Here is a 135,600-nt window from a genome sequence, read left to right on the forward strand (position 1 = left end):
AGTTAAGTGACCACCTGCACGTAATGCGTTGAGGGCACCCAGCTGCGCGACAGCCACCTGGAAACAAGCCATTAGTGTGTGCCTTTCAGAGGCGCATGTGGAGAAAAAAAGGGGGCCATTATCCTCACTATTGACATTCCTTTGCAGAAAGCATCGCAAATGCGACACGCTCAAACTTGAAAAATATGATTATACTGTGGAGCTCTTCATTTATGATATTTACTAAAATGCCTAATGAACTGATGAGAAACATTTTACATCTATTGTCTTTGCACCTGAGAGATTGCTCATTTTGTTTAATATCTAGTTTCTTGCTGCATTGGTTAAAATAAAATTTAATACATGTACTAATATAACTATTTTCTGTATACAGACCCAGTAAAGAATAATTTTATGATGTACTTTCGTAAAAAAGGAGGAACACAAATAGACATTTCTCCTCACAGGAATTGTATAATTAATTTTTTTAACGACTTGGTAACTTTCTTGCAGAGTAAGTTTTTGTGATGCATCACTCTAGTGTTAAGATGTGATATAGGTATTAAACATGACCATTTTTACTGTAATATTTTTTCTGCTTGAGCTTTGTCATGTTTAGATATAAGTTATTGCATTTGCTGCTGCTTGCTTTGACAATTTCCATTTTTGTCATTGCTGTTTGTGTTAATTGTTTTGTGCTGCTGCATTGCCTCGTCCCTTAGTTTAGTATCTGAGCTCAGTAGATTTAAGTTAGCTTAAGAGGGGGTAGACTATATAAGAGAACGAGTTGTGATGAATTGGCAGAAATGCATTGAGACGTTACACGAAAAATGTAAAGAAAGCAGGTATAGGTAGGATTTTATTGGAAGTAAATGATGAGGTAAGATACTGGAAAATAAATAATGAGATAAGAAGTATGTGAACATATAAATACAGAAATCATGCTTGAATAGGATTTTTTTTTGGTGGAAACCAACGTTGAAATAAAACGAAAGATCTATGGAATGAAGTTTTGGGTTGGACTGCAGTACCAAATGTTACACTGAAAACAAACCCTGCCCTTTCCTCTTGTGTTATCCCACTATGTGTTTGTGTACTCTTGGGTATTTGTGTTCTTCCTGTCTTTATGTGTTTATCTGATGAGAGTTACATTGTAGAATTTTTCTGATAATATGTTATTTACTTTGTAACGATGTTTAGACATTATTTATGCATTCTGTTTCATTTTAATGCTCATGTGTGAAGTTGATGTTTCAAAAGTTATTCTGATCTTTTATGTATGTACTTATGTCATAATTCCTGTATCACTGATGTACATGTTTATTTCTATTCTTTTGTAAAGCCTGTTTTAATACAAATGTTATCTGTATTGTTATGTTCTTTAATGATGTATTTTGTACCTTTGTTATTATATTCTTATGTTATAAAATTGTAATTGACACCAGTTCATCAAATTAAGTAACTTGTAAGTTACATTTCACTGCACACGTTTCTGTTGGTCATAGTATATGGACAATATGTGAGGAGTAGGGACTGATTGTATTTACATGTGTGTTACTAATTCAGCAAGGGACTGGTTAACAGCATTGCTGGTTCTAAGGACAATTAAAAAAAACTTTGTGAGTGCACAAGTGGTGGTTCAAGGACTTGCGATATTGTCTGCAAGACTCTTTGATGGTGATTGTGCACCTGCGCAGTCGCAACGGATGGCTGCTAGCCATCTCTACAAGAACTACAGTGGGTCTGCATTTTTGATGGCCCACCAATACCATTATTTCTACAAGGACTGCACTGGGTCTGAGCTTCTGGTAGCCCACCAATACCATAATCTCTAACAAGACTACAGTGGTCTGCTCTATGATGACCTACCTACCAATATTCTTCAAAACTTCGACTGACTCTGCTGTGGGTTTGCTCTGATGTGCCCTATTATCTGTCAGCATGTCAAGAGTCAGGACTGTCTTTCCGTTGGAAGGACAACACTACTTCTTCAAGACTGCATGGAAATCCACTACTTCTGTGTGCATTTTCTTTTACTGCTCAGACTCTGAGAAAAAAAAACACTGCAATTTTACTGTGATGAATGATCAGGACTGTCTTTATGGACTGTGAGAAAATTTTAGCTTTTGACCAACATAGTATTAAGAAGTGTGTGCATTTGATGTCTTTGTTATTGTAATTATGAAAAATTTGTTCAAATCTTTATTGGCCAGTGCCCAAAACAATTTGTAATTTTTTTTGTGGGGAGCATGGGGGCTATGTAAGTAGGCTGTTTAGGTTTTCTTATTGGTAACGCCACATAGCGCTCTGTATGAAAAATCACTGGTTGTGCTGTGTGCAGTCTGTGGCTAGTTTGCATTGTTGTCTGCCATTGTAGTGTTGGGCAGCTGGATGTTAACAGCGCGTAGTGTTGCGCAGTTGGAGGTGAGCCACCAGCAGTGGTGAAAGTGGGGAGAGAGATGGCGGAGTTTTGAAATTTGTAAGACTGGATGTCATGAACTGCTATATACATTATGACTTTTGAACACTAGTAAGGTAAATACATTGTTTGTTCTCTATCAAAATCTTTCATTTGCTAACTATGCCTATCAGTAATTAGTGCCTTCCGTAGTTTGAACCTTTTATTTAGCTGGCAGTAGTGGCGCTCGCTGTATAGCAGTAGTTCGAGCAACGAAGATTTTTGTGAGGTAAGTGATTTGTGAAACGTATAGGTTAATTTTAGTCAGGGCCATTCTTTTGTAGGGATTTTTGAAAGTCAGATTGCTTTGTGCTAAAAATATTGTGTGTCAGTTTAAGCACAGTTATATATAACTTTTCTAAGGGGACGTTTCAATTTATATTCATTAATGTTCATATCCAGGGAGTTTGGTTGCCAGCAGAATTGTTTGAAATCAGAAGAGTGTTCTTGGAGCCACTCTGTAGCAATTCTGGACGTGTGGGGCTTTGTGTTGCCTTGCTGGAGTTGACCAAGGGCATCAGAATGCACAATGGACATGAATTGATGCAAGTGATCACACAGGATACTTACGTATGTGTCCGCTGTCACAGTCGAATCTAGACATATCGGGGATTCCTTATGAGTCCAACTGCACACGCCCAACACCATTACTGACTTGAACAATGACCTGCTGACATGCAAGGTCCATGGATTTTTGAGGTTGTCTCCAAGCCAATACACATCCCTCCACTCGATACAGTTAGGAACGAGACTCGACCGACAAGGCAATATGTTTCCAGTTATCAACAGTCTCATATCGGTGTTCACAGGCCCAAGCAAGTCATAAGACCTTGTGTTGTGCACTCATCAATGGTGCACCAGTGGGCCTTCAGCTCTGAAAACCCATATCAATGCTATTTCGTTGAATGGTTCAGGCAATGACAGTAGTTGATGGACCAGCACTGAAATCTGCACCAATTTGCGGAAGGGTTGCACTTCTGTCATGCTCCTGTTCTTGCAAGATGATTTACCAGCTCCAGCAATGTCAGAGATTTGATGTTTTACCAGATTCCTGATATTCACAGCACATTTGTGAAATGTTTTTATGGGAAAATCCTCACTTCATGATTGTCTCAGACATGCTGTGTCCCATCACTCATGCGCCGACTGTAGCAACACATTAAAACTCACATAAATCTTGATAGCTTTCCAGAGTGAATGTGGGTAGTGTGTATGTCTGAGATCTCCTCTCAACCCCGTAGATCGATTTCATCCATATTTCACATAAAAAAGGAGGCCTCGTGAGTATCAGCACTGTGGGGTTAATAGTATCCTGTCTCAATAGGTGCTGAGATACGATAAAAATATGTTTTCCTATCCCTGGCGTATAGGTTTCCCTGTACGACTGGCATATTGTGTGGAAACAGTATCGGCCTTTGCCAGAATTAGCTGACTAAGAGGCCTTGCATCCTGGACGTTGTAGCTGTGCACCATCTATGATGAAACTTTTCTTCCTGGTTATGGCAGCCATGTGACGTCTATGACGAGATGTTATGGCCTGGTGGTGGCAATCAGAAGCTGTCGGTGGTCTGGGGTGGTAGTCTATACTATATTCCAGCCAGTGGTCAATAATTAGCTTTTCCTAGTAAGATCAATTAGTGCTGACAGCGAAAAGGTGTACTTTGTTACATAAAGTGATTAGCCAAAGTACTGTTTGATTTCTTATAGATTCTACTAATATATACATAGGGCATTGCTCACAGTTAAACTATACTAGTAATCACGTCGAAAGAAAAGTTTGAAAAGGAGGACTCTCCATTGTAGACCAAATTAATAACACAACAGATTATTAGTCTAAAAACTGAAGTTAATCAGAGAGTAGATTATTGCGATATGGAGTTAAGTAGTAAATTTTGATCAACACATGGTAGATACAAAAATCGACTTAACAGCCTAAGTACCCAGTTGATGAAAATGCATTCTTGTTTAGAAGAGCATGTTCATGAAGCTAGGGAAGAAGAAACTCAAATGGAACAAAATATCACAACTTTGAGGGAATAGGTAGTGAACATGCAAATCGTAGTGCTGGAAGAAACTGATAAAAATACTTTCATTATTCGACAAGACATTGTTGATCAAACTTTTCTAGCGCAAAGAAAATGTTCTAATGCATTAAAAAGATATCCGCCGAATGATTAAGGAAGGTAGAACCCAGAACTGGGCATTTGCCGTTATAGCTGGAAGAGGAAAACCGAGAGACCAAAAAAACTGAAATCCCTCTTATATGAGAACTGCAACACGGCTAAGTGTGTTGCACGAGAACAATAATAAAGAGTGGCCATATTATGAGGAAAATCACATGACAGAAAAGCAACATTGTTCGGAGCGCTAGAACGAACAGAGAACCACTTTGCAGGAGGGTCTGCATACGGGTCTCAGAGTTCCCTGTGTCAAAACGTCCGCATTAGATCGAAGTGTCAACAGGGAAAGACGGGGAAAGAAACGGTCTTACATTTTTCAAACGATGCGGTGGAGACACTGTACGCTGGAATAAGCAAATATTCTTCGCAGTGCCACCATCAAATTAATATATATATTTAGTTTAGCTAATGATGGTCAAATGGCTAACCGTTTCCCAGATTTCGTGACCAATAGAGAGATATACTCTACAGTATTTTCGAGAGCATTTGAAGGAGGTCTTCGTTCTATTTTGTGACATTTGAGGAAAGTTCATTTTATGACAAGACATTTGGAGGCTGGAGTGCCAAAATGGGCAGTCCTTCAGAAACAAGAGTTTAAAAATGGTCAGGCTTTTCGTCACTATTTGAAAATAAATACTGTTCAGAAGACGACCAATAGTGGCCTACAACTGAGTTACTCGATCCTGACCCTTATACTAGACGATAGGGATGGCTTAAGAAAAGTAGCATCTAAATAGAAGAAAATTTATGGGTATATCCATTAGTACGAATCAATTAGGATCCTAATTACTGTGTACCTGTTTATCTGAGGGAAAAGATGAATGGGGAAGTGTGGTCAAAGTCAAACGCTACACTAAGCCACCTGGAATAGCAGACAGTTTGATTAAGATCAGGAAAACTGAGAGATTTAGGAATAACAAAGATGACTTAGTAAGGGAATCAGAAAGGAAGTAGCGATAGAAATAGCAGATATTGTCACCTGAAGCACCATAATTTGAAAGTTTCGGCTAAGAAAATTTTTGGTATTGTTCAAAATCACGTAGGAAGCAAGGGAATCACTACATAGAGGAAAATGTACAACATTCTGCGCACGTTTTCATAGATAATTCTTGAAACTGCTGGTGTACCAAGCTGATGGACAACCTCCAGGACAGTCAACCTTGTATCATGATAGGCTTCAAATGGTTAATTTTGTAGGATATGTTGACAACAGGAAGTTGCAGAGAAATTAATGGTTTCAAAATAAAACTAGTTGAATATGCTATAAATAGAAAACGATACTCCACTGAAAACGTCCGGGCTAATAGGCTGAGGGAGACATTTACAAAGGTGAATTGACGAATCATGAACAAGTGTCCCGATGTTGGAGATGAAATATTATGGGAAAGTTACATGCGTCGATCACGGCCAATCGTCCCGAAAATTATATGTCAGTAGTGGCCGTGAAAGCCTATGTTGTATGAGAAAACGGGGAACTAGAGGAAATATTCGTATGACATGGGTGAATATTGTTTTAGATTTTGGAAGCGACTTAATGTCTGGTCATAACATAATGTTCTGGTCATGAATCCAAACACAAATAGTGGGGCTGTCCTAGATACCAGTGACGGGCGTCAAGGTTGGAGCAACAGCTGACCGTAAACGCAAGTGAATCACATGGAATGCGTTTATTATCTCCACTTTAAGCGGAGAGCTATTTACTCTATATTTTATAGTGGTACAAATTTGAATATACCATTATTATTAGAGAATGACTGGTTTACTATGCAGAAAGTTTATTTAAATTTTAATAAACTTTGTGTAAGAATGGGGACAAGGAAGTCATTGTAGAATTTATCGAATCATAAATGGACGAAAAGGTTACATTAAACACACAAGTAAATTTCTACTTCTGTTGAGATTACTGTCGGAACAGTAATCTTGAGGGTATAGTGCTGATGTATGATACTCAGTCAACACTGTTGAAATAGAAAAACGTGCTAAATGTAATGAAATTAGTTCAATAAATACTGTAAAAAGAAGTGAACTGAAGTTATTGCTAATAGAATTTATAGCAGTATTCTCGGATAATTCAAGAGTTATCAGAAAATACAATCGTAGGTTAAAAATTAAGATCATTGAGCCTTTCTTTAAATGTCCATGTGCTACACTCACAATTAAAAAAGCCGCAGTGAGACAAATAGCACAAAATTACTAAAAAAGGGATTACTGAAAGGTTACAGCGCCCGTTCAGTAACCCATTATTAGCTGTAAAGAGACCAAGAGACAGCGAACGTTTGGTTGTGGATGCCAGTGCATTAAATCAAAGTATTTAAATGGAAAGAGACCGACCTGTTTCCATGGAAAAACTTCTGATTAAGCTCTGTGGAGCACAATAAATTAATAACATGGAACTTGTGGCTGGATTCCGTGAGATCCCGCTGCATTCAGATTCCAAAAGGCACACAACTTTCATTTTCAAAGGCATTTCTTACCAGGTCAGGTTGCTGCCTTTTGGATTCAATATTTCACTAGCTGTTTTAGTAAAAGGCATTAAATTTAGCTTTAGCGGGGTAGCTCTCACAGAAATTAATACTTTATATGGATTATGTATAGTTATGAACAGAACATAGGACGAACACATTGCTGTAATGAAGAATTGTTTATGAAACTAAAGGAAAAAGGAATTACATTTAGGCTATGAAAATCATTTCCCAGGGGTGTTATAGGCAGCAGGTATGTTAGCGCAGACCCTTCTCCGGTAGAAGCTATTTCTCTGTGTCATATTGCAAAGAACAGCAAAAAGTTAAACTCCTTTTAGGGACTGTAGGTTTTTCTAGACGGTTTCTACCAGGAACACACTTGTCCAGTCCTAAATAGCTAGGGCTATTTAAATAGAAATCAGTATGACATCCTAATGTGAAACAAGTGTTCAAAATCTCGATAGATGCCCCAGATAACTAACTAACGAAGAAGGATTACACCACCCAGTTGCCTTTGCGAGTTGAGTTTTAAACAAATACGAAATAAATTACTATGCCAAAGAAAAGAAGGCACTTACTGTAGGTTGAGGGTTCAAAAATTCTGTTGTCTGTTTACAGGGAGAAAACTTATACTATACACAAATCATGAAGTAACTTTTCTGATGACCTGTCGCATGTTGCATCATAGACTGAAGCTATGGGTACCTTGTCTGTAGGAATTCGATATACCAATAGGGAGAGCAAGAGATTCAATCTGAGGCCTTGTTTAACTTTCTGAAGGGATGGAGATATTAAAACTATTGAAGGGCTGGAAACCCAATATCGAAACCATTTTTAAGTAATGTAGAGTGTGGTACAAAAGGGGGGCAACTTGTTGAATCAATAAATTCTGAACAGATAGGCGATACACAATAGGAATGAAGAGACACCCATACTGTGACGAAAAAGAAATCATAGGTAAAATATCCCTCAACAGTGGTTAATCTAACGGCAACTTTACTGGAAGGCATCTAATTGGATGAAAGTCCTAGATAATCACATACCCTTGTAACGCTTATATCGATTAGAAGTAGGTTAATATTACGTAACTGTGTATCTGCTACTATGGAGTGTGTCTTCTTTGTTATTTAAAGTCCTTGATTTGTGACAGGAAAATTAGTTTCGAATGTATATATTGAGAGGCACCCAAGTGCGTTGCTCATACTGTCGCATCAAGCAGTCAGCCCTGCAAGATGACTGGTCTGCCAAGCGAGTGGATACATTCTTATTTATCAAGTAAGATGAGCTCTATTACTCACAATTAAGTTACAAATTATTCTCGTGTTTGAATATTACGCAACGGCTACTCACATCTGACTTTTAGTAATTTACACAACTCTAACTATTCACTACGCACTGGCCGTACCACATTTTCTTTCTTATTTAACGGCTTTGATCAACACGTGGCCATCGCACTGAATATGAATGGCACACACATTATAAATTCTGGATATCGTGACAACATACTATTCGAAGGAAAAGGCCTCCAATCTTTTTCTTTTCGCTATCTTATTTATTCCGATAATTCTATAACCTAAACACACAAACTCTATACCCCACAACAATAACACCTGAGAAATTCCGCCCAGTGGGCATAGCTTTACATTCGTGATTCTCTTTCTTATGATCTCGTAATTATTTAACGGTGCAGTGCACTTTCTGGATAGGATGGTGGATTTTTCGCTATATCTCACACTTCGACTCTCACAACCATCATCACGAAACTTCCCTCCAGACCGAGCGGTACAAAAGGAACATGCATAACCCACTACCTCTGAAACTACCTTGCTACTCTCCCATGCAAACCACACATACTTAAATTGTATGACATACACCACACTGCAACATGGAATACAACACAAGGAATAGTCACAACATTATCACTTTCAGCGTTCCCACTTCAATTAGTATTTATCCCAGTTTCACACGACACTGCTCCACTTCGTAATTTTTCTTGCCTACTATAAACTATGGAGGATATATGCACGTCTTCCTGTGCAATGCAAGCCAAGTGGCGTTGCTGGATAGACAGCTGACTCACCTTGCTTCTCTCTCAGAGTATTATAGTTTGAATCAAGCGTCACACGGAAACATAACACACAAAGTAATATTAAGAACATATTCAGCAGACACGCGAGTCCTCAACTGATACAATGGACGAGTACTTCTTTTTATCCTTTGTCTCATACACAGATTGAGACTCACACAGTACTCACCATGTGGAAGTACTCATCTCTAATTTCAAGTCCTGCACACGCCATTTCTTACATATTTCCAACTTATAGTACACACGCTACTAATTCAGCTTAACTTCAGCACTCAGAAGTATTTCAACTTATTGCTACACATGGTTTCACTGTGACCGTTGGTCACTTCTGAAGATTACTACTATCCCCTTAATATTACCTGCCTGACATTTAATTCTCCCCACAAAAGTTCCTGAAATAGAGAAATTGTTATTCTAAACTATTTCACATGAATACCACGTCTACACTCTTTCATCTTAACGGAGCACACCTAAGACAGGTCTTACCAACACTAGATCCAGTGGCCTAGTGCTGAAATATGGTCGTTCTTCAGGTATTCTCGCACCACTGCCGAAATGGGGGAGCACCTTGCTACCGTATTGGTCAGCCACATTTCAGGCGCTCAAAGCTCCGGTAAATTTCATCTCTTTGGTTGTACCAAAGGTGACCAAAGGGTCATCTCAAAGATGATCATATATTCTCATTCACTATCTGCGGTTAGCAGACGACCATACATTCATTCATTTCACAGATCTCACCAAAGTGGATGTAGGGATTTATTTTGTGGGAGTGCACATGTGATCAATTAAATAAATAAATTGTTCTTTCCCACACTGGTATCCGGCTTCGCTGTATTAATTGAAATTGAGTTATTTTTACAAAAAATATATTGTTCTGACAAGAATAATGAAGTATGTTGTACCTATTTTCAATGTCGGGCGGTACTGTACCCTTTCAATATGAATAAAGCAAAATGATTTGTTAAATGATAAATTATTATAATGTGTGTATGTTCATAAGAAGAAAATGTTATTTGAACGATGGTTCACGCTTAGGGCACTTGTATTTGATGTATGGAAGTCGCTCCACAACGGAAGAGGCATGGCGCGATATAAAAGGTAGTTTTGGTGGTCTAACTGGGCGGCTCCTTGGTGTGAACGTTACACAGTATGTGGCTAGCCGTAGAAGGTAAGCTTCGATTGTGCTAAGAGAGGCAATTACAAGCTGCTTTACAATGGATATGCCTCGGATGTGGATCTGGCTATTGTTTGGTATTCTCGGCAAAAATGAATGGCTCTAATATGGTGAAAATCCGACTCCAAGAAGAGATTTTATAGAGCATTCCAACATCAAGAGCTGTGAGTACTGTTAGCCGCCATGTCGCTTGCCACCAGTTTTCACCACTGCTTCACTAACTTCATACATTCAATAACGTGTATGGGCATGGACCAGTAAATTTGTGTGTGGTTTGAATAGTAGTCTCAAAAACAAATTTGTGTCCAGAACAATATTTTATATCCTGATCACGAACCTATGAAGGGTCCTCACCTAAGCCTTACTAAAACCGAGTATCCTGATTTAAATGAACAGTTCTTGCTTTCAAGTATTTAAAGCGATTTTTTGCCTAACGTAAAACGAGTAGTAAAAGTTAAAATTAAAACCACAAGAGCGAAGTTGGGATTTTGCAAAACTATCCTCAGTTTATTACAAAGTACTCGTACTTTGTAGGAATACAGTGCCAGATTGCGTAAACATTATTCTCTAAAATACCTGATTCACAGGTGATAAAACGGCAAATCACTTAATCCCAATTTCAGGATTAGTGTGGGTTTGATTTTTATCATGAATGGTTCCTTTTATGAAGTTAAGTAAGCACCGTGTTCTGCTTTATTATTTTACAAAGTAATTTATGAACTACTCCGAGTGAGGGGAATGATTATCTTTTTGAATGAGTCTCGTTTTTACTATAATAATCAGGGAGAGTTGATTACTATACTAGTTTATTGGTTCCCATCATATTCTGCACTTATTAGGAAAAAATTGAACTGTTACTCAGTTGCTAAGGAAAACTGATCTATGCAGAGGAATTTAAACATAGTATTTATGAGATTATCCATCTTTATTAATTTTTTATGTCAGCTAAGATAAAAGCCCCTCATGCCCACATTTATTTCTGCACTTCATGCAGTAATATTTCAGTATTTGATTAAGTAATGCTCTTGAGTGTAGCTGACATTGGTATGAGCTTGGTGCAAAATTACTTCTAATGTGTGTGTTACTGGTAAATACTGCTACAAACAGTTCAGAGGGCACTGTGTTAGTTTGTATCCTGTTTGCTATTCAAAGGGAAGTCCCAACGAAAGTAACTTCAATAACCAATATTCAATTTTCTGAAACGTATATTTCCATATTAATGTGCCTAATTCGGCTAGCGACAGTTCATTTTTTCTCATTCAGTTATAATTTTATCACTTTCATTAACTCTACTGTTCCTGATCTATATAAATGACCTGGGTGACAATCTGAGCAGTTCTCTTAGGTTGTTCGCAGATGATGCTGTAATTTACCGTCTAGTAAGGTCATCCGAAGACCAGTATCAGTTGCAAAGCGATTTAGAAAAGATTGCTGTAAGGTGTGGCAGGTGGCAGTTGACGCTAAATAACTAAAAGTGTGAGATGATCCACATGAGTTCCAAAAGACATCCGTTGGAATTCGATTACTCGATAAGTAGTACAATTCTCAAGGCTGTCAATTCAACTAAGTACCTGGGTGTTAAAATTACCAACAACTTCAGTTGGAAGGACCACATAGATAATATTGTCGGGAAGACGAGCCAAAGGTTGCGTTTCATTGGCAGGACACTTAGAAGATGCAACAAGTCCACTAAAGAGACAGCTTACACTACACTCGTTCGTCCTCTGTTAGAATATTGCTGTGCGGTGTGGGATCCTTACCAGGTGGGATTGACGGAGGACATCGAAAGGGTGCAAAAAAGGGCAGCTCGTTTTGTATTATCACGTTATAGGGGAGAGAGTGTGGCAGATATGATACACGAGTTGGGATGGAAGTCATTACAGCATAGACGTTTTTCGTCGCGGCGAGACCTTGTTACGAAATCTCAGTCACCAACTTTCTCTTCCGAATGCGAAAATATTTTGTTGAGCCCAACCTACATAGGTAGGAATGATCATCAAAATAAAATAAGAGAAATCAGAGCTCGAACAGAAAGGTTTAGGTGTTCGTTTTTCCCGCTCGCTGTTCGGGAGTGGAATAGTAGAGAGATAGTATGATTGTGGTTCGATGAACCCTCTGCCAAGCACTTAAATGTGAATTGCAGAGTAGTCATGTAGATGTAGATGAACTCCCAAGATTAAAGTCAGTTTGGTTTTTTTCTGTTAATTTCATCAAATTCAAGATTATAGTCCGATACCTTGGTCCATTAGACACAAGTGAAGTCAATCTCACAAATACTCCTAGAAGGTAACATCAGTTTGTTTCACGGCAAGTTAGTGTTATACCCAGATTAGTAACTGAGAAACTATTAACTTATGTACATGATGGATGCAGGTATTATGGAGTGAGGGAATGTGTCAAGAACATTATGGCGTACTACTGTCTTTAGAATAGGCCTGTAAACACGAATAATGAAACCAATACTTAGGATATGTCAAACTTGTCAAAACATGAAAGATAGGAAACTTACTGTTAGATATAAATTGTATCCAATTAGTCCGAAAAGTATATGGGGTATAATTGTCTCGGCCTTTTATTTGTCCCATATCCCTTTGAATAGGTGTAGCCCACGTTTTTATTGCTTTGGCACGTTGGTACAAACATTTGAAACTTTGCACATTAATCGAATAACTACTCAAGATGTAATTCGCTGTCTCACTCACCACTATTGTTTTAACTGGAGATTACCAACGGAACTGCTATCGGATAATGACATCACAGTTCTAAGTAATCAGTATAAGCAGTTGTTACTATAGTATGAGATTAACCGTCCTTTAAGATACAACTATAAATCTCCCCACTCCTCCCCAGGGAAATCGTGCAGGAAGAGTCATGAAAAAATTTGGGCTCTATGTAGAACGAACTGTTCGACTAAGAACTTTTGGTGGGACAGACTAATTCCTGAGTATGAGAAAAAATAAGCTAGAAAGACTAAACTATAGGATTAACCAAAGTCAGCCAAACTGAGCATAACAGTCACACAATATTATCGGTATCCATGGGAGATAAATTTAAGAATAAACATAAATATTAAATGCTACTAAGCAATGGTTTTCATAGAAAGGCAGAAGGCAATGCACGAGGGACAAATGTCTCGTTTAATGGGTTACATGGACCACAATCCCTTCTCACACGGAAGGCCGAGACATTAATGAAAAGTGGCTGAGGGGTTCTAGGCGCTTCAGACTGGACCGTGAGACCTCTACGGTCGCAGGTTCGAATCCTGCCTCGGGCCCTGGATGTGTGTAATGTCCTTAGGTTAGTTAGGGTTAAGTATTTCCAAGTTGTAGGAGACTGATGATCCAAGATGTTAACTCCCATAGTGCTCAGAGCCATCTGAACCATCACTGAAAAATAAATAGATAAACAATAATTTATTGCGTTACAATTCTTTTGAGCACAATGCAGATGTCACGGATATTTTGTAACTGGACTTTTGTACCGTACTGTGAATATCCCAGGGGTGTACTATATGTTGTCACTTGCCATCCTTGTAAGCAGTTGATTACTATTATATGAAGAAAGACTATGCAATGATTTGAATGAATGCGCAGTAGGATGACGTAAAACCTATACGCTGAGATTAGACTTGTAGATCGAATCCCTCTTCAACATTGCACAATTTAATTGATACTGGCGAGTACTGCATATGGCTGCCTTCGTGTATCGATTTATTGATACTATGAAGAACAGTATGAGAAACACTGGTAGTATGAGTTCTCTGGAAGTACAGAACGCTCTACATACCATATCAGAAGAGTTGAAGAGGAGCTCTTCACTGTCAAACTTTCTGCATTGCATAAGGGAAAAATATTACCCAAAGGACCAAAGGTTGCTCGACACAATCCATTCCTTCCTAAAGGTGTGATTCGGGTCAGTAGTTTGTGTACAATGCACTACGTTATCCAACTCGCAGAAGTAGCGAATTATGCTGGACGGACGTCTTCATTTCACGGAGCATTTCATCAAAAACACACATGTAAGACTTCATCATCTTGGTGGACACATTGTGATAGGACAACTGATAGAGGAATTTTGGAATTTGCTCGTACAACAAGCTATTGGAAGACTTCTTCACACTTGTTTGCCATGTAAGGTAATATACAGTAGTCGTTATGAGTAAATGGAGATTCCACTACCATGTTTAAACGACAAGGCCATTCATAGCAACAGGCACTGATTTCACTGGATCACTATATGTTAAAACTGAATACCAAATGAAGAAGTCCTATACGGTCCTATTCATGTTCGCTACAACACGGGTGACATACAGTGAACAGACTGCTGATAGTCATGTAATTATTTGCAAGACATTGAAGCTTACCACTCACACTTGAGTCAGAAAATGCTACAACATTCCATGCAGCCAACACAGAACTGTCTGAGCTTGTTGATCGGAGAGCATGAAAGCCGCATCAAGCGTTGGTTGAAGAAGGTTCTTGGTTGCTCTCAGGTGGATGAAGCAAGTGAAAACAGCATTGATACATCTCACTTTTTACATGGTGGCAAACTGGCTACTATTCCACGGAGGATACTGAGACGTGGTACTTGTGGAAGAGAGCAGTGGTGGATGAGGTGAAGCATGGCAGAGACGACAAAATAAGATCTACCGACCAGTCCATTTCATCATCCCTCTTGAGACAGACCAGGGTAGAGTAGGGAAGATATTGAGAGACTCATGTGCCTTTTAAGTACTGGTAGTAGTAACTCTCTCCCCCCCCCCCCTCTGTCTCTCAGTCTGTCTCTCTCTCTCTCTCTCTCTCTCTCTCTCTCTCTCTCTCTCTCTCTCTCTCTGTCTGTGTGTGTATGTGTGTGTGTGTGTGTAATCAGGTGTAAAAGTATTCACTACAGATTTTGCTAGCCGTCAGTGTAGGACCCGCGAGACTGCATGTGTAGTGCCATCTGCTTCCTGTAACGGCTGACGACGAATGTCAACACGCAGTAACCCAAGTTCCAAACATCGGTACCTGTTTCAAACACGTAGATACGACAAAATCTGTGCCTACGAACTATGATTTGCGGACAGCGTTGGCTTTCTGTTATCATTTGAAGCAAACTGCTGCAGGATCGCATCGAATGCTTGTCGGAGCTTTCGACGAACATGCTCTTGGCAAAAAAAGAAAAAGGAAAAAAGTATTTCGAGTGGTTCAAAACATTCAAAAGTGGTGATTTCGACGTGAGAAACGAGGAGCGTAGGAAACCACCCACAAAGTTCGAAGACAACGAATTGCAGGCCCTATGGGATGAAGATGCTACACACTCAACAGGAGTTCGCGGAACAATTGATTGTGGCGCAGAAAGCCGTTTCTCTTCAGTTGAAAGCTATGGGAAAGCTGCAGCAAGTGGTAAATAGGGATCCGCATGAACTGAATGACAGATAGCAAGCAAATCGAAAGATCGTTTACGAATTGCTGCTCACCAGATACAAAAGAAAACCGTGTCTTGGCTTATTGACGCACCAATACTTGAAGACGGGTGTCACTGGTTTTTTGGTCTGTCAGTTGGGTTGCCTTCCGCTTAAGAGATTATTGGTCAGGCTGCCTATCTCTCCTAAACGGACAACCCTTGAACTTCTGAGCGTTGTTCAGTGTTTGTCACATAGTAACTTCTCTGTTCGAGTTTTAGTTATTTGTTGTTGTCTTGCCCTTAAGGTGATGTTATCGTATGGGGCCCTCAGCCGAATTTGCTTCAATTGTTTTAAGATTAGGCCTTGTGACATTGGATCGAAACACTTCTCATTGATTAATATGCGGCCTCCCGCCGAGTTCCATTAAGATTTTTCTTACGTAGGCCTCGTCTCTTGGATTTTGAGTGTGGCCTTCAGACGACATAAAGTTAATCAAAGGAGATCCATTACAACTTTGAGTGTTTTGCATTCTTGTGTAATATTCTGTGTGGACAAATAAACTTTGTATGTTGAGTGCAAACGGCAACAACCTCATTTTGGCCCCTTCCCACAACCTGACCCGCTCTGGGCTGTTACCCCATGCAGTTCAGTCTGGGAGATCATCGCAGAGCCTTTCCGCCAACAGATGCTGCTGCTTCACAGGGCCACTGTAAGCATGAAGAACTGTGCATAGAGGCTGGACAACGACACAGATAATCACAATCAAAACTTGCTATAAACATCATGTACGTTTCACCTTGATAGACAGTACACAGCTTCTTAACTAATATTTGGGTGAGCTGGAAAGAATGGATGGTCAAAACTCCATAGAACACAAAGTGTTATTGCTGGATTAACGGTGAATAAGATTGTGCATCACATTCCACAGAATTCACAGAAACTATTCTCCGTTTCATGAGCTACCGTGAACAGACTCTTGAAAATAGACAGTACATGAACGTAGAGGTTTTTTATTTATTTGGAACCTATCTGAAAAACCCGAAATTGCACTAGTATTTATGGTGCTAGTTTTCTGTTAGAAAGAAAAACAAAAAATGGTCTGTGTTTGTAGTCTAATAAAGAAAAAATTTCATTCCAAAGTATTCGTGAGAACATCTTTGAATTTTTTCAGTACATCCGGTGTGAGATGATCCCGGACAGTTTCTGTACGCTCGGCGCTGCTGCTACGCGTGTCTCCAAAGAGATTTAGTAAACGTCTCTAAGGCAAAGCCCCTTCGCAGCTCTATGGGCGGCTATGGTTCCCACTACAGCCGTCTGCACGCTGCAGCTCAAAGCTTTCACAAGCGCTGTCCGGTGTCAGGGATTTCCGTAAGCTGACTCGACCGTAGGAGCATGTTCGTAGTAAATAACAAATGTATTAAAACTTCATGGATGAAGCGGCATTTCGTCAGTATTCATAGCGTCATATTGCTCGAACTATGTCTAGTACAACTAAATATTTGCGCAGGTACATTCAGCGGTGTATGTGAATACTGTCTGCGAAATATGTTGCGAAAAGAGTTAGTAGCAAACAAGCTTCAGTTTTTCACGCAGTTCGGTATTTATGACGCCATATATTCTGAACAATGATAGTGGGTCTTACTCCAACGAAGACTGTTGCTTGCCAGTAAAGGATAAGTTTGATGGAAATCGTTCTAGTTGCTTAGGAGGATATGTGGAACATACGCACGGATTTACACACAGACATACTTCCATTTTTATGCATATGGTATCATCTGTATTACCCACAAGCCACATAACATTTTCAAGTAAATGTTAACGACGTCTCCCATTCGTTAACTAGAGAACAGCTTCATATAACAACGAAATGTGCCCTACTGGATGTTCTATAACAAGAGTTCATAGGAGAATGTGATAAGCCGTATGCTGTCGTGTCATTTATTTGCAGAAATTTGCTCTCTGATTATTTCACTGTTACTTTTAACCATCGAGTGCAACAGGTATCCAGACATATGCTCTGTGACTGTTTTACAGCTATATTTTATCACCGAGTGCTATAGGTTTCCGCTTATTTATGGCGACCCTTAACAAACTTATCATTCTCATTTCACTTTCAAATTCCATTGAAATTAATGTTAAAAAATCAATGTGAGCATGAAAAGTTGGACGCCAGCTACGTGTGGAAACACAATCAGTTGAAGCAAACACGTGCTATTACTGCCTTTATCTCATGATCTTAAGCAATGTGAATTCGAGAGATAATGAGCATGTAGGTGCGTCACTTTACAGATCAAAATGTAAAAAAATACAATTTATCAGATTCTACCATCAATAACAGAAACTAACATTCATAACAGTTCTGTAGTATCTAACACAAGACAATCCTGACCTAACTTTCTATCATTCATTCCACCTATGTCCTTATTAACGCGCGCCTGGAGACGATTGCTGCATTTAAGTTTTGTATTTGGGGAGACACTTTCGTAGATTCCTTGGAACCCTGCCTTGCTCCAGTGGCCTATGGTAAAAGCTGCAAGGGAGTGTGACAGTTCTTACACATAATCGTATGGGTGTCCTAACGACAAAAATTTGGGCCTTTTCTGAGGTATTCTCAGGTGCAAGCCAATATCATCATCAAAAAGTAAGCTTTGAGCCGTTCACTGATTTTCCATGAGATAAATAAGTACTACTTATGACCCCCCGTCACATCAGTGGATGTAATTTTACTCCCGAGATGTTTTCCAGTTTTTTCTCCTGAAATCACATTTTGCTTCGTCCCACTTTTCCTTGTAAAATGGGCTTCGGCTTCTTTAAATCTGTGAAGAAGCTCTCCCCGTTTTCATAGGGACGCGGCTGTAGAACCTCACACTGTGCACGGAACTTGCCGTCGCCACCCTAGCAGTCTCTGTTAGCCATAATTTCTTCTTCTTAGAAATTGGTTCAAATGGCTCTAAGCACTACGGGACTTAACATCTGCGGTCATCAGTCGCCTAGACTTAGAACTACTTAAACCTATCTAATCTAAGGTCATCACACACATGCATGCCTGAGGCAGGAATCGGACCTGCGACCGTAGCAGCAGCGCTGTCCCGGACTGAAGCGCCTAGAACCGCACGGTCACAGCGGCCGGCTCTTCTTCTTAGAAGCTCGACTGGAGCTTTCGATAAACGAATATTCTGTCGTACATCAGAAAATAATGCTTCTTCCTACAGGTAATTTAGTTTTGTGACTGCTGAATCTGTGAAGATAACTTTGCTACGTTTAACTGGTGCGTGTGTCATGCCGTCCATTTAGATTGACTGCCATGTGATGTATCTCGACGTTTAACGATATTCATCTAGGATAAAACCTTTCTCAGAACTTCATCTCGCTTTATATCAGCGTGAGATATCTTAACAATAAGCAGTTTGTCGTTAGAATGTCGTTAGATAAGAAATCCGCTGCAGCATGTGGACTCCCGTGTCTATACCAAGTAAAAGCAAAGTTTATTGTTTCTTCATATGCTCATAACATTGAATCATTCTGAAGATAACATGTAAATAACTAGATAGCGAAACAGAGTATTGTAGAAATCACTGAAGAACGCTGCGCTGTAGTTAGTACCCAGAACATTACAGCGTTGCATATACACTCCTGGAAATTGAAATAAGAACACCGTGAATTCATTGTCCCAGGAAGGGGAAACTTTATTGACACATTCCTGGGGTCAGATACATCACATGATCACACTGACAGAACCACAGGCACATAGACATAGGCAACAGAGCATGCACAATGTCGGCACTAGTACAGTGTATATCCACCTTTCGCAGCAATGCAGGCTGCTATTCTCCCATGGAGACGATCGTAGAGATGCTGGATGTAGTCCTGTGGAATGGCTTGCCATGCCATTTCCACCTGGCGCCTCAGTTGGACCAGCGTTCGTGCTGGACGTGCAGACCGCGTGAGACGACGCTTCATCCAGTCCCAAACATGCTCAATGGGGGACAGATCCGGAGATCTTGCTCGCCAGGGTAGTTGACTTACACCTTCTAGAGCACGTTGGGTGGCACGGGATACATGCGGACGTGCATTGTCCTGTTGGAACAGCAAGTTCCCTTGCCGGTCTAGGAATGGTAGAACGATAGGTTCGATGACGGTTTGGATGTACCGTGCACTATTCAGTGTCCCCTCGACGATCACCAGAGGTGTACGGCCAGTGTAGGAGATCGCTCCCCACACCATGATGCCGGGTGTTGGCCCTGTGTGCCTCGGTCGTATGCAGTCCTGGTTGTGGCGCTCACCTGCACGGCGCCAAACACGCATACGACCATCATTGGCACCAAGGCAGAAGCGACTCTCATCGCTGAAGACGACACGTCTCCATTCGTCCCTCCATTCACGCCTGTCGCGACACCACTGGAGGCGGGGTGCACGATGTTGGGGCGTGAGCGGAAGACGGCCTAAAGGTGTGCGGGACCGTAGCCCAACTTCATGGAGACGGTTGCAAATGGTCCTCGCCGATACCCCAGGAGCAACAGTGTCCCTAATTTGCTGGGAAGTGGCGGTGCGATCCCCTACGGCACTGCGTAGGATCCTACGGTCTTGGCGTGCATCCGTGCGTCGCTGCGGTCCGGTCCCAGGTCGACGGGCACGTGCACCTTCCGTCGACCACTGGCGACAACATCGATGTACTGTGGAGACCTCACGCCCCACGTGTTGAGCAATTCGGTGGTACGTCCACCCGGCCTCCCGCATGCCCACTATACGCCCTCGCTCAAAGTCCGTCAACTGCACATACGGTTCACGTCCACGCTGTCGCAGCATGCTACCAGTGTTAAAGACTGCGATGGAGCTCCGTATGCCACGGCAAACTGGGTGACACTGACGGCGGCGGTGCACAAATTCGACGGCCAACACCGCGGTTCCTGGTGTGTCCGCTGTGCCGTGCGTGTGATCATTGCTTGTACAGCCCTCTCGCAGTGTCCGGAGCAAGTATGGTGGGTCTGACACACCGGTGTCAATGTGTTCTTTGTTCCATTTCCAGGAGTGTATTTAGTTTGCATCCAAAATCAGTGACCTTTATAAGATAGAGCTCTAAATATGAAGCGCTTTTACGCTAGTGATACTCCTGGCAATCAAAATGTTCGCCACACGCTGCATCTACTCTGAGGTTACAAAAGTCGTGAGATAGTAATATGTACATAATACACAGAAACGGGTATTACCACGTACACAAGGTGTAAAAAGTACGGTGTTAACAGAGCTGTCATTTGACCCACGTGATTCATGTGAAGATGCTTCCGACGTGATTATGGCCGCACGACGGGAATTAACAGACTTTGAACGCGGAGTCGTGGTTGGAGCTACACACATGGCACATTCCGTATCGAAAATCGTTAAGGAATTCAGTATTCTGAAATGAGCAGCTTCAAAAGCCTGCGGAGAAAAACAGATTTCAGGCATCACCTCTCATGGCGGACAATACAGTGGCCCACGACCTTCACTTTACCACCGAGAGCAGCGGCGCTCGCGTAGCGTTCTCAGTGCTGACAGACAAGCAACACTGCTTGAAGTAACCGCAGAAATCAATGTGCGACGTGCGAAGAACGTATTCCTAAGGACATTGCGGCAAAATGTGGCATTAATGGGCTATGGAAGCAGACGACCGACAGGAGTGCCTCTGCTAACACCACAACATCGCCCGCAGCGTCTCTCCTGGGCTCGTAACCATATTGATTGGATCATAGACGAGTAGAAATACGTGGCCTGGTCGGATGAGTCGGATTTCAGTTGGTAAGAGCTGATGGTAGGACTCCAGTGACACGCAAACCCCACGAAACCACGGACCCAATTTATGAACAAGGCACTGTGCAACCTTATGGTTGATCCATAATGGTGTGGGATGTATTTACATGGCACTGACTGTGTGCTCTGGTGCAGTGGAACCGATCATTGACTGTAAATGGTCACGCTTGGCTACCTGGAGATCATATGCAGCCATTCATGGACTTCATGTTCTCAAACAACGACGGAGTTTTTGTGGATGACAGTATGCCGTGTCACTGGGCCACAATTGTTTGCTATGGTTTGAAGAACATTGTGGATAACTCGAAGGAAGGAATGAAGAAAATTGGATTTAGCGTCGCGAAGACCTCGAGGTCATTAAAGAGGGTGCACGAGTTCGGTGTCAAGGACAGGGAAGGAAATCGACCGTGCCCTTTCAAAGAAACAATCCTGGCATTTGCCTGTAGCAATTTAGGGAAATCACGGAAGACCTAATTGTCGGTGACCGGACGCTGGTTTGAACCGTCGTCCGCCCGAATGCGAGTCCTGTGTGCTAACCACTGCGCCCCCTCGATCGGCGGACAAATTAGAGTGAATGATTCGGACATCCATCGAACATTTGTGGGACATGATGGAGAGGTTAGTTCGTGCATAAAACATAGCGTCAGCATGGCTCAGTATTTCTGCAAGAGGCTTCCAAAGACTTGTTGAGTAACTGCCACGTTGAGTTGCTGGATTACGCCCAGCACGTCCGACACGATATTAGGAAGTATTCCATGACTTGTGTCACCTCAGCGTATGAGACAGGGTTAATAGTTTTTCATTGCAAATTAGTGCCTGACTCATTTTGTGCTATCTCACACAAAAAAAAATAATCGTACAGCCCAGTCCACCACTGACGATCAAGTGAGCCAAACACTGATCCTAGGACAATTTTTATTCACATCAATGAAACCCATCTCATGACTGCGCATACTTACATGTCACACATCACTGCTTGTGATACGTACCTAGTGACCACAAGGGAACGTTCCACCATTTTCCTGTTGTCTTAGGATGGTATATACAATAAGTATGAGGAACCAGACTGTGACAGACGAAAATACATTTCTCGTTTATATGATATTAGTTTATGATGTTAGCGTCATTATCAATAAGCTGTTATTGTTGTTGGGGTCCTCAATACGAAGACTGGTTTTATGACGCTCTCCACGCTGATCTATTCTGTCAAAGACTCTTTATCTTTACTGCAGTATATCGCACCCCAGCAAGAGTAGTGGCACAAGTCAAAAAACGGCAATTTTTAGTTTTTGTTACCGAAAACTACGTGAGAAGTACCCAGCGTGTATATCTGTATCTTTCTATCTGTCCACATCAGGGGAGATGTGCAAACTTTGTTGTAGGCTACAGAGAGAACAGTGCCACTTCAGCGTTGTTACTAGCGGGAGTGCATGGTTCACTTATTCATGAAGAGAGGCAGATTATAAGGTGCGAAAATTTTCATGTATAAGGTAAGTTGAAATTAATTGTTAATATCATCGATTATTACAATGTCAGTGTTTACACAGTGTCTGTATATTACATTGCAATGTCCTTCGCACATCTTGCATGTCTGAAGGAACAGACACGACTGTGATGAATACAGCTCTTGTATATATTATGCAATATCGTGGTTTGCGATGTACAAGGAAAAAATGGACATTTCTGCTATAAAGAGAGATCATAATGGATTCCTTTCCAAGGTAAAAGTATTTCTACAATATATAATCCCACTTATGAGCCTATTTTTCGTAAATTGTGTTCCTCAAATTGCAACTAATGATTTTCTTTATTAAGTTGTGTTCATTTTCATACATTACAGTTTAACATTTTACATTTTCTAATAGAACAATATCAGTGCGGTAAAATACAGACAATGGACCATCTACTCGTGTGCAAAGTGTATGGCTATGGTGGTGAACTCGTGGACATACATATACTCAGTGACTCAGCCATAGAGTGGCTCAAAAACATATCTAATATAGTGTAGAGTTATATTGTTTTCTTTTTTAGTATATAGTGGTAAGAATATTGTAAATTATGTCTCTGTGATGCCGAACGAGTAAGTAAGTAAGCTTATTTTTCATTTTTATTGTAACTTGAATACTAGTCTTGCATGATGCAGGTTCGAATGCCGTGTAATGTTGCACTTAGTACAAAAAAATATTATTTGTGGTGGGAAAGTGGCAAAAGTATTAAATGAAGGGTGAAATCGTATATCTTTTTTACAAAATCAAGAAAAATGAAACAGCTGATAAAACCTCACATACGACGAGAACAGAACTGCATGACCATATTACTGTTGTATGGACTACAATGAAGTTTTCTGGTTAGAATTCTTCAAGTCTGTTTATCTCAAGTACTGTATTTTTGAATAGTGTTCTTGCCGGGGAGCGATAAATTTCTTTCCGGTTGATTGCAGTAATCAAGCCTTGGTCCCACTCACCGAAACCTCTAGATGAACTATGTACATGTCCAACCTGGTGGACTACAGGTGCCGGCCGCGGTGGTCTAGCTGTTCTAGGCGCTCACTCCGGAACCGCGCGACTGCTACGGTCGCAGGTTCGAATCCTGCCTCGGGCATGGATGTGTGTGATGTCCTTAGGTTAGTTAGGTTTAAGTAGTTCTAAGTTCTAGGGGACTGATGACCAAAGATGTTAAGTCCCATAGTGCTCAGAGCCATTTGAACCATTTGGACCACAGGTAAAGCAGCCTGGAAACATAGACGTCGCGGAACGGAATGGAAGGGCGGATACGAATTATTCAGTCTTTGTTTTAATCTACCCTTGGTTCCTCAATGATGTGTGGAGACACCAGAAACAAGTGATTTGAATTCGTCGTTAAAAAGTGGGTCCCCTTTTCCTGTTTGGAATACTGAGGTAGTTTAGGGACACACAAGTCACCGAATATGCGTTTAATAGAAAGCCTTCCTCCGGGCCATGGGGGCCACACGAGATTAATATTATTATCTACACACAAATTTAAGTTTGTACATAATCCTCGGAACACAAGTCCTATTCATACTTTTCCGCTCTTTTTTTTTAACTATCAATGTCTTATTTGATGGTATATTAAAAATTTACGGGACAGGGAACCTGTGTGGCGTTGACTATGATGATCCTGAACTTGTCAGTTCAGTGCTTGATAGTTAAGGGATTATGGTCAATGGAAACAGCAATATCATGTAACTACAAACCGTAGTGTTGTGGGCCGCAGAATTGCTACACTGTGACCGTTCCTCCTCCTTATTGCCGTTTGTCCTTCTTTCTCAAGCGATAGCACTATTTTCTCATAAACAGCCAACATACAAATGTGATTTCTGATTGATTACATGAAAGCATGGTGTCTCTTCTTTCGCACTTGTCCAAAAAGAACAGACGTCACACGGAATCCGCCGCTGTAACATATGTTATGTAAATTGAAGGATGAAGGAGCAGAAAGGAAAGCAACTACTGATGTCAGCTGTATTACGACTTACAGCTGAATCAGCGGCGACGAGTGAAAATGTGTGGAGGGCCGGGAACTCGTGTTTACTAGACAGTTGCGTTACTCACTGCGCCACCCGGAGGCAGTGCTCGTCGTAATTACGTTAACTATCTAGCCACTCCTCTTTTCTTTATTACTGCGATCGGGTTGACTTGGTATCATCATGAAACTACTGTAGACCATAGTAAAATCATCGTGTAGTATTAGCTGCAAATGTGAGAAAAAATTAATTATGATAACAGAATAATAAATAAAAAGAGAAAGGAAGAAAAACGAGAACATACCCGAAAAACCACTACCAAGTTCTCATCCTATGTGCCAACAACTTTTTTATTTAGTCTTTTACATTTTACTAACTACTTAAATTTTTAATTATTTTGCATTTATTCACTTTGTTTTGGTTTTTATACTGAATCTAAAAGCACAAGGACAACGAAATCGGATTACATTCTAAACGGAAAACTAAGGCTTCCCTCTAGAAAAATTTAATTGTAAGGATTATATATTGTCATGTGTGCATATACGATTCATTTATACGCATCATACAATAGAACTGGACGTACTGTGGCAAAACACAAAGCAAAACGAGCAGGGAAACTAGGAGAGAACAAGCCAAAGTAAAACAGTTGGGAACATACATAGCAAAAAAAGCACCCATCATCAGGAAAATGAGATTAACCAGCACCTTACCGACGAAACACAAGAGTACTCTCGATATCGAGTCAGTCGCAAGTGTGTCCAATAATCCGTGATCATGTACTGCCTGAATGGCATGGTGATCTACCCCTCAGCTTCTATGACGTAATGGACGACGTGTTCCAACAACCATATTATGGTATGGGTTTTCCACCGTGGAAATAAGAAAGAAACTGGGCATAATATGATCTCCGCAGTGTATACAGTCTCAGAAGATAGAATAAGGAAGGCCAATTGCACCATAATCCAGGATGAGTTTGCCATGTGACTCGCACAAGTAAAATGATGTATAGTGTCTGTAGAAGTACAACGACAACATAAATCAGAGTCACTAAGTCCTCTATGGAAATGTCGCTCGTTCGTTGGAAACAAGTTATTTACTATCTTATACCACGAGGACCCTATGCGCACCGGCAAAATTAGAAGACTGATAGTGAACCACAATGTCGCCCAGGTTGTTTGCGGAGATTATCTTTCAAGGAGATCCGGACAAGGGACTCCTTCCCAACGAGTCTTTAGGGATTTCATGGTGAGTACGGATCTCCATAAAATTTCAAGCCCTAAATAGCTCACCGCAAGACAGAAGTCACAAATGTGTTATAGTTTATGCTACCAACATCAATAGGGGGTTCAAGTCTAGCAGGACGGAGACACAGAAATAAACGAGACTTGAGTGCATGAGTTTCTTGAGTTATCGTTAAAACACCACGTCGCACGTGCAGCATCTGCGTCTTCCTTGGTATATCAGCCAGTACCAACACCCAAAATAACGAGGCTTCGTCACCACCTCATAACGTAAGTGAAAGATACGTCGTTTCGATAAAAAAATGACCAGACAACAATTCTAATTTTTCGCCATCATCGAGGGAAGCGGATAAACTTGGGCCACGTAATAATCTTTGTATAAGACATATGTAGCCATATCTAGTATTCCTATTTTCTGGAGCAGAGTAAGAGAACGCCTTCCATGTTCTATTATCGCTCCCTGAATTTTGTCCGTAGGAGACTTTCAGTTGAGGGTCGCCATTTTGAGTGGACAACGATAAATGATGATGCCGAGAGAAGTGTGCCGGTTTCCTGTAGTGACCCATGGAACAACCGCATCATCAAAACCTCACAAAGTAAGAAGCCAGTATTTGTCTTCAATAAGTAGTGCACCATAACTCCAACAATAATCATCGTGGATAGTGTCTTGAAAGTAGGATATAGGATGAACATCAACAAGAGCAAAACGAGGGTAATGGAATGTAGTCGAATGAAGTCGGGTGATGCTGAGGGAATTAGATTAGGAAATGAGACACTTAAAGTAGTAAAGGAGTTTTGCTATTTGGGGAGCAAAATAACTGATGATGGTCGAAGTAGAGAGGATATAAAATGTAGACTGGCAATGGCAAGGAAAGCGTTTCTGAAGAAGGGAAATTTGTTAACATCGAGTCTAGATTTATGGGTCAGGAAGTCCTTTCTGAAAGTATTTGTACGGAGTGTAGCCATGTATGGAAGTGAAGAGGGCAGCGTAGAGGGTAAAAATCGCAGAGGGAGACCAAGAGATGACTACACTAAGCAGATTCAGAAGGATGTAGGTTGCAGTGGGTTCTGGGAGATGAAGAAGCTTGCACAGGATAGAGTAGCATGGAGAGCTGCATCAAACCTGTCTCAGGACTGAAGACCACAACAACAACAACAATCTTCAGTCGTGGTATCTGCGCAGAACTGCGGAGCAGAACCAGCACGTCATCCACGTATGCACGAACAGCTATAGCCTCTCCGGAAAAGCGTCAAACCTTTCAGCTCGGATGCCAGCATCCGAGGTAGGGGCTCTAGAGATAACACAAACGAACTCACTGAAAACGGGTTTCCTTGAGGCACTGACCTAGCGATATTTATCGGGCGCGTCAGTTGGCCATTAACTACTACCAACGCTGAAATATCCGTAAACAGATTTCAGAACATTCGCCGTCAGTCAACAGTAAAACCAACAGTCTCCAGAATCCGAAGCAAAATGTCGTGATTAACACACTGAAATGCCTTAGCAAAGTCTAGAAAAGCAAGGGCAGAAGGGATGGACGTTACAGCAGCGACCCAAACCACATCATGGTGGTCGACTATAGGGGTAAGAACTGTACGACCAGGTACGCAGCTTTGATGTTTGGCAACTGTCATCTAAATCAGAGCCGACATCCTACTGTAAACTGCCCTCGTCGTAGTCTTGTAATCAAAGTTTAACAAAGTAAGTGGGCGAAAGGTATCAGGGGCAGCCGATCCAGGGCGTTTCGGCAATAAAACCATTTTTCCCACTTTGAACGAGGTCGGCTCTACCTGTAACACTTCATTCAAAAGGGACGTAAGGGTAGCACCCAACAGCGGCCAAAAGCGCAGCAGCCAAAAGCGCATAAAATTCCTTCGGAATGTAGTTACAACCAGAACACATCTTAGAAGAAAACTACGAAAGAGTGCTCACAACAGTCGACAAATTAAAAATGAACGGGACCGTAAGGCCGTCCTCTAACGATACGTGAAAACACACATGGACGAGGAGCTGGTGACGTTACCGCATGGAATTACACCTTCCATTACGCCGCAGAGCGTGAAGTAAATAATCTGTCATGTTAGATTTTTTCCTTGTGGTGAGGAGCGTGACCAGAGAGATGCGACACTGTTTTAAGTTACTAGCAGAAAACAGGAGTAGCCACATCGCATGGCGTTAAACATTGTGCCTGGTGGGTTTTTTTACTCTCATAGACTACATGGTATGGATATAACCGGTTTCATAGCGTCAGAAAATTGAGGATATCTTGAAAAAGCTTCGGTCTGTCTATGACTTGTTATAATAAAATGACAGGAAACTAAATATCGCTAGGCAACGGCTTCTTGTAGTTGATGTTCCTAGTGTTATTAATTATGTGCTACTAAAGTATATTGTTTCAATGCTACCGCACACGATGAGAACCAAAAGCGCATCTTTTTGGTTTTATTTGCATTTTTAATATCAGATAATGATATGGGTATATACAGCCCTTAAATAGTGAATGTGATACACAGAGTCATGGCAGCAGTTTTTAAACTGTAGTACAGATGAATGCTTAGTGAGCTGTGAATTCTGAAATCGAAGTTAGCACGTTCGCGTCTGCCTACCTCCAGAAAAAAATTTCCATCCTTTATTTCCTAAAAGATTCTGGATCTTCCTTATTCATTCAGTGCAAGTATTATGTCAAAGTCTATGTTATGCAGTGCTTCAATTTTTGTTGCAAACGTCAACGAATGTTTGTGCACTGGCCAGAAAGCTTAACGTGACTGTCAGTCTGTGACAGAAGATAAACACAAGCTACACACTGGAAGTTTTCTGTAAAATACATATACTGAAGATCCAACGAAACTGGTACACCTGTATAATATCGTTTAGGGTCCCCGCGAGCACGCAGAAGTGCCGGAACACAACGTGACATGGATTCGACTAACGTCTGAAGTAGTGCTGGAGGGAAGTGACACCATGAATCCCGCAAGGCTGTCTATAAATCCGTAAGAGTACGAAGGGGTGGAGATCTCTTTTGAACAGCACATTGCAAGGCATCCCAGATATGTTCAATAATGTTCATGCTTGGGGAGTTTGATGACCAGCGCAAGTGTTTAAAATCAGAAAAGTGTACTTGGAGTCACTCTGTAGCTCTGTAGCAAGTCGTGTGAAGTGTCGCAATTTCCTTCTGGTATTGCCCAAGTCCGTCAGATTGCAGAATGGACATGACTGGATGCAGGTGATCAGACAGGATGCTTACATACGTGTGAGCTGTCAGAGTCGTATCTAAACGTATCAGGGATACACATCTCACACCATAATAGGGCCTCCACCAGCTTGAACAGTCCCTCGCTCACATGCAGGGCCCACGGATTCGTGAGTTTGTCCCCGTACCCGTACACGTTCCTCTGCTCGATACTCTTTGAAACGAGACTCGTCCGACAGGCAACATGTTTCCAGTCATCAACAGTCCAATGTCGGTGTTGACGGGCCCAGGCGAGGTGTAAAGCCTTGTGTTGTGCAGTCGTCAAGGATACACGAGTGGACTTTCAGCTCTGAAAGCCCAAATCGATGATGTTTCGTTGAACGCTTCGTACGTTGACACTTATTAACGACCCAGCATTGAAATCTGCCACAATTTGCGGAACCACTGTAACGTTGAACGATTCTCTTCAGTCGTCGTTGGTTCAGTTCTTGCACGATCTTTTTCCTGCCGTAGCGATGTTGGAGGTTTGATGTTTTACCAGATTCCTCATATTCATGGTACACCCGTGAAATGGTCGTACGGGAAAGTCCTCACTTCATCGCTGTCCGGAGATGCTATGTCACGTAGGTCGTGCGCCGACTGTAACTCACTTAAATCTTGATAACCTGTAATCGTAACAGCAAGTACCGATCTAACAACTGCGCCAGACACTTGTTGTCTTACATAGGAGTTGCCGAACGCAGTGCAGTATTCTGCCTGTTCACATTTCCTTCTATTTTAATACGCGTGCCTATACCAGTTCCTTTGGTGCTTAAGCGGATAGATGTCTCTGGCGTTAGGCGTTGGCTCATGTTTGTGTCTTACAGATAAATGGGTTGTTCAATGATGGTGAGAAGCATCGAAAAAATCTCTTCTTGCATTCGAATGAACTTACGAAATTAATCTCGATCTTGGAGTCTGTCTCATGAAGTAGGGTACTTCAGAGTGTTGGTAGTCAATGCAACATCGAGAATACGGATATTATGCCAGCAAAAACTCACATTAGAAACTATTCCTCAACTACATTAACTTTAATACAGAAAATGGGACGAAAATGCAACTGAGTTAATGATTAACTTCTACCATGTATCTCAGATCGTTGTTCAGTATTCCTTTACCAGGAATTCGCTGTTCAAGCCCTCGACGAGTCCAGAAACTTCTTCGCAATTTTCTCCGCTCTCATTGGAAATTCGCTAACAGAGGTAACGCATCTATTGTACACGCGTGCATTTTCGTAAATAAACTATGAGGCTTGCGAGCCAACGAACGCCGACAACGGTACTGGAGAGCACTGAGGCCGCATATCACGTTCAGGAGCTCGTCTCGTGTGCCGAAAGCGCTGATTCTATTGGGGTCAGATATCTCTTCCGCGTTCACGTTAACGTTAGCTGCCACGTCATGTGGAAAGACGGCTTAAGTAGTGAGGAGTAGCAATGTATTAAAACCTTTACCAGAGAGAGAAAAGGGTAAGAATTTGTTGCACAGGAGACAGTGAGAGAGAGAGAGGAGGGAGAGAGAGAGAGAGAGAGAGAGAGAGAGAGAGAGAGAGAGAGAGAGAGAGAGAGAGAAAGAGTGAGTAAGAGGGAGGGAGATAGAGGAGGACGTCAGGGCTCATCACACTTTAGTAATTGTAAATTTCTTATAAGTTTGGGATAAGTGATGGAATGCCAGAATGACGGACCGTGTTCATACGCGCTGCTCAGAGTTAACGCACCGATCAAATATATAGCTGACAGCACAACGCTAATTTTATTTCACGTCCTTCACTGCTGATCATTGAAGTTTGTTCTAATCAACGCTGTGAGTCGCGATAATGGAATTACCGCTAACAGACCGCAAAATTCGTCAGAAGTGAATAGTGCTGCTGCAAAATGTTCACATGTGCATGAAATCTTATGGGACTTAACTGCTAAGGTCACCAGTCCCTAAGCTTACACACTATTTAACCTAAACACACACACCCATGTCCGAGGGAGGACTCGAACCTCCGCCGGGACCAGTGCTGCTGCACGAGACGCATTAATTAATTCACTTGCGACTGCTCCAGAGGGAAATACCTATGCAGCCAGATAAGAATCCGTATAAGCGATGCTGTGCTCACAGAGACGCGCTCCTATCAGCGAAGTTAAATCACGAATCTGCGTCTATCGCCTGCGCATCGCTGCCTTGGGAGGACAGGCGGCGTCAGTAGTCCGTCCAGTTCAGCACGGGCCAGAGAGCCGCCAACACAGTGTGTTTCCACAGCTGCTGGCAGGATGCTGGGAGTGTCGGCGTTGTTGCTGACTACCCTGGTGGTCGCTGTGACGGCCATCTTCATCTCCAGGATGTGGCGCGTCTGGACGGAGATCGGCAAGCTGCCGGGAGAGATGGCCCTCCCGCTCCTCGGCAACACCTACCGGGTCTTCTTCTTGGAGCGCGAAGGTAAGCCGGTCTCGGATGCAGCTCTCACAGAACCTGGACTTAAAGTTTTCAGTCTTTCACCACATCATCCATGTTACCTGCGAGAACTTGGACGGTACTCCTAATCCAGTTACCGAGAAAAAACAAATAACTCATGTAACCACCAGCGGAGAAACGCTCCTATCGGAGTACAAAAATGCAAATACGTTCCTTTTTATTTTCATGCTGAGAGAGATGAAGACAGCTGCAGTGGAAAAGCGACGGAAAAATAACAAATATTGTAAGGTAGTTGACAGTGGTTGTGTAATAGAAAGAGCGAAGGAGAGAATGACAGTGTTAGAGAAAGATGAGTACAGCTGCAGTGGAAAAGCGACGGAAAAATAACAAATATTGTAAGGTAGTTGACAGTGGTTGTGTAATAGAAAGAGCGAAGGAGACAATGACAGTGTTAGAGAAAGAGAGAGACGCAGTGACAGTGGAACATAGTTGGCAGTGACAGAACAGTGCTAGGAAGAGAATGAAGTAGACACTGCCACAGCGTGAGAGGCAAAGAAATAAAGAGAAAGAGGGTGACAGCCAGTGATAATGGGGGAAAGAGTTATGACAATGACAACGAGTAAGATATATATATAGTGTCAGTGAGAAAAGGGAGTAGCAGCAAGAAGGAAGAAATAAGATATTAGCAATAACAGAGAGCAAGAGGGAGACTGTTACACTAAGAAGAGGCTGTAACAGTATGGCTGAACGAAGGGTATTGTCGCTATGATACGGGAGACAATGAGAGAGACACACACAAGAGATAATGGCTGGGAGTTGAGCTTAATGAATGAGCTAGGAACGGCAACAAGCAGTTCAAATGGCTCTGAGCACTATGGGACTAAACATCTGTGGTCATCAGTCCCCTAGAACTTAGAACTACTTAAACCTAACTAACCTAAGGACATCACACACATCCATGCCCGAGGCCGGATTCGAACCTGCGACTGTAGCAGTCGCGCGGTTCCGGACTGCGCGCCTAGAACCGCTAGACCACCGCGGCCGGCAGGCAACAAGCAGTAGATGGGTATGAGCGACTTATAGCGATGAACTAGAGGGTGTGAAGGAGTTACATTTACGGAACTTGTGGATTTGATGATAGCTGCATGTTAAGAAAAGCACGAGCATGTTCAAACGCCAAAATTTTTGGGACCATTTTTAAGGGTGATTCCCGCGCCCGGGTTCCCGGGTTCGATTCCCGGCGGGGTCAGGGATTTTCTCTGCCTCGTGATGGCTGGGTGTTGTGTGTTGTTCTTAGGTTAGTTAGGTTTAAGTAGTTCTAAGTTCTAGGGGACTGATGACCATAGATGTTAAGTCCCATAGTGCTCACAGCCATTTTTTTAACGGTGCTGTGGAAGGAAGAATGAGGCAGCCGCTGTTCCACGTTTCAATCAGAGTCTTTTAAATAAACAAGGACATATTCGCAGATTTTGTGTTCTGATATGAGGATTTTTCCCTTTCCCTGTTGCAGCTAGGCATTTAACTCACATGAAAATAAATGTACTGATCAGTAAAATTTACAGTTAACGTATGAGAAACTGAAGTAACGCAAAACTAATTTTACATTTCAGACTGGATTTTATGTGAACAAAAAATTGCACGTGCTTCAGCAGTAGAACGTGGGATAGCCAGATGATAACAGAGACTCTTTACTGCATATTTCCCCGTGCTACGTCGCTTTATAAACAACATTTTCGCCTCACACCGTATTTTACGTCTGTATTTTACTTTTAAACGTAGGGTAATTTTGAACCCCTGTATCTCGAAAACGGATAAAGATATGAAGGAAATTTTCTAGTTTATTCGAGATTAGGATCATTGGGATATATCGTGAGAATTTCAGTCATTGTCTGTCCATAACCGTCTAGAAATCCACGGCGGGGTTTTCGTCCGTTGGTGACAGCGAAAATGTAGTTAAAAAACGTTTTTTTGCAGTTTTCAGAGGAACAGTCCATGAGCGAATTGTGCCTCCGTAAGTCTCCTCAAGTCCATCGCAGACCACATCTAATGCAAAAAGAACCAATCGATTTGCTCCATTTGCCTAAACAGGGGTAAGTTTGTAAAATTCGTATTTTTGGCCTGTACTGTAGGATAATAACGCTATCCCATCAAATAAATTTCATTCCTTATAGAAGATCTTGGTAGTTGGAGATACTTACAAGTAACTGATTTGGAATTAAATTGTCCCCATCCGTGCTGGTAGTTCGTTGTTTGTGTAATGTGTTATAGCACATATAGATGCTCCGTATAGTAACGCGTCGTAATTCTGAGGACGGCACCCATTTGGGTTTCCGTCAGGCTCATTTTGTTGATACAGGGCAAGCCGCACTCTGCGTCTCGAGTGGAACGCAGAGACCGCGCCATCGGTTGCATCATCGACCTAACGTCGCCGTCTTGTCACCGTTTTAGTATTACAGAACTTCGCGTGCAGCTGCGAGAGATAACTCGCACCGTAACTGTGATTGCGCTTTCCTCATACTTATTGTTACTGTTTGTCAAACAGATAAGCATTTGAAGCTCTTCGTGTTTTAACAGGTTTGCTTCCAACAAAACGGAAGAAAAGAGTGGTCTTTGTCCACATGCCACTGCTTTATGTGGTTTTGTGACAACTGATTACCACAACACCTTTCTCAACATAAGTATTTTCATTGGGTACCGGACGATGGTAAATACTGCAAGTCTCAGCTACCAGAGCTGCCTTTGATGCGTCATTCCCAACCTGTTTCCTCACTACGTTTAATTCTTTCTCGTGATTAAAGTGAGGTTGAACATTCTCTTGCATTTAGGCAAATCTTAGCAAAATTTCCTAGTGTAACAACTAATTAGTCTTTGACCACCTGTACAAAAGTGTTCCGTTCGGAATACCCGTAAGTAATAGTTTTCTGAACTACTTTCTTTAATGCTGTTTCTAGTCTTTCTGTAATCTGATCATCCGTTTCCTTTAAAGAATGATCTGCTCTCTTTTCGTGATAATTGGAGTGATATACTTGGGTTACTACTAGCTGAAGGGTGGACTTGTTTTAGTTCCAAAATACCTCTAATGGTGGTTTTCAAGGGTGAGATCTCGTTGGTTATGATTTCTACATCAGCTCGCAACTCGTTAGTCACGTGACTAGGAACCTCGGTTTTTAAATGCTCAGTCTGGTTTTTGACCTGGTCAGTTCCTTGCGCTACATGATTATCTAAGCTATCTTGCTGTTGTTTCATAGAGGCCATGTCATAATCAATAGTCTCTAGTTTTTGAAAAATTAACATAATACTGTATGTTTTAACGCTAAGAGATTTGCAGATAGTCTAGTCTATGCCCGGTGACGTAATTTCACTCGTCGCAGCGATCATGTTATTCAAATTTATTCACACTCTTCTCCCTGATTACGCTCATTTTCTGAAATGAAGAAGTCGTTATTCTGAACTGCTGTCGAGTTATCACCATACTAACGTACAGTACAGTTTGTCCAATCTATTAGTTATCGTATTGCAATATCTGTGCAGACAGTTCACAGATGCTATTTGCGCACCGCGCATCATCAGAGATAACCCAAATTTCATCATTTTTAAAATAACTGCAGTTCACCACGTCACACTACACGCCCACGGAGTTACACGCCTACGTAGTTGGCAATTCGAAAATTTGTGGAAGTTCCTATGGGACCAAACTGCTAAGGTCATCGATCCCTGGGCTTACACACTACTTAATCTAACTTAAACTAACTTACGCTAAGGACAACGCACACACCCATGTCCGAGCCTACGTAGAACCGGGATCTTGTGGCTCTTTTACAAAAAGTACAATAATAACAAAGTTTTCAAATTACTAAGCCTCATATAAACAAATGTTACTTCTACAGGAAATAGAACGAGGCGAAGTGACTGGTACACTGTGTTACCTTGTAGCCGATACCAATGATGTCTTCACACGAATTTATTAATTGTATTATTTCCTTGTTTTATATTCTTCCTTTAGTTTCTTTGGAAATATCCTACAAATTTCGTTCCCTTTCTATTTTCATGACCTTTTTAGTATTAATACGTATGTCTCGTAGGGTTTCACGAAAAAGAAACAGGAGTTAAATATACATATTTCAAAATGAAATTACGTATGCAGCATATTAATTATCTATTTTTATAGATTCACGAGCGGTCACCATTTCAATTCCACTGGAGGGTTAAACTGACGACGAACTGAAAATCTTTAAATTCGCACGAAATTTTCTATGTTTACGGAACAATTGACTACGTTTTTAATTTATCGCGATCGGCTCAGCTTTGAATACCTCAAGTGCGCCAATATTGTTCGTTCCAGTAAATCGGACTTTTTAAATTAAACAGTATTCAGGTCCGGATTAATTACTATCTCGGTGAGATGGCCGTATTGGAGGCTAAGTAAACTTCAGCCAAACCAGCTATTACCGTTCATGCTGCCAGGTTCGACCGCATATTGTTACAAAACCTGTTAATAACATTTAAAGGGATACATTAGTATAAAAGAACAACCATAACACAATGTTTGAGCAAAAGAATAAGTGGTTATTTTCACTTAAATAAACTAACATTAATATGTACGTCATCACAGTACAAGTCAAGGAGGAGGAAAGCTGAAGAGGTAAGTGACATGTGAAAGATGTCGGACGAAAGATTAATATACGTTTTACAAAGATCGTCCTTCAAATGGCTCTGAGCACTGTGGGACTTAACTTCTCAGGTCATCAGTCCCCTAGAACTTAGAACTACTTAAACCTAACTAACCTAAGGACATCACAAACATCCATGCACGAGGCAGGATTCGAACCTACGACTGTAGCGGTCGCGCGGTTCCAGACTGTAGCGCCTAGAATCGCTCGGCCACCCCCGCCGTCAGATCGTCCTTCACTCACTTTAATCCTCGGAAGATTACCTGACACCGTTTCTACGATTTTACTTTTTAAACCTGCAAGTTCCTTTGTTGTCATAAATAACATATTAGACAGTCCTACTGTTATATCAGCTTAAAAAATAAATTTGAGCTGAACGCGAAAGGAAGGAAACAATACACAGCGACACTGGGGCCAGATGACAACATTCAAATTTGTGACTTGTCACCAAGTCAGTATTGCAGAGCTCCTTAATTATTTATCTTCATTAGCGGACTTCGCAATTATCTCTACAATCCTTAGTCGATACTATCCTCTGCAGACAGTGAAAACCACTCTAAGGATTTACACAGTTCTCATTCCCAGGCAAGTGTTCGTTAGTGAGCCACCACTGCTTCACTAAGTGGTGTGGGTAGTGATGATGCCAGGACGCAGATTGATAGCTTGGTTAATTTAAGAGACAGCGTATGCTTGAGGATGGCGTTCCTAATCCGATACTAGTAGAAAAGAAAAAAATGTAGTAAACAGAACGCATTATTGCTGTGAAAGTGCTTTTCCCGAAAAAGAACCCGTTAAGTTTACATTGTACGCGTCCTCACCTAGTGAAAGCAGACAATGAATGGATAATTACATCTTTTGAATAACTATCGGGGAAGCTACAGGTTGCTTCCCTACTATGACGGCACTTGAATAGTGTGCGATGGTCTTCTAACAGACTTCTGTTGAATTAATCATTATTCACTTTACCTGCATTGGAACAAGTGTTCAGATCAGTCCATCAGGATCTTTACTACACAACGTTTCCAGATCTGGTATGATCATCTTCCGACGATATCGAAACTGTATTCATACAGAGCGAGGAAAGGTAGTCTTCTCCTCCTATGAGTTACTGTGAAGCGTCACATTACAGACGGATATAGGTGCATCAGGCGAGAAACTCTGAGGAAAAATGCTTTGCTAGTATTTCTACACGAACATTAGTCGTTATTTAAGTAGTGGCATTCATTTTGGCCGTTAATCCCCTCGAAGGCATTCAACATCTGTTTATTTAAGAAGCTATCCACAGACTACTATCACAGACCTTAAATCTTCCAGCTGTCTACCAACGACTCCTCTACGGCAACGAACGATTAATAAACAAGCAAACACCGTCTGAATCACAACTTCTTGTTTACTAACAAACGGTTTCAACCTGCGCTGCAGATCATCTTCAGGTGTGGCACCACAAAGGGCAGTTTTTCAACGTTCTGTTAAACTAAAAAACAAGAATGTTATTTTTACACAGCGTTGACAAACTGCACTTTGTGGCTCCAGATCTGAAGGTGAAATGAAGCGCAGATTTAAACCTGTTGTCGGTAAAAGGAAAGTTGTGGTCCAGACAGTGTCTACTTATTTATTATTACAAGACGGTTACCGGTCCTAAGACATGGCGCTAATTGTGAACCAAGGATTACTTAGCAACTTTGTGAAAACTACCTACTTCGATTGTTACCATTCTCAGATCTTCATCCATGACAATCCATTAGTTGATTAAGCCCCGTCTCGCACAGTCATCGAACGCACAACCACAGCTACCTGCTTCTTACTCTAAGCTTTTATCGCTTGCAAATCTTACCCCAAACGGAACGTAATATGACCATAACAGTTCTGGATTTCAAACTTGCGTTAAGCGACTAGATTTTGCCTATCGACATCCTAGAAAATACGCTCACTCCTTATTTGCCGAGATATATGTTCCCACTCCGTGTATTTGACAGCTGGCGTACAGTGTAGTGCGTACTGTTATTTAACTTCTATCTGTATCATTACAAAGATTGTAAAAAAGGTTTACGCAACGCCGTCAAGTAACAATTGCAGTTCACCATTCCAATTTCAAGTTGATAACATAAATATTTATTGAAATACAGAAAATTAATTAAAATTTGGAATTTTCCTAACGGAATGGTATGAGATTTCATACATAACGAAGAATAAATCTTGCTGAACAAGTCCATCATATTATTAAATTAAAGCTTTTCACAACAAATGTGAAATATATGCTATTCCACATATTTCCGGGACCTTTTTTCTATTTCCAATCTTGTTTCATTATTAATACAAAGTTTTAATGGTATCCCAATGTGTGCTGGAGTGAATGAGTCTGCATGAAGATTTAATCTTTGTAGTTTAAATTATTAGGCCCTTATCTAATGTTGTGTAAGTTTGTGTTGGATCTTGTATCTTGTATGAAAATCCTTATGTAAAAAATCGATCGGTATGCATTTCGAGAAACTAATGCCCTTAGATCAGTCTCTCAGATACGTAAAGGTGTTGTTGGCATGTCTGCCATTTTTAGCGAATATATGCAGATTCATTAACGGCTTACTAGTCGTCAAACATGTTAATTATCTAGTTATACGAGAGCAGCTACAACGCTCATTGACCATAGTTGCTCTCACCGAGTCACAGTAGAGCGCGGTCCCGCATTGTGGAACCGTTAGGTGGAGTAAGCAGACTAAATTATCGAGGGGCCAGGATCCACTCCTGACCGAGTAACGATGTATCTCCGATGACTCTGAAAATATTGTGGAACAGTGTTGTACAGGATGGTGTAAATGCAAGTGGGATCCCCAAACCCATACGAAAAACATCGAACGAAGTGGCGCAACGGTAACACGCTGCTGTAGTATGCGGAAAGATGGTGGTACAAACCGTCATCTGACCATCCAGATTTAGATTTATGGTAGTTCCCTCGAACCGCTTGAAGCAAATGGCGGGATGGTTCCACTGGAGGGGTCATGGCGCCTACCTGTCCCTTTAACTTGAATTCTGTCTCTAAGGTCTCGTTGTTGATGGGACGCTAATTCTACTCTTCTGTCGATTCTTCCCAACACAAAATGGTCCACCCAATATGAGTTAACACCCACAGTCAACGAACAGTTTGTATAAGGCACTAATCTCCTTCCTCGAATTCTTAATATCGCTTATACGCGATCTTCGTGCCTCTTTACATGGAGAAATCTTACGATGATGGCATTTTGGCCTCTTGTTCGTCCCAAACACACGCACTTCCAGATGGCCATTATTAACAGCATTGTCAACCTACCATCTACGAAAGTTCCTTATTCATTGTATACATTTCTAAACCACCACGCCTAGACAATATTCCGTATAATCCAGAAACTTTTGCAGTACTACTTCAAACAGTTCAACTCTTGAGCTATTATATCCTCACAAAAATCTAACCAGATCCTAAGCGGTAATTACTAATCGTGCTACACGCCGCTTATGAATCCATGACTTCGATTTTCAGATGTATAACCATCATAGTCTACTCGCTAAAACATTAAAATACTTTTGGCTGTCTCTGCATGCCACTCCAAACTGAACCCACTTCTTTAAAGCATCCAGCACAATAAAATAATAATCAGTCAAATTCAGTATTGCATTCCTACACGATCCACTATGCCTGCCATCAGCAGCCATTCCATCCTTATATTCTGCAACGTGTAATCAATATACTCGTATGCAATCCAAAGACGCTACAAATCCCTCCAAATCTTTGAGCACCTCAGAACATGCCGCTTTATGCAATTCTGTACCTTCCACAACTCCATCGAACGCATTTAAAAGTCCTATGTCTCCCACTAACGCAGTACTGACGAAACCCCTTTCTATCCCCTTCTCGTCCACCTCTGGTATTCTTGCAGCACTAACAACAAACCATATGGCCTTACCAATAATACCTGCAACATCTCTTAACGAAGTATCAGCCAAATCTCAACTCCAAATCACTAAAGAAGTCCAGTTATCCAACAGTTATATTACATGTACCAGAGTCTTCCCCCTTTTAAAGCTCACCGTAATGCATATCATTTCCCCTACTCCAGTAACCATGTCTGACATCGATTCTCAGCTACTCTATCACTATTTTCCAACACTCAAAATCTTCCAAGCATATAACGCCAACACTCTTCAACACGTATCACCAGTCACACCGGTCACTTCTCCGAAATGTCTATCATTACACTAAACGATTCACACAAAATCAATAATATTACCAACTACCATCATGTTTCAATTATTGCCACATATTTAAATATGGTGTCCAGCTTTAAAGTAAAGGCAGGTCTGAGTTCAACAGATTAAGATACAGCCGTAGGTATTAAATAGGTGCATACTTAATGTTCAGCTCCACATACCATGGACCTTTCCATCGGAGGGATGGCTTGCGTGCCTCAGTGATACAGGTAGTAGTAACGTAGGTACAGCCACAACGGAAGGCTATCTGTTGAGAGGCTAGACAAACTTGTGGCCCCTGAAGAGGGACAGCAGCCTTTTCGGTAGTTGCAAGGTCAACATTGTGGATTATTTACTGATTTGGCCTTGCAACATCAACAACATCAACCAAAACGTCCCTGCTATGTGATAGAACTGTGAACGCTTGAAAGAAAAGGGAAACTGCAACCATAATTTTTACTGAGGACATGCAGCTCTACTGTATAGTTAACTGATGATGGCGTCCTCTTGGGTAAAATATAGTGGAGGTAAAATATTCCCCGATTCGGATCTCTGGACGATGACTACTCAAGATGATGTTACCAGTAGAAACAAAATTGGCATTCAATGGATCGGAACGTGGCTTGTTAGATCACTTAATCGGGCAGGTAGGCTTCAGACTTTCAGTTGGGAAATGGATAGATTGAAGCTGGATATAGTGGGAATTTTCAGTTCGATGGTGGGAGAAACGGGATTTCTCGTCAGGTGAATACAGCGTTATAGATAGGAAATCAAATAGGAATAATGAAGAAGTAGGTTTAATAATGAATACGATAATGGGAAAGCGGGTAAGCTACTATGAACAGCTATAGTGAACGCCTTATCTTAACCAAGATACACACGAAGCCCACGCGTGCCACAGCGGCACTAGCATACATGTCAAGTAGCTCCGCAGTTAATGAGTAGACTGAAGGAATGTGTGATGAGATAGAGAAATTATTCGGGTAGTTAAACGAGACGAAAATTTAATCGTGATGGGGGACTGGAATTCGATAGTAGGAAAAGAAAAATAAAGAAAAATAGTAGGTGAATGTGGACTGGAGGAAAGGAAAGAAACATGAAGCTGCCTGATAGAAATTTGCACAGAACATAATTTAATGGTCGCTAACACTTGGTTTAAGAATTATAAAAGAAGGTTGTATACGTGGAAGAGACCTGAAGGTACCGGAAGGTTACAGATAGAGACTTATGAACCTGTTTTTAAATTGTAAGACATTTCCAGGGGCAGATGAGGACTCTGACCACAATGTACTGGTTATGAACTGTAGGTTAAAACTGAAGAAATCGGAAAGAAGTAGGAATTTAAGGAGATGTGACCTGGATAAACTGAGAGAACCAGAGGTCGCAGAGAGCTTCAGAGGGAGCACTATATAACGGTTGACTAGCCCCTGGGAAAGGAACACTGTAGAAGAATAGTGGTTACCATTGAGAGATGAAGTAGTGTAGACACCAGAGGAGCAAACAGGTAAAAAGACAAGGCCTAATAGGAATCCTTGGATAACACAATTGAATTTAACTGTTGAAAGGCGAAAATCTAAAAATGCAACAAATGAAGTACCCGAAAAGGAATACAAACGTTTAAAATGTAAGACTTATAGGAAGAGCAAAATTGCTAAGCTGGAATGGCTAGAGGACAAATGTAAGGATTCAGAAGCATATTTCACTGGGGGAGAGATACCCCCTACAGGAAAATTATTCCTTTGGGGAGTAGGGGAGCAGCTGCAGGAATATCAAGAGCTCATATGGAAAACCAGTCCTAGCCAAAAAAGCGAAAGCTACAAGGTGGAAGGAGTGTATAGAGGATCTACACAAGGGAGATAAACTTGAAAGCAACGTTACAGAAAGGGAAGCGGTCGTAGATAAAGATGATACGGGAGATACGATACTGCGAGAAGAATTTGACAAAGCTCTGAAAATCTTATTCTATACCAGATCCTGGCAGTAGACGATATTCCATCAGAATTACTGACAGTCCAGGGAGAGCCATTCATGATAAAACTCTTCCATCGGGTGCGCATGATGTATAAGACAGGTGGAATACCCTCAGACTTCAAGAATAATGTAGTAATTCCAATTCCAAATAAATGTTGAGTGGAAAACACTCTTGGAAGAAAATCTAATGGTAGCAGGAGTAAAACACAGGGAGCGAAAAGCCATTCACAACTTTTACAGAAACTAGACTGAAGTTGTAAGAGTCGGGGGGGGGGGGGGGGGCATGAAAGGGAAGCAGTGGTTGAGAATGGAGTTGTAGCGTATGCCCGTGTTATTCAATATGTACATTAAACAAGCAGTAACGGAAACCACAGAAAAATTTGAAGTAGAAATTATAGTTCAGCGAGAAAAAAAATATTTGAATTTTGCCGATGACATTGTAGTTCTGTCAGAGACACTAAAGGACTTGGAAGAGCAGCTGAATGAAATGGACACTGTCTTGAAAAGAGGATGTAAGATGATCTTCAACAAAAGGAAAACAAGAATAATGGAATGTAGTCGAATTAAATCATGTGATGTTAAGGGAATTAGAGTAGGAAACGAGACAGTTAAAGTAGCAGATGGGTTTTGCTATTTGGGCAGCAAAATAATTGATGATGGTCGAAGCAGACCGGATATAAAAATGTAGACTACAACGGCAAAAAAAGCATTTCTGAAAAAGAAAAATTTATTGACACTGAATATAGATTTAAGTGTTAGGAATTCTTTTCAGAACGTAATTTCCTGAAGTGTAGTCATGTAAGGAAGTGAAACATGGATGATAAACAGCTTAGATAAAAGAAAAATATGTTTTTGTTCGTTTTGCTACGTGAGAATGCTGAAGATTACATGGGTAGATCACGTAACTAATAAGGAGGTACTGTAAAGAATTGGTGAGAGAAGGAAACTACGGCGACACTTGACCAAAAGCAGCGATCGGTTGATATGACACATTCTGAGACATCAAGTGACACCAATTTGGTGTTGGAGGGAAGTGTAGTTGGTAAAAATCGTAGAGGGAGACCAAAAGATGAATACATTAACCAGACTGAGAGAGACGTAGGTTGCAGTAGTTATTCGGAGATGAAGAGGTTCGCACGAGATAGAGTAGCATGGAGAGTTGCATAAAACCGGTCTTTGGAGCGAAGACCAAAACAACAACTTAATGCTCAGAGATACAGCTTGCGATTAAAACGGTAATTAATACGCTCACGGGTTGGATAGATAAAACCAAGATAAGTGTTGTTGATGAACTCTGCTATTCAAAGATAACAGTGCAGGTAAAACTATCTCATTCTGACACCTAATGGTGTGAAAAAATTATCGTCCTTCTTCTATTTAAGATTAATATCAAGAACCAGTTTCTCAGCACTGTGAACTGTCATCAAATGTTTCCTGTTGCTTGGTAAATTTTTCATAGCACGTCATTGCGTATAATACAGGATTATTTCAATACATTGCCGCAAACGTCGGACAAGACAGATCGCACGTGAAAGATTGTTTTTATTAAGGAAAACATTCTTTTAACCTGTACTTTTGTGTTAGACAAATTGGCCATTGCAAGCGACATAGCGATCACGTAGTATGTTGTTGTCCTCTTCTAAGTTACCGGTGTACATTAGAAGTTACTTACACCTGACTTTAAGCATCTAGCAAGGATTAAGAGCGCTTTCATCTCCCTGATATGTATGTACGAGGGCTATCCGTAAATTAACTTCGATTAGGCTATTAAAAAATAAACAGTCGCTTGTAGCTTTCTGCCGCTTTTGTGTGGTCGGAAAAACGGAATTTTGTGCGCAAGTAATAATCAACTGAACTGCACTGTGTTATTGCGTCTCCTGGCTATTACTTAGTACGTTGAATCGCTCGCTTTTGTCAACGCATTTCATGAGAGTAACGTGAGAAGGTCACATCACAAGTTTATTGTGAGACTCCTGCGATACCACGAAGGTAAACAAAAAACAAACGTTGCATGATGATTGCTGAAGAAATTATTCTCCTTCACGAAATTGGTGACCCGGTATTGTAAATCGAATGAAAGAAAAGAGACTTTGTGCTGGGATACTTTTCATCATTCTCCCTATATCTCCGAATCTGGCTCCAACTGGCTTTCATATCTCGTTCAACATTAAGGTCTGGCTGGCTACTCAGCTTTTGACGAGCAATGATGAGCTCAAGGATCCAGTTAACAACCGCCTGAAGCACCAAGTGCCATACTCTTTGATGAAGGAATAAATAAGCTATTCTCGCGGTGTAACTGTATACGGCCTTACGTAAGTATTCAATTTCGAAATTTGCTATCGTGTAGTAATAGGCGTGGCTCACTCTGTGCCATCTACAACCGCACAACAAATCTTTCATCTAAACTGACGCATTCAAAGATACAATAATTTTAAAATCTCAATATTATTGTGCAGCTGTACGATTTTGTATTACGGCCTGATAATCGAACAACGAAGTAGAAACGAGATTCTTTCATCGTCATGCTCACGATCAGTTCTGTAATCACTAAAATAGCAAAACTGCTGTTAAAATTACAAATCATAAAATTAATTTTCTTATAAACGTTGATTTACGGGTCGACTACAAGATGGATGGCACTGACAGACTTCAATTACATGCGACTTCATTACTTGTAAAGCAACAATCATTCAGTTTCAATACTTCCTACGTCGAGTTACTGCTTCACACATTAATATTTTTATCTACTGAATTAGTAATAACCACAATAATTACACCGATCCTTACGGGGGCAACATTGTTTGCAGAAATTAGTTACAGATTTTGAACGTTTGAACAAGATAAATACACAAGCTCTTTTTGACTGAATTATAACTATCCGATAAAGACAAATAGAAATTAAGAGTGTAGTTATAGCCTTTGCTTCTAATAGGCCATCTGAAAGCAGCTACTACAACAGCAGGTATCACCTGATAACATTCCCGCCGGGCGTAATGCTGTTTTCCTGCGCCACAGATCAATCAGCAACTTTAGTCTTGTCTTCTTACTCTTTCATTGCCATCATACGTAACATCAGCCATTTTCCGATATTGACATGTTAAGGGTATGGGCTTTTTTCAAATCTATGTAATTGTGAAGACTTGCTCACTCCACATTTCTGCCAGACGACTCTTCTTTTGAACATCCAATCAACAAACATGTCAAGAGTTCCTAAATCGGTGTTTGCTTTTCTACAATAACTATAGTTACACACACATCAAAAAAAGTTTTGCATCGTCTCGGTTCCGAGAGTTCCAGAACCTGTACAGATAACTGTAATAGAGATCAACATAAACCTCACTTCCGATCTTTTTATTGCTCATGAATGTGCCCTAGACAACGCCATAAGCAGTTTCTGGCATTGTCATCTGTTTTTGTTGTTGTGGATATGACTTTGTGTTTGTGCATCGTTTGTAAACATTAATAATTTTACACATTTCAGTGCTGTATAACATATCAAAGCTGTCTGGAATATATTAGAAATTGTTCAGTTACATTTTAGCGAGTGGAGTTCTGTACATTTTTTAACCTAGTTACATAACTCGCAGACCGTTATGCTATACTTCGTCAGCCACTGTGCCTTGAAGAGAGAGCGGCCTTATGCTGTGGAACATGGGATCGTTGATAATAAACTGAGTTGCTTTAACGACTTACCAATTTTCCCTGTCTAGAAAATGTAAATATGTGTTACTTATCGATACCTTTTAAAGTGTTTGTACCTTGTAACAGAGTTCTAATAATGCCTCTTCTTCACTGAAAATTTGTTCCTTGATATGTGATCATGCTGGACTTAGGAATAATTTATACACAATTGGAAAAACGTATTATTATAGATTTGTATAATTTCAGGAAAGGTCTGCAACACACAAAGTGAGCGGTATCATTTCAAAATGGAATAACAAAATATATCAGTTTTCTGTTTGAAGATTGTTTCTAACAGTAACTACAACACTCTTATTTACCCCTGCTCACACGTTCGGTGACAAATGATGTTCATACCGTAACACGCTAACAGTAACTGAGTTTACGTATAGTCTGAATCCAATTAGATGGGGACTTAATCGGAAAGTCTGTATTTCTTGCATTTGTTCTAACTACGAGAACATTTGATATTGATGTCAGTGGAAGTCCGTAGCAACACATTCAGAATTACATCACAAACGGCTCTTTTGCGGACCCACGTTCACTACAAAGTTTGTACCCCTAGTATTGTACACTTTCACACGTGCCAGTTCTCAGCATCACACGTCATACGCAGCACTGCTTGCGTTACTGCAGTTCATCTGTCATACATAGTAGCTTCACTAACCTTTTCTTACTGTATGCTTCCGTGTCCACGATCAGGGTCCAACACTCAATATCATTTCTCATTTCCTCTGTCTCCTTTCATTGCTTCAACTAAACGATGACAGCAGTTACCTTTAATGAGAGGTAGATAATTAACTGATATTCCCAAAAATACTGAATGCAGACAATTACATAATAGATTTACTATCCTCAAACTACACCAGCATCTGCCAAATTTCCCCTTATGGCACCTAAACAGGCATCGAGTGCTTACAAATCCCATATAACCAGACAGTGTGACGCCATCCTGAATTGAAACACACCCATCTAAGGGGCTTGACGGAAATGAATCATTTTCTTCTTCACCTCATTACTAACAGTTTTATAGAGCAGTTTGCGTTTAGTATCAACGACGTATCACCTGTATGAAGTGTTAAGGACAAATCTCAACTTTTTGCTCCTTTTGATTGTTCATATTGTGTGATATACGCGCCGTTTTTGCGTTAGTATGTCAGCAGGCTTACTACAGGGACATGATGTCAATGGTTTTAGATGCGCTCAGTGGTGCTAAGCGTGTTGCTAGCTTTCCTTTCTACGGGCAAAGGAATTACTTTCGATGTCGACATTTCATTTAGGTAGTTATTATCGTGCCCATAGTTCTGCAGCCCTGCGTCACTCTAGCTGAAGAGTTAAATTTAGTGCAAATCGCGAGTGGAAACGTTGACAGAAAAACAACAACAAACTTTGAAATCAGACTCACTTATGGTGCAAATTTCAAACACGTACTGATTGATTCTACAAAGAGTATATTAATAGAGAAGTTTTCAAAACATACTGTTAAAGAAGCTATCAACATTTTTTTTTAAATCTCAGACGACGTTGAAAACTTTGGGACCAGTGATGAAATTACTGACAATTATTAAACAAATACTGGTAGAAGAGTTAACAATGATATCAGTAAAGGCCGTAATTAAATAGCTGGTACTTCTGAATAATTTGTCTATGTTACAACATTAATAACGGAATGAGTTGACAGTGGCATCTGTGACGACTTTAATTCGAAAGCTGGTACTTCTGCATAATTTGTCTACGTTACAACATAAATGATGAGATTGACAGAATCCGTATAGTGAACCGGTTCCGCGACATAAACTTTTCTCGACTGATTCTCTCCCATTCCAACTAAGGGTGCTGTTTATACTTAGTTGCGGTCAAAGGCGCTGCACTCAAGGACTGTGCGGCTGGGCCCGGCGGAGGTTCGAGTCTTCCCTCGGGCATGGGTGTGTGTTTGTCCTTAGGATACTTTAGGTTAGGTAGTGTGTAAGATTAGGGACTGATGACTTTAGCTGTTAGGTCCCATAAGATTTCACACAACAACATTTATATTCAGTTACTGCTTTTATTCGGGACATTTCGTTACCTTTTAACCACTTACTACTGTTGAACACGCGATGCAAGAATTTTGAGAAAATGATTCATTTGTTTTGTAACTACTATTTTCTGCTCTTCAATGTGCCATTTTCAGGCTGTTGAAGCTAAAGGGGCTGACATGTTCCCTATACATACCACGTCAGTGGCCAACTTAAATGGTTACTCTATGTGAAAACTTTGGTGTCAGCTACTTGGAGACCATCTGCACCCATACATGGACTTCATATGACAAAAAGAAAGATGGAATTTGTATGGATGGCAATGCGCCACGTGACTGGAATAATTTCGGCACCCGAAGAGCCCAATATGGGACATAATAGAGACGTCAGTTCTAGCAGAAAACCGTGTACTGCCAACACTTTCTCAATTATGGAAGGCTATAGAGGCAGTATGTCTCAATATTTCTGCTGGGGACTTCCAACACCTTGTTCAGTCCATTCCACGACTAGTAAAACGAGGCCCGACGCGATATTGGGAGGTGTCCCACGAGTTTAGTCACCTGAGTGCATGTTCACTGTTAACAAATTTCTGTTTTTCTGATATACTTTACCTGCTTTTGCCCGTCATCAGTTATTATTTGTCGCCCAAATTTCAAAAATCATCCATTACTTTCAGTTTCTTCATTCTTAGTCTAGTTTCCTCAGTATCCCCTGATTTAATTCGATTAAGTTCCATTACTCTTGTTTCTCTTTGTCGATGTACACACTATAACCTCCTTTCACCTCACTATTCATTCCGTTAAACTGCTCATCCAAGTCTTTCACTGTCTCTGACAGAGTTACGTTGTCATCAGCAAACTGCCAAGTTTTTCTCTCTTCTGCCTTAGCTTTAATCCGTTCCGAAATTTTCCCTTTTGTTGCTTCACAACTTATTTGATGTGCATTTCGAGTAACATCAGGGACAGTCTATAACCCTGTCTCACTCCCTTCTGAATCACTTTCTCCCTTCATGGCTTTCGACTAAAGTCTGCCTTCTGTAGAAATTGCAAACAACCATTCGTTTCCAGTATTTTACTCCTGCTACCCACAGCATTTCAAAGACTGAGTTCCAGTCGTAACTGTCAAAAATTTTCTCTTAATTTAAAAATGCCATTCTTCAAAGTATCTACTAAGATAAATCGTATGTTCTTTATTGCCTCTCGTGTTCGTACATTTCCTCAAAACCCAAACAGATCTTCACTGAGGCCGGCTTCTGTAAAAAAAAAAAAAAAAAATTCATTCTAGAATAACCTAGACAATGCCCTTTTGACAAGAACTCGACATACGTTTCTCAAAGCTATTGTAATTACTAGCAAGCTTCTAGATTTGTGTCTGCTCTTCAAGAATGCATCAGGGAGGAGAGGGTCGATTTACACTTTCGTTTATTTTGTTCTGCGCGGGAGACAATTGAAGATGACTCTGGAGGAGAGATATATTTTGCTCAAGTGAGTGCCTAATCGATTGCAAAGGGTACGAAACGAAAATAGAAGTGCATGGTGCTGCTTTAATACATCATACTAAACGCAATGACGTCTGCTCTTCTCGGCGGGTAATTTCGATTTCTTATTCAATGGCTTTAGGATTGCGGTGGTGGGACTGGTACAATCTAGACTTTGGGGCTGTAGCTAAAACTGAAATCTGCGGTAGTTCAACTGAGCTGTGTTTAAAATGTGTGATAGGCAAACCAGTATTTAGATGTGGAATCCATCATCAGTGGCATCTGGTACAGAGAAAAACATAAAAATTTATGGATATCGATATCTACAAGATAATAATTAAATACATACCATCAAAAACACAAGTTTACTTACGTATCATGTATCTCTCTATCAATGACGTGTGTGTTAATTACAAATTCTTTGTTAAGTTTAAATCTATGGTCATCAGATGACATATAAACTAAAACTAAACTCCTCCAGAACAGGCCAAGAAGGCCCAACGGTACCGACCTGCCACGGCGTCATCCTCAGCCCATAGGCGTCACTGGATGAGGATATGGAGGGGCATGTGGTCAGCACACCGTCAGATGGCATATAGGCATGCGAATATTTAAAATGTACCTATAACCATGTCTATGTCAGTATTGTGGGAGATGACATGTGCTCTACCTCACAGTTCAGAGCTTGTCACCTATGTTACTGTTGTCATGCCTTCTTAAACGTTAACATTTCTTGGTCGCATCCGACACAGCTGTCATATAACGTAAACATGGAAGACAGACAGGCCGAAGGGTCCATATTTCATGTCTCTTGCGAGTAACTTATTGCCATAATGCAAAATCTGTGTGTACCACATAAACTGGTTGTCATTTCGGTCTTTGATCCATTGGAGACCTAACGAATCAGTTCAGATTAGGTAATTTAGGAGATGGATGGGTCTCTGAACTGACCACAACGCTGTTAAAATTCCTTACAGGCATTCCCATCTTATTGCGTGACACTGTTTGTTGATTAAGGATGTTATCGATGTGTTTCTTCATATGAATGTACATATCAGTATCATCAAGTCGTTTAATAGTATACCTTTTTTTCTTGCGGAGAAAGGTGACTTTTTTTTAGTGTTGTCTCTATCAGAATACTTGTATTCTCTGAAGTGTGCACTGCGTGCTGAAAGATTGGCTTCACTTACGTTAACATGTTCTCTAAAACTCGTTTTGAAGTGTGCCCAACATAAAATGCTTCACGTACTCACAAATAACTTATAATTAACACAGATATTGATAAAGGGAAGTAAGTAAACTTATGTTTCTACTGTTATGTATATAATTACTGTGTTGCAGATATCGACATGTATGCAATCGTTTGTTGTCATCTGCCTCAAATGCCGCTAAAGGTGTGTTCTATACTCGCATACGGATTTGGCTATAAAACATTTTAAATGTAGCTCAACGTGTTCAAAAGACGTACTTTAACAATTATTTACAAGCTGCGGAACGCCAAGCATACATGATTATTTAATTTGTTGATGTTTAGGTTCTGTACAGGACATATCGAAAAACTTGGCTAAAATTGTTCTGACATTAGAGCATACTAAGTTGATGGAAATATCTTGAGATAAGGAACTAACTGTCGGCAGTGAGTGTTTCAGGATGTGAGACAAATACCTATTTTTTATAGAATTACTTGCTGTAATCTGTTGTGGAACTAACATGTAAGTTACCTCGCTTACAGACTTCCTGGCCTACCTGGATCAGATGACCAAGACGTACTGGCCACTGTATCGAGTTTGGCTTGGTTTTCAACCAGACGTACACGTAGTCAAACCAGAGCACATCGAGGTAAGTTGGAACGGAATCACATATTTCATTATGGTTATTCATTGTATCCTTGACAGTCCATGGGGTTCTATATACGTGAAATACATGCTCCAGCAGAATGCCATTAGTTTTGCAAATGAACGACACCTTCTGCATAATTCAAAATTTGTGTCCTCGTACATGGCTTTCTGATCAGTTGCAATGCAATCTGCGACAACTTCTGCTCTTGCAAAGAACACGTACTCAAGTGCGAAACCCTCAGAGGCAGTCTACAGCGAGAACTGGAGTGATTACGTTTATAGAGGACTAAAATTGGCCCATTGATTTCAGTAAACTAAATAGAGGTTTCAGAACTAAGCTTCCATAGTGCCTGAAAACGACAAGTTAATAATCAATGTTCGCTTTCAGTTCGACTTATGGCAGCGATACATGAAATTTCAGTGCGCAAAATCTGTTTAGAAATGAAGTTGCTTCAGAAAGCAACAGACAGATGCATCTTTGGGAATTACTATAACAGTCGGAGGAAAATATGGATTACTAAGCGCATTTGCTTATGACTGTGATAAGAAATAAAAGGTAGTAGACATGACACGTAGCCTGACGAACTGATAGATGCGTTTTTTGCTAGATTTTGAGACACAGGAAAAGACCGCGGCGAAGACTTAATGGAATGTTTTTGGATGGCTCTAGAGAAGATGTAAGAGCTCTATGGGCGCGAATAAATGAAGAAGTCCAGAGGAGGCTTTTGTGTCCCTCTCGTAAACACCATAGTCGATAGCCCATAAACTTGAGCTTCCCCTAGATATGTAGCTAAGATAGTGCAACGTTTTGTTCATTCACTTACCACGCACATCAGCAGAAACGATGGGAAAAATTCATGATGGCGGATATACAGGATGTATCTAAAAGAATCATATGATTTTAAAAAATCATAACTATTATGTTATTTGAGATATGTGCGTGTCGGAAATAGCAAACTCTGGAGTTTTACGCAATTAACGATAGGTAGCAGCAGTGTGCGCCCACTTCAGTTCTGCTAAAAATGATGTCCGGACCACAGAAAGCGTCTTCTGTTCTACGTTTAGCGCAATGCAGGTCAGTAAAATCTGTTCAACGTGACTTTCTTACTAGGTATGGTGCGCATCCTCGTACGGCACGGAGCGTTAGACGATGCCATGAACAATTCCAAGAAACAGGTTGTTTGTGTAAAAGCAAATCGCCAGGCCGTCCCTGAGTCTCTGACGCATGTCGCACCCGTGCGCAATAGTTTCGCGAGGGGTCCGGAGAAACTCTGTTCGCCATGCAGCTCGATAGCTCAATATGGCCCCTGATGTCCGTCTGGCGTGTGTTGAGGCAACGTTTACACATGAAACCATACAAAATTCAGGTACTGCAAGCTCTTCATGAAGGTGACAAATAACTATGCATGGAGTTCTGTAATTTCGTTCTTGGCAGGATGGAGGATAACAGTTTTCGTCCACGCTCAGTGTTTAGTGACGAGGCAAAATTCCATTTAAATGGACAGGTGAATCGTGATTATGTGAGACTATGGGGTTCGGAAAAACCAAATGAAGTTGTACAACATGAGAGAAATTCTCCAATTTGTTTCGTCAAGCTTCATGGGAAACAGTGTGTGGCCCATTTTTCTTAGCCGAGAACACTGTTACAGGAAGCACAAATCTCGATATGGTTGAGAACTATCTTCTCCAACAGTTGGAGAATGATTCGATAGATTTCACTTACCATCAGGATGGGGCACCGCCACCGTGGCCTATGAAAGTGTGGAAATTTTTAAATCAAAAAATTACTGAATGATGGATCGGTCGCACTGAACCAAATGATTGAGCCTTACGTTACTGGCCTCCAAGATCACCTTACTGTATGTGATTATTTCTTGTGGTGGCTTGTATAAGACTGTTTATGTGTCTGCGCTACCAACAACAATGAATGAACGGAGATATCGCATCATTGAAGCTGTGGAAGCTTTAACTCAGGACATGCTCTCTGCAGCGTGGGCACAGTTTTAACACTGCACTGACATTCGCCGTGCATCTCAAGGGGACATACTGAACAGTTATGAAATGGTATTAGAAGTTTTTTGAGTTCTCAGTTCATCAAAAAATAAAATTCATTGTATATGTTTTACTTTCAGAAGTACAGATGTGCCAAATCGGGTGATGCTTTTTGACACACGCTGTAGTACACTAACGCCATTCGGGCGAAAGATGGCAGTTATCCTGTCTAAAAATGAAAAGAAATAAAAAAATTAAATGCGCCAATTTACAGTAGCGGTGTGTCCTTAGTGGTGTGTCTCAGTGGGTAATGGAGCGACGTCTGGGTTCTTAAAGTGTAGAATGGCCACCAAAACCATATTTTAATTGAACACATATAATTATATACATGGAGAATGAACAAGTAATGTACGGTCTCAGTCTCTAACACTTTTCCGACCCCCCCTCATGTTCTGACATTATATCAGGTCGTCGTGTGAAGATTTCCGCTTAGTACATCAAAGGTTCGATTCCTATTCACATCGGTTCCTCGATTTGTGCTAACATCACGATTTATCTGATTTGTAAGTATTGCATGATTTGCCACGTCGAATTTGCCTATCACATTACTCATACGTCGTGGGTTCGAGCCAGAGAGATTTTTTACCTATCAGTTTTCGCAAAATTATTTCAACTATCATTAGGGAAATGCATAGCGACTAGAGGCTGTGTTATGTTTTACACTACGAAACATTTTGAAATTAAATGATTCTTGTGTTGTGTTGAGCAATAACATTGAAAATTGTGATCAACTGGCAATACGTGTGTATTAGTGCACTGATGAACATCAGTGGGCATTGATTGGTCGACGGTTATCATATACAGTATTCCAGAGTTGTAGGGGCGGGAGTGATTCACTTAAAGGATCTACCACGTTATGGTGAGTGGAATACTGCCTTGGTTTTCAAGGGTCATTCCGAAATTTAGAATATTATTAGCGATGGATAACAAGTGAATATCCTAGTTGAAATGGTTCAAATGGCTCTGAGCACTATGGGACTTAACATCTATGGTCATCAGTCTCCTAGAACTGAGAACTACTTAAACCTAACTAACCTAAGGACAGGACACAACACCCAGCCATCACGAGGCAGAGAAAATCCCTGACCCCGCCGGGAATCGAACCCGGGAACCCGGGCGTGGGAAGCGAGAACGCTACTGCACGACCTATGCTAGTTGACGTCGAACTAATAATGTGTTATGTTTGGTAGATGGTTAGAATGTGCTGGTCAGATATAAAGATCCGTCATTAGGATCGGAAGACCATCACTTACGTGGCCAAGGGGATTAGATGACACAGTAAATCGGGAATTAGGGAAATGTTTTATTTTGGGGACGAGTGAGCTGCGAAATGTGTGTTGGAATCCTTGCTGTTCATGTTGTACTACAATGCCCTTGCAGACACTATTAACAGTAACCTCAATTACCTCAAATGAAGTCTGAGAGAAACTGCATAAATATTCTTCCAGATGTTGATTAGACTTCAAAGTGGTGTCATGATTGGCAACTTGCTTTAAATGTTCAGAAAAGTAAAATTATGCGTTTAACAAAATGGAAAAACGTAGTACCCTATGACTATAATATTAAGCAGCTACAGTTGGAATCTGCAACTCATACAAATACCTAGACGTACTGCTTTGTAGGGATATGAAGTGGAACGATCACAAGCCTCAGTCGTGACTAAAGCAGGCGCCAGACCTCCGTTTATTGGTAGAATACTGGGGAAAGCAAGTAGTCTACAAAGGAGACTGCTTACATATCTTACGACCCATTTCAGAATATTGCTCAGATGTATGGAACCTGTGTTATATCTCGGGTAGTCACAACAATAATCGTAGACTAGGAAGCAAAAGACAGCTCTGGGTACCTGGGCCCACTACAGGATATCAATAGACAGTGATTTAATTGAATAATCAAACACATGTACGTATTGATTGAGAAGTAGTCATGTAGAACATAGCAAGGAGTTTTGTCAACTAAACATTACTCTACCTTTTTAGCTGCCCTGGTTCTCATAGATGTAACTAACTATGACGTCGGCAGTCGCTGTCCCCTGGAAGAGGCCACTGGTGTTGTGTTCTCTTCTTGAAGAGAGGAGGTGTGGCACCTGATTTGTGTTTACTGCCACACTGGCGCCACCCGTGGCGGCCACAGATATTGACTATCGTGCAAGCGTTGTTTGGACAGCAAGCACATGAGTGATGTCGTACGATGACACCACAACCTCTACCAGATATGGTTAACAGGAGATACAGATATCACGAATGGTCACAGGTTTATTCGAGGTACAGGAGAGTGTCACTGAGATACTGAAGAAACTGAACTGGCAGATTCTTGAAGATAGATGTAAACTATCATGAGAAAGCCTAATTTAAAAATTTCAAAAACTGGCTTTAAATGGCACTAGGAACATACTTCAGCGCTTTACTTATTGCTCCCACAGGGATCCCGCGGAGAAGATTACACTGATTACAACACGCACAGAGGCATTTAAACCAACATTCTTCTTGCATACGTGAATGGACCGAGAAGAAACTCTAATAACTGGTACAATGCGACATACACTCCACTCTTCCGCTGATGGCCCAGCACAGAGCCCTCCATTCCCAATTAGCAATCATCGAGTAACATGATAACGTCGTCTTCTAGCGCTCCAGCTATGTGATCAATCAATTGTGCTTAACTCAAAGAGGAAGTTACTGTTAAATATACTCTGATAGAAATACTTCAGTATTTTCTATGTCAAGCTATACATTAATGCTCAGAGACAATAGAATATACTCACAACATTCCTGCACTGTACAAAAAAGAAGTCTTCTTATTTATGTTTTAATACAGTTAACTAATATTTTATATGTTGTAATTTTCACTTGGTCTCTTGCTGGAGCAAGCCAAAGAACCCACAGTTGCACTGGTGAGTGTATTTTAGTCTGGCACAAAAATATATCTTTAGGCTTATGGCAAGATAGTGAATAGTTCCTGCAGTCCAGTGGCGACTGAAACTGACCACTCTTATTGGCCCAGATATAGGCTATACTTACAGCAGGAACACATGAAGGCTTTTTTCTGCCAGTCAAAAAATTTAAGCTCTCTATTCACTCTGGTTGTTATTTAAAGCGTCGGATCCGTAATTAAACAGTCGACAGACCAATATGCCTTTATTTTTTATGAGCATTGTTTTGACTGTCCTTGCATAAAATGTCATTTACTTGCAAATTGGCGCACTAATTACTTATTAAGATTCCCAGTTTAGTTTTTAGACTGGAAGGCTTCACATTGCTTAGTCTGTGCAACGTGAAAAGTTTTTTGCCATACTTTGAGAGTGCGCTATCACAAATATAAAGCAACCTGTATAAATTCAGACTCATGTCAACAGGAACCAAGCAGAGTACACAGATTACATGGGTACACAGAGGATATGGTAGGTTATAGCATAGTTTACACACGAATTCCAGAAATTAACATACTGCTAGGTTTTAGCAGAGAGCTAATTTTAAGAAAAAAAGTATTATTGCTATCATACTGTCTCTCACATTTAGATAACAGGAGGGCTTGTGTATAAGAATGAACTAAGGTGTCTAGTCAGCTGAGATAATGCTATACTATTTATTTACATCTAGCTGAAGAGCAGAGCAGAGAATAGTGATAATGCTTAATGACTTGAGGCACATAAATATTCTTAAAGAAGCCTTTGGTACCTCGGACTATGTATTTAGTGATAGTTGGAGGACAGAGGAAATTGTCTGCATGTCCTTTCTACCTCTGGTTTCAATAGCTTTAGTAGGAAGCTGTGTAACGCTTTTGTATTCCAACGACATTTGGACCAAAATGGCTGTGTGTCCTTTGCTTCTTTAAATTAAAAAAAAAGCTAGACTGAGACTGCAGCTTTACTATTTCCTGGTAACTATAAAATTTAAATCTTCACCCATAGCATTTGCTGCTACCTATCATTAAAGGAACCTATCCTCCAAAGCAGCCCCAACTCAACGCACATGGTCTGTTTAAAGTAAACAGTGTTACCACCAACATCTTTAACTTCCCAAGATAAATTCCTTCTAATTGTGCCCATCTGGATGCAATGCATTCAAAGATTATGTTTAATAGGGTTATTGTCTATTTCGCACGGAGTGGTGTCCTTTTTGAACTAAAGAACTCATGTGTGCACTACTCTCCATTTTTCAGAAAATAATGACGAGCACCGAACTGATAACAAAGTCACATGTCTATCATTTCCTCCAACCGTGGCTGGGGCAAGGACTTCTCACTAGCACAGGTGAGTGCAGGAAGCTTCAGCATACGTTAAGCAGAGGGTGGTCTGTTGAATAGTCCCCAGAACTTAGCTGAAGTTAATGCTGGAATGTCTCTTTTCAATAGACAGCAGAAGTAGTATGTCTAAGAGAGTTCTGATGCAAAGAGCATTTCTGTGTCTAATTTTCAAAATACCGACCAATAATCTAATTTCACAGTTCCCCCAACCAAAAAAGTCTCATTTGCCCATACTGAAATAAATAAAATTCTCATTTTCTTACAAAAAGTATTCAAATGTAACAAATTTTATTCATTATAGATCAGAACCAAACGAAAGAAACTCTCATTTTCAGCTTTACAAATTTTCAAAACTAATTAATTGAAGAACCAAAAAATCAAATTTGCTTACACCAGAAAAATCAGAATCTCATTTTTGCATTTAAAAATTTTCATGCTTAATATATTTCTTTTTTACACATAAGAACAATCAAACCTAAAACCTCTAAAGGGGCACCAAACTGAAAACGTTTAAATAAGAGAAACCATATTTCCTTCTCCATTAATACAATGGAAAAAGATGGTGAAGTAAAGCTGAGCTATATAAGAGCTTATAAAGTTATTAAAAAGGGAAGTATGGATTGAGTTATAATGATTTAAAAAATTACTGTAACGACTTAGGTAACTGAGGAAGATTATTTCAGATTTGATGAATATTTTAACAGGAAGAAAATGAATAAAGACTAACCTTAAAACTTTGAAAGAACTTCAATTACTAATTCAAAAAATTGAAGATTTATTCTAAACTGAGAAAAAGTCAGTTAATTCGTCTTATTGCTGTGCCTGTTGACTATGCTAATAATAATGATAACCGCAATGAATTTAATAAGAGACCAGGAAAGGAACATAATGAAATCTGTAAAACAAAACTATATCAAGAATTCTTCTAAATTAAGAAAGTATCAATTAATCAATTCTATTAAAAAATTTGAAGGTAAAATTAATATTGATAACGGTTTAAAAAAAGTCTGTAAAACAATATCATTAAATCTCTAAAACAAAACAAAAAACAAAGAATTATTCTAATCTTAAGAAGCAAATATTAATCGATGTTATCGATAATTCTAGGAAGAAAACAAAGAATCACAATGCTAGTGACAGTTACATTCAAAAATCTGTAGTAAATTAATACCAGTAAATTAAACATTAAATAATCAGATAAATTTACCAGGTTTCAATTTCCTAGGTGATGAAGATTTCTTAAAATCAGCTACACGAATTTATAGAAAATCTTCTTCTCTTTTCAAGTCTAATAATTTAAGTAATTAATCATATTCATACTATTGTTGAACTATAAGAATTTTTAATCAATTATCACCAAACTAAATAATTATTAATTCAAAGAAGAGCAATTGAAGTTGATATGTAATTTTAACAGGAAGGATGAAATCCAAGAATTTAATTTCAAAAAATCTGCTCTAGTTTTATTAAGAACAACTGATTTACAAGATTATGATCAAAAATAAATGAATAATATATTCAGGAAAGTGTAAGAATGATAAGGAAATAATGTGGTTAGATCTTTATTGTATTAAGGTAGTTTGGACATTAATGTCGATAGACACAAACTACTTTTTCATTCTTCTTATGTCAATTTACCAACAGTAATTAAAGACAAAAATCTGTAGGTACTGTACAATATGTAGATAAAAACGTTTCCTTTATTCAATAAAATCTGCATTATATCTTGTAGAATGTGATGCCAAAAGAGTTGGTAAATATAAAAATTTGGATTAGAATTAGAGGATATTTTTGAAAGAGAAAAAACCACATGAGTTATTTAATTTTTCTGCATATGAAAACAATGAAGATGAAGAAAAAATTAAAGTATATATCTTTAACATACATATAATAAACAGAAAAATAGGTCAATCTTCGTTAAATTGAAAGTGAAATTGATTCACTTGTAAAATAACATTAAACTTGTAATTTATATTTTTAAAAACATACTAATATCCGGGAAATACTTTATCAAAATTTTGTTTTCTTTCCATATTGAAGTAAAAAATATTTTTCCAAATAAGTTACCTAGTTATTTTGGAATAATTTCACCATATAAATCAAAAAATTAGTTTATATATTTATTTTTATAATAACTACTGATTGAGTTTCGTATTGATAAGGAGTCTATAAAGTTAATCTTCCACATGCTAAATTTGTTCCTGCATTAGGTAACTCAACAATAATAAAAATGGCACAAAATTATTAATCTTTAAGCGATTAACAAGTTCTTCTATGTCAGAATTAGATAAACGAATATTTAATTTTCAATTATTTCTTTGAATTTGTTTTCTCTGTTTCCTCTCTTTCCCATTACCAAAATAAGTTTTGTTTGTTCTTCTAATTCTTTATTAAGTTTTTTCTTATTGATAATTGCATTTCCAATTGCTGAAATTACACTGGCAGGTGAAGCAGTGTACAGTAAATAAGGTAATGCAGCTAACAGTAATGGAAGAAATTCATCTTGATGTTTCATTTCCGTTTTGTTTGTTAGATATTTAACAGTCCTTTTCATAACAGGAATAGTTACTGAAGCAAGGAAATTCTGGACAGTTCTTTTCTCTCTGTCACCTTTGACTGTAAAAACGGTTCAATAATGTTCATTTATTCATTATTAAGTGTTAGTTCAATTAATTAGTATTGTCATGTGGTAGCATAGTATAATCAATTGGAAAGTTAGTCATTTACATAGATTAAAAAAGAGAAAAAGAATTTTGTAAACCCCATCCATTTTTATCAACTTCTGAACCTGTTTCTAATTTTCATTTTCTAAAAAATATTCCTCTAATGATAGCTGTAGTTATTCTTTTCTCCTAATGAAGCAACACTTGAATGCATTCTTTCCTTTGCAATTAACTGAAATTTTCTGTCTGTTTCTTGTCTTTTTTGTACTCCTTTTTTATCTTTGTAAGAATTAGAATGTTCCTTACATGCATCATCTAATGGATTAATTCCTTGATCTCTTATAATTAATTTCCCTTCTCATTTGGTTCCCAGACCACAAAATCTATAGTGTTGAAGATGCATTTAAAATGGTAATTTGTTAATTGAAGTATTAACTAAACTCTTTCCCTATTTGCTCTTTTGCTATTATTAACATTAAAATGACTAAATTTGCTTCTTAACATTTCCATTATTCCAACTTCTTCATTATGATAATTTTTATTTCCAAGCTATTTCTTCTCAAAAAATAACTGTTAATCTGTCAATTAAAACTCTATCAGCATTCATCCAAATTCCTTCAATGAGTTTTTCTGAATATTTTTATACTGCAACTTCACCACTTTCTCTGCATCACTAATAATGAGCAATCAAATCTTTGTCTTAATGATGCAAAATCGTTATAAAATTTTGAAAATCCTTACTCATATTTGTTTCGCCTACTGGTTTCTTTTCGTTTAGATTATTATCAGAATATAATGCTCAAATTAGAACAATATAGTTGCATAATGTGTGTAAATGAGAATCTGTAAATAGTGTATTCATGTGTTCCATTGTTATTAGTTTTTTACTGAAGCGATTCATTAATACATCTGTACCTTCATATGTCCTATCGCCAATAGTTAATTTAACTTCATTAAATTTTACTGGTAATTTCCTAACATATTTAAATACACCCACCGGCCTTAATCTAAACACTTTATCTTCACTGCATTACTATATTTGAAAATTCTTTCAATTACTTTTTTAACTTGTTTTTGTACTTTTGGAGTAACTAGTTTTGTATCTTCATATTTCGTTAATGAATCACGTATTTCTGATTCACTTGGTGTATAATCTCTTTTAACATTGTAGTATTGTTTAATCATTATAATATCATTAAAAGTATTCTCAATAATTTCGAGAATAACTTCTCAGTGTATTTCGACTGATTTTAACAGTTTTTCTCCTAATCCTTCAGTTCCATGTTAACTTTTTCAATTATATTGATAACTGGTTGAGTTTGTTTTTTAAATTTTTAAAGTCTTTCATATTTTGTCCTTCATCATTTTTTCCATTCCTGAAATTATTCCTTTAACTCTTATTTGCTTTTTGATTTCATTTGGCTTTTTTTAACATTTTGTCAATCATATTTTGCAACCATTAATTAAGAATAAAAACACGATAATTATTTTTTAAATTTACACTTAACATTAATGTTTAACACTTGAGTTAAATATTTTATGTATCATGTATATCTTGAGCGTTTGTTTTTAACGTTTATGTTCAATATTTCTGTTAATGTTTGTCTTTAGTAATTAAATTATTGTTAATAGTTTCTCTAAATTTTGTTTCAGTAACTTTTTTATTATAACAATTGTTGTAAAACCATGTTTACCTTTAATACAACTTTTACTATATAATTTTTAAAATTTGACAGTGTATTTCTTTATGTTTTTCCATCATAAAGTATCTCTAACTACATCTTGATTTTCAAGAAACAAGTCATCAAAACCTACAACGGTAAGTTTCTCACATTCATCTAATATAATAATTTCATCATTATTTGCAATAAGGCCAGCCAGAGTGGACGCGCAGTTCGAGGCTCTACAGTCTTCAACTGAGTGAATGCTACAGTTGGAGGTTCGAATCCTGCCTCAGGCATGGATGTGTGTGATGTCCTTAGGTTAGTTAGGATTAATTGGTTCTAAGTTCTAGGCGATTGATGACCTCAGAAGTTAAGATGCATACTGCTCAAAGCCATTTTTTCAATAAAACTAACCATATAACAGTAATATTATCTTTTATTTTTTTCACATCTTTTTCTTAATTCTTGATATGTGAACTGATTTAACATTTTCAGTAAATATGCATCTGATTAATTTCTTCCAGTTTAACCACTCTTTTGCTAAAATATAATTATGAATCACTAATGTAGTTTTTCCACTTCAACTTGATCCTACAATTGCACAATGAACTGAGTTTGGTAAAAGCTTACCATGTTAGTTTTTTCATTTCATTTCTGGAATTCTTATTGTTGCTTCCCAGTCTGTCATTTATTTACATAATGTTTACTGATATTAATATGTAAATTATTTCTATTCCATGATACGTCTTCTGCTCTGAAAACAAAGATTAAGTGTCCAAAAAGAGAAACTTATAAATGAGGTTCACCGGTTGGTTTTCATTCAACTTTTTTAACTCCAGGTAATACAGCAAAGAATATTAACCTTTCCTGAAATGGAGATATAATAGAAGTTCCTGTTGGTCACTATAGTTTGAGAAACTTAGAAAAATTTATTCAGTCAAAAAATTCAAATATTCAGTTAAAGCAGATAAAATTATAAATATAATAGTTATTGAAAGTGTATAAAGTTACACATGCGTAGAGAACAAGATAATAGTGCACGTTTTTTAGGATTTAATAATCAAAAAAGTGAACCTAATAAAAATCCTTTCTGAAGATGTTCAATAATTATTCCATTTCAATTAATTAATGTAAATTTTAATTTGGATGAAGGATTGTTACTTAAACATAATGATCATTTGCATCAAGAAACTAATATTATTGCTTTATTTATTCCTAATTCTGAAATATGACACTATAATTTATGAACCAAAGTATCCAGGGACAATTTCAATCTTCAATAATATTCAAAATTTAGAAATACCTTTAACTAATGAAAATAAAATTTAATTGAGCTCAATGGTGCTTGTGGAACACTTATTTTATAAATGAATAAATAAGTATTTCCCTATCAAATCATGATCCAAAATGGACGGTATAAATTTTACTCATTTCCTGCAACTGAGAAATCAAAAATAGTAATCTTCCTATCAAGGGAACAGAAATTAGTAATAATACTGGTGATGTGTGGATTAATCCTGATTTTGCACAACTTTCTATGACTTTTAACATGATTAACCAGATGGAACTGGTGTTGCTACATATGGAGATAATGGAAATATTAAACTAAATAATAATTATGTTTGGAAATTTTATGATCATGTCACAGTTACAAAAGGAAACATTATTTTAATAGTATTCTTTTACAACTCTTATTTGTTTAACTTTTTTCCTGTCAATTGAATGAAATATGGAAGGACAAATTTTGTAACAATGGAAAAATTATACCTAACAAAATGAACTCCTTTATCCATTAGAATTACTTGGTCGATTTCTTGAAGATTGTGAAGTAATTATGTTAAAAGGTCATTTAACTGTCATTTTTACCTGGAGTTTGAGGAAAATCACAACGATTCTCTTCTTTGTTGGACTACTGAAAATGATAATTATACAGTTTCAAAAGGAGGTAATCTGGTTTTTAAATGTGTGGAAATTCGTGCTCCTTTTGTTAAATGTGAACCAGAATTTTGACTTTAACTAGAACACAAAAGGCTTAAAAATCCCAAAACTCGAATTTCTTTCTTCATATGCCTAACAGTTGAGTTTACTTGTTTACAGGTATAAAGAAATTTTGAACTCATATTCCAAACTGGTAGAATAAATAATCGTAATTATTGATTCTTCTTAATTCGATCATGTTAAATTACAAAATATTTATGTTAAAAGTCGAAGAAATTTAGTTTCTTTCATCAATTATGGAATCTTAACCACCAAATAACTTCCCAAAGATTATTATTCCTATTGGGATTTTTAAAGAATAATCCAATTAAATAATGACGTAAATGTAAGTCTGTTAAATTTTATTTAAAATTTTCAAATTTATGTAATTTAAATGACTCAATGAATGAATATTTTTATCACACAAAAAGCAACAATAAGATTTTGTGCATCCTTTAATGAGAATATTCCAAATGTTATAATTGGATATGTTCTTATGTATGGTAAAACGAATTTAACTTATCATTCTCAACACAGAATGCATATTGTAACTTTTTAGTTAAGTAGATGACAGAAGAATTAGAAATAATTAAAGATCTTTAAAAAGTTTCTTTACATTTCTTTTTGAAATAATTTCAGAAAACTAGAGATGATAAACAGTGAAAACCTAACTCGTCCACAAATTCAAATGTTTAAAGGCAGTAACTATTCATTCCCCCAAGTGTTTGAAATTTTATTCTTTAATTTTTTTCTATGTGAATAAAAATGTCCATGAATGGTAGCACTGAAAAACTATTAACAGAACTTCACAATTATTGTAATGGTTCATCAGAATTGTGCACCAAATTATCAGAACTTAAGAAACTGAAATCTTTTGTAATTTCTAATGCTGCACTTATACCTACTAAGTTTGGAGATAAAATATTATTGGATTTAGATGAGACATATAAAATTACTCTTGTCGATGATTATTCTAAAATCTTTAAAAATGATGGAGAGAGTTTAGATAAAATGTTAATTTAAATTTTTTTGTTGTAAGAAAATGAATAAAGTTTTGACTATTCATGTTAATAAACTTGAATAAATTTTACAAATTTTGTGTTCTTTATTTAATTAAATCAAGATTTCCTTTAGTATAGTTTTGTAAATTTCTTAATTAGCTCAACTTTGCTTGACATTTTTGTTTCTATTCTATTTATGTAGAATTAGTTTTTGGATTTAGGGAAATAAGATATTTTGGTTGGGGCTAACTGGGAAATTGGTTTCTTGGTCGGCATCATGCAAATTTGGCTCATAAATTCTCTTTGCATAAGAACACTCTTAGATGAACAACTCGCAGGTAACCTCTTCTTCCACTGGTGTTAGTGTTTATGGATTTAAGCTTAAAGGCTTCCTACAAGACATCATTCTATTGTCAAATACATTAAGGCGTCTATGGAATGATTTTCTTAAACTCCTGGATATTCAGATTTATCTGCATTGAAATTCTCACTTGCTGCATATAGACTTAAGCATAATAATCTGTTCATACTGAAAGAAGAAAGAAATTCACATGAATTCAGAATATTTTAAAGTTTAGTTAATAACAGATAAGCATGCATATCTGCTCAAGAATATCTACTCTCTCGACATTAATAAGAAATTTCAAAACACATAGAAGGGTAGTGCTATGTGCACTCTTTGATCTTACAGTCGTATGAAATTCACTTTTAAAAATCCATTGTAGTAAACGAAACGAAATAGCCTCCTTTTGTTTTCATACAGAACTGTATGGACTTATTTCTCACATCCCAACAAAAGAGCAGAAAATGGATACCAAATTTTAGAAATGAGGTGTATTACCACCTAGAAAGGGATATAATACATTGTTTATACACATGGTATGTTTGAAAATTTTGTTAACAGAGAAATGTATGCACATTTGTTAAATTTATGTAGACCAAACACACTGCCTAAGACGAATCCAATGTCCATATTGTAAACAAAAGTTTTTTCTTTCCCTACAGCATAGTCAAATTCTCGGTATCACAACCGGTTTTGCTTATCTGCATAAGTTATAATGTGTTGTACTCAAGTATCAAGAACTTCAATCTGATTATGATACTAAATGTGTAATCTGAGGCCAAAAATTAAAAAAAAGAGAAATATAGTATAGTAAATTTTTGAATGTAGCTTTCACCAGAGAATGAAATAAAAAAGCCTTAAAGGAATTTTGTCATGCTGAAATTATAAAGTTCTTCTGGTCAGATTGTCTGGGTCTGTGCATGTATTTTTTTTTTCAGGAGCAAAGTGGCACTCACGACGCAAGATGATAACACCTGCTTTCCACTTCAGCATCCTCGACAATTTCACTGAAGTGTTTGCTGAGAAGTCAGAAGTATTAGTAGACATTCTGAAGACGAAGGCTGATGGTGAAATATTCGACATTTATCCTTATATTACGCGCTGTGCTCTGGACATCATATGTGGTAAGAGATATTTTGCCTGTAAACCACTAGATAATAGCTTGCAGAACAGACAATAGGTTGTAATATGGAGTATCTGTATTGATGCAGTAAGAAGGACAACAGAATTATTAAATCTTACATTTATTTGCAGTGAAAGAAATTCTTGTTTTATTTGAGTAAAGCTCATATTAAATATGGGCAGTGCTCACACATATTACTTGCACATGCATTGTGAACAATGTGCTGACAATTACCTGGGAGTCTACTTTCCACCAAGAACTCATAATAAAACGAATTTTAATATCTGGTGTAAATGAAAATGTTTCATTAAGCAGAATGATAAGGAAGTGTGGCGCAATCTTAGTAGACACTTTTGTGAGTCAAGATTTACTATCTTACAAGCATTTGCAGAGAATTTTGGAAACGGATTTTGAATCTATCAGATGTGAACATAGACAAGCCATACTGGAGCAGAAGATATGTGTGGCATTTAAAACATTCTGATAATTAGTATTAAGTATGATGTATCAAATGAAACAAATTAAACAATACTAATTGAAAGTCTATGTGAAACTATCTATAGAACAGGTGTTCCTAACCATTTCTTCTCATGGAAAGCTTTGAGAACTATGGTACTTTGATGAAATGCTTTATTTATTTTAAAGGCGAATTACACTTTAAAAAATGAGAAGAATTTCAGTTAAGTCATAACTAACTTCATTGAACTCACAATAAAATTTTAAAAAATTATTATTAGTGTAGTCATTTAGTCTGAAAATATGGCCATGTTATTAATAGCTATTTTTGGAAAACTTATTCACCTCCCATGATATACCATTGTTCTGCAGAACACAGTTTGGAAAATCCTACTGTAGAAGAAGGGAGAAGATTTTAAGCCTCAAATTATCTCATATGGACGTAGACAATTTGACAGCAGTAGTCAGAACAGTGCTGAAAAAACTTAGATGGGAAGAAAAATATTGAAAATTATCATTGGAAAAAGATAATGAAGTACTTCTAGTAGATTTAAGAGATATTAGAAAAATCGCAGGCTCTAACAACTCAGTAAATGTTCTGTAGTTAAACAAATGAAGAAGCAGACAGGATCAAGTTCAAAGTTTCGTATTTTTATCAACAGATATCTCGGTGAACGGATTGAACCCAACTTATCAGGAAAAACGTCATTATTCATGAGAGTAAAGCCTGTCGATTGACTATGAACACCTACAACAAGAAATGCCTGTCGTGCAATCTGAAACTGAAGCATTACACATCAGTCATACGACCACAAGCCCTGTATGCCATAGAATGTCTTTCCATGAACCAGAGAGGTCTGATGGAGAAATTGGGAGTCACAGAGAGGAGAATCCTCAGGAAGATCCTCGGCCCGATAGAAGAAAGTCGGGTATTCAGGAGGTGGCATCTCATAGCTCTATGAACATATCAAGGGGCCCTCTGACTGTGCAATAAAAAGAAGGGTAGCTTTCTCTACCCATGTTGCAAGATTGCCTCCAAACAGGTTGACAGAGCGCCTATTCACCTTCTGGCAAAAAAAAAGAAGGTCTGCACCACAGGAACCGAGAAGGACATTAAAGAACAGGGCATAACTGATCTCCAAACCAGACAGTCTGTGAGACACACCCTGAAGGAAGTCCAAGGATTTCAGGAAAAGTACTGAAGAAAGGGTACCTCCTACACAGAAGAAAGGAAGGAGTTACACCGACAGAGGATGTGGCAATACTGGGCAAATATCAAAGCACAACAGTTGAACAAGCGTGGTCCAAAGTACGCCCATTCAAAACAAGAAGAAGAAGATACACATGCTACAAAAAGTTTTTCAAGTACTTGCGAGCCATCTCATTAGCTATGCAGCAGAGGAAATGCTTTTTGGAAACAAAGTTTTATAAAAATATTTAATCAATCAACTGATTATATTTAAAATTTCTAAGCGTCCATTTACTTTCCATAGAGTACCTGAGACTCGAGACATATCTTACCAAGGAAATATATTTTCCTTTGACATAAATAGACTATATCGGAAGTCTACAAAATGAAGTGTGTTTGAGTTTGTGTGTGTGTGTGTGTGTGTGTGTGTGTGCGTGTGTGTGTGTGTGTGAGAGAGAGAGAGAGAGAGAGAGAGAGAGAGAGAGAGAGAGAAAAGAGAATTATGACTGTTTGGTCTTTGTAACATACTGGAATGTCAGTAAGGTACAAATAACTTTCTACCTTTGAACTTTGGTAAGAAAATACTTGATGAATGTCAAAAACAGAAAAGACAGGACATGCAAACTGCTACCAGCAAGAAAAGCATTTCTGATAAAAAGAACAAATATAACTTTAATTGGTAGTGTGTATTTTATGAAGGTATTTATCTGGAATGTAACCTTTTACAGAAGTGAAAGTTGAATGATTAAGTAGGTCACACAAGGAGAAAATATAAGTTTTTGAAATGTGATGCTGCAGATGCATGTTGGAGATTAGTTGGGTAAATCGAGTAACAAATGAGAAGGATTGGAGACGAAACGAATTATGGCACAACATTCTTAAAACAAGGGATCGGGTGCTAGCGCTCATCCACTTTTGCAGTGGAGGAAAGGGTAGTGCACTGACGGAGCTGTCATTTGTCCTTATATGATTTATATGATTAAGTCTCCAACGTGATAATGACCACGAGACCGGAATTAACAGACACTGAACGCAAAATGACCACATCAGTTAGAATTCAGACAACTGGAAAACCGTCACCTGGTTTCCGTTGGTAAGAGCTGATGGTGGTGTTCGAGTGTTGCACAGACCTCATGAAGCGATGGACGAAAGTTGTCAACAAAGCACAGTGGCTCCGTAATGATGAGGGGTGTGTTTACATGGAATGGACTGCGTTCTCTAATCCAACTGAAACGATCATCGGCTGGAAATGGTATGTTCAGCTTTGGGAGACCATTTGTAGCTAATCATGGAAATTATGTTCCGAAACAAAGATGAAATTTTTATGGGTGGCAATCCACTGCGTCACCAGACCACAATGGTTTGTGACTGGTTTGAAGAACGTTCTGGACAATTGGAGCGAATGTTTTGGTCACGCAGATGGCCCAACATGTATCCCATCGAAAATTCACGGGATATAATCGAGTGGTCAGTTCGTGTACAAAATCCTGCACAGCAACACTTTTTAATTATGGTCGGCTGTTGAGGTAACATGGCTCAATATCACTGCAAAGATCTTCCACAGACTTGCTGAGAAGATACCACACTGAGTTGTTGCATTACGCTGGGCAGGTCTGACACGATATTAGGGGGTATCCCCTGACTTTAATCAGTTCCTTGTATAGTGGTACAATGTTTATACAAAGAAGGGATGGATTGCTAGGAATCACACTTAGCCAGCAAGGCGAGAGGTTATTATCAACTGTTTTTGACTGATGACAGTAACTCTGTTGAGGGTTATGTCCTCATATTGTACAGTATTTTTGAAATACTGAAAAAAATAGATGACGAATATCACATTGTGTTCGAATGTTTAAAGAACATATTCCAAATAAATATCTTTTACCACACTTGAGGAGCAGTCATATATCTAGAAAACTACCAAAGTCTGAGAGATATTCTTCTGAATTATACTTAGCAATAATCTAGCTCACTGAGCGCTATTTTTGCGCTCCTAATTTAGTTCTTTTTAGTGATTTTGAGTTCGGGTCGAGTGTGTCTTTATCCTTTCATCATTCGCCATGTTTTAACGCCTGCTGGCTGATATGCTACTGAATGCAAGAGGGTTTCGAGGCCCTAAAATTGAGTCTGATCACTAGTAATTCACATTCGAATGAGGCCAAAATGACATAAAATGAAGTGTTAGAAACTTCAGTGAATAATGAACCTGCCTTTCATGTAAGCCTTTTGAGAAGCCCCAGTAACCTTGTTTATACCAGAAAGGACTTCGTGAGCCAGTGAAAATACCATGTGTAAGAAAGAGCTCAGAAGACCAATGGGAGGCTCTCCAATACAATCCAGGAGAAGCTGCCAATCAGAGCTATGCCAGAAAAGTAAAATGGCATAAGAAGAAATGATGAAGAAACTAGAAATATGATGCTAACAATGCTGTAGTGGACAAACGATAGGCATTTGTGAAATATCCGTTTACAAGGAAATGGAACGATGAAATAGAACGTCACAGGAAAAAGCTATCACTGAAGGAGAAATACGTACAAAACACAGACCTAGTTGGGACGAATTTGTGGCCCTTTTATAACATAATATTCAAAGATCTATGTTTTAGCGTTTTAAAAATTTTAAACATCTCTGGACATATATCCGAGAAATACAGCATGGAAATTACCAGCGAAAAAACAAAGTAATATCTGTAAGGAAAATTAAATTTTGGAGATAGCAAACGTATTCGCATATTTAGGTACCAAACGGTCCTCCCTGGGAAGAAGCTGATCGAGCTGAAGAAAACAACAGCTGTACAAAAACAATGAGAGTCATTAATAAGGTAACGAATTATCTCTTCTCCAGAAGCACACCAGAATACACCTGTGCCACGCTAAGGCAGCGAAGTCCGGCTAATAAAGACAAAAAATGCGAAAAGATTACCAGACTATGTAATGAAATTCTTGAGGCAAATAAGATCATATAACGTATGAAGATGTATTGCGGGAACTTAAAATGGAACCCGTCATGCATTATACACAGAATTGCCGAAACAACTGGAGAAATCATTTACAGCGAATGAGTTCAAAGAGGATCCTAAAATCGATGCTATACTAACATGCCAATGGTGTAAGAGCGCAAGGTCGACCAGAGAAAAGATGGCAGGAGAACTTCTCGAGGAAACCATGGCAACTCAACAGACCTAATACTCGGAAGGAAGATTATTATAAAGATGTAGAGTTATTAAGAAAGTTTTAGTGTTCAACTCATTCGAGTACCTACTTGCTTTATCAGAATGGGCATAGAACTTTGGTTTGAAATTTAGCCCATGTAAAATACAAGCAGTCTTAGTCGCTCGCAAAACGCTGGCTGCTCGCCAGTTCGGAGAATTTCTTCCACGCTTAGTCCTGAATAGCGAAGAAATCACCTTCTCTTCTTTTGCAAAGTATATGGGGATAGTTCTGGAACATCACCTATACTGGACTGAACGCTCAACTGCAGTCTGTAAGAAGGTGTCAGCATCACTTCAATTATTATAGAAATACAAGAAAGTATTTCCTCTCGAGCTTAAAAAGGAACTTGTGGACCCACTAGTACACCGATCCTTGATGAAGATGATCCTATTCTCTGAAGATTTTTCTATGATAGCTCACATCAGCTGTAACTGGCAATGAATGCTAGTGTGCGATACATTTATGGTGTACGCTATTTCGACCAACTACTCCTGCCTATGAACAGTTACCATGACTATGTGCCAATGAGCGTAGACAGTATCGTAAGCTGTGTTTGCTGTATCATCTTCTCAATTAATGCATTCCTCTCTGTTTTTCTTCAATCCTTACGCTACTGTCTGAACAACTCAACAGAAATACTCGTTCTCAACAAAGTAATATCATCTCCGTACCACTAAACGACACTGCCATGTTCTCTAGATCATTTTCTGTAGCAGGAACCCAAGTTTGAAATAATCTTTGTCATAATCTTCAAGAATTTAAAATGCTTTCAAACTTCAAAATGGCTAATGGCTCACATTCTAGCAAATATCGTATTTTGCGACCTGGAAGATGCACATCTTTCTTCCAAGAACTGCCTATAAATTTCAGGTGCGTCTTATATTTGAAATTAATATAAAAATATCCAGTGTTTCATTTAAAATTCCTGCTAGTCTCAAAAATGGACATATATTCGATGCCGCAGGGAACCTATCTCTATCTGGCAACATTGGATTCAACTCGCAGCGGCAGTGCACCGATGCGAAGAACATGAGTTGCAGGGATTCAGAAGCTTGCTAACACTGTCTCCCTTCACTCCCGCCATCATAGACCCAGAGCACTGTCTAGCCCATCATACACCATTGCAGCCTACGGTGCCAGAAACTTGAACTGAAAGTGATTTGTGTTATCGGTAACAGGGCAATACTTTTTTTACTAGCTAGTTTCGTAATGGAAAAAAATAAAAGGGGTTCATATGATACGGGCAATAAATTGGAACTAATAGCATATGCAGAACAACGTTGAAACAGAGCAAGTAAGAGGCATTTCGGCTCTTCACCAACAGAAAAAAGCCATTCGCGACTAGTAAAGAAGAACTGACAAAAATGAGGAAGACTAAACGTGCAAATAAAGGACTGAGTGTAAAATGGTCAAAACTAGAAGATGACATGTTGAAATGGATTCAAGGAAACCGTCAAAATGGTCCTGGAATTAATACAAAACTAATTCAGAGAGACGCTCATACGGTAACGCTACAGTGGAAATTAACGGAGTTGAAAGGTGGAGTTGATTGGTTCTACAAGGCGAACCAAAAGCAAAATATCTCAGGAAATGTCGGAATAGTTTGAAGAGAAAATATCTTTCCCTCGCTTTATTATTCAACATCGAAAGAAGATGAGCGAATATGGACGAAGTTCCTCTGGCAGTTGATGTGCCTAGCAATATAACTGTTACCATGAAAGGTGCTAAAACTGTAACTGTAAAAACAAGTACACATGAAAAAATGGACTACTATGTTGTCCCTTGATGGTGTGCTGACTATTCTAAACTTATTCAAATGATCATTTTCAAGGGCAAAACAGTGCCAAAACCTTCTAAAATACTGCCTGGTGGTGTTGTTCACGTACATGACAAGGGATGGGTGGTGCACCCTGGTGTGAAATTACGGCTCAACAGGCTGAAGAGAGAAGGAAAGATGCTTTATTGAAGAAGAGTCCTCATCTTGTACTAGATCAGCTAATCAAATCATTTGAAAAATTCTGTGAAAGAGAAACTGAAACAGGGAAATACACAGCTTGCTGTTATTGCAGGAAGACATACTTCATAACTGCAATGTCTTGATATCTCGTTAAATAATCCATTTAAAATGAATTTGGGAAAGCAATGGAAAAGATGGATGATGGATGAAACACAGTATCAATTCAACCCGAATGTAGCTTTAAAACGATCTGCAATGAAACTAGTGTGCCAGGGAATAAAACAGTCGTGTTCTGAAGTGAGAGAAGACATTATTGTTAAATATTTCAAGAAGTGTGGCATAAGTACCGCTTTCGGTGGCAGTGAAGACCATCTTATATATGAACAGGACAACGATGATGACGATGACGACGACGACGAACAAGAAAAACAATATTCCGATGTTGATTTCAGGGATTTTAATTAAGATTGTTTTCTTAGTCTGGACTTGCAGTCTAATGATAAAAACTGTAGAAGTGCTATATTTTTTAAAAATTACTTAAAAATTAAGGTGTATCTTATAGCCCATAGCGTTTTATAGTCTGTAAAATATGGCAGATATGTCTTCTTCCAGCTCACTCTCATTAGCCCTTTCTTCCCCACCATTGTTCCCTCTCCTTGTTCACAGAGCTCTCTATTAAAATACTTCTTTCAAAGCAGCCATTGTTACTTCCACTTCAAAACTCTCCTCTTTCATTATCCTTTCCACTTCTTCTAATAAGAAACAAGGCTTCTAAAAAGCTAATCTAATCAATATTATTCTCAATGTCTTCATTATTTTATTATGATTATTCGTGATTTTACTATTATTAGAAATTATTATTTTTGTTAAAAATGAAAATTATTGTTTCTCACTTTGTTATATAACAACTAAATTAACATCAGTCTTAATTCCTTCATTATTTTATGATCATCTTATTATTACTGTTATTATTGCTAATTATTATTTTATTACTACTGAAAATTATTATTATGACTGCTACATAATATTTTTTGTATGTGTAGTGCCTGGTCAGATGTAAGAGATGCCCTTAAGGTCCAAATCTGTTCAAGCTAATTAAGCAATAAGTAAATAAATGAAATAAATGTGACAGTGTGCCCATTCTGTCTCAGCAATTGATTCAGTATTAGGTTTCCCACTTTCCTGCTAAACACAACATAGATCAGACTTTCTCAAATGAAGTGTACGACGCTGTACTGCGTACCATCGTCCAGTAGACCACTACATGAAATTTGGTTCTATCCAGAGTTTATAGTATAGTGAAGTTACCTTTTAAGAGTCAGATGGAATAATCAGTAACCAGTTTCACGATAGTTTGAACATGTCAACACCTTAGTGGTGACCGTTTGTCAATTAGGATTGTTGACAATTCCGGCAACGGTAGAAATCTGGAACAGTGGCAACCTATCTCCTCCCACTTAGTGAAAATAAGGGCACCCTGGTGACATGGTCATTTTCAGTGTTCTATCCAGAGTTCATAGCACAGTGAAGTTACCATTTAAGAGCCAGATGGAATAATCATTAACCAGCTTCATGATAGTTTGAACATGTAAACACCTTAGTACTGACCGTTTGTCAGTTGGGATTGTTGACAATTCCGGCAATGGTAGAAATCTGGAACAGTGGCAACCTAACTCCTCCCACTTAGTGAAAATAAGAGCACTCTGGTGACATGATCATTTTTCAGTGTATACACCCCCATAACAAAGTGGTCTAAAATTTTTAATGAAGTTTTTGGAAGGAAGGACTTGTTATACGTCAACAGTGTTCTTTCCCTGGTATATGTGCAGAGTTAATACAAGTTAATTGCAACCTACAGTTTTAGTTCGCTAGCGACGGTAGCTACTTAAAAGACTACCGTCGAACATCGAAAGATGAGTGCATACGAGCACGCAGCCCTATCTTCTATAAATATTTTCATCAGCAGATCCATCATGAGTATGAAGCTCAAGAAATTCCTTGATGTGTGGAATTCAGACCTTGCATAAAGATATGGCCCAGTCTTAACAAATGGCTGATTATAATGTGTTATCAACAAAAATCGACACAATAGAATTGTTCTTAAAAGGCCTGCTGATGTAATTCTTTAACTCAAAATGTGCACTTCCATTCCAATTGCGTTATTACTATATTTTATCATGAACAGACGTGAGCAAGTGTAAATAGTGCTTATATCTTAGTTTAAAGTGTATTTACGCTCGTGATATCACTTCAAGTTTCGACACAGAACCTAGAGCCACCTTCTAACATAGGTTTAAATGTAATAATGATTTTGAGCCACAAAAGAGAACATTTGATTATATTTACTCTACAGATTGCGTACCGTGAATGTATAAATAGGCCAGTAAGGTTCTCACAATTCCTGGTTCGATCGGGGTAGAGCAAAAGTGGTGTCTTCCGAAATTAAATGTTGTTCCTGCCAGATGTTTCCTATAAATAACGACGAGAAAGATGCTATCTGCTCTGTTCGACAACTATTTGCCACAGGAACTATTATTACCACGCGCATAACGTTGCCACACTGAATGAATGTTTTATGAAATACGTTTTGCTGCTTCACTTCTTTTTAACTAATATTTATCTGCACCTTGCGCCTAGACAGCATGCTACCATCATCAGGAGCATTATAGTTACACGTACATTAACCTGAATTGTGATTCGGATTATACGCTCGGTCCGGTAATGAAGTTACGTAACAAAATTTAACTCTGTACGGAAAGAGTCTTCTATTCAAATGAGAAAAATATGTTCTTAATTTTACAGAAACGGCGATGGGAACTTCCGTTAACGCACAGAAGAATCTCGAGTCTGCTTATGTGACTTCAATATACAGGTAATCTTATTTATCCCAACGGTAATACATCGCCGTTCTACTTACACTCTTGCTCCAAACGTGGAATGATCTTTCTACCGTCAGTTTTAATTCATCTACTCCAAATATATGCCGGATAAATAATAAAAATAGTATTTATGATAATAATTATACTAAGCTGGAGGAGGTATACGCTTATTTACTACCAACTGGTCTCCAGTTCACATGGGGGTACACGTGATATACCAAAAACGTTCGAAACTTACGAACTCATTTGTTAAAACGAAATGTGTATATATGGCAATTCGACAAATTATGATCCAGAAACATAAACATTTCACCTAGCTATTACAGCATACTAATTTCACAGTCCCTTTATTTTGCATAACCATGATGCATGCGGAAAACCTGATTGTATGTAGTTGTTGATCTACTGATCTACTACATCCTCAGACGTTCCTCATCAAATAATCGGTGAATATTCGCACTCATATTGGAGTTGACAACATTTGTCGCTTTTGGGCTGATACAGAACTTTAGTAATTCTATCCAGCAATATATCATACAAACATTATGCCGCTAGACGTAGCTGTTCACAACTTTTATGAGAAAATTTTATTGATCTTTAGTTAATAATGAGGCAAAAAGTCCATATTAACCACTTATTTATCTTCTCACATAAAAATAATTTATACATTCTGTTATCTAGTCTGTCCTAGTCAAACTAAGTACACATCAACCTGAAATGATAGGACTGATGAACTTGTAAATACTTTGTAAATACTGGAAAGAAAGTAACCAATGTGTTAATTGAAAAGTTGTAAGACTGGACAATGAATTCAAGTAAGTTAAAACATGTAAGGTTTCTAGTGTTGGAGATGTTGGATAACTGTCTGTATGCAGTCACAATTAGGAAATATACTTTTTTTTCTTCCACTTTCTTAGTGCTTAGATTTAGCTGTTGTTTATAAATTCCTTACTTTCTCTTTATTAAAAGAGCTATGACGTTGAAGCCACTAATATAAAATGAGGTACCAGTGGACGTAGGCGTTCAAGATATCTGCAATTGATGTAAATTTTTTCTAGTGCTGTTTCTTCCATATAATAATATTTCTAAAGAAGTTAGATACTGGGGTGTTATTGTACGATGATTTTAACTTAATGTCATTAAGAAAAAGAGCCATTATCACAATACATCCCTTAACTTTTGTAATTTCATTTATTTATCTAATTACGTTCACCACATTCTTAATCAACTTTCCAGCTACCATAAACCATCTAAACACGACACGAAAAGAAGATTCTTCGATGTAAATTAGTATTCCACACTATGCAAGGAATAAGAACCTAAGTAATCCAATGCTGGCGGTGTCACACAAAAAAGTAAATGAAACCTGAAGAGATACAAAGTACTGATATTCTCATACAGCAATGCCGGTGCGAAATTTTTACTTGAAAATTTTCTAACTTCACTGACTCAATCAGATAGACGATTATACTTACTAGCTCTCCTTTGACGTTAACAGAGTTTAACATTTATCACTATAAAGTACAAAGCAGACACTGATGTGATACAGTGCTTGTTTGCTTCAGGTCTCATTTGGATCAGGTTGTGGCTGTGGCTGAAACGCTTAGTGTGGAACAACAAAAAACGTTGTGATGGAGACAGATTCTGTGTGTAAGTGGTCGAGAAAGTGGATGGCTGACTTCCTTGAATAACTTCCGCTCCAGCTGACCACAGTATTACAATACATTATGACAAAAACTAGCCTCCTCGAAATGCTCGTCTGTTGGATATCAATACATTTTAGTACTAGAAATCATTCTGGATAGAAATTGACCTCTGATCGTTGGGTTACCTACATGAAGAGGTAGGGCTGAGACAAGGAGAACAATGGGATGCTGTATCACATTCTATGCAAAGCACACAGCTACATAAAAAAAACACACATGTGTGTACTGCGCTTTTCAACTCCATCTGCAATCAGGCCTTTATCTTGGGCATAGGCCAGAGAGACACCTTATGAGGCAAAACACATACATACATACATACATACACCCACACACCCACACACACACACACACACACACACACACACACACACACACACACACACACACAAATATCTTTCTCTCCCAATCATAACCCTGCATTTGACTGCCATAAAAAGTGAAAAGGCCAATCAGTATGAACACCAGAGCTGCCGTGTTGCTCTTCTATTTTGATCTCTAACCCCGCTACATCATCTTTGGTCTGATAGTTCGACCTCTGACAGCCTCACCACTGCCTTGTCCTTGTAGTTCGATCTCTGACCCCTATAGATGTTACAAAGGTAGTTGAGCTGATATCTAGTTCTCAACAAATATATAGGTTCCCTATTCCTACTATAGTTCTTACTTCACCACCGAGCATGAAGTGTATATCATTTTTTGCCGATAATGTCAATTTACATTGCTTTGTAGTGGAAACTCTATGAAGCTCAGATTGAAATATATACTCACTAGTCGATTTATTATCATCATACAATACCTTGTCAAATGTGCTGAATGGTACAACGATTTTCTCAGATTTATTTCGAACATCAGTTGTAACTTGTGTTACTTCGGCTACAACCGGTACATCATTCCCTGTGTCTTAAGACCAGGTTCAAATGGCCCTGAGCACTATGGGACTTAACTTCTGAGGTCATCAGTCCCCTAGAACTTAGAACTACTTAAACCTAAGTAACCTAAGGACATCACACACATCCATGCCCGAGGCAGGATTCGAACCTGCGACCGTAGCGGTCGCGCGGTTCCGGACTGAAGCGCCTAGAACCGCACTGCCACACCGGCCGGCCTAAGATCAGATCTCAGCATACTCAATGACTGGAACTTGCTTGCCTGACGCCGGACCTCTCACAACGAAGTACACAGCCCTTGCTGCACACCTGAAAGACCCTGTGTGACATTCAAATTTAGAGTTCGGTTATCATGGTGCAGCGTATATGGTCACTGGAGCCTTCCTCCCCAGTACTGGAACCTGCACCCCGTCAGACTACATAGTTCTGTCATATATAAAACACCCAGCCCTTCCATTGGATCAGGATTTCACAGATACAGTAATTCTTACGTAATGATTATTTAAGAAATGAATTCAGTTTAATTTTTAACTTATAGTTTCCTGAAGGAACAAGAGGGCGGAGCAGGTATTCAGAGACGTAACTGTAAGAACAAATGCTGCGGAAAGACGTCAGCGACTAAACTCACAGAGCAAGGTGGAGGCTGCGGGGTGCATAGAACAAACTCCTTCGTAACGATTCCGTCGGTCAGAAATCAGGCTTAAAGAACAAAGATGGCAGGGAAGGTGGTAAGACAACGAACTAAAAGGACAAAAATGGGGCGGCAGTGGTCAATATCGACATAGCGAAGCTATCTTAGGGATCAGAAACCAAAGATAGGAGGGAATGGAAACAGATATCAAACTACAAGAAATAAAAGTGGCGCTGAAGGGTTCAGGGATCGAATTAGCAGAGTAAGAAGGGTGTTCTGGAATGCACGTAACAGACTAACTTAGTAATATCTTTGGGAGTTCGAGATTGAACTACAAGAGCGTAGAAGGCAGATAAGGGAATTTAAATAGGAAGTAGTAGAGCATGGGTGGGAGAGGAGGCGGCAGAAATCGAACAAACAGAGCAGGAGGGAGCCTCTGTGTTATATAGAACAACGTACTAATGTAATATCCATATGACAAGAGTTTGAACTACACGTGCAAGAATGCCACCGATTACAAGTGATAGGAATGTAAACATACGTTGTATCAGCTTCAGAGATTAAAAATTGAACTACGAGAAAAAGATGGGAGAACAGGGATCATAGATCAAACTACGGGAGCAAAGAAGCCGGAACACAATGTTAGAGATCGAAATAGCAGAGCAAGATGGTGGCTAAGGTTTCCATAGAACGAATTATGATAACAAAGATGGTGTTGCTTTTTACGGCAATAACGTGCTGGGTTGTGACTGAGAGAGCAGTTTGCGTGTGTACGTGTCGCGCACGCTTGTTTGTGTGTATGTGTGCGTGTGCGTGTGCGTTGAATTAGAAGCTCTCTGGCATTTTCCCAGGAAAGGGCATGGCTTACTTGAGAAGGAATTGAAAAATGTGAAGAGTAAAGTGATGGGCTATGGTGGGGAGAGCAAAATTGTTTGCTTTGGCTTTGAAGCTCTCTGACTGACCTACTTCCTAAAAAGTTTAGCTTATGAAAAGGGGGCGTGACTTAGGAATGGTTGGTGGTGAGGGGAGGGGAGAGGGAGGGAAGGGGAAGCAGTCGAGGGCTGGAGGATGGAAGAGGAGCAGAGAGGTTATTCTCACCCACGGTTCTCAGAAGCTTCACTTAGTTTTGATCCACTACAGTGCTACTCACATTACAGGTCATCATAGGTTCGCTTCGGCACAGCGTTGTACTTTACAGGGTTTGCTATAATTGAGATAAATGTATGCTGACATTAGAAGATATTTATTTCTTCCGGTTATCAATAAAACTGAGTGATTTAATACCACTAGTTCTGGTCACATATTGTTAAATTCCGTATGGTAAGAATAGCTCCAAGTCATTTACCAGTGTAAATATTTCCATGAGTAAAGGTATGAGTCTAAGGGAATTCAACAATTTTTAGTTAGAGCACACGAATCACTAGTATCTTATATTACTTCCGCGTGATTTATGTACTATGTTATGAGAACAGTTGTGTTACAAGTACTACATCATTTTCGTTATTTTATTTCAGAGTCGGAGAAATCACAGTTCGGAGAATACTTAGCCCGTGGCTGCAGAGCGATTTCGTTTTCCGGATATCTCCGTCAGGGAGGGAGTTCTATAAGCAGCTTAAAGTACTACATGGATTCTCCCAAAAAGTAAGTTTACTTGCGTCGAGCAGCATCGGTATGCACGAAAAATTGTAAATAATATCTGTGATTATGAAGAAGAACAATTGGAAGTCATATATGGTTGTCACAGATGTATGACCAGGATTCTCGCATTGATCCACAGAACGGGGTAACGGCGTTGATAAAGTCAGTGGATTGGTTCAAATGGCTCTTAGCACTATGAGACTCAACATCTTAGGTCATAAGTCCCCTAGAATTTAGAACTAATTAAACCTAACTAACCTAAGGAGATCACACACACCTATGCCCGAGGCAGGATTCGAACCTGCGACCGTAGCAGTCCCGCGGTTCCGGACTGCAGCGCCAGAACCGCACGGCCACAGCGGCCGGCCAAGTCAGTGGACTGCCATTCTGGAGTATCAGCAGTGTTCAAACCCTGTCCGAAATTCTTTGAGCAGGTGCCAGTAAAACACAATTAATTCTCGTATGGTTATTACGAAAATGACGATTCCGATATCCTGTCTCAGTCTTGGATGTGCCCTGTCTGTAATGACCTCGTCACCGACGAAGCGTTAAACGGTAATCTCTTTTACGTGTGCACAATGCGATTATAACGGTCAAAGAAATATGAAAAAGTCGCTTTTCTGCCACTTGTTCACTAATGTCGATCACTATTACTCCTAACAGGGTATCGTCATAGATTTTCATTCAGTTGGTTGCGTATGATTCATCATTGATTTTGAAAAATAGGAATGAGATCGATCCTCACATACGCTTCGGAGTGAGCAGCGGCTCACCATTTATCAAACAGCTAGGGATGCTGTTTAAAACTACTGACACTGAATCTGACTGATTTAAATGTATATAATACATGAAGTCAATCACAAACACTGAGGTAGGAAATAAGGCTGGAAGGTAACTGATTGATGGATAACAACTCAAACTCAGCTAACAAAATTCACCGCCCTGTATTAATTATACTAACATCAAAAAAAGTTTTGCATCATCCCGGTTCCCAGAACTTCTGAAGATAGGCGTTGACTGTGGATACTGTATCACAGACGCAGTCTCTTTGACTGTTCAGAGATGTCACTAAACCCGCCCAAAGATATAAACAAATGGTTCAAATGGCTCTGAGCACTATGGGACTTAACATCTATGGTCATCAGTCCCCTAGAACTTAGAACTACTTAAACCTAACTAACCTAAGGACATCACACAACACCCAGCCATCACGAGGCAGAGAAAATCCCTAACCCCCCCCGGGAATCGAACCCGGGAACCCGGCTGTGGGAAGCGAGAACGCTACCGCACGACCACGAGATGCGGGCAGATATAAAAAACCATGCATGAGCAGCGCCTATTAGACGGAGGGGGTCCGACAGGCGATCACTTCCAGTCATTCCACCAGGAAGGAGGTACGCCGACCGGAGTGGCCGTGTTGTTCTAGGCACTACAGTCTGGAATCGGGTGACCGCTACAGTCGCAGGTTCGAATCCTGCTTCGGGCATGGATGTGTGTGTTGTCCTGAGGTTAGTTAGGTTTAAGTAGTTCTATGTTCTAGGGGACTGATGACCACAGCAGTTAAGTCCCATAGTGCTCAGAACAATTTTTTAAGGAGGTACACGTGTCGTGCTGTCTGTAGTTCAACCATACCTAAACGGTCAATACCGCGGTTCGATCACGTACGCATTGTTACTTTCAGCCAGGAAGGGCTATAAACAAGGGAATTGTCCAGGCGTCTGGAAGTGGAGGAAAGCGATGTTGTTCGGACATGGAGGGGATACAGAGCGACAGGAACTGTCGATGACATGCCTCGCTCAGGCCGCTCAGGGGTTACTACTGCAGTGGATGACTTCTGCCTATGGATTATGGCTCGGAAGAACCCTGACAGCTACGCCACCAAGTTGAATAACGCTTCTCGTGAAGCCACAGGCCGTCTGTTACGACTCAAACTGTGCACAATAGGTGCATGATACGCAACATCACTCCCGACGTCCATGGCGAGGTCTATCTTTGCAACCACGACACCATGTAGCGCTGTACAGATTGGCCCAACAACAATCCAAATTCACAGCTCAGTATGGGCATCACGTTCTCTTCACCGATGAGTGTCGCATATGCCTTCAATCAGACAACCACTCTGAGTGATCAACGGCGGATCGCCGTTGACGGCTGGGATTATCGGGACCAACAGTGCACTGATGACCTTGTGGACAGTGTGCCACGATGAATACAGGCATGCATCAATGCAAGAGGAGGTGCTAGTGGGTATTAGAGGTACTGGTGCGTGTACAGCAATCTGGACCACCGCCTCTGAAGGTCTCACTGTATGGTGGCACAACATGCAATGTGTAGTTTCCATGAGCAATAAAATGAGTGAAAATGATGTTTATGTTGATCACTATTCCAATTTTCTCTACGGGTTCCAGAAGAATCGGAACCGAGGTGATGCGATACTTTTTGATGAGTGTATTTCTTTAGAAACGTCCGGGACAAAATGCTTATAGATGAAATCAAACTATATGGTTCTAGAGACCTTTTTAAGTCCCAGCCATCTATGACGAACGAAAATTTGCACCAAGGCCGGAATTCAAACCAGGGTGTCCGCTCATCGGGCAGATGCGTTAACTAATACACCATTCTGGCACAGCAGCTTTGCACATCTGCACAGACTGCCACAGCGTGCCTCCTTCTTCAATCCAAATTCCCATTCACTTGGTATTGCCCCTAAATTCGAACCATTTGCAGAGGCTCTCGAAGTGTATTGGCACCTTAACGTCGAAGGAAATGGGAGATCCTGCCTGAAATCCAGGCGTAGGTGCTTTAATGAAATGAAACTACATGGTTCCAGAGATCTTTCCAAGTCGCAAACATCTATTACGAACAGAATACCAAAGTGAGCAGAGGCATGAATGGGAATTTTGACTGATGTGGAAAGCTTGGTAGAGTGGTCTGCGTAACGCCACTGTGGCAGCGTGGCGTAATGGTTAGCGCGTCTGCTTAGTGAGCAGCGTAATTGCAATTGGCACGCAGACCCTCTTGGTAAAGACAGCAGACTACTTGCACTCACTATGATACTCCTTCCACACGGTAATTAGCATCGACAACTTGCAATTACTGTGGAAGGGGATCAATCATAATTATAAAATGTGGAACTTGGCACCGGACTATATAACAGCACATACCTCTTATGCGATGGCTTTTTAATTCTTCTCTTCATCGTAAGGTAACTGTCACGGGAGGAAAAAAGCTATATGCAGGAATCAAGCCTGTAATGTATTAGAGAAAACCGTTGTTGTAACATGAATATCTAATGATACAGAAGTCTGTATTTATCACCTGATTGGTTTCTTTACCTCTGACTTTACGGATAAGCTTCATTGTGAACAACACAATGTTCTTTGTCTTTGTAAAACATGAAAACAACGTACATAAATTTTAATTGTAGAAGTTTCGCTGCGCATATGTCTTACAACTTAGCCCCAGATTTCCAGTCATGTACTTGGTTGTATGGGCCATTTGCCGCATTTATTTGGAATAGAAATTTTTAAAATAATTGGTGAAGTGTCTGGCTGATAAGATGGCATAATGGGTCTCAAGTTTACAGTTTTGTATGAAGCGATCCGTAACCCGTCGCACTGGTTTGTCGATAGCAACTCTACTGTGTTTATTAGTTTTGTTTGCGTTTTTCTTTATACTAGCTTTGTTAAGTACAAAACGCCCTTGGCAGGGGATTATGGTTTTACTTAGATCGGGGAAATGGACAGAGACTTTGCTCCCGCCTTCTGTCCAGCGCCATTTGAGACTAGAGCTGGCGTGCTGTTTCGTTGTGCTTACCAGTGACAGTGTACAGCTACTGGAAGAGTGCAGACCTACAGCCCCATGCTACCATCTGTGACCGTCAGCGCGAACGACGTCTCCATTACAATACTCATTCTTAAAAATACAATTTCCTTGTTTAGTGTACTTACAGCAATTGCGGTTCTCTTGGCATTTCGTCCCAGTTTCTGTAGTGCTTAATTTACGATGCCGCCTGTCTCACACTGTTCATCACCTCCTTCGTCTTTTCCTCTTATAAAAACTAAGCGATCTCAACAGAAGGTCATGGTGCCCATTTAATCACTTTTCCTCTTCACTGAGAGGCAAATTGAACTAGACAATGACTATATCTAGAGATGTAATCTAGCTATTTCCTGTTATACAGAGGACTTGTCGGGTAATCCTGGTGCTGTAATACACGTATGAGTGCGTCTGCAGTGTTACGTGGATCCATTTACCCAGACAGGAGGCAAAGGGCGGAGACTACAGAGGACTTGAATAATTTTCATACCGTCGAAAACACATAAAACTGTGAATACTTAAATCGCATTATGTGGGCATACTGATTCATGCAGCAGACAAATGTTTCCTAGCCGGTGAAAAATTTATACTTTTGTCTTTGCGACGTATTAAATCATCTAGACAAACATTTCGACCTGTCACAATACTGCTTAACTTTCAGGATGTGTTAAAGAAAGCCGGCCGTTGTGGCCGTGCGGTTCTAGGTGATGCAGTCTGGAACCTCATGACCGCTACGGTCGCAGGTTCGAATCCTGTCTCGGGCATGGATGTGTGTGATGTCCTTGGGTTAGTTAGGTTTAATTAGTACTAAGTTCTAGGTGACTGATGACCTCAGAAGTTAAGTCGCATAGTGCTCAGAGCCATTTCAACCATTTTTTTGTTAAAGAAACGATGGCATTTTCTTGGTCCTCACATCTGTGTGTCGAATCTTGAGTAGAATCTTTCGCATTGTCTTCAGTTTGTCGATTTCATCGATTCATCCTCCAACACGCTTGTTGACGGAACAGCTCCAGACAAATATGACAATATGCCAGCATCTTACTATCTCAGGTTCTGCCACTACAGTTCTTGTCATCGTAATTTTTTCTGGATATCTAAATTTTTATTTTTTGGCTCACCGATGTATGCTTTATTACAAAATGCTTATACTTTAGTAGTTAGAAATAAACAGTCATGCTACATCTAAGTATTCGTGTTGTGCTAACTTTCACTACTTTGAGAGTGAATTTTGCATCAACTACTTCACATGAGATAGAGAATAGAACATTAATAAGATTTTGATATAACGAAAGGTATTTATTTCCAGGTGATCCAAGAGAAGAAAAAGGCGAGGATGACAGTTAAAATCGATGGTAAAACTCCACAGTACGATGAACTAGGTATTTTACCTTTCATATGAGATAAGCGTAAACAGAAACAGTTTCTAAAACAGAATGATAATGAGACTTTCTTTCACAGGGAGAAAACGACGCGTCGCTTTCCTGGACATGCTTCTCACTGAATCAGAGCAAGGTCAGAAGCTAACGGACGAAGAGATTCAAGAGGAAGTGGACACGTTTATGTTCGAGGTAAACAGCTGTGACATTAGCCTCCTCCTATGTCCTGTCTTCAGGTACAAACATTCTGCTGATTTTTCTGTATTACTACGTTGTTTATAGTGTTTTCATTTTATAGCATTTTGTATTTACTGTATAGCGTCCAATACTATCGAGCAGTTGACCCACAATCGAGCTCTTCATTACAGCTACTCAGTCACTAATATCGGTATTAAAAACGTATGTTTGTGAATTACAGTGACTTCTTAACTGAGCTCTGCGATTTGAATTTGTTTATTTAACAGTCGTATACAACAAATAGAGATTGTACCCGTGTTATAGGGTATCATATTTGACTAGTAATCAAAAATCTAGGGTCCTGTGTTTGAACATAGCCAATGCTTAAATTTCCAATAAAAATCATCGGCAATGGCGGTCGTAGACATCCGAAATAAGTAAGTTTGGCCTGTAACTGCAGAAGAGTCATGATGATCTCTCCATTTGCAAAAGATTCCGAATTAGTCTCCATTTCGGTTCCCGGGAGGGGACAGCCAAAAGAGAGGTGACCTGAGAAAAATACTGAATAATCAACGAAAGGATAAAGTTCTCCGAGTCGGCGCTTGGGCTGTCAGAAATTCAAACATGATAGGGAGGACATAAAATCTGAAAAGGGAAATGCTACAGCTGAGTCTCTATATGGTCGGAATGATATTACAAGGAAATGCAGACCATTAGCTGCTTACAGGCGTTGATAAAAATCAACAAAGTCGAGGTCAGTGAAGGGAAAGGGAAAGAAGACAATGATTTCCTTTCAGACAAGAATAGGATAATATCGACAGTATCAGAAATTCAAATATGATAGGGAGGACATAAAATCTGGAAAGGGAAATGCCAAAGCTGATCTCTATATAGTCGGAATGAAATTACAAGGAAATCCAGACCATTTGCTGCTTACAGGCGTTGATAAAAATCAACATAGTCGAGGTCAGTGAAGGTAAAGGGAAAGAAGACAATGATTTCCTTTCAGACAAGAATAGGATAATACCGACAGTATCAGAAAATCGTATAACGTAATCGTTAAGAATAGGAAGGTGGGCAGAGACTGAGTTACTGTGAACAGTTCTGCGATAGAGTACTTCTCATCAGAATCGACAGCAAACCACCGCCAACAACGATAGTTCGGACATATATGCCGATGTCGCAAGCCGAAGATAACGAGACAGAGAAACTATATGAGCATATTGAATGGGTAATTCAGTTCGTAACATGAAAATCTAATAAAGTTGAGGGATTGAAATGTGGTTGAAGTGGAAGGAGCAGAAGAAAGGTTCAGGGAAGAATGTGGGCTAGGTAGTAAGAATGAAAAATGAGGAGGACTAACTGCGCTCTGCAATAAATTGTAGTTAATAATAGCGAATACGTTATTCAAGAATTGAAAGGGGAAGAGATTTACGTGGAAAAGGCCCGAAGATATAGAAGAGTCCTGCTGGATTACGTCATGGTCAGATTGACATTCCGAATCAGATACTGGATTTTATGGCGTATCCAAGAGTATATATAGGCTCAGATAACAATTTAGCAATGATGAAGCGTAGATTGAAGTTTAAGAGAATCTTAGGAATATTGTGAAGAGGTAGAAAAAGTAACGATTGTCGGAAAGACTGACTCAGCATATATACAGGTCTAAACCAAGTTTGGTGAATTAAAATTTTTTTTGTGCACTCTTTATTCTTTTCTCTGCTGGAGGAGTGTGGGCTGCTCGAGGGCTTGCTGTACACTCGTTTCAGCTGTTGCATTTTACACTTTATTTTTAATTTCATTTACTTATTTTTCAAGCAATTCAGTGCACATTTTATTTTGACGATACAATTGAGACTTTCATAGTGACATTACAGTTTGGATCATTCATTCTGATATTGTTACAATGAGATTTTTCTTTCTAACAAACTGTGCATTTTCTGTAATTGTAGTACAATAATATTACTCAAAGGTCGTATTGCTTCTAGTCTGATATACATTTTGTTTAATTCAAATGTAATAATGTCACATAGCACATAAAATGGTAGTGCGGAGAGCAGTAAGAGCAGATTGAGGTAAACTTTTGCCTAGAGGAGGGTGAATGGTAAAAATTGAAGTGTAGAGTCTTAATTTATATTTACAAATTCTGTTTACAATGTGGAGGTTCTTAGAGCTAGTTGTAGCTATTGGAGAGGTTCATGGTCGTGTTTCGGCTGTAGAGAGAGAGAGAGAGAGAGAGAGAGAGAGAGAGAGAGAGAGAGAGTGTGTGTGTGTGTGTGTGTGTGGTTTCTCGTCTGGGTAAGGTGGAGTTGTGGCGTTGGCTGTCAGTGGTTCCAGGAGGGGGGGGGGGGGTCTAGTCTATGGATTTTCCAAGCACCAATCGGTAAAAATGTTCCTTAGAGAACAGTGCTCGCCTTCCTTGGCCTCTTGTTGAGGTGTTTAACCAGTGGGCTCTCATCGTTATAGTTGAGTTTCTGTGTCTAATCTCCAGGTTATTCATATTAGCCAATCCAAGAAGTTAATATGTTGCATAAATATTTGGTTTTTGTCCCATCCTTTCAAATCTTCCCAAAACTGCAGGTCCTCCCCGGGTCCCCGCTACATTTTACAGACATCTGTAGTAGCATCTAGTGGTTTCAGGAGGAAACACAGCTTTCTACATTTTTTGCACAACGTTCCTTCTTATTCCACTTCTGGATTGTAAAAATGATTGCTGCTGGGTACCTTGCACCACAGGAAGATTTATCTATGTTTGCCTGTAGCGCATCAGCCAGCCAATTGTAGCACTAGGTATGGCTGTCAGGTGGCCTGTGTGCCACTGACGTGTGTGTCTCCCGGCGCTACCTTTCGCCAACCGCTCCAAGGGTGGTGGTCTACTTGACTCCAAGGTGCTGTCACCTTGTCTTTCTCTGCATTCATCGTCCTCTTTTTTATATAATTTATGAAAATTTCAGTAAAGTTGTAAATTAAGAGTAAACTCTGCCGATGACAGTCACACTAATGTTATACAGGGTGGTCCATTGATAGAAACGGGGCCAAATATCTCACGAAATAAGCATCAAACCAAAAAAAAAAAAATATATATCAAAGGACAAAACTCGTCTAGATTGAAGGGGGAACCAGATGGTACTTTGGTTGGCCAGTTAGATGGCGAAAAAAGTGGTACAACTAAAACATTCATATTTCTTTACGTACTACACGAATATGTAATAAAAATGGGGGTTCCTATTTTTAAAAAACGCAGTTGATACCCGTTTGACCTATGGCAGCGCCATCTAGCATGGCAACCATAGCGCGATCTGGTTTCCCCTTCCAGCTAGACGAGTTTCATTCTATGTAGTTTTTTCGTTTGACGCTTATTTCGTGAAATATCTGACCCGGTCAAAATCAATGGGCCACGTGTATATCACGTTCCTCGGTGTTGTTTAATATTCCGATTTAATGGCTTTACAATATAATTTTAGATATGTTACGGGACTGTTAAAGAAAAACGGTAACATAACAGTATTTTCTCTGAAGCTCACCCTGAGTGTTGATACTCAGAGTTTTACTAATAGATTTTGAGTGATGCGTACCTCTCTTACGGTGACCTTCTCCAGAGTTTTTTTCTTGTACAAGACTCTCTGCCCTCAGCAGTGCGAAATCTCCCATTCTTGTTTGACTGTTCCACTTAAACCTTGAGAGCAAAATAAGAGTTTCAGAGATGCAAGTATTACTGACAGATAAGTTTCACTAATTAATTTACACGTTTTATATCACAGGACTACACACATAATTCAGAACGAATAAAATAAGTAACTCCAAAATCAGTGTCAAAAGCATGATTTTGTAATTCTATATTACAGTACTAATTACATGTAGCAATTCCAATGCTACATTTAAGCAACTGTGCAGGTTCATGGTCGAATCTAAATACACTCCTGGAAATTGAAATAAGAACACCGTGAATTCATTGTCCCAGGAAGGGGAAACTTTATTGACACATTCCTGAGGTCAGATACATCACATGATCACACTGACAGAACCACAGGCACATAGACACAGGCAACAGAGCATGCACAATGTCGGCACTAGTACAGTGTATATCCACCTTTCGCAGCAATGCACACTGCTATTCTCCCATGGCGACGATCGTAGAGATGCTGGATGTAGTCCTGTGGAACGGCTTGCCATGCCATTTCCACCTGGCGCCTCAGTTGGACCAGCGTTCGTGCTGGTCGTGCAGACCGCGTGAGACGACGCTTCATCCAGTCCCAAACATGCTCAATGGGGGACAGATCCGGAGATCTTGCTGGCCAGGGTAGTTGACTTACACCTTCTAGAGCACGTTGGGTGGCACGGGATACATGCGGACGTGCATTGTCCTGTTGGAACAACAAGCTCCCTTGCCGGTCTAGGAATGGTAGAACGATGGGTTCGATGACGGTTTGGATGCACCGTGCACTGTTCAGTGTCCCCTCGACGATCACCAGAGGTGTACGGCCAGTGTAGGAGATCGCTCCCCACACCATGATGCCGGGTGATGGCCCTGTGTGCCTCGGTCGTGTGCAGTCCTGATTGTGGTGCTCACCTGCACGGCGCCAAACACGCATACCACCATCATTGGCACCAAGGCAGAAGCGACTCTCATCGCTGAAGACGACACGTCTCCATTCGTCCCTCCATTCACGCCTGTCGCGACACCACTGGACGCGGGCTGCACGATGTTGGGGCGTGAGCGGAAGACGGCCTAACGGTGTGCGGGACCGTAGCCCAGCTTCATGGAGACGGTTGCGAATGGTCCTCGCCGATACCCCAGGAGCAACAGTGTCCCTAATTTGCTGGGAAGTGGCGGTGCGGTCCCCTACGGCACTGTGTAGGATCCTACGGTCTTGGCGTGCATCCGTGCGTCGCTGCGGTCCGGTCCCAGGTCGACGGGCACGTGCACCTTCCGCCGACCACTGGCGACAACATCGATGTACTGTGGATACGTCGCGCCTCACGTGTTGAGCAATTCGGCGGTACGTCCACCCGGCCTCCCGCATGCCCACTATACGCCCTCGCTCAAAGTCCGTCAACTGCACATACGGTTCACGTCCACGCTGTCGCGGCATGCTACCAGTGTTAAAGACTGCGATGGAGCTCCGTATGCCACGGCAAACTGGCTGACACTGACGGCGGCGGTGCACAAATGCTGCACAGCTAGAGCCATTCGACGGCCAACACCGCGGTTCCTGGTGTGTCCGCTGTGCCGTGCGTGTGATCATTGCTTGTACAGCCCTCTCGCAGTGTCCGGAGCAAGTATGGTGGGTCTGACACACCGGTGTCAATGTGTTCTTTTTTCCATTTCCAGGAGTGTATATCACAACCCAGTAAGTGTTCACGGCCTGGATCTGTCCACTGTAAGACAGAGGGTCTCCTCGTAAACTACACACTGTCATCATAGTTTTGGATCTGTTCACTCCCATTCTTACTTGAGCCAATCTCATCCATAATATTCTAGTGATTTCAAAGTCATCGGTTTTACAAGATGAAGTAGTCCTAGCTTTTGATGTGTCCTAGACCTTCTTCCATTAATCCCTTGTGTCATATTTCGTTACTATTTCGTAGGTCTTCCACGGTGCGGACCTCGGTTGAGGCGGTTAGGTGCAGTGGTGTGGGAAGATTGAGTAGGTTCTTTATCTTCTTGTATTCCATTTGAAGTTTTATCGTAACTTCAGAGGTTCCATGTGTGCCAAGTATTCACAAGATTTTCATCGTGGTAAAGTGCTGTAAAATATTTCTTTCACTGACAGCCAACACTTCCCCAAAAGTCTCGCAACGAACTACGGCTCGGCAGTAATCTTCTTCTCGGCTATGTGTAGGATTCTTTGTTCCCCCCACTTTCCACCACCACCCCACTTATTATTTAGACCGATTACGTAGAAGGAAATATTTGACAGAGGTTATTGATTCATAAATTTATGTATATTAGTACAATGTCGAGGGGCATGAAAGGGAAGCAGTGGTTGGGAAGGGAGTGAGACAGGATTGTAGCCTATCCCCGATGTAATTCAATTTGTATATTGAGCAAGCAGTAAAGGAAAGAAAAGGAAATATTCGGAGTAGGAATTAAAATCCATGGAGAACAAATAAAAACTTTGAAGTTCGCCGATGACACTGTAATTCTGTCAGAGGCAGCAAAGGACCTGGAAGAGCAGTTGAATGGAATGGACAATGTCTTGAAAGGAGGATATAAGATGAACATCAAAAAAAGAAAAACGAGGATAATTGAATGTAGTTGAGTTAACTCGGGTGATGCTAAGGGAATTATATAGGGAAATGAGACACTTAAAGTAGTAAATGAGTTTCGCTATATGGGGAGCAATATAACTAATGATGGTCGAAGTAGAGGGGATATAAAATGTAGACTGGAAATGGCAAGGAGCGTTTCTAAAGAAGAGAAATTTGTTAACATAGAGTATAGATTTAAGTGTCAGGAAGACATTTCTGAAAGTATTTGTATGGAGTGTAGCCATGTATGCAAGTGATACATGGACAATAAATAGTTTGGACAAGAAGAGAATAGAAGGTTTTAAAATGTGGTGCTACAGAAGGATGCTGAAGATTAGGTGGGTAGATCGCGTGATTAATGAGGACGTATTGAACAGAATTGGGGAGAAGAGAGATTTGTGGCACAACTTGACTAGAAGAAGGGATCGGTTGGTAGGACATGTTCTGAGGCATCAACGGATCACCAATTTAGTATTGGAGGGCAGCGTGGAGGGTAAAAATCTTAGTGGGAGACCAAGATATGAATATACTATGCAGATTCAGAAGGATGTAGGTTGCAGTAGCTATTGCGAGATGAAGAATCTTGCACAGGATAGAGTAGCATGGAGAGCTGCATCAAACCAGTCTCCGGACTAAAGACCACAACAATGGACTTTTCTGAATTTACGACCCGCATTCAGCGCTTGATAGTAGTAACTGCATTAGTCATTAATGTTTCGTAAATCCCCACATTCGACACCATCTGGCGCAATAGATTCTCTCTCCACAAATGACAGCACTATCAGGTAACAATACAACAGTCAGGGATATATTTCAACAGGACGTATAAAGGGTGATTTTGAAATAATATCCGAAGAGATTTTCGATACTAGGACCATTTCCGATGACGACGCGTATGCTAGATGGAAATATGAGTACCGTTTGATTTCATATGATCAAAGGAGTGCTACATTTTATGAGATTTCGAGGCATCTGAACACGCAAACTCAACGGAATCTACCGATATTTTCATCCTTACAAATGCAGTAGTAATTGAAGACTGATCAGCTGGATAGTTCTTGCTTTTCTATTTAAAACTTTACATTTGTTTCAGGGCCACGATACAACCACCGCAGGCATGACGTGGGTTCTTCTCTTATTGGGACATCATCCTGACATACAGGTTCGTTTGTCTTTTAAATAGTAGCATAACGTACCATCACCCCTGTTGACGATATTGAACGGCGAAAATCTTTCGTCCTCTATAGGAAAAAGTCTATGCCGAGCTACGAGACCTATTTCAAGATGATCCTAAGCGGCAACCAACGATGCAGGACTTACATAATATGAAGTACCTTGAGATGGTCATAAAAGAATCACTGAGGCTTTATCCCAGCGTTCCTTTCATCGCTCGGAAGGCTACGCAAGACGTAGAAATAGGTGCGTAATCTACATAAGGTTTATATATATATATATATATATATATATATATATATATATATATATATATATATATATATATATATATATATATATTACAGTATACATCATTGTGAAGTGCAAATATCTACTCATAAGAATACCTAAACGCTAATGTAATCGTGTACATCTGTGTTTCTATTTATCAAATGAAACCCTTTTCTAGCGTTTCTCCGCGTATTTCAGTTTCGGTAATTTCGTAAACTGCAAAAGGAAAGCCGGCCGGGGTGGCCGAGCGGTTCTAGGCGCTACAGTCGGGAACCACGCGACCGCTACGGTCGCAGGTTCGAATCCTCGGGAATGGATGTATGAGATGTCCTTAGGTTAGTTAGGTTTAAGTAGTTCTAAGTTCTAGGGGACTGATGACATCAGAAGGTAAGTCCCATAGTGCTCAGAGCCATTTGAACTATTTTTGCAGAAGGAAGAATGCACTTCGTACGTTATGACTTCATTGTAGTCTCTTTTATTTACAGTCTTATGCTGCCATCATCTGATCTCATGTTACTTGTTATAAAATTACCGTGTTACATTACATGAAGTCAAATCATCCACCACATTATAGCATGTGTACCTTACATTCGCCAGACTGTTAACTCACGACCTCATTCAGCCAAGATACAGACTCACAAGTTGAAGGACAGTGTCATGGTTGCCACGCTGTTAATTAACAAGTACTCGTATATACTTTATTACCTTCAGCACGATTGTCCAATTTCAGCCTTACGGGGCAGTCTTAAGTGCTATATGTACCAAGCACGTATAACAACTGCAGTTTCAGGAAACATGAATTGCTGTAACCTTCACAATACGTGCCGTGATAAATAACAGTCGCTGTGTAAGATGTTCGTCAAAACTGGTGGAAGTTCATAAGTATCCAAGATTCTTCCGGAAAGGCTGATACCTGACTCGAATAACGACCAAAAATCACTACGGTTCAACAATAACTTGATCATCGTAACGCTAATCTGCAGTACTTCCTATATAATTGTTATTTTCTGAATTATGTCAAGTATGATAGTCAAGATAGAACCCAAGAAGATAAGTAAGTAGTCATATCTCATAATGCCTTATAGGGGAGCTTCAGATCCCAAAGCAGTTCAAGAAAATGTCTCTCACCGTGAGATACTACTATCACTTCCGTGTGTGCACATTAAAACGGACGTGCTGTGATCTGAAAGTTGAATCTGTGATCAAGTAAGATTTTATCGAGATTTTACGTAAGCAGAGTGTCTCGTCAGTAATAGATGGTGTCATAGTTATATTTTAAGTGATTCAAATTAATTAAAATGTTTTGATGTGCGGGTACCGAAATGTGCGAAACGAGGGCTTTTCTAAAATCTCAGTCCACGATTACTTCAATAAAATATTTCTGAAGCGCACCCATTTTCAGCAGTACCGCGTTCTCATATCATACTGGTTAGGATAAGTTCAAAAATATTCAAATGTATGTGAAATCTTATGGGACTTAAGTGCTATGATCATCAGTCCATAAGCTTACACACTACTTAACCTAAATTATCCTATGGACAAACACACACACACACATGCCCGTGGGAGGACTCGAACCTCCACCGGGACCAGTTTAAGGTAAGTCAGGGAGGCACAACCCCCTACCCCCTAAAAGTATCTCACTGCTAGCGTTAACTGACAGTAACCACTGTCTTTTTCTCAGAAAGCTCGGGTAATTTTCTAAAAAGAAAACAAATTGGGAAGATTAAGAAGAATGCTCAAAACTGATTGCATAAATTATGTACTATGATTACTACAAAAGGAAAAGAAAATTTTAAGTCCTTACAATAAGGTGACAAATGTCATGGGGTACCTCAGAATATCTTGTCCCAGCAGAAATATTGAGCCATGTTGCCTTTATAGCCATCCATAATTGCCAAACTATCGCCTGTGCGGGATTTTGTGCACGAAATAACCTCTCGATTACCACCCACAAATGTTTGATAGGATACGTGGCGGGCGATTTGGGTAGCCAAACTATTCACCGGAATTTTCCAGAATGTTCTTCAAACCAGTCGCGAACTGTTGTGGCCCGGTAACATCATGCACTGTCATCGACAAAAATTCTATCGTTGTCTGAAAACATGAAGTCAATAAAAGGCTGCAAATGATCCACAACTAGTCAAGAATAGCCTTTTCAAGACAGCGTTCGGTTCAGTTGAACCAGAGGACCCAGTCATACCATGTCAACACACTATTATGAAGCCAACACCATATCGCGTGGTGCCTTGTTGACAATTGGGGTCCGCGTCTCCGTGGGATCGAATCCGACTGTCAGCTCTTACCAAATGAGATCGGGAGTCAGGCGACCAGGCTACGGTTCCCCAGCCGTCTAGACTCCAACCGATTCCGTCACGAGCCCAGGAGAGGCGCTGAAGGCGCTCTCGTGCTCGCGTCGGTCGTCTGCCTCCATAGCCCCTTAACGCCTGACCTGACCTAACCTGACCTAACCTAACCTAACCTAACCTGACCTAACCTAACCTAACCTAACCTAACCTGTTTGCACTGACAAGTCTACGCAACCTCTGCTGCTGTCGGTCGTTAAGCGAAATCCGTCGACCATTGCCCTGTCCACGGTGAGAGGTGATGCCTCAAACTTGGCAGTTTTGCTCCAACTGCCCTTTCGCGTTCAATGTCTGTTAACACCCGTAGTGTGGGCACAATCATATCGGAAAACTTTCCACTTCTATCACCTTAGTACAAATGACAGCTCCATCAATGCATTGCCCTTTTATACCTTGTCTACTCGATACAACCGCCATCTATGCGTGTTAATGTCGCTATCCCATGACTTCTGCTACACCTGAACAAATTTTCAAAGTGTTAAAATTTAGAATGGAGGAACAAAGAGATTTTAGTCGAGAGCAATGGATCTGATATGGTCATATGCTTCATATTAACTTAGAATGTTGAGAGCGATGGACTCATGAGATTAATCATAACCTTGGGATCAATTAAACCACTCAATGGTGGCGAGTTTCCGTTTACTACTTTCTTGACTGAGCAACCGAACAGATTCGAGTGTATTAGTATCGCAGCTACGTTTGTGTGGCCCCCTACTCTGTGGATACAACGGAGCATGACCATAGAAGCAAGCCCTCATAACTATGGGCGAAGTGAGTTCACCTGCATGGAAAATGTTCTGTAACCTCGTAAAACTGTGAGATATTAGAAATACAAGGTGTTTCCGGTGCGAAAAATTTTGTTGTGTCAGAAGTTGCATGTGAACTAGTACAAGCCTGGCGTCTTTGTTCGCAGCAAGTACTGTGGCGCAAAGTAAAGGTTGTGCATCGAATAACCAATTGAGATACTGCTGTTAGATGTCATTGCTGCTGTTGGCTTTGTAGTCTTTATATCAGTGACAGACTGATCCCAAAACGGTTTTTATCTCTGACTCGCGTCGAATGTCCAACACCTACTTCTACATCTAGATACATATCCCACGAGGCACCTTGCAGCATATGGCTGAATGTACTTCTAGAACTACTGTCATCGACACGTCCTGTTCCATTTGCTAATGGTGCATGGGAAAACCTGTCGGTGCACTTCGTACAACCTCTAATTTCTTTGATCCTATCGTTGTGGTCACCGTGCACAATTTCTGTTAATATGAAAGCTATGCTGGCCTTCAAAAAATATTGATCATGAAATTTGTATTAACTTACGTGGGACGACTTCAACGGCATCAGCATGTAAGGTAACGACGCACTACCATTATCTTCCCGTGAAAGCAATGTGGTAGTCTTAGTATTACCATTTTTCGGATGTTGCATAGTGGTTATTATATTTTATCACTAATAATTATTTCCACTAAACCTCTTATGTATGTGACACAACTGGACTATGTGCTTCAATAGACAATAATTCATCATCAGGTTGTTGACACTCAGTTTGTGGTGTTGAGGAAATAAAATAAACGTTGGGTTGTGAGCACACGTATTTATTCATATAGTCCCACCGCATCTTTAGAAATATAAAAACGAATCGCCATGCACAGTGGTACCTCAAGCATAGCAGCTCACAGCAATGTCTGGACAACAGAGGAAGCACTCTTGGTACACGTAGCTGAGTAAGAAGACAGGGAGTGCTGCACAACTGCCAAGTCAACGACTTTGAGCATGATTCAGCTGGCCCTCCCTATGGGTTTTATGCAACCTTCAGTGCTATCGAAAACCTCACGTGAAATTTTCATAATGTCTCTCTCACTAGAAACGAACTGTTAAGCCACGATTTTCGAGTTATTCCATAAAAAATTGGTTGAAGGTAACTTTTGTACGTTTTTCTTGAATAATTCGAAAACTACAGCCTGTAGCGAAAACGTGTCCCAGGACAATATTTAAATAAATTAAATGTCCTACAAAAAAGTTCTTTTAATTTTTGTTGTGGGACTAATAGTTTTCATGTAGCAAGCGAGGCAATATGAAAATTTTTGGGTGTTGCAGGAAAGGACAGCTTAATCACGCCGTGTAAGATGAGAAGCAAGATACGGATATGCTTCTGAAAATTTTCTTTCATGAGCGCTACAAACTGAATGTGAACAACAGGATGATGAGAGCGTTGTCTCTTAATACGCATACCTAAACTAAGTCTGATCCTTCTACCATAGGTCCATTATTAACATACTAGCATCCCGCCCTGTATGTATAACAGTATCTACAGCCAGGCGGCTTCTGTGTTGTAGCGTTAATAAATCATATTTATAAACATTTGTCGTGAATCAGTCTGTCTACTAACGAAACTCGTAATACAAATCCCACCACTAATTCCTGGCATTAGCCTTCATGCAGAAAACGGTGGCAGGGGCTTTAATTTTTATATATAGATACATATATGTTAACCTGACCTATACTCTCCTAAGCAAGTGTTGCATGGGTACCTGACCCACCAAAGTTCCATAGCTCCCTACAAATATTTGAACGTTATGCAATTCGCCTCGTTTCCCGCATTCTTTTATCTTCCACTACCCCACTCCCCGTTGATCCTGTATCATCTTATCAAATTGACACCTCTCCTCACCTACCTCGAATACCACCGCATATCCTACACTATTTGCAAATTACTCGTAGATTCCAGTAACCCATTGTATCATCTCTAATGTCCGCCCCGATAGCTGAGTGGTCGCCGGCACGGAAACTCAGCGTGTTTGGTCAGAGGGTTAGCTGCCCTCTGTAATAAAAAAAACTGAGTTAATCGATCAACAATGAACTGAAACGGGTGTCTTGCGACGTCCGCACCGAGCAGATGTAACGAACAAACACGAACAAAATGAGATTAAAAAAAAAAGTGGTCAGGGTGACGGATTGCCGTCCAGCGGGCCCAGGTTCGATTCCCGGCTAGGTCGAGGATTTTCTCCGCTCAGGGACTGGGTGTTGTGTTGTCTTCAACATCATTTCATCACTATACGGCGCGCAGGTCGCCCAATGTGGCGTCGAATGTAATAAGACCTGCACCAAGGCGGCCGGACCTGCCCCGTAAGGGGCCTCCCGGCAAATGACGTCCAACACTCATTTACATAATCTCTCATCGCTATTCCTGGTGTGCTGCCTCTTCTTTAGAAACACATCCGCCTGTCCCGACCGTACACATACTCAATACTGTATCCCAAACCAACTACCTCTCCCAAACAATGAGATTCGAACTTATCCTTCGTCAGCTATCCTTGTCCATATCAGGGCTCCCTCCTATTTTCCCTCTCAATCTCTCCCTATGTCTTTTTTCCTGATACTACTGATGTACCCGTACACCAAACTCCTCCTTGCCGACTATCTCCCATTATCCGCTCCAACATCTACCCCCGTCTCCATATTTTCCTGCCTAATGGAGCCATATTATTTTTCTCCTAACATCCTTCAACATTGCTGAACACATTCTCTCCTCCCCAGATCCCTTTCTCCAAGGCTTTCAGTGAAACATTCTTTGAGCCTGTCACTTTTCCTACGATGTGTTTTTCAATGCATATACTAGGGGCGTTCAGAAAGTAATGCAACACATTCTTTTCTTCAGCCAGTTTCGCTTGAAAAATGAGGAATTAGCTGTGGAGCATCATGGAATATTGCCGCTTCAGTCCCTATATTCTCATGAATTTCCGATAGGTGGCGACTCGACACAAGGCTTAAAAATGACGTCTGCAGCGAAGGTGTGTATTAGGCAGACAGTTGTCATTGAGTTTCCTTTCGCGACAAACTGTTCCATTGTGGACATTCATAGGTGCTTATAGAATGTTTACGGAGACCTGGCAGTGAACAAAAGCACGTTGACTCGTTGGGCAGGGCGTCTGTCATCATAGCAACAAAGTCGCGAAAACTTCACCGATCTCCCGCGTTGGCATGTACGGACACTACCATTCGACGTGGTCGACGGATCACAATGAAACACCTCGCTGCTCAGCTGGAGTCTATGTTGGTATTGCTGGCACACTCGTCTATCAGTTGGAATACTCAAAGGTGTGTGCCCGTTGGATTCCTCACTGCCTAACACAAGGTCGTGAAGGGCAACGAAGGACCCTCCGCGCGGGAATGTTTGCGCGTTAAGAGGCTGATCATGACAATTTTTGGTTGAACATTGTCACAGACGACGAAACATGGGCTTATCACTTCGAGCAGGACACAAAACGGCAATCAATGGAATCGCACCATACCACCTCTCCTTCGAAGAAAAAGTTCAAAGTCGCGATCTCAGTCGATAAAGGGCGACTGTCTTCTGGGACTCTGAAGTGGATATTTTGATCTATATCCTCCCTTATGGTGCAACGAACAACTTTGTAGTGTATTGTACTACCCTCAGAAAACTGAACAAATGACTACAGCGTGTTGGTAGCCACAAGCGAACTTCTCTACGACAACGCCAGACCTCACAAGACTACGCACCCAAAAGGAGCTGAGAAACTTCATTGGACGGCTCTTCGTCATCCTCCCTACAGCCTCGATCTCACATCTTCCGACTGTCGTGTATTTGGCTCCACGACAAATGCTCTACAGGGGAAGCAGCACGTGGATGATGGGCAAGTTATGGATGCAGCAAGACGTTGGCTCCGACGGAGACTAGTATAGTGGCAAAATCATGATATGCAGGCCTTCATAATAAGGTGGTGCACAGCCGTCGAATTAAACGGAGATTACGATAACAACTAGGGTTTTGTAGGCCAAAGACTGAGGAATAATGTGTTGCGTTGGAATCGAGTAAGCAGAACTTGCTTTTAGGAAAAAATGGTTTTGATTACTTACTGAGCATTTTTGTTTTTATCTTTTAGTCCTTGATTTTGATTAAAAACCCATAATTCATCCATTTTAAATTTTTTAGTATCATATGGGGATGAAGTGACAATAAAGAAATAAATAGTCATCTTAGGGTTGAAACTGCCTTTAGTAAACCACAAATGTATTTTTTCACCCAAACATGTTTCACTGCACTTGCAGCATATTAGTGGACTTTTATTTTTCATCTGTTAAAGATAAAGAATGTTCTTTACTGTTTGTAGATTCAGAACGACAGCCAGGAACACCTTGAACAGTTCTACTGTCAGCCATCTTGTTCTTACGACTTCAACTGTTCCACTGACCGTTACGTTTGTTTTTACGGCTGGTAAACAGTGAAACAGTGACAGTGACAGTGGCAACTCAGTATATAATGTTTGACAGTGATAATGATAAGGAAAAGGAAACGTAAGTGAGGCTCTATGTAAATATACACGCACAGAATTAATTAATTTCAGGCATAGAAATAACAATTTTCAAATCGTAGTTTTGGCTTAAACAATATATCTACTTTAAGGCGTAAGTGGTTGCAGATGACAAACTGTGGAACAAAACAGTCACTGTAGAGACAGAACGCATCATAAAAATCATATCATGTGGTAAAAAAGTATGATCATAATTTATGTGTTTTTTTCAAATATCTGTAATTACCATTTAAAAATTAATAGTTACATGTGTACAAACAGTAAAGAACATTCCTTATCTTTAACAGGTGAAAAATAAAAGCCGACTGAAGATGCTCCAACTTCAGTAAAACATGTTTTGTTAAAAAACGAAATTGTGTTTTGCTAAAGGTGGACCCTATTGAAAAACATACGCAAAGAAATAAATGTCTGAGAAGTATCCCTTAGCTAATAATTTTGTGAATAAGACGAGACTGTTTCATTGGCGTCTGATAATTCTCTTTTTCTGACATGTTACAGCAGCAAATGTAAGTAAGGCGGGCAGTCCTTAATCCAAGAAAGATAAATATTGCACAAAACGCAGATTTTTCCCATTAACTCCTAAATTAGTTATTCTATGAATTAGTTTCAAGAGCATCACGCATGTTGCAGGAGGATATAATATTCCCGAGGGAACGATGCTGACGATGAACATCATCCACACACATCGTGACCCCGACCACTGGCCGGACCCGGAACGCTTCGACCCAGACAGGTTCCTGCCGGAGAACATACAGAAGCGCCACCCATTCGCCTTCGTACCGTTCAGCGGAGGACCACGCAACTGCGTTGGTGAGTTGCCTTGTCTCAGCTCTCATTGCTGGCACATTCTTTATTTTTCCGTATGAACGGTAGACATATCAGAGGACAGAACTACCTCTAGCTTTCGCAAGCCATTTTGTGGTGACAGATAATGAGTACTGCCGATATGACCATCAATTTCTGTGTCGTTCGCAAATGGTGCGTGGGAAAGAAGACTGATAATTAGTATGAGCTCTATATTCTCATACATTCAAGATCATGACCTACCACTCATGATCTTATCGCTAGTTATATGTGGGAGGAAACAATATATTGCTCGACTCTTCTAGTGGCGTACGCTGTTGTAATTGTAACCCTAAACTCCTCACTGGGCACAGTGCATCTTTAACAGACTCTATCAATGTAATTGGATGAATATTCACATAACACTGTCGCACTTCCTAAACGTACCAGTGTTGAAACGCGCCGCTCTTCTTTAGATAGTTTCCATCTTATTAACTCCCCGCCTCCCCCTAGTAAGTGTCCTAGACTGACGACAACATTCAATGATCAGTTGAACGAATTTTTGTAAGTCCCGTCTTTCTACTTACTGGATCCAGAGTCCAGACCCACAGTTGACCCGCCATTCCATTAGATCGATACAATCCATTGGATCGACACATTTCATATCGGTCTTTTTTCGTTTTTGTTACTACAGTCGTCATAATTGAGATAGCTGTAAACAAGAACTGCAAATCTAAATTTTCATGGTAGATACACACTCCCTGAAAGCCCATTTAAACATCCACAACAGTTTCAAAGATATTCCACATTTCGTACTATCTCTCTTATTCAATCTAAATTTAGTAAATCTCTAAGTTTGTGTCTGTGTTTCTAGTTGTGTAACGTTTGTGTGAAATGCCTTAATAACGATAGTAACATAATTTTAGTAACTTCTCTGGAATGATTTATACGTAACAGTCTAAAATCTAATATGACACTAGCACTCTCTGAACGCAACGTCTAACGTTTATTAAATGCGATGTTCTAAACGTAATTTGGGATGTGACAGCGTCAGTGAGTCATAACTTGATAAATATTGTTTTGTCACACGAAAACTAAATAATGATTCCTACTGTGCTGCTGCAATACATGGAATTTGTGTACTGCATTTGAGACTGCACCGGTGTCTGTTTACCTATTCTGCGTAACTTCATTACCTTGGCCCGGAAACGCTAATATGCAATCTGTTCCATGACTTCCGTTATTAGATGTTTGAACATGAGAAGTAGCTAGTGTATCTGTGACAGACGCTACTCGACAGTGATGTGGCAGGGAATGTCAGGGAGTCGACTTGCTGGTGGTTTCACTGGACAAATTTCAATTCATCATTTATTAATTAATGACCAACATTACGCATAATTATGAATCGACTTCATCCTGGTTGATCACAACACTTTGACGCTGTGTGCATTTCATCACGTTTGTCCATAAGATAATAAATGATAGCAACACAACTTCAAGTCGAAATATACTTAACGACATTTAACCATAGGAATATGAATGTATGACCTCATAAGTAACAGCAACCTAATTGTGGCTGTGATGTCCCGTGCTCATTATGCAGAAAATATAACAAAACTCACATACGTGTAGTATTTTTTTTTTTTTTTTTTTTTTTTTTGGTCATCAGTCTACTGACTGGTTTGATGCGGCCCGCCACGAATTCCTTTCCTGTGCTAACCTCTTCATCTCAGAGTAGCACTTGCAATCTACGTCCTCAATTATTTGCTTGACGTATTCCAATCTGTGTCTTCCTCTACAGCTTTTGCCCTCTACAGCTCCCTCTCGTACCATGGAAGTCATTCTCTCATGTCTTAGCAGATGTCCTATCATCCTGTCCCTTCTCCTTATCAGTGTTTTCCACATATTCCTTTCCTCTCCGATCTGCGTAGAACCTCGTCATTCCTTACCTTATCAGTCCAACTAATTTTCAACATTCGTCTATAGCACCACATCTCAAATGCTTCGGTTCTCTTTTGTTCCGGTTTTCCCACAGTCCATGTTTCACTACCATACAATGCTGTACTCCAGACGTACATCCTCAGAAAGTTCTTTCTCAAATTAAGGCCGGTTGATATTAGTAGACTTCTCTTGGCCAGAAATGCCTTTTTTGCCATAGCGAGTCTGCATTTGACGTCCTCCTTGCTCCGTCCGTCATTGGTTATTTTACTGCCTAGGTAGCAGAATTCCTTAACTTCATCTACTTCGTGACCATCAATCCTGATGTTAAGTTTCTCGCTGTTCTCATTTCTACTACTTCTCATCACCTTCGTCTTTCTCAGATTTACTCTCAAACCATACTGTGTACTCATTAGACTATTCATTCCGTTTAGCAGATCATTTAATTCTTCTTCACTTTCACTCAGGATAGCAATATCATCAGCGAAACGTATCATTGATATCCTTTCACCTTGTATTTTAATTCCACTCCTGACCCTTTCTTTTATTTTCATGATTTCTTCCTCGATGTACAGATTGAAGAGTAGGGGCGAAAGGCTACAGCCTTGTCTTACACCCTTCTTAATACGAGCACTTCGTTCTTGATTGTGCACTCTTATTATTCCCTCTTGGTTGTTGTACATATTGTATATGACCCGTCTCTCCCTATAGCTTACCCCTACTTTTTTCAGAATCTTGAACAGCTTGCACCATTTTATATTGTCGAACGCTTTTTCCAGTTCGACAAATCCTATGAACGTGTCTTGATTTTTCTTTAGCCTTGCTTCCATTTTTAGCCGTAACGTCAGAATTGCCTCTCTCGTGCCTTTACTTTTCCTAAAGCCAAACTGGTCGTCACCTAGCGCATTCTCAATTTTCTTTTCGATTCTTCTGTATATTATTCTTGTAAGCAGCTTCGATGCATGAGCTGTTAAGCTGATTGTGCGATAATTCTCGCACTTGTCACCTCTTGCCGTCTTCGGAATTGTGTGGATGATGCTTTTTCGAAAGTCAGATGGTATGTCGCCAGACTCATATATTCTACACACCAACGTGAACAGTCGTCTTTTTGCCACTTCCCCTAATGATTTTAGAAATCCTGATGGAATGTTATCTATCCCTTCTGCCTTATTTGACCGTAAGTCCTCCAGAGCTTTTTTAAATTCCGATTCTAATACTGGATCCCATTTCTCTTCTAAATCGACTCCTGTTTCTTCTTCTATCACATCAGACAAATCTTCACCCTCATAGAGGCTTTCAATGTATTCTTTCCACCTATCTGCTCTCTCCTCTGCATTTAACAGTGGAATTCCCGTTGCACTCTTAATGTTACCACCGTTGCTTTTAATGTCACCAAAGCTTGTTTTGACTTTCCTGTATGCTGAGTCTGTCCTTCCGACAATCATATCTTTTTCGATGTCTTCACATATTTCCTGCAGCCATTTCGTCTTAGCTTCGATGCACTTCCTATTTATTTCATTCCTCAGCGACTTGTATTTCTGTATTCCTGATTTTCCCGGAACATGTTTGTACTTCTTCCTTTCATCAATCAACTGAAGTATTTCTTCTGTTACCCATGGTTTCTTCGGAGCTACCTTCTTTGTACCTATGTTTTCCTTCCCAACTTCTGTGATAGCCCTTTTTAGAGACGTCCATCCCTCTTCAACTGTGTTGCCTACTGCGCTATTCCTTATTGCTGTATCTATAGCGCTAGAGAACTTCAAACGTAACTCGTCATTCCTTAGAACTTCCGTATCCCACTTCTTAGGGTATTGATTCTTCCTGACTAATGTCTTGAACTTCAGCCTACTTTTCATCACTACTGTATTGTGATCTGAGTCTATATCTGCTCCTGGGTACGCCTTACAATCCAGTATCTGATTTCGGAATCTCTGTCTGACCATGAAATCTTCCCGTATCTCCCGGCCTTTTCCAAGTATACGTCCTCCTCTTGTGGTTCTTGAACAGGGTATCCGCTATTACTAGCTGAAACTAGTTACAGAACTCAATTAGTCTTTCTCCTCTTTCATTCCTAGTCCCAAGTCCTGCAACCTTTTCTTCTACTCCTTCCCGTACAACTGAATTCCAGTCGCCCATGACTATTAGATTTTCGTCCACCTTTACATACTGCACTACCCTTTCAATATCCTCATACACTTTCTCTATCTGTTCATCTTCAGCTTGCGACGTCGGCATGTATACCTGAACTATCGTTGTCGGTGTTGACCTGCTGTCGATTCTGATTAGAACAACCCGGTCACGGAACTGTTCATAGTAACAGACCCTCTGCCCTACCTTTCTATTCATAACGAATCCTACACCTGTTATACCATTTTCTGCTGCTTTGATATTACCCGATACTCATCTGACCAGAAATCCTTGTCTTCCTTCCACTTCACTTCACTGACCCCTACTATATCTAGATTGAGCCTTTGCATTTCTCTTTTCAGATTTTCTAGTTTCGCTACCACGTTCAAGCTTCTGACATTCCACGCCCCAACTCGTAGAACATTATCCTTTCGTTGATTATTCAATCTTTTTCTCATGGTAACCTCCTTCTTGGCAGTCCCCTGCCGGAGATCCGAATGTGGGACTATTCCGGAATCTTTTGCCAATGGAGAGATCATCATGACACTTCTTCAACTACAGGCCACATGTCCTGTGGATACATGTTACGTATCTTTAATGTAGTGGTTTCCATTGCCTTCTGCATCCTCATGTCGTTGATCATTGCTGATTCTTCCGCGTTTAGGGGCAATTTCCAACCCGTAGGACAAGAGTGTGCCCTGAACCTCTACCCGCTTCTCCACCCTCTTTGACAAGGCCGTTGGCAGAATGAGGCTGACTTCTTATGCCGGAAGTCTTCGGCCGCCAATGCTGATTATTTATCAAAATTTAGGCAGTGGCGCGGATCGAACCAAGGACCGAAGACGTTTTGATTATGAATCAAACACGCTACCCCTAGACCACGGGTACAATTATTCGTCAAAGGTGATGAGAAAACTGAATGCTAAAGTTCAATATGAAACCAAAGAGAGCAGTGATGACAAATTTTGAACTTACAGTAATGTACTTTTGCGACCAGTTATACTTTCTGCTCGTACATTGGCCACTCACCAATTTTTTTTTAAATGAATGTTGCTGACCGGAGTGGCCATGCTGTTCTAGGCACTACAGTCTGGAGCCGAGCGACCACTACGGTCGCAGGTTCGAATCCTGCCTCGGGCATGGATGTGTGTGATGTCCTTAGGTTAGTCAGGTTTAATTAGTTCTAAGTTCTAGGCGACTCAGAAGTTAAGTCGCCAAGTGTTCAGAGCCATTTGAACCATTTAAAAATAAATGTTCACGCAGAAACTTCGCAGAATAAAACATGCTTAATTTATTTACATCAGTTATATTACATTAATGCAAATGACGCTATAAACTTCACAGAATCAAGTGGTGACACATTTACGAGCAGACAAGAAATTTTTCAAAATTCATGTCGAACACAAAACTCAGCAAAAAAGGACATATTTGACATGTGCATCATTAACTTAACACACATCGAAGTCTTCACATTGGCTTGGCGCAGCTGATACATTAAGCCTAACAGAGTCGAGCGATAACAACCTGAGAGCAGTAGCTTCACGCATGTGCAACCATCTAACAGACAAACGATGCACTATCAGGGCGATAAATATTATGAGTTTTGGACTGGTGAGAAGTTTCAGAATTTGACGTCTGAATAAAACATGTAATAGCATGTAACACACATATTTACAGGCAAAACAGACAAAGGACAAGTAACTTAAATGCTATATTCATCCACTAGGAGCAAATGAGACCGAAGTTTCACACTTCCTAGTATTTGGTACATGGCACTGAATCAGTAACAGGCAGACAGCCTGCATTCAGTGCCGGTTATAGCAAGACGTCAATATGGGCGCTGTACTGAGGGTACACCACTGAGATATGGCAGATTAAAAGAAAGCCTGCGCTCAGCGGTCACTGTACAAGCCACAACTCAAATACACAGGTTGGCTGCTACCCAAGGCACTCTGTCTTGTGTAGCAGCCAGCAAATCGTATGTACCCTTCCTCATTCATCAGCAGATCGTGACTGCTGCACCACAGTCTAATGCATACCAAAAACGGTTTCCATCCTCCAGGTTACCAGAAATCCTGGAGACAGACGTTTACTGTGGATATTGTACCACAGACACAGTTCCGTCGACTGTTCAGAGATGTCACTAAACCCGCCCAAAGATGTAAACAACCATGCATGAGCAGCGCCTATTAGACGTAGGGGGCCCGACAGCCGATCAATTCCAGTCATTCCACCAACAAGGAGATACACAGCTCATGTTGTCTGTAGTTCATCCACGCCTAGACGGACAATACCGCGGTTCGATCGCGATCCTATTGTTACTTCTTGCCAGGAAGGGCTCTCAACATGGGAAGTGTCCAGGCGTCTCGGAGTGAACCAAAGCGATGTTGGTCGAACATGGAGGAGATACAGAGAGACCGGAACTGTCGATTACATGTCTCGCTCAGGCCGCCCGAAGGCTAATATTAAAGTGGATGACTGCTACCAACGGATTATGGACGGAGGAACCCTGACCGAAACACCGCCATGTTGAATAATGCTTTTCGTGCAGCCACAGGACGTCGTGTTACGACTCAAACTGTGCGCAATATGATGCATGATGCGAAACTTCACTCCCGACGTCCATGGCGAGGTTCAGCTTTGCAACCATGACACCATGCAGCGCGGTTCATGTGGGCCCAGCAACAATCCTAATCGACCGTTCAGGATTGGCATCACGTTCTCTTCACCGACGAGTGTCGCATATGCCTTCAACCAGACAATCGTCGCACACGTCTTCGGATGCAACCCGGTCAGGCTGAACGCCTTAGATACACTGTCCAGCGAGTGCCGGAAGGTGGGAGTTCCCTGCTCTTTAGGGGTGGCATTATGTACGCCGCTGGTGGTCATGGAAGGCGCCGTAAAGGCTGTACGATACGTGAATGCCATCCTCCGACTGATAGTGCAACCATATCGGCAGCAAATTGACGAGGCATTCGACTCATGGACAAAAATTCGCTCTCCCATCGTGCATATCTTGTGAATGACTTCCTTCAGCATAACGACATCGCTTGCTATAGTGGCCAGCATGTTCGACAGACATGAGCCCTATCGAACATGCCTGGGATACATTCAAAAAAGGGCTGTTTATGGACGACGTTACCCACCAACCATTCTGAGTAATCTACGGCTAATCGCCGTTGAGGAGTTGGACAAATCTGGAACTTGTGGATAGTATGCCTCGACGAATACAGGCATGCATCAGTGCAAGAGAACGTGCTACTGTGTATTAGAGGTGCCGGTGTGTACACCAATCTGGACCACCAGCTCTGCAGGTCTCGCTGTATGGTGGTGCAAAGTGCTATGTGTGGTTTTCATGAGCAATAAAAATGGCGGAAATGGTGTTTATGTTGATCTTTATTCCAGTTTTCTGTACAGGTCCCGGAACTCTCGGAACCGAGGTGATGAAAAACATTTTTGGTGTGTGTGTATATACGGTCACGACACTCTCTGGTGTGAAAGTTGTTACCGTTTCACAGCTAGATCGACAATAGCGCTTCCAGGCGGTGAAAAAGCAGTCACATCCGTTGTAAGAGACATGCATGTTTTAATTACTTTTCAATATAAGTAACGAAATAGTTGTTATATTTTTGCGTTCGATGTATTAGTAAATTACAAATAGGCATGAGATTCAGTGCCATAAGGTACAACTTGTTACTAAATAAATACTTTCGAATATGTGTACGATTGCGGCGTACTCCATTTACAGTCATTTTAATTGCACCTAAAAAAATTATGGTCTCTAATGATTCGCCCCACTTTCTGACGTACGAATATTTTTGTAAATGTAATTACCTTTGCTTCAAAAGCGAATGTCTTGAAGATTCATGCCGTTGCGGGTCAGTTGTAGTGACAATAATAAAATTGGTTCCTTCTCTGATGAGGAACTTTCATTTTTTTGACGTTTTATTATGATGTGTATGCGGTTTTCCCATCAGCTATAGGTGCGGTGGCATATTTGTACATTAAATTGTGTTGGTATTCCATTTCACAGAGGTTTTCAACGTTCCACGGTCACTGATTTTACTGGAAGTGTAGCAAATAAAACTTCGCATTTCTGGGAAGGTATATGTCTTCCAAAAAAAAAAAAGTGTCTTCCGGCGTTTATTAGCAGTTCTTTGTTATTAACTGAAAACGACACTTTTCATAAATATCCTCACGTTACAAGAAAAATGTAAATGAACTGTCCTGTAATGTACCCTCTCATACCCTCGCATGTCTTAGAAAACTAGACAATGACATACGTGGTGACTTTTTAAGTTACTGTCGATTTTTATGGCGTTTCATGCACTCCCTTCTGTGAAATCTGTGTTACAAATTAATAAAAATAATAGTAATTGTAATCGTCCGATATCATGCTCAGAGGTGTCACTTGCTGGCCACTTGGCGCGATGCATTCACAGTGGGTAGTAAAAAGACGGTAGAGTGTTGTGACTGTCACGTTAGACTGTGGCTACACTTCTGCCTCGGCCACAGACAACGAGCCCCACAGCGAACCTGTGACGAGAGTCTCTGATATTGATGCCCCGAGACTTGCTGGCAGGTCTTAGACAGCTTGACCATCAGCAATCAAGACTTTGTGGGGTAGCTGAAGTATGTTAAATCTACGTGCAGTTATGAAACAATTTTGGAATTATATAGACTATGATAAAAGGTCACTCCTCCCTGAAAGTATCCAAATCCCGTTAATCATGGCTCCAAAACTGTAGTGTTACCTGTGCAGCGGAGATCTCCCCTGCTCTGACATAGTACCTGTAAACAATCAACGAGCAGCATGTATTCCTGATATAAATCACGCTTCTGTCCAATTCATTGCTAAGTAAATGTCCATCACAGTACACCACGCTGCCTGCAATGCGTACACAAAGATTCAAGATTTATCACACGACTGCGGAATGCTTGCTTAGAACGGTCATCCTCAGTAAACTTGCAATCATCAAGCGAAAATATAGATGTTTCGGATCAAATAAATGGAAAACTCTTCCCTGTCTAAAACTAAATTAGAACTCAGAAAACACACGGATTATTTCAGTTACGTTTGAATGAGAACTCTATGTTTGTCGCTAACAATCATTTATTCACAAGTCTGAAACGGAAAACAGTATTGGGGCATTAATCAACTGTGACAAAAAGTTGTCTTTGCATTCGGTATATTTAAAAAGATGCAGAGTGTTGTAAGTACGAGGGCTGAATGAAAAATCATGCCTCAACCTTCATAACTCGTTGAAGAGCATTGGTATGCAGCAGGTAATGGCTTGTTTCGTGGCATCTTCTCTACTGCTCCAGTTTGCGGGAAGCCTTAGCATTGAGACGCTGTGTTGTCACAGTGTTAAGTATGAAACCCTTGCGCAGACGGTAGCTCAATGCAATTTAAGCAACGTACAGTCATTGAATTCTCGACAGGAGAAGGTGTCACCCCAAAGGATATTCATCAGAGAATGAAAACAGTTTATGGTGGTTGTGTTGATGTGAGTACCGTGCGTCTTTATTCTCGTAACGCGCGAGGAGTTACTGGCGAATTTCAAGTCTGTGCGCCTTCATTTCAGGAGTCAGCATCCGCGGTACCCATCGTGCACAGATCTTCCGATAGCCAAGAAAAGCAATAATGTGACCCACACGTTCTTGTGAAATGCCGATTGTGCTTGCAAATTTCTCTCTGAGTGATACGACAATTGTCCTGAATCAATCTGTCAATATTTTGCTTGTGAAATCGGTGGTTGCTGTCACAGGACGCTCAACTATTCGTTTGTCTTGCAGGTCAGATATTTACGCCTCAACATCTTCAAGCTTACTCGCCCAACGACTCACAGACTCACATCAACACAATCACCCTAAATTACTTTCATTCTCTGATGAATCTTCTTTGGGGTGACACCGTCTCCTGTCCAGAATTCAATGACTGCACCTTGTTTAAATCGCATTGACCGACCGTCTGTGCAGGGATCCATACTTTACAATGTAACAACACAACCGTTCAATTCTAAGGCTTCCCACCTACTGAAGCTGTAGAGAAGAGGCTACAGAACAAGCCAGTATCTGACACAAACCAATGCTGCCAGCCAGCTGTTAAAGAGTTACGAAGGTGGAGGCATTACTTTTCAGTCAATCCACGCCTTTCTTGAACACATGTTACCTCAGTGCTAGTGATCGCTGGAAAAAGCAGAGTCTATGATACTTCTCACCTAATTTCATAAATATAGACATGAAAGACAGCATCTCACAGATGAGTCTCCACACTACGATCGTCGACAAAACAGAGTCAAAAGTTTCGCAGGAAAGAAGGAAGTGACATCTGCACATAACTCTATCTCTCAACTGTTGACTGCATTCCACCGTTGGATGATTGGTACAGCAACTGAATGTCGTGGTTATATTTCCAATATAACAGTAACTCTGTTTGCCAAAGGGATTTAATCCAAGAGTGTGCTCATGTATAGAACTTCTTGTGGCAAAAATCACAAAAATTACAGCCATTCCTTATAATGCAGACACCTCACGGTTTAAACAGCAGAAGGGAGGCAGGAAAATTAGTTCAAATGGTTCAAATGGCTCTGAGCACTACGGGACTTAACTTCTGAGGTCATCAGTCCCCTAGAACTTAGAACTACTTAAACCTAACTAATCTAAGGACATCACACACTTCCATGCCGGAGGCAGGATTCGAACCTGCGACCGCAGCGGTCGTGCGGTTCCAGACTGTAGCGCCTGGACCCGCTCGGCCACCCCAGCCGGCTGGAAAAGTAATGTTCAACTTGTCATCAATGATGATGTCACTGGAGATGGTGTACCAATTCGGATAAGAAAGCCCGGGGACAAAAATCAGCAATTACCATTCATGTAAAATATCCTGGCATCCTCCCTAAGCTTTTTAGAAAAATTAGAAAACTTAAATCTGAATTGACTTTTGTGGATTTGAATTGCGCCCTGTCCAGTACGTGTCCAGAGGGCTACCACTGCGACATTTCCCTCAGTAACAATAGAAGTCTAAAAAAACACTATTTCCATTTCTTAATACCTTACAGAGTAGATCCTTTGATGGAAGTATTCAAAATTGGAGCCTCACAAAGTCTAACATTCACTGATTGACCATATCCAGTACAACATGAAATAGACAGATGTGTTCCAATCTCTGTATTCCCTTACAGTTTTTCCCTTCAACATCTCCCTCTAGTCGGATGGAAGTCATTCCCTGCTGTCTTAATAGATGTCCTACCATCCTATCGCTTCTCCTTGCCACTGTTTTCCTCATATTCCTGTCCTCTCCGATTCTCTGCAGAATCTCCTCATTCCTTACATTATCAGTCCACCAAATTTTCAACATTTGTCTATAGCACCACATCGCAGATGCTTCGGTGCTCTTCTGTTCCGGATTTGTCAAAGAACATGTTTCACCACCATACAATACTGTGCTCCAAAGGTACAATCTCAGATATTTCTTCTTTAAATAAGGCATATGTTTGATACTAGCAGGCTTCTCTTGGCCAGGAACGCCCTTTTTGCCAGTGCTAGTCTGTTTTTGCTGTACCCCCAGCTCCGTTAGTCGCAGGTTATTTTTCTGCCTATAAAGCAGAATTCCTTAACATCATCTAATTCATGACCATCAAACCTGATGTTAAGTTTCTCGCTGTTCTCATTTCTACTACTTCTCATTATTTTCGTCTTCTTTCGATTTACTGTCAGTCCCTATTCTGTACTCATTAGATTGTTCATTCCACTCAGCAGATCATTTAATTCTTCTTCAGTTGCGCTAATCATAGTGATGCCATCAACGCATCGTATCATTGATATTCTTTGACCTTGAATTTTAATATCACTCCCGAACCTTTCTTTTATTTCCATCGTTGTTTATTCGATGTGCAGATAGAAGAGTACGGGCGAAAGACAACATCACTGCCTTACACCCTTTTTAATCCAAGCACTTCGTTCTTGGTCGTCTATTCATGTTATTCCGTCTTGGCTCTTATACATATTGTATATTACCCGTTTCTTCCTATAGCTTACCCCTATTTTTCTCGAAATTTCGAGCATCTTGCTCCATCTTACATTGTCGGCTAACAGATCCTGTGGACGTGCCTCTCTTGATTTTTATTTAGTCTTGCGTCCATTATCAACCGCAACGTCAGAATTGCTTCTCTGGTGACTTCCTTTTCTTTGGGAAAACTGATCGCCATCTATCACATTTTCAATTTCCTTTTCTATTCTGTGTATTATTTTTCTCAGCAGCTTGGATGAATGAGCCGTTAAGCTGATTGTGTGATAATGCTCGCACTTGTGACCTCTTCCAGTCTTCGGAAATGGTGTGGATGATATTTTTCCGAAAGACAAATTGTATGTTGCCAGATACATTCAGAATGAGATTTTCACTCTGCAGTGGAGTGTGCGCTGATATGAAACTTCCTGGCAGCTTAAAACTAAGTGTCAAACCGAGACTCGAAATCGGGACATTTGCCTTCATCTGTGCTACCCAAGCACGACTCACGAACCGCCCTCACAGCTTCAATTCTGCCAGAACCTCGTGGCTAAGCCATGTCTCCTCAATATCCTTTCTTCCAGGAGTGGTAGTTCTGCAAGGTTCGCAGGAGAGCTTCTGTGAAGTGAAACATGGTGACAATGCACAAAAGACTAAAGTTTAAGATTACAGTTCAGATGATCAACATGAAATGAATAAGAGCTGTTGGATGTTACATTGTGCGATGATTTCGAAACTTTATTGTATTATTAATTCTGTGCCTGGATGCCCTTCCTGCTCACAGTCGTGAAGGTAGCCTATAAGAGGGTAATCGACTACTCCATCTGCCACTGAATAGCGCAAACTTTGTTCTGTGTGGTATTATATTTTATCTGTTTGTGTATCGTGTTCTCTCAGGCGGAATTGGGGACCAGTCTAGCATTTGCCTAAACGAGCGTGGGCGACCGCCTAAACACCACACCGATCATGGTCGATGTACCACCTCACGTTGTTAATCCACCACACTGGTTCGAGCCGTGTCTGTTGACTTTCCTGTCTCGCAAGCTGGCATGCTGCGCATTATGTTAAAGGAGCCCATACGCAGGGTGAAGAAAAAATACAGCACCTGGTGGTCGGCCTGCGATTAAAGGCCAAAAAGGTATCTAGAAAAACCTAGTTTCGCCAATAGTTTTAATAGAAACGCGATTTAAAGACGAGGCTCTGGCAACGCTGTACCTGCGTGTTGTGTGGCCAAGAACAGATAGCATGAGCTGTGTGCTGTGCTGGAGCTGTCCCATTAGTTCAGTGAGAGGAAGCGGTGCTGTGGGGAACGGATATGCGGCTATCGCACCAATCATTTTTTTCAGTTAAAACATGAAATAGTATCCAATTAACACCTCCACAATGCGTATCTTGCGTATGACTTTCTACTACTGTAACCTGTACTGTATTTAAACATTAAAACAAAACATGAACTTCTTATAGACCTAACCGACCATTTTCTTTCGTCCATGACACAGTATCAAATGAGATATAAAAAACACTAAAGGTAGGCTACACTAGATAGCACATTATACTATGTACAATAATTCCATTCTGTACGTTTGACGTTCAGTCTTATCCTCATAGTATGCAGACACAACAGCGCCTTTCTTAGCAATCATATACAACCGCTCACTTAACGAAAGGTCTGTTCCTAAAGACTGGAAAGTAACAAGGTCACACCAATATTCAAGAAAGGAATTAAGAATAACCCATTGAATTACAGACCCATATCACTGACCCCATTTTGGAGCATATACTGTACTCGAACATTATGAATCACCTTGAAGAAAGTGACTTATTGATACATAACCAACACGGATTAAGAAAATATCTTTCTTGTGCAACACAGCTAGCTCTTAATTCCCATGAAGTAATGAGCGCTGTCGACAAGGGATCTCAGATCGATTCCACATTTCTAGATTTCCAGAAGGCTTTTGATACCTTCCCCACAAGCAACTATTAATCTGATTGCGTGCATATGGCGTATCGTCTCAACTGTGTGACTGGATTCGTGATTTCCTCTCAGAGAGTTCATAGTTCACATTTCGTAGTGATAGACAGTAAATCATCGAGTAGACCAGAACTGATATCTCGTGTTCCAAAAGGTAGTGCATATGCCCTTTGCTGTTCCTAATTTACATAAATAGTCTAGGTGATAATCTAAGCAACCCCCTTAGATGGAGAGACGTCTACAGACGTGAAAGTGACCTCTGGCGTGCCACAGGGGAGTGTTATGGGACCATTGCTTTTCACAATATATATAAATGACCTAGTAGATAGTGTCGGAAGTTCCATGTGGCTTTTCGCGGATGATGCTGTAGTATACAGAGAAGTTGCAGCATTAGAAAATTGTAGCGAAATGCAGGAAGGTCTGCAGTGGATAGGCACTTGGTGCAGGGAGTGCCAACTGACCCTTAACACAGACAAATGTAATGTATTGCGAATACATAGAAAGAAGGATCCTTTATTGTATGATTATATGATAGCGGAACAAACACTGGTAGCAGTTACTTCTGTAAAATATCTGGGAGTATGCGTGCGGAACGATTTGAAGTAGAATGATCATATACAATTAATTGTTGATAAGGCGGGTGCCAGGTTGAGATTCATTGGGAGAGTTCTTAGAAAATGTAGTCCATCAACAAAGGAGGAAGCTTATAAAACACTCGTTCGACCTATACTTGAGTATTGCTCGTCAGTGTGGGATCCTTGCCAGATCGGGTTGACGGAGGAGATAGAGAAGATCCAAAGGAGAGCGGCGCGTTTCGTGACAGTGTTATTTGGTAACCGTGATAGCGTTACGGAGATGTTTAGCAAACGCAAGTGGCAAACTCTGCAAGAGAGGCCCTCTGAATCGCGGTGTAACTTGCTCGCCAGGTTTCGAGAGGGTGCGTTTCTGGATGAGGTATCGAATATATTGCTACCCCTTACTTATACCTCCCGAGGAGATCACGAATGTAAAATTAGAGAGATTAGAGCGCACACGGAGGCTTTCAGACAGTCGTTCTTCCCGCGAACCATACGCGACTGGAACAGAAAAGGGAGGTAATGACAGTGGCACGTAAAGTGCCCTCCGCCACACACCGTTGAGTGTCTTGCGGAGTATAAATGTATATGTAGATGTAGATTATTTGCAGTTGACGCTGTAATTTACCGTCTAGTAAAATCATCAGATTGTCAATTCGAATTAGAAATTGATCTAGAGAGAATTTCTGTATGGTGCGAAAGTGGCAATTGGCTCTAAACAAAGAAAGGTGCGAGGTCATCCACATTGGTACTAAAGGAAATCCTATAAATTTTGGATATACAATAAATCACACAAATCTGAGGGCTGTCAGTTCGACTATATACCTAGGAATTACAATTACGAGCATCTTAAACTGGAAAGACCACATAACTAATAATTTGGGGAAGGCGAAACAAAGACTGCGTTTTGTAGACAGAACACTTAGAAGATGCGGCAACCCACTAAAGAGACAGCCTACATTATATTTGTCCGTTCTCTACTAGAATATTGCTGGGCGGCGTGGGATCCTTACCAGGTAGGACTGACGGAGGACATCGAAGAAGTTCAAAGGAGGGCAGCTCGTTTCGTGTTATCGCGCAATAGGGGTGAGAGTGTCTCTGATTTGATACGCGAGTTGGGGTGGCAGTCACTGAAACAAAGGCGGTGTTCTTTGCGGCGAGATCTAGTTACAAAATTTCAATCACAAACTTTCTCTTTCGAATGGGAAAATATTTTGTTGACACGCACTTACGTAGGGAGAAATGATCATCATAATAAAATAAGAGTAATCAGAGCTCGAACGGAAAGATTTAGGTGCTCCTTTTTCACACGCGCCATTAGAGAGAGGAATGGTAGTAGACACGTAGTATGAAAATGGTTCGATGAACCCTCTGCCAGAAACTTAAGTGTGATTTGCAGAGTAACTATGTAGATGCAGGTGCAGATGTACGTATACGCACAAGCAACGTTCATTTTAGAGAAGTTTTTCAAAGCGACCAACTGGTATTTACAAATACTTCACCACTCGCTGGCTCATACTTTGCTGGACTCTACTTATTACACCTACATCCACTAGTGCTGAAGTGTCATGCACGCGAGCTGCTAGGTCCTGTACATCCTAGGATGGGACACTATAAAATTTTTCCTTTCAAAAATATGATGGATTAAGGTCCGTGGAATGTGGAGGCCCAAACGTTGAACCTCGACGTCCAATTGATTTCCTTGGGGAATATACATTTACATGGTTATATTCATTCCAAAGGGTGGCGGTGCACCGTCATGCTGAAAAATAGCTGTCGCCGAACACTAAGTGGAACGTTTTCTAATGCAAAGTCGAAGTATTGCAAAGAAACGTACGCTGCAGGAGCTCACTGAACTTGTCCGGTAACAGGCAAGGGCCTGGAAGCATCTCTCCCACGATTCCAGCCAACATCGTTGTGCCTCAGCGCGCTTGAAAGTCACGTTCATGGATAACTTGTGGATTCTGCTTAAGCCAATAATGCCTGTTCTGGGCGCTTGAAAATACCTTACGACTGAAGCTAGGCTCGTCATTCCATTCAAGCTATATATAAAATGTTCGTTATCTTCCACTGGGTTCAGAATCCATTCACTAAACTGTACTCGTCGAATGCTGTCTTCTGGCCGCTGGTGTTGAGTTAACACGTAATGATCTGAGTGTAGTTCTTCATCGTGCAACAGCTCAAAAACTAGTCTTTGACATATCTGGAACTGCCTTGCAATATCAAGGGTACTTCGTCGAGGTGATTTGTTAACGGTTTCAAGAAACGCATCCTCTGTCTGTGGAGTACATTTTATTCCTGGACGATCTATGTCCATAACTGCTGCACAAATGTTACCGTTTACCCGAAGGCGTAGCTCCAGGTGACGAAAAATATTCTTACCGGGATGGCACCTTTGAGGATAACGTGAAGCATACGTACGAACAACAACAGCAGCAGTAGTTGCGTTATCGGATGCACCCAGCACCAAAAGCATATCGACGAATTCATTGTTTGTGTGCTATATCTGCCACCGTCGGAGGTTCGAGTCCTCCTTCGGGCATGGGTGAGAGTGTTGTCCTCAGATTAAGTTATATTAAGCACTGCGTAAGCTTAGGAACCGATGACATCAACATTTTGGTCCCATAGGACTTTATCACAAATTTCCCATTTGTGTACATGAAGTAGGCAGAACCAATTATGGTTGTGCCCAGTTAGTAGACACACGGGTGCAGTTTAGTGGATTTCACTGTCATGTGACAGAATATTTTCTTGTGACAAAATGATTTCCTTCTTCTAAACGAAGGGATCTAGCGAACAGAAGCAACCCTAGCTACATGGTGCATGTCTGCTTGATGTCCCAGCAGACTGCTTAGTGAGATACGACGGCTGGTACGGTAGTATGGTGTGATACAGGTTCTAAAGATTCCCCTGCACATTCTCCCATGCGCCGCACTATGTGACTGTTGATAGCTCCTGGTTTTCATACAATTGTTTTCAAACGCACCCGACCTGATTTTTGAAAATAATCTTTGGTGAGAAATCACATGCAGACATCCTAGTGCGGCATTGTTCCTCACCCTGTAGATTAAGTAGACACTATTTTGAAAATTTAAACGTAAACACTGCTTTTCTGCGCACATTTACAGGTCAGAAATTCGCCATCCTCGAGGAGAAGACGGTGCTGTCGTACATCCTGCGCCACTTCCGCGTGCAGACGGTGGAGAGGCTGGAGGACCTGAAGCTGGTGGGCGAACTGGTGCTGCGGCCCTTCAGCGGTGTCAAGCTGCGCCTGTGGCCGCGGTAGGCTACACATGCCGACCGACCACCAACAACCGGTCACCCGCCGCTGAGCCCTGAAAACCCAACACAGACCATGCGTTACCTCAAACCACATCTCGTTCCTCGACTACTGGAATTATTATATTCACAACATTGGCACATTATGTTAATAAAATCTACAGCAGCTGTCTGTTCAACTTTTCATCTCTCAGCAGCCTACTCCTACTAGCGATCTTCATTCAAGAAATGATGATACATTCGTTGTTCAGAGGATGGTGAATTACTGCCAGCCGCGCCGGGTAGCCGCGCGATCTGGGGCACCTTGTCACGGTCCGTGCAACTTCCCCCGTCGGAGGTTCGAGTCCTCGCTCGGGCATGGGTGTGTGTGTTATCCACAGCGTTAGTTAGTTTAAATTACATTAAGTAGTGAGTAGGCTTAGGGATCGATGCGTGAGCAGCTTGGTCCCATAAGACCTTACCACGAATTTCCGATTTCCAATTACTACAACTTTATTTTAGCCGCCCGTATTCATCACACAAACTTTTACTCATGTAACACGTCAGTGAAGCTCTAGCGACCTACCGACCTCGTCGGGGCAGTGGGCCTGCTGTTTCTCTTCAACCCAAGTAATGTAGATTTATAACTGGTTACTACGGTGCTACAGTTTCATATTTGACATTGCCAAACTTTGACATGTATTAGTGTAGTGTCACTGGCTTCTGAAGTAGGCCAAATTATTTTGGGTGAAACCTGGGTAAAGATTGGTTTACATTTGCTACTGAGGCTGATGTGTTACAAGTTCAATTACAACAGTTTTGCAGTGCTGCACAATGTTAAAAATTCACAAACGTCTACATTTCGCTGTTAACGGTTTCGGCTACTGTCATTTTCAGATACGTTAAAGAAAAAAAAAAGGTGTAACCAACTAAGTTCAATGTGTTGAGGCCAAGTATAAAAGGCCTCATGCTGCATAAAAAACAAAAAATATTTACTTGATTAACAACCACGTATATCATCCATACGGACCATAAAATATTCTGATACCTGATTTCATCATAAGCAGTACGGAAGAGAAGGTCTTCCCTTCAGTACTGCTCTCTGTACACTTAGTAGTAGTAGATTACTTCTAATAGTCCTGTGTCAGTTATTCATATTCATGAAGTGGTATACACATTATTTATGTAATAACAAAGGTAATGTGGTGTCTTAAACCATTTTTAATGGAAAGAGATTAAAGAGATGTCACTTTCTTATGTTACTTATTCAATGACTTCGTATTGTTTGTGGTTTCCGTTATTTACCTGCTCACTAAGCAGCTGCTTATTGAGTGTTAGTGTCTTTGTGCATGTGGTGGATTTCCCGAACAGTGAGTGATTTGTGTGATGCTCATGTCCGTTTCTGTTATGATTAGCCAAGGATATTCGTGCTTAGGGTGGTCTGCAAGTGTTGAGTGATTTGTACTGTATTTCCACTTTCTTATGGGCTTTTTATATCTTACGTCAATGTCCTGCTCATCATCCTGATTTAGCTTTTGTTACAATCCCTGTAGTTCAGCTACCAGGTGCAGACTGTTCAGTAGTCGACGTTTATGTCCTGTTTTTGAATGTATTACGTAATTTGGATGTGAGTTATTGTGGTAACTCTTTCTTTGGCATTTTCTTGTGAATGTGTTGCTTGTATTACATTTACCATTGTTTATATCTGTGTCTTAATGTGTGGTTGGGTTTGTCAGTTTCAATTTTTAGTTTATTAATTTTGCCTTTCACAGTTCACAACATTCACTCATCTTTACCACTCCTCCCTCCCCCTCACCCTACCCCCTCCCCCGCCCGTTCCCTATCCAGTTAGTGTCTGTTTAGGGTTTCAGTCTCCATGCTACTCCTCTAATCTACTTACATATTAAATAAATACATATTAACATAATTAATACTAAAAAGCACACATATGACAAAGCAGAGTCGATCGAGTCGAAACCAATACTAGCAGTTAAGTTGGCGACAGTACTTATATCGACCACAATATTACTGTACTGGGAGTCAGAACCCTTCGGCAATTAGTCAGCCCGCAATTGTGGTTGACAGTACATGCACAACTGAGCTGAAAGCGTTGACAGCAGCATGCGTTTGCCTTGGTCAGCACAGTACATGTTTACTGCAACGCCAGCGCCTGTTTTCGATAAGGGCCAAGTGCATTCGTAGCCTTGTTGAACATAACACAAACAATCAGTAGATTTGATACACTGTGTCGTTCTTCGTGTCACGGATTGTACAGTGCTGAAACCAGCGCGAGATAAACCAAGAAACTGTAGTGACAAACGTAGGAATGCGACAATACGGTGCAAGCAAACGCTATTTCTTGATGTATGCGGAAATTGGACATAAAAATCTGAAGTAAAATCACACCTCAACATCTTTTGTAACGAACAGTTTTTGGATCTGGAAAGCACACTAAAACTGTAAAAATGTAGGCGATGTTGTTCACCGCTATAATTTATTATGTATGGTGATATAAACATACACAGTGAACTACAGAGATATCAGAATTGTATACCACTGCTATAAATGTCAATATTTAAATAATTTATTTCCAATCTAGAATTTTTAATATCATTTATCTCAGAAAATATAGGTACATAAAAATAAAATAGTTATTTAATCATTTAAGAGAAGTCTCTAATGAATTGTATACCACTGCTATAAATGTCAATATTTAAATAATTTATTTCCAATCTAGAATTTTTAATATCATTTATCTCAGAAAATATAGGTACATAAAAATAAAATAGTTATTTAATCATTTAAGAGAAGTCTCTAATGAAAATGACAAAATGAACTGATCATTATAACTTTGCGATGACATGTGAAGAGACCGATATTCAGCAAAAAGAAACCTCGTACCGTAAGAAACATAACAAGACTTACACTAATATTATTTTTAGAATCTCTCATTTGCTATTGTTAAAAGAGTGTCAACCCCGATATCGCCGAGCAGCTTGTTTGCAGTGAGTGTTTTAGGCACCACTAATGTGAAGATACGTAAGTTTCAGATTAAGACATTCGTTGAATGATTTTTTAAAGTTATCATAAAGCCCTAAATTAATCGATTCTTTCAATTTTATGCAATCATTCACGCTAAGAAGACGTTTTGCAATAGAGTTGCAGGCTTTCATCGTGATGTTGCCCCCATCCATAATGAGTTTCACACATGTCAAAGAAAATCAACTGTTGCTGCAAAAGACATTGCTGCCGTATGCAGTGTGATTGAAGAGGATCTGTGAGTGAATTATCGAGAGCCACAGGCATCTTTGGACATACCGTAAACAGAGATTTAGACATCACTTCGAAGTGTCGCCAGAAAAAGTGGTTTGGTTGCAAAGCACTTCTATTAAAATAATCGCTTATTTCTGGCTTATATTGTGCTCTTAGTGAGCACCACTTTAGAGGATCGAAGACTAAAAATACTGAATCGTACGCACCAAAAGCTATTCCCTTCAAAAGCTATCTTTGAGATCAGGGAAAACTACCGAAAACACAGCATAACCCTTCATTACAACGATGCCAGTCTTCCCACGGTACGTCAAACAATTGATCATTTTAAGGAGGAAAATTTCGAATCAAAGTCTCAGTACTGGTATTTTTACAATTTGTAAAGACTTCTCCTTCCACCATAAATCAAATAAAATGTACGCGGAAGTCGATTTTCATCGTCTCAAGATGTTGTTGAGTCACTCCAAAGACATGGTTCTGGAGTAAAAATATCATAGGGGAGAAAGTGTTTTCAGAATTGATTCGAACGCAAGCAAAAGTGTATGAATTTTAAAGGCAAATGTTTCGACGCCGCTTTTGTAGAAATTTAAAAGGTGGCCTTCGCATAACAGTTAAACTGCTAAACATGGTATATATTAGGCAGACTATAAATAACTGTAATAGAGTTATGAGAAAAGGACTGGATTATGAACAAGTGTTTGTTGTCATTTTATGTTGAGCCACTATTTGTTGTCAGCTTATGTTGAGTAGCTACAATTTCTCTGTTATCATTTACCTGAGCAGCAATCTTCAGAGCCTTCAGAAGGGGTGAAACTGTCCACAGTTACTGGTTGTGACGCTATCACAAGGCATGATCACAGTCTGCGACATCATTAGTATATCTCGTTCGGATTTCTCACTCTATATTTTTTGTGTCAAAACAGGACAGTCTTGGTGCACGGGGCTACCCGCGATACTTATACGTACAAAATAGGCTTATGATCTGTTTGTCGATCGCTGTTTTTTCTTATTATTTCATATCTAGTTGATGCCATTTCTCCTAGCTATAGAGTCCAGCTTCAACTGAGCTACCAGTTTCATTGTCATATGACGAGAAAGGATCTGAAGATGGTCGACTTGGCCAGAAATCTGTCATTAAATAACGAAAGAAGCGATAGACAGATAGAAAATAAGACTACTTTCCTGAATAGTTGTGACTGCGACGCATCCACGTGTTCAACATCGTCGGCGACGTTCTCCGTTACACTGTTCTCAGATGACGTGCAGTTATACTTCAAACAGTAATAAGTAAGTTGCGCAAACACCAAGGATACATAGGAGACTTATATCACAAGATAGTCAAAGGACGTTCTGGGAATATTTCACGGCAGCTGAAAATTAAGTGATATACTGGACTTTGGAGATCAGGAGGTACGAAAATTTTACACGGTTCGCATCACAAAAACGTACGTTTTCCAATGTTGTTGTTGTGGTCTTCAGTCTTGAGACTGGTTAGATGCAGCTCTCCATGCTACTCTATCCTGTGCAAGCTTCTTCATCTCGCAGTAGCTACTGCAACCTACATCCTTCTGAATCTGCTTAGTGTATTCATCTCTTGGTCTCCCTCTACGATTTTTACCCTCCACGCTGCCCTCCAATACTAAATTGGTGATTCCTTAATGCCTCAGAACATGTCCTACAAACCGATCCCTTCTTCTAGTCAAGTTGTGCCACAAACTTCTCTTCTCCCCAATCCTATTCAATACCTCCTCATTAGTTATGTGATCTACCCATCTGATCTTCAACATTCTTCTGTAGCACCACATTTAAAAAGCTTCTATTCTCTTATTGTCCAGACTATTTATAGCCCATGTTTCACGTCCATACATGGCTACACTCCACACAAATACTTCTAGAAACGACTTGCTGACACTAAAATCTTTACTCGATGTTAACAAATTTCTCTTCTTCAGACACGCTTTCCTTGCCACTGCCAGTCTACATTTTATATCCTCTCTACTTCGACCATCATCAGTTATTTTGCTCCCCAAATAGCAAAACTCCTTTGCTACTTTAAGTGTCTCATTTCCTAAACTACTTCCCTCAGCATCACCCGATTTAATTCGATTGCATTCCATTATCCCTTGCCGGCCGGGGTGGCAGAGCGGTTCTGGGCTCTTCAGTCCGTAATTGCGTGACTGCTACGGTCGCAGTTTCGAATCCTGCTCGGGCGTGGATGGGTGTGATGTCCTTAGATTAGTTAGGTTTAAGTAGTTCTAAGTTCTAAGGGACTGATGACCTCAGATGTTACGTCCCATAGTGCTCAGAGCCATTTGAACCGTCCATTATCCTCGTTTTGCTTTTGTTGATGTTCCTCCTATATCCTCCTTTCGAGACACTATCCATTAGTTCAACTGCTCTTCGAAGTCCTTTGCTGTCTCTGACAGAATTACAATGTTATCAGTGAACCTCAAAGTGTTTATCTCATCTCCATGGATTTTAATACTTACTCCAAATTTTTCTTTGGTTTCCTTCACTGGTTGCTCAATATACAGATTGAATAACATCGGGGAGAGGCTACAACCCTGTCTCACTCCCTTCATAACCAGTGCTTCCCTTTCGTGTCCTTCGACTCTTGTAACTGCCATCTGGTTTCTGTACAAATTGTAGATAGCCTTTCACTCCCTGTATTTTATCCCTGCCACCTAAATTTGAAAGAGACTATTCTAGTCAACATTGTCAAAAGCTTTCTCTAAGTCTACAAATGCTAGAAAAGTAGCATTTTCCAATAAAAGAATGTAAATATTAGCCATTGGCAGTAGTTTGAACAACAAGACAAAGTACACGTGCGATATCATTTAAATATACTGATGAACGAGCAGACTAGTTAACGCAATGCAATTAGAATGCTATATAGCTCCAAAGATGCCATCAGAATTATTAATCGCCAGGCAGACATAGAGACGACTTATAACTTGACTGAAAGGTCGGGGGTGAATGATTACTTGACGCCGCTGGAGTAATAAGATTTTACTCAATAATGTCGCCGAGAGACTATTCATTCTTAAAGCGCATTATTCCAAATGATGACTCACTACAGGCGCAGTAATACAGTTGATAATTCAGATGAATAAGCAAGGTCGCCGGACAAAATATTATTCACTTGCTTAGAAGAGCACACTGGGGAGTATTAGATTGAATAGAATCGGTACCATGCTTTCATGTCACTCTACAGCACCGGCCTAAGCCACAGCGTTAAGTGCCAGTCGGTTGTATGGTATCAGCGCATTAGCGAGGGTCGCCGAAATAAAATGGCAGATCGTGTTTGGACGTCCTCGTTACCACACAGTGAATCACTTTAACCCCTTTATTATTGTAACAATGCTGATTCTCCAACATGTGTACAAGGATCCTGTGCCACACGTAGCCGCGTAACACGGCGTAAGAACAGTGATGGTAAAACGATATCAACCGACGGACCGGAACTGAGCTGTGGGTCTTATTAATTACAATTGGTTGCCAAACCGACGAAAACTGTTGCTGTCGGGCAATCTCAACCAGTATCTGTGCGAATATTGCGAAGGAAACAGCATGCAATGGACGTTTGAATTCGAGTACGTCGCAGTTTGTCCTTGATTACAGCGGCACGTTCAGTGGTCGAAACAGTACGGTAACGGGACAGCAGCTGACTTGATACTTGTAGCGTGGACTGTCGAGACGCAATTTGGCCTCATTTCAAACAGTGCATGGCGGTGAGATCAAATATAGCTCACTGAGGCTTTTAACCGACCATATGCAGAGGTTGTTGTTTAGGCTGGAGACAATTCTGTGATGTATTGAATGTGTTTTCGTACCATGAACGTTCACTCATTAAACTGAACGTGCAAAAAAAGGATTGCCATTTCTTCTACAATATCATGATGAGATGATTTTGATACTCACATCTTCCAAGCTGATAAAAGCCGTGTCACTGGGCTGTACACATCCAAGGGTTGGACAAAAATATAAAAATGTAGCGAGAAATGCATTCCTGAACATAAATACAGATGGTAGCCAACCCGGCAGGTTGCGCTGTTGTATTTGACCACGAACGGCTCCTGAGTAATGTCCTCAACAAGTTGCAAGTGTCAGTCGAGCTGAGAATAATGTTTTGTATAGTTGTGAGTCGGAGATAAATAAATTAGACTTGATAAACTGTAGCGCTCATATGGTGAGTACGTCGTTAACCAAGGTATCCGGAAGCGTTTCACGTTTCAAGACGCACCGTATCGAATAATTATACTGCACAGGAAGAGTGGGAAAACTTCGTCCTCTAGGTCACAATGTAGACGACAGAGTGTGCTGAGTGATCGTGAAAGAGGATTGTGACGAAAAGTAAGGGAACGACAGCTGCAAAAATCGCAGAACTGAATTTAGTACTCGCATACCGTGAAGCACCAAACCAGCAGAGAGTGCGCTCCGTAAGCTGGAAATTGCCGGCGAGTTGGATTTCCAAGACCTCGCATCATAAAAAGTCACGTGGTCGGATCTACATCTACATCTACACTACATGATTACTCGCAATTCATCGAACCACAATCATATTATCTTTCTACCATTCCACTCCCGAACAACGCGCGGAAAAAACGATCCCCTAAACCTTTCTGTTAGAGCTCTGATTTCTCTTCTTTTATTTTGATGATCATTGCTCCTTATGTAGGTTGGGCTCAACAAATTATTTTCGCATTCAGAAGAGAAAGCTGGTGACTCAAATTTTGTAAATAGGTCTCACCACGACGAAAAACGTCTTTGCTTTAATGACTTCCATCCCAACTCTCGTATCATATCTGCCACACTCTCTCGCCTATTACGTGATAATAAAAAAACGAGCTGCCCTTTTTTGCACCCTTTCGATGTCCTTCGTCAATCCTCTTTAGTATACTTGTTGCATCTTCTAAGTGTCCTGGCAATGAAACGCAACCTTTTGCTCACCTTCCCAACAATGTTATCTATGTGCTCTTTCCAGCTGAAGTTGTTCGTAATTTTGACACCCAGGTACTTAGTTGAATTGACAGCCTTGAGAATTGTACTATTTATCGAGTAATCGAATTCCAACGGATTTCTTTTGGAACTCATGTGGATCATCTCACACTTTTCGTTATTTAGCGTTAACTGCCACCTGCCACACCATACAGCAATCTTTTCTAAATCGCTTTGCAACTGATACTGGTCTTCGGATGACCTTACTAGACGGTAAATTACAGCATCATCTGCGAACAACCTAAGAGAACTGCTCAGATTGTCACCTAGGTCATTTATATAGACCAGGAACAGCAGAGGTCCCAGGACACTTCCCTGGGGAACACCTGATATCACTTCAATTTTACTCGATGATTTGCCGTCTATTACTACGAACTGCGACCCTCCTGGCAGGAAATCACGAATCCAGTAGCACAACTAAGACGATACCCCAAGGGCCCGCAACTTGATTAGGAGTCGCTTGTGAGGAACGGTGTCAAAAGCTTTCCGGAAATCTAGAAATACGGAATCAACTTGAGATCCCCTGTCGATAGCGGCCATTACTTCGTCCGAATAAAGAGCTACCTGTGTTGCACAAGAGCGATGTTTTCTGAAACCATGCTGGTTACGTATCAATAGATCGTTCCCTTCCAGGTGATTCATAATGTTTGAGTACAGTATATGCTCCAAAACCCTACTGCAAACGGACGTCAATGATATAGGTCTGTAGTTCGATGGATTACTCCTACTACCCTTCTTAAACACTGGCGCGACCTGACAGATCTATCGGTGAGCGAACTGTTGTATATGATGTATATGATTGCTAAGTAGGGAGTTATTGTATCAGCGTAATCTGAAAGGAACCTAATCGGTATACAATCTGGACCTGAAGACTTGCCCGTATCAAGCGATTGGAGTTGTTTCGCAACCCCTAAGGTATCTACTTCTAAGAAACTCATGCTATCAGCTGTACGTGTAGCTAATTCTGGAATATTCCATTCGTCTTCATTGGTGAAGGAATTTCGGAAAATTGCGTTCAATAACTCCGCTTTCGCGGCACAGTCGTCGGTAACAGTACCATCGGCACTGCGCAGCGAAGGTATTGACTGCGTCTTGCCGCTTGTGTACTTTACATACGACCAGAATTTCTTCGGATTTTCTACCAAATTTCGAGACAATGTTTCGTTGTGGAACTTATTAAAGGCATCTCGCATTGAAGTCCGTGACAAATTTCGCTCGTCTGTAAATTTTAGCCAATCTTCGGAATTTCGCGTTCTTCTGAACTTCGCATGCTTTTTCCGTTGCCCCTGCAACAACGTTCGGACCTGTTTTGCGTACCATGGGAGATCAGTTCCATCTCTTACCAATTTATGAGGTATAAATCTCTCAACTGCTGTTGCTACTATATCTTTGAATTTGAGCCACATCTCGTCTACACTTGCATAGTCAGTTCGGAAGGAATGGAGATTGTCTCTCAGGAAGGCTTCTAGTGCACTTTATCAGCTTTTTTAAATAAAATTATTTTTGGTTTGCTTCTGGTGGATTTGGAAGAAACGGTATTGGGCCTAGCTACAACGACCTTGTGATCACTAATCCCAGTATCAGTCATGATGCTCTCGATTAGCTCTGGATTGTTTGTGGGTAAGAGGTCAAGTGTGTTTTCGCAACCATTTACAATTTTCGTGGGTTCGTGGACTAACTGCTCGAAATAATTTTCTGAGAAAGCATGTAGGACAATCTCTGAAGATGTTTTCTTTCTACCACCGGTTTTGAACAAGTATTTTTGCCGACATATCGACGGAAGGTTGAAGTCCTCACCAACTATAAGCGTATAAGTGGGGTATTTATTTGTTACGAGACTCAAATTTTCTCTGAACTGTTCATCAACTATATTATCGGAGTCTGGGGGTCGGTAGAGGAAGCCAATTATTAACTTAGTTCGGCTGTTAAGTATAATCTCCATCCACACCAATTCGCACGGAGTATCTACTTCGACTTCACTACAAGATAAACCACTACTGACAGACACAAACACTCCACCACCAATTCTGCCTAATCTATCTTTCCTGAACACCTGAACACCATCTGACACTTCGTAAAAATTTCTTCAGAACTTATTTCAGGCTGTAGCCAGATTTCTGTACCTATAACGAGTTCAGCTTCTGTGCTTTCTATTAGCGCTTGAAGCTCAGGGACTTTCCCAGCACAACTACAACAATTTACAAATACAATTCCGACTGTTCCTTGATCCAAGCACGTCCTGTATTTGCCATGCACCTCGTACTTTCCCGAGGCCTTCTAACCTAACAAACCGCCCAGTCCACGCCACACAGCCTCCGCTACCTGTGTAGCCGCCAACTGAGTGTAGTGAAATCCTCACCTATTCAGCGGAACCCGAAACCCCACCACCCTATGGCGCAAGTCAACGAATCTGCAGCCAACACGGTCGCAAAACCGTCTGAGCCTCTGATTCAGACCCTCCACCCGGCTGTGCACCAAAGATCCGCAGTCGGTTCTGTCAACGATGCTGCAGATGGTGAGCTCTGCCTTCATCTCGTAAGCAGCCTTCACCGAATCAGATAGCCGCTGGAATCCCGAGAGAATTTCCGCAGATCCAAAGCGACACATTTCATTAGTGCTGACATGTGCCACCACCTGCAGCTGGCTGCACTGTGTCTTGTTCCACACTGTTTCCAGTTTCTGACCGAGTTAATGTTCCATAAGTATGGTTCAAATGGCTCTGAGCACTATGAGACTTAACTTCTGAGCTCATCAGTCCCCTAGAACTTAGAACTACTTAAACCTAACTAACCTAAGGACTTCACACACATCCATGCCCGTGGCTGGATTCGAACCTGCGAAAGTGGAGGTCGCGCGGTTCCAGACTGTAGCGTCTAGAACCGCTCGTCCACCCCGGCCGGCTGTTTCATGAGTATAAATATGGCTGGGCAGCCATATCATGTTAGATGGATCGCAGTTCTTCTAAGAATTATGTGACCACTTTGGCTAATCGGTCACAATCCATGTCACAATATTCGTTCCACAATGGTGATGGTGATCTTGTGTTCCAAGGCGAAACGTCGTCCGCGTCTCATTTTGCGAGCACGATGATCAATCGTCGCATTCCACTGGCCGCAACAGTTACCAATTCTCAATACTATTAACTCTTTGTGGTCTACTTTGGAGGGAAGAGTGTGTGATCGGTATACCACCACCATCATTATCTGAACTTGCCACTATTTGGCAGGAATAATGGAATAACATTCTCTTGAAAACCGTACGGGACCTCCATTTATCCTTTCCGAGACGACTGGAAGCTCTTTCGAGTGCCAAAGATTTTCCTACACCTAACGGGACATGCTAATATGCTGTGGTTTTGGTGTATCTATATTTTCATCCACATTCAGTACGCTGTAGATCAGACGAACCCTCACCAACACTACTGCACCAGAACTGCGCCGAGAAATGATTCGATCTTAACCCCACAGAAATATTTAAGATTATGTTGAATAGCGGATGAGACGTTTCAATCAAAATAGTCATAATTTCAAAGCTCGATGAGGCATAACATGCTTGATGAAACACGTGGACCGCATTCAACAACATAAGTTCATTATCAAGGCTGGAAGTGCTGATACCTGGTTTTAGCGTATTTTCTCAGGGGATAGGAAGTTCTTTGCCCGGTGTGCTAAATTTACTATGAGCTGTGGCATCTGACGCTATTTCCTAGGAGTAGTAGTTTGTAGAATTGCGTAGATCGTAATTTTAAACGTATCGCATTTGAATTATGTCAAGCTTTTGAGAAATAACTTTTGGAATTCTTTTCCCAAGTTAAATAACTAGAATACCTCCCAGTTTATTTCTAGTTGATACCCAATTTATGAAATCTGTATTTAAGAATAGGACGAGGCAGCTGGACTCTCATTCGGGAGGATGACGGTTCAAGCCCGCGTCCAGTCATCCTGATTTATGTTTTCCTTGCCTTCCCTAACTTGCTCCAGGTAAATGTCAGAATGGTTCATCTGACATTACGGCTGATTTCCTTTCCCATCCTTGAATCAATCCGAGATTTTATTCCGTGTCTGGTTACTTCGATGACGTTAAACCCCGATCTTCCTTTATTGAGTTTAAATAAGTCTGACCCAGGAAACAAGGGTATATTCGAATTATCTTTTTCTTTTTTTCTTTTTTAGGCAATCTGTGTTAGATGATATGTGTAAAAGTATATTTAAAATTTTACATGCACATTTTCTGCGGTTTAAATGTTACCTATACCTAGAGAAAATAACAACGTAAAATCAGAGGAACGTGGACTCGGTGACAGCTGAAGTGCAGCAGAGTCGAGAGAGGAGTAATGGTGTTCGTAGGACTGGCCGACTATACGAATCCAGAAAGGCAAGGAAAGTCGGCCATTGGCACAGATATAAACTGAATGTGCGACCTTATATTAACTGAACCGGTAAATCTGAGCATTTAATATCCAACCCGTCTCAATTTTCCTCTAGAAACTCTGTATCTCTGTCTTTCTCATCGGCTCTGAATACATTTCAGCTATACGTGTCAAGCGCAAATACTTCTTCCTTTTAGCAGGTAAGTCGCCAGTTACGGAGAGTCAGTGTCATGTTCTTTGGGAGCGCTGGAGAAAAGTGAGTCTCTTTTTTCACCCATTTTTCTTTGAGTAGTTCCTTCCAGTGCGTTGAGGTGCACTGATCATGACTCTCGGGTGAGAGGATTGACTTTGATTGCTGTGTCTTACCATATTTACTTATAATCATCACCACACATATGTTCTGCCCTGAAGGTATGTTTTCCCGTAGTATCTCTCCTGTCTTTAGCCATCCTGTTCAGATCCATGTAGTTTTCGCTTCCTTTTATGTCGTCTATAACCTTTTATCTCCTCCCTCCTCTCAGTCCTCTCTGAAAAACGAGTCCTTCCAAAGCGCCTATCAACTAGCACTCTGTCTCAGCAAGTATCCCATACAATTCTACTTCCTTTCTTTTCTAGCTTTCAGCAGTCTACTCCACTCACCGACACTTTCGAAAGCTATTTTCTCACCCATTGTTTTTCTCCATCTTATCCTCTCTATTCTTCTCCACATCTCAAATGCTTCCAGTCTTTTTTCATCCCCTCGTCTCAGTGTCCGTGTTTTTGCCCCAATAGAGTTCCTCACACCAGACAAAACACCTGTCAAACCTTTCCCTCAGACGTTTGTCTAGTTTGCCACGTAATAATCTCCTCTTTCTATTGAACGCCTCCTCCGCTACAGGAATGCGAGTTTTCATCTTTTGACGTGATCGTACCACAGGGAGAAATGAATCTCTAATGTCGACGCTGTGGATATGAATGATGTCAGACAAGACACTTACACAAACTTAGCACAAAACTTTTCCCAGTTGCAAGGGACTCTGTCTAACAGTTAGATAGCTTAGCTATGGTGTCCACTATTAGTTAAAATTTGGCTCAAACATTCATGTCGCGTGGAGTGGCCGCCTGGTTTGAGGCAGCATGTCAGCGACTGCGCGGTCCCTCCCGCCGTAGGTTCGAATCCTCCCTCGGGCATGGATGTGTGTGTTGAACTCAGCATAAGTTGGTTTAAGTAGTGTGTAAGTCTAGAGACCGATGACCTTATCAGTTTGGTTCTTTAGGAATTCACACACTCAAACATTCATTGACCATTTTGAACAACATTTTTTGTATAAAGAACCTTTGAGTGCAAATATTAACTGCTGGTTCCGATATATAGGTGATGTGCTGCGTATGTGGACAGCTGCTACAAGTCACCTCTTCACATTTTTGCAGAACTTCACACTCAACGTAAAAGTATTCAGTTCATAATGTAAGTTATCACCATTGACATCAGTCCATAGCCACATATTGTTTAAAAATTGCAGCTACAGCTACATGAAACACACAATTACACCCAGTAACACATACACATACTGCTTTCCACTCACTGATACACTCTTTCATATCTGTTCCCATGCCCAAAGAAGATATCAAAGCACCGTTAGACACAACAAATTTTACTGGATGAATAGATGACTATAATCTTGTCCTGACTGAACACGTCTTGTATACAAAACAAAAACTGAAAATGATACCCCTCCTCTGTGCCGCATCTGCTGCCCCTTTCGCTGTCTTCAGGAAGTGAAGCAGAGTACTATTGTAAGTTGGATGTTTAGGTTTTCTTATTGGTAACACCATGTAGCGCTCAGTATGAAAAATCACTGGCTGTGTTGTGTGCAGTCTGTGGCTAGTTTGCATTGTTGTCTGCCATTGTAGTGTTGGGCTGTTGGCTGTTAACAGCGCGTAGCGTTGCGCAGTTGAAGGTGAGCTGCCAGCAGTGGTGGATGTGAGGAGAGAGATGGCGGAGTCTTGAAATTTGTAAGACTGGCTGTCATGAATTGCTATATACATTATGACTTTTGAACACTACTGAGGTAAATACATTCTTTGTTCTCTATCATAATCTTTCTTTTGCTAACTGTGTCTATCAGTAGTTAGTGCTTTCAGTAGTTCGAATCTGTTATTTAGCTGGCAGTAGTGGCGCTCGCTGTATTGC

At 40.3% G+C, this 135,600-nt stretch overlaps 1 protein-coding gene across 1 annotated transcript; it reads left to right on the forward strand.

Moving 5' to 3' along the window:
- The first annotated feature begins 31,579 nt into the window (after window positions 1-31,579).
- LOC126282120 (cytochrome P450 4C1-like) lies at window positions 31,580-120,983 on the forward strand. Its single transcript, XM_049981589.1, has 12 exons — window positions 31,580-31,888; window positions 51,629-51,735; window positions 57,948-58,038; window positions 66,618-66,803; window positions 76,419-76,488; window positions 81,234-81,360; window positions 86,483-86,555; window positions 86,635-86,744; window positions 94,075-94,143; window positions 94,229-94,400; window positions 102,757-102,936; window positions 120,661-120,983. The coding sequence occupies exons 1-12, from the start codon at window positions 31,723-31,725 to the stop codon at window positions 120,816-120,818; spliced, it is 1,509 nt and encodes a 502-aa protein (XP_049837546.1). The 5' UTR covers window positions 31,580-31,722; the 3' UTR covers window positions 120,819-120,983.
- The last annotated feature ends 14,617 nt before the right edge of the window (window positions 120,984-135,600 follow it).

This window comes from Schistocerca gregaria, chromosome 7 (assembly GCF_023897955.1).
Source record: "Schistocerca gregaria isolate iqSchGreg1 chromosome 7, iqSchGreg1.2, whole genome shotgun sequence".
NCBI classification, from domain to species: Eukaryota; Metazoa; Arthropoda; class Insecta; order Orthoptera; family Acrididae; genus Schistocerca; species Schistocerca gregaria.

Excerpts from the sequence above, each read along its gene's own strand:
- LOC126282120 (XM_049981589.1), top strand. The coding sequence starts at position 31,723 with ATGCTGGGAGTGTCGGCGTTGTTGCTGACTACCCTGGTGGTCGCTGTG. Across the intron at positions 94,144-94,228 it reads GACATCATCCTGACATACAG|GAAAAAGTCTATGCCGAGCT; the intron begins GTTCGTTTGTCT and ends CGTCCTCTATAG. Across the intron at positions 94,401-102,756 it reads TACGCAAGACGTAGAAATAG|GAGGATATAATATTCCCGAG; the intron begins GTGCGTAATCTA and ends CGCATGTTGCAG.